The sequence below is a fragment of the Asterias rubens genome, chromosome 11, assembly GCF_902459465.1.
Source record: "Asterias rubens chromosome 11, eAstRub1.3, whole genome shotgun sequence".
Classification (NCBI taxonomy): domain Eukaryota; kingdom Metazoa; phylum Echinodermata; class Asteroidea; order Forcipulatida; family Asteriidae; genus Asterias; species Asterias rubens.
The window spans coordinates 5119646-5263458 of NC_047072.1; the positions used below are offsets into that span (position 1 = coordinate 5119646).

At 38.9% G+C, this 143813-nt stretch overlaps 10 protein-coding genes and 1 non-coding gene across 14 annotated transcripts; 6 read left to right on the forward strand and 5 right to left on the reverse strand.

Moving 5' to 3' along the window:
• The first annotated feature begins 5477 nt into the window (after positions 1–5477).
• LOC117296759 (spermine synthase-like) lies at positions 5478–15146 on the forward strand. Its single transcript, XM_033779802.1, has 10 exons — positions 5478–5645; positions 7207–7336; positions 7778–7921; positions 8996–9171; positions 9957–10111; positions 11023–11112; positions 12020–12131; positions 13046–13125; positions 13836–13951; positions 14922–15146. The coding sequence occupies exons 1-10, from the start codon at positions 5588–5590 to the stop codon at positions 14956–14958; spliced, it is 1098 nt and encodes a 365-aa protein (XP_033635693.1). The 5' UTR covers positions 5478–5587; the 3' UTR covers positions 14959–15146.
• A 5497-nt stretch (positions 15147–20643) lies between these two features.
• LOC117296576 (dual specificity protein phosphatase 14-like) lies at positions 20644–22762 on the reverse strand. Its single transcript, XM_033779591.1, has 2 exons — positions 22637–22762; positions 20644–22040 (listed from the first exon to the last, which is right to left on the reverse strand). Exon 2 carries the CDS (start codon positions 21976–21978, stop codon positions 21433–21435), a length of 546 nt encoding a protein of 181 aa, XP_033635482.1. The 5' UTR covers positions 21979–22040; positions 22637–22762; the 3' UTR covers positions 20644–21432.
• Positions 22763–22941: 179 nt separating this feature from the next.
• On the forward strand, positions 22942–32300 carry LOC117296956 (dehydrodolichyl diphosphate synthase complex subunit Nus1-like). Its single transcript, XM_033780061.1, has 5 exons — positions 22942–23402; positions 29100–29231; positions 29733–29882; positions 30870–30969; positions 31739–32300. The coding sequence occupies exons 1-5, from the start codon at positions 23120–23122 to the stop codon at positions 31827–31829; spliced, it is 756 nt and encodes a 251-aa protein (XP_033635952.1). The 5' UTR covers positions 22942–23119; the 3' UTR covers positions 31830–32300.
• Positions 32301–38372: 6072 nt separating this feature from the next.
• On the reverse strand, positions 38373–43840 carry LOC117296649. Its single transcript, XM_033779673.1, has 5 exons — positions 43427–43840; positions 42463–42532; positions 41405–41649; positions 40586–41019; positions 38373–39781 (listed from the first exon to the last, which is right to left on the reverse strand). The coding sequence occupies exons 2-5, from the start codon at positions 42477–42479 to the stop codon at positions 38381–38383; spliced, it is 2097 nt and encodes a 698-aa protein (XP_033635564.1). The 5' UTR covers positions 42480–42532; positions 43427–43840; the 3' UTR covers positions 38373–38380.
• Positions 43841–44774: 934 nt separating this feature from the next.
• On the forward strand, positions 44775–51016 carry LOC117296977 (NADH dehydrogenase [ubiquinone] 1 alpha subcomplex assembly factor 4-like). The gene is made up of 5 exons (XM_033780080.1): positions 44775–44896; positions 46110–46264; positions 47897–47997; positions 48352–48537; positions 48828–51016. Exons 2-5 carry the CDS (start codon positions 46129–46131, stop codon positions 48972–48974), a joined length of 570 nt encoding a protein of 189 aa, XP_033635971.1. The 5' UTR covers positions 44775–44896; positions 46110–46128; the 3' UTR covers positions 48975–51016.
• A 1942-nt stretch (positions 51017–52958) lies between these two features.
• LOC117296978 (serine/threonine-protein kinase LATS1-like) lies at positions 52959–73493 on the reverse strand. 2 transcript variants are annotated; one of them, XM_033780082.1, is made up of 7 exons: positions 73112–73493; positions 67167–67562; positions 63447–63606; positions 60036–62891; positions 58411–58632; positions 56799–56905; positions 52959–56197 (listed from the first exon to the last, which is right to left on the reverse strand). In XM_033780082.1, exons 2-7 carry the CDS (start codon positions 67482–67484, stop codon positions 55694–55696), a joined length of 4167 nt encoding a protein of 1388 aa, XP_033635973.1. In that variant the 5' UTR covers positions 67485–67562; positions 73112–73493; the 3' UTR covers positions 52959–55693. The 2 variants fall into 2 exon arrangements, with proteins under 2 accessions (XP_033635973.1, XP_033635972.1); XM_033780081.1 differs by having other exon boundaries at positions 56799–56908.
• A 3120-nt stretch (positions 73494–76613) lies between these two features.
• LOC117296625 (nucleoporin Nup43-like) lies at positions 76614–87241 on the reverse strand. The gene is made up of 8 exons (XM_033779647.1): positions 87075–87241; positions 86305–86478; positions 85208–85285; positions 82458–82620; positions 81760–81895; positions 80820–80971; positions 79287–79409; positions 76614–77740 (listed from the first exon to the last, which is right to left on the reverse strand). Exons 1-8 carry the CDS (start codon positions 87192–87194, stop codon positions 77520–77522), a joined length of 1167 nt encoding a protein of 388 aa, XP_033635538.1. The 5' UTR covers positions 87195–87241; the 3' UTR covers positions 76614–77519.
• A 5559-nt stretch (positions 87242–92800) lies between these two features.
• LOC117296821 (glycoprotein 3-alpha-L-fucosyltransferase A-like) lies at positions 92801–102216 on the reverse strand. Of its 2 annotated transcripts, XM_033779888.1 has the most exons (3): positions 102131–102216; positions 96583–96655; positions 92801–94737 (listed from the first exon to the last, which is right to left on the reverse strand). In XM_033779888.1, the coding sequence occupies exons 2-3, from the start codon at positions 96592–96594 to the stop codon at positions 93373–93375; spliced, it is 1377 nt and encodes a 458-aa protein (XP_033635779.1). In that variant the 5' UTR covers positions 96595–96655; positions 102131–102216; the 3' UTR covers positions 92801–93372. The 2 variants fall into 2 exon arrangements, with proteins under 2 accessions (XP_033635779.1, XP_033635780.1); XM_033779889.1 differs by lacking the exons at positions 96583–96655; positions 102131–102216 and adding an exon at positions 95891–95969.
• Positions 102217–103056: 840 nt separating this feature from the next.
• On the forward strand, positions 103057–116774 carry LOC117296650 (UBX domain-containing protein 11-like). 2 transcript variants are annotated; one of them, XM_033779674.1, is made up of 14 exons: positions 103057–103322; positions 103830–103978; positions 105127–105167; positions 105642–105779; positions 106378–106472; positions 107192–107246; positions 107793–107878; positions 108364–108493; positions 111595–111821; positions 112474–112551; positions 113258–113453; positions 114233–114336; positions 114876–115102; positions 116221–116774. In XM_033779674.1, exons 2-14 carry the CDS (start codon positions 103911–103913, stop codon positions 116351–116353), a joined length of 1578 nt encoding a protein of 525 aa, XP_033635565.1. In that variant the 5' UTR covers positions 103057–103322; positions 103830–103910; the 3' UTR covers positions 116354–116774. The 2 variants fall into 2 exon arrangements, with proteins under 2 accessions (XP_033635565.1, XP_033635566.1); XM_033779675.1 differs by having other exon boundaries at positions 103057–103317.
• Trnan-auu lies at positions 111922–111994 on the forward strand. The gene has a single exon. It is a non-coding gene; the product is annotated as a tRNA-Asn (tRNA).
• A 4349-nt stretch (positions 116775–121123) lies between the features above and the next one.
• On the forward strand, positions 121124–130059 carry LOC117296832 (procyclic form-specific polypeptide A-beta-like). The gene is made up of 2 exons (XM_033779905.1): positions 121124–121432; positions 129782–130059. Exons 1-2 carry the CDS (start codon positions 121370–121372, stop codon positions 130007–130009), a joined length of 291 nt encoding a protein of 96 aa, XP_033635796.1. The 5' UTR covers positions 121124–121369; the 3' UTR covers positions 130010–130059.
• The last annotated feature ends 13754 nt before the right edge of the window (positions 130060–143813 follow it).

Below are 143813 nucleotides of genomic sequence, written 5' to 3' on the forward strand. Positions count from 1 at the left end.
TGGGGCGCTAGTCTGATATAGCCAGGGGTATGAGGAATAGATTTATGAAAGAAAAATTAATAATATTTTCCAATTAAGATGGAACTCTTGGCTTTGTAAATGCCCATACCTCACGCATGTTCTGTGTATAGCATAATGTACAGCGTATAAAGTACCAAAATTCGTAAATTCTTCCCTTATTAAATTAATTGGGCTGACCTAATAATCAGACTTAACAATTTAGGGCGCCAATCTGATATAGCCAGGCGTATGAGGAATAGATTTATGAAATAAAAATTAATAATATTATCCAATTAAGATGGAACTCTTGGCTTTGTAATTACCCATACCTTACGCGCTTGTTATCTAAGTATATACTACGTATACAGAACACAAACTCGTAAATTCTTCCCTTAGTAAATTAATTGGGCTGAGCTAATTAGCAGACTTATCAAGCTGGGGCGCTAGTCTGATATAGCCAGGGGTATGAGGAATAGATTTATGAAAGAAAAATTAATAATATTTTCCAATTAAGATGGAACTCTTGGCTTTGTAATTGCCCATACCTTACGCTTGTTCTTTGTGTATAGCATATTATAATGTACAGCGTATAAAGTAGAAAAACTCGTAAATTATTCCCTTATTAAATTAAATGGGCTGAACTAATTAGAAGAACACATTGGGGCGCCGGGCTTATATAGCCAGGGATATGAGAAACAGATTTATGAAATAAAATTTAATAATATTTTCCAATTAAGATGGAACTCTTGGCTTTGTATATGCCCGTACCTATACGCTTGTTCTTTGCATAGCATATAAACAGCGTATAAAGTACAAAAACTAGCAAGTTCTTCCCTTATTAAATTAATTGGGCTGAGCTAATTAGCAGACTTAACAAGTTGGGGCGCTAATCTGATATAGCCAGGGGTATGAGGAATAGATTTATGAACTAAAAATTAATAAATTTTTCCAATTAAGATGGAACTCTTGGCTTTGTAATTGCCCATACCTATACACTTGTTCTTTGCATATCATATAAACAGCGTAAAAAGTAGAAAAACTCGTAAATTCTTCCCTTATTAAATTAATTGGGCTGAACTAATTAGAAGACTTAACACATTTGGGCGCCGGGCTTATATAGCCAGAGGTATGAGGAATAAATTTATGAAATAAAAATTAATAATATTTTCTAATTAAGATGGAACTCTTGGCTTTGTAATTGCCCATACCTTACGCTTGTTCTTTGTGTATAGCATAATGTACAGCGTATAAAGTAGAAAAACTCGTAAATTATTCCCTTATTACATTAAATGGGCTGAACTAATTAGAAGACTTAACACATTGGGGCGCCGGGCTTATATAGCCAGGGATATGAGAAACAGATTTATGAAATAAAATTTAATAATATTTTCCAATTAAGATGGAACTCTTGGCTTTGTAATTGCCCATATCTTACGCTTGTTCTTTGTGTACAGCATAATGTACAGCGAAAAAGTAGAAAAACTCGTAAATTCTTCCCTTATTAAATTAATTGGGCTGAACTAATTAGAAGACTTAACACATTGGGGCGCCGGGCTTATATAGCCAGAGGTAAGAGGAATAGATTTATGAAATAAAAATTAATAATTTTTGCTAATTAAGATGGAACTCTTGGCTTTGTATATGCCCGTACCTATACGCTTGTTCTTTGCATAGCATATAAACAGCGTATAAAGTACAAAAACTAGCAAGTTCTTCCCTTATTAAATTAATTGGGCTGAGCTAATTAGCAGACTTAACAAGTTGGGGCGCTAATCTGATATAGCCAGGGGTATGAGGAATAGATTTATGAACTAAAAATTAATAAATTTTTCCAATTAAGATGGAACTCTTGGCTTTGTAATTGCCCATACCTTACGCATACAGCGCATACAGTACAAAAATTCGTATATTCTTCATTGACTAAATTAATTGGGCTAAGCTAATTAGCAGACTTCAAACACTGGGGCGCTAATCTGATTTAGCCAGGGGTATGAGGAATAGATTTATGAAATAAAAATTAATAATATTGCCCAATTAAGATGGAACTCTTGGCTTTGAATCTACCCATACCTTTCGCGTGTACAATCCTTCCGCACTGTCTTCGACGGGTAATGACGGTCGTCGACAGTTATATCGAAATTTGGTGCTAGCACCAAATTTTTTTGCCATCACCAAATTTGGTGTTGGGCCCAAATTTGGTGCTCACTTCAGTCTGGTTACATGGGAGCTGCATTATTTCACGAAAATGACGGATTTGTGAGGAACATATGACGACCAAAACCCACCTCAATAAAATGTATGCTGCCATGGAATGTGAATCTGTTTAAATTAGTGGCTTCTTGCAGGTACATTGCAAGATTTGAGTTAAAATTAAATGATTTTTATGAAGCTTTGATTTTGAAAATGTTCCGCCCCAGCCCAGAGTTTAGTAATAATAGTATAGCAATTGACCCTTTCTTCTCTACATATCCATGCTGTCTACACCATCAGGGGTGCGTTCCACTCGCGCAAACGTTGCCAACAGTTGCGCACGTTCGCCAACAATTTCAAGTGGAACGAGTTGTTCGCCGCCACCGTTGGCGAACGTTGGCAACTTTAGGCGAACATACTTCGGAGGTGTTGGCGAGTGATTTTTAAAATGGCGGACCAGCATACGGTATTATTTCTTTGTCACAAACATAATTACATTGTATTTTCGGTGGATGATAATGCAGATTTGGAATAACAAAGTTAATTAGTTGATGTAATGATGTCAAAAAGAGGACTATTGCAGCAAAAACGAAGTTAAAAAAAAAACTACGTATGGTGCGCGCCATCTTCATTTCAGGGCGCCGCCATATTGACATCGCGTATACGCACCAATCGTTCAAACGATAAAAAAACGTTTGCGCGAACAGTTGCGAGTCGTTTGCGCGAGTGGAACGCAAACGACTCGCAACTGTTCGCGCAAACGTTTTTTTATCGTTTGAATGATTGGTGCGTATACGCGATGTAAATATGGCGGCGCCCTGAAATGAAGAAATAATACCGTATGCTTGTCCGCGATTTTAAAAATCACTCGCCAACACTTCCGAAGTATGTTCGCCTAAAGTTGCCAACGTTCGCCAACGGTGGCGGCGAACAACTCGTTCCACTTGAAATTGTTGGCGAACGTGCGCAACTGTTGGCAACGTTTGCGCGAGTGGAACGCATCCTGGTCTGTCTACCTCCCTAGATGGTAGACCTAGACTGAGTGAGGAAATAGTGAATAAAACTTGCCTACATTTTTACAATTACTCACATACAAGGAAAGCTAGAAGTTGGACAGAAGACTAGCTATGTTTTACAAACTCGTCAACAAAAACATTTTTTAACAATTTGATGGTCACCCCACGAAAAAGCCAACCACCCCGCCCAACCCACTTTGTTAAACCCAAACAGTAGAGAGGGTGGTTTGCAAAACAGTACCGTGTACTGTAGTGTTTTGTGTTTTGGTGGGTAGTTCATGAACGGCGTATTTTCTTCAAATTTTACACAAAACTGAAAGGCATGTTTTTTGCTTCTTTTTTTCCGGGACTCTGCTGACCAGGGCCGAGCATCAATCTTGATAAACGTCCCTACATCTCTCTGCAAAGGACCCTTTATTTTAGGGCCTATTTATGTCATCCTAATTAATAGGCCTACCTCAAATTGGAAGTCGGCAACGCTCGCCCAGGTCACAACATTTTGTTTTTAAACTGTATTCCTTGTCTAGGCTTAGTGTGAGGTCAAAATATTTAAAATATTTTCTTTTGGATTGAGCTTCTCTTGTAGAAATTAACTTTTATTTCTATTCCTTTTGATTCTCACAGCTATGAATTGTCAAGAGAAAACACCTTGATTTGCGACCTAGGTGGAGCAACCTACTTGGAAAAAGTCGAACTAGAGAAACATGAAATAGCACATACTTCAATGGCATTAGACGAACTTGTATGTGACATTTATAATGAGTCTTTCCAACATCAATACAGACTGATAGAGCACCAAAGAGTCCACACTGAAGAGAAGCCATTTGTTTGTAACATTTGTGGAGATTCCTTCAAGAGGAAAAGTAATTTACAGCAGCATCAGCGTGCTGTCCACACTGGAGAGAAACCATTCGTTTGTGACATTTTGTGGGAAAGCATTTCCTTGGAAACACAACCTCGCTGTTCACCAGCAAATCCATACATATTACCTGCGGCGAATGTTCCCGTCCGTCAGCAGACGATCGTTTGTGTGCTGTTAAAGAGAGCATTTCAGTGGTATTCATGTTTTTTTTAATCTTTGTTTTTGTTTGTTCATACAAACATTTTTAAAGGCACTAAACACATTTTAAATGGAGAGCTGCTGATAGTATAAAACATTGTGAGAAACAAAAAACCTCTGATACTTGTGATGTTGTTGAGAAGATGGAATTAAAAAGTAGTAAGAAACTTGTCGATTTTGATTGTACTGATGGTTCATTGAGGCGGGAATGGGGTAAATTAGTCTGCTGCCGTTTATGTTTTTAGAGTCAATATTCAATTTTTGATCCTGTGTTCGGGAGCTTGGCACAGAGCATGAATGGTGTCAATTCTTTTTAAAATTGCTATAAAAACAGTATTTCCAGGCGTGGAATTTCATCTGTGAGAGTGAGAGGTTAAGTTCATTTTCATTTTGCAAAGGTGTACATGTAATGGTACATGTATAGTCAACCTGTGTTTGTTTGTTTTGTTTCTGGTTTTTTTTTAACTTGTGTTTGTTTGTTTGTTTGTTTGTTTGTTTGTTTGTTTGTTTGTTTGTTTGTTTGTTTGTTTGTTTGTTTGTTTGTTTTTTGTTTGTTTGTTTGTTTGTTTGTTTGTTTGTTTGTTTGTTTGTTTGTTTGTTTGTTTGTTTGTTTGTTTGATTGTTTGTTTGCTTGTTTGCTTGTTTGCTTGCTTGCTTTTTGTTTGTTTGGTTGTTTGTTTGTTTGTTTGTTTGTTTGTTTGTTTGTTTGTTTGTTTGTGTGGGGTTTTTTTTTTGGGGGGGGGGGGTTGAGGGGGGGGGGGGTAGGGGGTAGCTGGGTGGCACTGTCTTCGTGTTTAAATCAGCCCATACATGGCTGTAAAAATGGAATAGACCCTTTCCATATGAAATGTAAAAATATGCGTATTACATTTACGCATGTACATTACTCTTGGTTTGCATACTTATTGGCAGGGGTATGGTTTCACATCTCTAGATGACACTTGTTTTACTTTTGTTGTATAAAACCTTGAAAACCGACTGCCCTGAACTAACTTACTTGTAATCAACTGACTGCCCTGGACTAACTTACTTGTAATCATTGTGTATGTCTAAAGATTTAAATACCCCCACCTCTGAGATTCTTTCCCCTTCCCCAATTATCGTCTCCCCACCCCCCACCCCCACCCGGGATTCTTCCCCCGCCCCGCCCCAGCCCAGGTTACGCAGCGCCCTCAAGTGGCGGTGTTCGCACACGTGCTGTGTACGTTGTGATCAATCAATCACCAGAGCCGAAGTGTTTGCTAGTTGCTCGCCTCGTTCTTTCACGATTGATCCATATTTTTACGTCTGAAATATTCTCTGATTGTTCTAAACGAGCATCATGGCATCGACAACGCTGCTCAACTTCAGCGTGACTCCACAAGTGTTTTTGAATCCAGGTACGCAAGTCGTCAATATCATTAATTAATTTGTTCTATTTAAAATTTTTGTTTTTAAATTCATGAATTGTCAAGTCAAGCTGTTCCGCCCAAAACTTTACATTCCCAACGCAACTGAACTTGAGTCCCAACTTGAGTGTAAAGAATAAATCTAGCTCCGAGTCTGTGGTTAAAGTATTAAGTTGGGACAGTGGTAATCTTACACTTTACAGGGTGGAAAATGATGATCAGACCGAGGTTTTATTTCCTACCGCCATGACTTGTGTGTGTGTGTTTAGCCCTCCTGGTAGGGCTGCTTATTATGGGTCAATTTGGTCCCAAGTCAACTCGGTCCCAAGTCAACTCGGTCCCAAGTCAACTCGGTTCCTATGGTTAATCGATGGGAAGCGGAAACAAACATGAAACGGGATGAGTGTGCACCGATCTTCGGCTGGGTATCTTCGATGCATTCAATAGCGTCCCATTTGTTTTTATATTCGACAATGTTTGTTTCACTTTTGAAAATTACCAAATCTGTGTTTGGCAATAAAAATACAACTGAAAAACAATGTTCAAATGTTTCTTTGCTTTTAACCAGAGTATTGTTTTATTTATGGCATTAAGAATTGACAAGTGCATGATTGAATCCTCTTGATTTCTTTAAATGTAACAGATTTTTATTTTGATTTTTGGGGTTGAACAAAGAATTGACTAGAGTGGGATTCGAACCAACGACCTCCGGATTAACGTGCCGGCGCTCTACCAACTGAGCTATCTAGCCCTATATTGGCAGTGTCCCTATTTTGTCAATATCTTTGTTTGGGGGTGCCAGTCAGAAGCCATTCAACCGTTAACTGCCGTGTAGCCAGGGATCACACCCAAATTACGATACAACCTGGGAAGCGGTAGCCAGGGGATCACCTTAAGGGGATGCGACTTTTTTTTTCAGATATCAATATAAACCACAAGGGAAACTGATTTTTTATTTTATCAACAAATTTTCTCCCAAAACACATGAATTAAATAATATAAAAACAGTACACTTTCTGAGAATAAATATTATCAAGTCAATTACACGTAATAATAATCAATATCTAAACAGCACCAGTCTGTTTGTATGATGTAGAGTTCTATTGGGCGATCCCATCCCAACTACAGTTTGGATGTCCCGACCCAAGCAAAACTGTAACTCAAATTACAACCGGTCCCAACGATTGTCAAGTTGGGACTGAACAATGCTATCGTGCATTTTAATTGTTGTCATGAAAAGATTTCTGTATCCTGCCACCACATTTTCAAAAACATTTACCTAAAAAGGAAAATCGCAATTGAGTATTAGAAACTTTTTTATTTCATAACAAAATATGAAAAAGTGACGGCAGGATACAGAAATTTTTTCCAGAATCCACACAATTTTAAAACCAAAATAAATTTTCTTCCCTCTACGACACATGAGTATTTTAAATAGCTACTATTATCGCAGCTACAATCCTTTTCTTATCAAAGGACAAACAAGGGCAAGCCTTTCATTGTTAAAACAATGCATTAAATTAAAACTAAAGCAAGTATTTGTTTACTTTAGTGAACTGGAAAACAACAGAGCAAGGACTGAACAATATATTCTGTGGAGCAGGTTTTGACAACTCACCGAATCCCGTTGACTTTGGTGCAAGTGCTGGGTGTCTCATACTGTACTCAGGTCATGATGGAAGGTATTGTTGTGAAATAACACATTGATTAAAGGCACTGGACACTAGTGGTAATTACTCAAAATAATTGTTAGCATAAAAACTTAATTGATAACTTGGTACTTAGTAGTTGTCCTCCTAAAACTTCCGCTGGTGAACTTGACAAGTAGGTCAGGAGAGCGTTGACTAATTCGGTAACGAGTAATGGGTAGAGGTTGTAAGTATAAAACATTGTGAGAAATGGCTCCCTCTGAAGTAACATAGTTTTTGAAAAAAGTAATTTTCCACTAAAATATTTGAATTTGATTTTGAGACCTCCAAATAAGATTTTGAGGTACCAAAATCAAGCATCTGATTTGAAAGCACACAACTTTGTGTGACAAGGGTGATTTTTCTTCCATTAGGCCTATTATCTCGCAAATGTATATTATTATTATTACTATTTTTTTAATATTTATTCCACAGGTCGGCAGTTGTGCAGTGTTACCCTAAGGGTCTTATTACAGTGAACTTACAAGAAAATAAAGAATCAGAATTCCTCACCGATGAGGTCACTGCTGACATTCGACAGAAAATTGAGGCGCTCTTAGACTGCAAGAAATCAAAAAAGTAAGAATTAAATTAATGGGCATTTATATCACTGGTCAGTTTTCACTTTGATTTACCCCTGTCACTTGGTCTTTAAGTTTTATTTCATTCTTTTTAAATCATCTCAGCTACAAGGGTGCAGCCTACATGTGCTGCCAAGTATGTAGTGCATCAATCACACGAACCATCTCAGTCCTCACAGGTACCCATCTCAGTCCTCACAGGTACCCATCTCAGTCCTCACAGGTACCCATCTCAGTCCTCGCAGGTACCCATGATTCACACCTGGATGAAGAGAAGCAGTTATAGTGAAGTGTTTTGCTCAAGCACACAAGTGGCTAGCCCTGGCGGCCTTACACTTTCGTATTATACTACAGTGACGTCCTGGATATCAGGGTCCATTTCTGGGGCGGAAAATTTTCAAAGCTTCATAACTCAAATCTTACCTGCAAGAAACAACTAATTTCAACATATTCACATTCCATGGCAGCATATATTTTTCTGCGGTACATGTAGGTTTTGATCGTCATATATTCTTCACAAATTGGTCATTTTCATGAAATAATGCAGCTCCCAACGTTAAGGAATTCCCATTTGTGTTCGTACTCTCACAGTCTGGCGTGTGTACGCAAGACGCACCGCGCGCAATTGTGTTGCGTTTGCTTGTTAACGCTGTGCAGTCAAGATACGGTGACCAAGAGTTCTTGCGTCTTGCACGCGAATGTAAACGCGTACACACGGCAGCAGACAACACTGAGAAAACGATCGAAATGGGAATTTTTGTACGTTGGAAGCTGCATTATTTCACAAAAATTATGGATTTGTGAAGAATATATGACGACCAAAACCCACCGCAGAATAATGTATGCCGCCGTAGAATGTGAATCTGTTGAAATTAGTGGCTTGTTGCAGGTAAGATTTAAGTTATGAGGCTTTGAAAATTTTCCACCCAGAAACGGGCCTTAATAGTTAGGACTCTGCATCTGTGTACAGAGAAAGAGTCCCCCACCCTGATGACTCAGCCAGCAGAACTTGAGTTTGTTATCCACTCTCTGTGGCTAGCTATCTGAAATGTAACTTTTCATTTACTTTAAGATTTCCCAAAATCAGTCGTGGTGGCCCTTATGATGTTTACGTGCCGACTGTGGATGGACGTTTGATCGAGTACGACTTTGATAAGTTGGTGTTTGAGGAAGATTCAAAGTACCAGAATGTGAAGATACTCCACTCAAAGAACTTTGGCAATGTCCTCATACTGGACGATGATCCCAGTAAGTTTTGGCTTTATCTTAAAGGCAGTGGACACTATTGGTAATTACTCAAAATAATTATTGGCATAATGGGGAGCTGTTGATTGTATAAAACATTGTGAGAAACGGCTCCCTCTGAGGTGACATAGTTTTTGAGAAAGAAGTAACTTTCCACGAATTTGATTTCAAGGCCTCAAAATTAGATTTTGAGGTCCCGAAATCAAGCATCTGAAAGCACACAACTTTTAGTGACAAGGGTGTTTTTTCTTTCATTATTATCTCGCAACTTCGACAACCAATTGAATCCAAATTTTCACAGGTTTGTTATTTCGAGATACACCAAGTGAGAAGACTGGTTTTTGAAATTACCAAAGGTGTCCAGTGTCTTTAAGTCAGAAGTTACTAAAGACATGTATGCTGATGGAAACATCAAATCGCTCGACCATAACATGCTTTGTGTTGACTCCCATAAATGGCCGACCGTGTTAGTCAACGAGGTAAAAGGAAAACCGTGCAATTTCGAGTGATACTTGTGTGGATCATTATATTCTACTTTTAAAATATCTTTCTAATCATATGCATTTTATAACAAATGGTTACAAACGTTTTTTTCACAGACCAACTCGACCGATCCAAGGCAACTTTTGGAAGGGCACCAAGGCCAAATGGCCAAGACAGAGGGCAAGGCAACAGAGGGCAAGGCCTCGGTGTCATGTCATGCCTGCTTTGTGTAACTCGGCATCACTTTTAGTAAGACGTTTGTGTGATATTCATTTTATTTATTTTTTTTTCATTTTCTCAAATAGATTTAGCGGAGAGTGATATAGCCTACACTGAGGCCATCACAGGGAATCAGCGGCAAGATTACAAGGGAAAAGACGTTCTGGTACTAGGGGCAGGAGATGGAGGTATTCTTCACTACCTCCGTCAGCAAGATGCAGGAATGATTACTATGGTGGAAATATCCTTTTTCTAAAGATCCAGGCACTAATTTCACATAAGAGATAAGATATGTATAATAATAATAATAATAATAAGTTATTATATAATAGCGCTTTATCACACCCCTAGGGCCATATCAAAGCTCTCAGTATTTTGTCCTGCAAGGTATGTGGAGCTACTTTTTAGAAGTATGAGACCTATTCCTGTATACATGTAGCACCTTGTAATGGTTTACAAGGAGCTGTGGTGCAATATGCTGCCCAGGAACACCGGGGCAAACCTCTTCTCCTTAAGATAAATGCGCTGGGTTCTTTTACCTGCTTTATTACAACACACAGAACCATTTGCTTTACGTTCCATCTGAAGGACACAGAAACAATGGTTTAGTGTCTTTCTTAAGGACACAAGTGTGACAACCTGGACTTAAACCCACACTCTGCTGATCAGAAACACCAGAGCTCGAGTTAATTGGTCTTATCCGCTTAAGAAAGTGTTGTGCTTTTACAAATCACTATGGTGATATTGACAACTTGTCTTAAGATGAATCTTAATGCTTTGTGGAATCATGTCACGGCCTGTTTATAAACAGGATGGCCTGTTTTTTAACAAGCATGCAACTTTTCATCTGATCAGTTGATTTCTGTTTTATTGCCACAGAAAATGAAAAACAACGTACAACGTTTGGTGTGCTATGCATGCAGTTTCCTCAACGTGGTTGGGACCAACTTGGTCCCGGAAGGATGAATGATTGCGAGACTTGCACAGTCTCAACGCAGTTTCATTTTTAATTAACCAAGCAATGTATCAGGCCTGAATTTCACATGTACAATGAACTGTAGGAGGGTTTCAACCTCCTGTCAATGTTTCATTCGAGGGTTGTTTGCGGAAGTTACAAATTGTGTCATATTCGTTCCTTAACTCTGGACTTACATTGACCAGGTGGTGATTGATGCTGCAATTAAACATCTCAGAGGAATCTGTTTTGATTCGATGGACCAGTTGGAAGGAGCAAATTACAAAGTTAGTGATCCGGCCTGTACTACATGAAGACAATAGACCGATCCATTAGGCTCCGACCACAGTACACGTGTGAGCAAGAACACGTGAGCCTCTCCAATGCCATTCTGCACAACTCTGCTGCGCTCTCCAAGCATACGCACTATGCATGTCAGACTTTATTAATTTTGTCAGACTTTTGGTTGCGCAATGGGTTGTGATTGGTCAATACACAATGGGGCGGAGCTTAATGGATCGGTCTATTGCCTTCATTGCCCCTGGTCATTGCCTTGGTGCTCTTGAAATTGTCCAATACAAATTTAGAATTTCCTAACAGAGGTGCCCTTTACCAAGTAGAGACGCCTTGGTGCCCTTATACCCCCTTAAAAAACAATGCATTCTGCATGGCATCTTTAAGGATGCGCACAAAGACTGCATGGCACCTTTAAGGATGCGCACAAAGACTGCATGGCATCTTTAAGGATGCGCACAAAGACTGCATGGCATCTTTAAGGATGCGCACAACAATTGGAAGAATGGACAAAATAAATATATTCACAAATTTAGGCATAACTTTTTATGGTATAAAGATGGTCATGATGAACTTCCCTTGACATATTTTTGCCTGAAATGCCAAAGTTTTAGAGACATGAGAAAAAACAATTAGTACAGCTCACGCCCAAAATGCCAAAGTGCATTCTTTGTAAATACTAAAACATATAATTTTGTAAAACTAATTTCTTGTATACATTTTTTTGGCAGGTTCCTTTATTTGTGATGTATGTGTTGGATCACATAAAGTATGGATACTGGTTTACTAATTCTGTCCGAAAGCTTCCACTCCATTTTCGTTTTCTTCAGTTGAGTGTGGTTGAAAAGTAAAACAAATTCTTTAAACACAACGGTTTTTGTATCAATGCTTTTGTTCCAGGTTCTTGTTGAAGACTGTGTTCCAATTCTCAAAAAGTATGTCCAAGAAGGCAAACAGTTTGATTATGTCATCAATGACCTCACAGCAGTTCCCATAACAACAGAGCCTCAAGGTAACTAAAGCGACTAAACTCTTGAAAACCAAATATAGGCCTTGTGCTTTTGCTTTTTGTTAAAGCCATTATACACATTCGGAACAGACACAAAATTAAAAATTCACAGATTTACAAATAACTTACAGGGTTAACAGAAGGTAATGGTGAAAGACTTCTCTTGAAATATTGTTCCATGAAATGCTTTACTTGCTGAGCAAACATTAAAACAATATCAATTCTCGATATCGAGTTTTACGGATTTATTTTAAACACATGTCATGACACGGCGAAACGTGCGGAAACAAGGGTGGGTTTTCCCCTTATTTTCTCCCAACTCCGATGACTGATTGAGCCTAAATTTTCACAGGTTTGTTATTTTATATATAAGTTTGGATACACAAAGTGTGGGCCTTGGACAATACTGTTTACCGAAAGTGTCCAATGGCTTTAAAAATGGAATGTATACCTTTGGTTTTTGGAGCCGTTCAAATATTTTAATCTTAAATGTAAATGTAGATTAGATTAATTCTGGCCGACTAGTGAAATCTACTACTCGACTTGTCAGTCCTCAAATAGTTGTGACTTTGACACTAGACCAATTATGTATTGCGGCATACTGTTTGATCTATATTTGGTTGTGCCATAATATTGTTGTGTTAGTGCAAAAATCTCCTAAAATGACACTCAACACACAAGTTTGAAATTGTCAAAACGTTAAATCTCGGTTAAAATAGCCCAGATGTACACACAATATGCACTGGGATACAATATTTTTTGCATAGAGCATTTTCGTGCAACATACAATGTTTTTACAAAATCTAGATCCGATGACAGGACGATTATGTACTAGGCCACATTTTCAGCATGCCTTTGCCATTTCTGTCGACTGTATCTTCAAATTTTGATGTGAAACTTTTGTTTCCTCCTGCTAGGGGACCAATGGGACTTCTTACGTCTTATTCTTGATCTGTCCATGAAGGTTCTTCGACCGTCAGGCCGGTATTTCACTCAGGTGAGGAACCCTCTATAGACTGTGCCAAGTTGGCAGTAGGTCCAAACCATATTGATTTTTTTCAAATACTTAGACTAACATAGCTAGAAAAATGATTTTTTATATTGTCAGGAAAGGAAAAAATTAGCAATGAACCGCTTGAAAGTAAAATAAAATTAATCAATCAACAAAGAAAATTTGAGGTCTTGCTTGACCTGATCTGACCTTTGACCTTTACGACTGACAGACAGAGAAGTGTTTACATTGTATTGCAGGCCAGTAATTACACAGGAGGCAATGGCCGAAGTTGCCCGATCTGGCCTTGGTGCCCCTTGATTTCTGCCAATGGAAATGCCCTCTGCAAAATGAAAAAGGCCTTGCACATAACAATTGAAACTTCTGATCTGTATTGAACAGAATGACTAATGATGTCACACAGAAATCCAGTGATGTGATTTCTCCGTTGGAAAATCCTTTTTTTTAAACCCCCCACCACCCCAAAAATATTACTCTTGAATGTTTTATATTAAGATAAAATTAATAAGCACATGATGATAAACCATAAAAAAATTCCCCAGATTGAAGAGTATTACTTTTAAAAACAAAAGATAAATGTATGTTAGCAGGCTTTCACTCTTTGCACTAAAAACTCAATTTTTGTTACATCCCTTACCTGAGAAAAGTGCTTTTTTTGTTTTTCTTTCTTAAATTTGTTTTGTTTTGTTTCACAGGGAAATGGAGCCAACATGACAAAGGCTTTGGCAATGTATGAACAACAGCTGGGTAAACTGAGCTGCAAGGTGGAGTTTAGTAAAGAAACAATCTGCGTGCCGTCCTACCTGGAAATGTATCCTTGTCAAGAATATATATTTGGTTTATAGTACGAGTGGCTGTAAGAGTTCTTAAAAAATGTATTGTGGGTGTGATTTGGGGTCATAGAGTTTGTATAAGAATTAAAGGGCACACAAGCCTAGATACGCGGCCAGGTGTGCGGCCATTTTCTAAGTTGACAAAGCAGCATTGCATAGCAGTATTATAACACACACCAACATGTACTTCGAATTCAACGTGCGTACAACAAACTTGCAAAATGGCGTGGGTGTCTCCCTGCGGTCCTGTTGCGTTTGTGCACGCAGCATTACTAGTGTGCCCTCTAGTTCTTAAATATAACTCTTTGTATGTTGTGGGTGCTTCTGTATTTCTGTAAGCATTTTTTCATAGCCCCCAAATATATTTTACTGGAAAAAGGGGAAACAAATATTAAGAAATAATTATTCATTAATAGCTCAGACAGTTTCGCTATTCGTATTGGTGGAGAGCGCGTCACGTGGATGTGTATGAACCTTTGTTATTAACCAGTAAAAAGTGTTAAAACATGGGCGTGACACGCGAGCTTGCACAGTTTCTTCATTCCTATTGGTAGAGAGCAACGGCTAAAACAGTTGCACAGCATACCCTTGTAAGGAGTTGTTTACCCGAGGGGCGGCAGAGGGCCTTACCATTTCATAGCTGGAGGGGTGTTGTGTTGAAAGAAATCATTTTTTATTGAAAAGTGTTGATGTTTTTGACCGAAAAGGTATTTATGAATGGGAATCAAAGTGTGTTGAATCGGTTTTCAACTAGTGGTTTAAACCCGCCGAGGCCTGGTTCTTGATAATTTACCTCGACTACGTCTCGGTAAAATTATCAAGAACCTGGCCTCGTTGGGATTAAACCACTAGTTGAAAACCTCTTCACCACACATTGATTGCCTTATTTAAAGGTACAAAGATTTATAAAGTATTTTCTTGATAATTTCCTTGACCCGTATTTCTCAGGTGGGTATTCTACGAGGTTTGGAAGACGGAGACATGAACAAAATGGTGATTGGTTTAAAACTATGCAGTTGATAACATCAGGTTGGATACTAATTATTTTTTTAATTGGGTAAAAAAGGAGCTTTTTAACACTGGGGTCGGTGGGTAATTATTAAACTAGGTTAAAGACACTGGTCACTATTTGTAATTGTCAAAGACCAGTCTTCTCACTTGGTGAATCTCAACATGTGCACAAAATAACAAACCTGTGAAAATTTGAACTCAGTTGGTCATCGAAGTTGTGAGATAATAATGAAAGAAAAAAACACCATTGTCACAGGAAGTTGTGTGCTTTCAGATGCTTGATTTCGGGACCTCTAATTCTGAGGTCTCGTAATCAAATTCAAATATTTGAGTGGAAAATTACTTCTTTCTCAAAAACTATGTTACTTCAGAGGGAGCAGTTGCTCAAAAAAATTTGATACTATCCACAGCTCTCCATTGCCCATTACCAAGTAAGTTTTTATGCTAACAATTATTTTTATTGATAATTGTTTTAATGTTTTCTCAAAAATGAAAAAGCATTTCATGGAATAATATTTCAAGAGAAGTCTTTTACCATTACCTTCTGTAAACCCTGTAAGTTATTTGTAAATCTGTGAACTTTTATTTTTTTTTCTGTTCCGAAAGTGAATAATGGCTTTAATCTGTCATAATTTAAGATCTGAAATAACTTTTCAATTATACTCTTTCAGTTTTCAGTGTATCTATTTTCAGTTATTTGAGCTGCGATAATTTCCATACTGAAATTCTCTTTTAATTTGCAAATAAATTGGAATAAATTCCTCTTTATTATTGACTGTTCAATATTCCCATCGCTGTTAGTTTATGCTGGGTTTTGTAGTGTGTAGAGTTAATTGAAGCCATACCAATAATTGGTCAGGCAAAGAGGTGCCTTATTTAATAAATGTATATAATTATTGCACTTAGAATATAGAGAAAATAATTTTGGTTTTGTTTTACCCTTGCACCGAGGTCTTTGAAAGCCCATGGCATTAGAGCCAACAAAACATCCTTTCCATAAGTAAACAAGAATTTTATTTTAAAGCACCTTCCTTCGTTTGAATATATTATTTTGCAACTCAGTCCAATTTTATAAAGGCTGTAAGCACAAAAACTTGTTTAGCACAAAAAACATTTGCTTAGCAAAAATAGGTTACCAGCCTGCAAACCATACAGTTCCGATTGCTGCAACTGCCACCTTGGTCATTTCTTGCTTAGCATAGAAATTTGCTAGGCAGAACTTTCTGTTTTAAAGGCAGTGGATACTATTGGTAATTGTCAAAAGACTAGCCTTCACAGTTGGTGTATCTCAACATATGCATAAAATAACAAGCCTGTGGAAATTTGAGCTCAATTGGTCTTCGAACTTGCGAGATAATAATGAAAGAAAAAAACACCCATGTCACACGAAGTTGTGTGCGTTTAGATGGTTGATTTCGAGACCTCAAGTTCTAAATCTGAGGTCTCGAAATCAAATTTGTGGAAAATTACTTCTTTCTCGAAAACTATGGCACTTCACCGGGAGCCGTTTCTCACAATGTTTTATACCATCAACCTCTCCCCATTACTCGTCACCAAGAAAGGTTTTATGCTAATAATTATTTTTAGTAATTACCAATTGTATCCACTGCCTTTAACAGCTCTACGAACTTAAGCCCAGTGCTCAATTTCATAGAGCTGCTTAGGCAGATTTTTCTGCTAACCAGTTTTGTGCTAAGCACAGTAGCAGGAAACCAGTCAGGGGAAAGATTTGACATAGTATTTTGACTGGTAAACTTATTCTGGTAAGCATAATATTTTGTTTGTGCTTTTAAAGGAGCTCTATGAAAGTGGGCCCTGATATCATGTATCATACACAGTACTGGACAATAAGGCCGAGTAAAAAAAAAAACATGTTTCACGTCCGGGTTTTTCAAAAAAAGGAGGAAGAGGGGCTTTTTATTTTTTATTTCAAGATGGCCGCCATTCTTTGTTAAAATGTCAAATATCCATTGTTTTTTCTACTGCTGAAATACACAAAACATAAATGAAGGCATTCAGACAAGACATTCAGATTGTTTTTGCTGAGATCATTTAAAATAACCCTATTTAAAAAAAACAAAAAGTGCATAAAAAAAGTGCATACAAAATAAAATAAAAAAGGAGGCGGCCTGTAAAAAGGAAGCGGGCGGGGACGCGAAACATTTTTTTTTTTTTACTTGGCCTAATACGATCTGATTGTCATGAGAGTGTCAGCCGCTATTTTTATATCAGTAAAGAATAAACAAAAACTGGGTAACCATAACAGAGTTAAAGTCTCCAATAATTTACAAAGGAAGTCAGATTTGATTTACAAAAAAAAACTGGGCACAGTTAACTGTTATTTTTATAGGTAAAGAATGAACCAAAAGGTTCAAAACCATAACAAACTTAGTCTCCAATAATTTAACAAAGGAAGTCAAATTTGATTTTAGATCAAAACTGGGCACGCAGTTCTCTTTAATGAAAAAAATAGTAAAGCTCTACTTTAGTAGGCACGCATTAAACTTTATAAAACATTTGTTTACACTTTTAATAGAAAACTTAACACGTACTAGGTGTTAAAATTGAGAGAAGTAACCTTACTGATGTATCCTACAAAACACTGGGCCCTCGGAACTTCTTTGAAAAAAAAAATCTTTTTCTAATCCCCTCTCTGAACCTGTTTATTTATTTAGATTTTTCTTGTGGAGGGGAGAAATGTTTCAGTCTTGATCCAAGTTGTCATTTTATGTTTTAACTGTTCCAAGTGAGGATCCCCCCCCCCCCGAAAAAGGTGGGTTGAAAGTAGCAGTCTCAACAGATTTTCTTACACCCCCTCCCCGTCCCCCCATTCCCCTTTTTCCAGGCTGTACTTTTAAATAAGCTTAATGGTTCTTTTCAGAACTCAGTAGTTTCTGCAGCAGTGGAAAAAATAGCAAGACAATTTCCAAAAGAACAAATCTTCACAGCAAAGTACATACATGGCTTACAGTATAAGTTATCACACAAGTGCAAAATGGAATACAGAAAAATATAGCACTACGGCGGTCCAAGCCATGCCAAAGACCGTAATTGGATATGAGACACAGATGCAGATGCACTAGCCCATATTTTCTTAGCCTTGCTCAAGGCAGTCAAATTTTTCACTCTGAAAAACTCACCCGTATACACTGAGTGTAATGTGTGTAACCACATCGCACGACACGACGCCCCCCCCCCCCCCCCCCCCCCCCCCCCCCCCCCCCGTACACTAGCCGCATGCAGTACGGCCTCCGCATGCGGATAGGTGGTACAAGTGCGGGTGACTTGTGCAAAGTAGTCGTACGACAGGTGTTGAGGGATGTAACGGTGTATACGGTTGGGTCATGCGGTGTGATTACACACACTACGCAGTGTATACGGGTGGGTTTACAACGGCGTCTTTTTGAAGTGAATAATGCGACTGCCTTGAGCAAGGCTAATATTTTCTTAGTCCACAAGTGTGCATCTGATACCAAGTTTATCTTACAAGCAAACTTGGCGTGCAGATTACTGCATTGTGTGGTGTTGGAACATCTGTACATTTGGCGTAATCTATTGAGTTAGACAAGGGCAATACCCAGGTTGTGATTATGGGTTGTGTGATATACATGTAGGTTTATATCACACCTCTTAAGTGGCGTTTGAAGCTTTGCATGATGTGAAGAATAAGAGTAACCCCTATATATATAAAAAGTAGACTTGCGGGGAGTGTTGTCTCTGATAAGAGCCGGTTTGATCTCGACGTTTCGGACAGTATACAGTTTCTCCTGAAGATGAGCCGAGTATGCTGTTCGAAACGTCAAGACCACACCGGCTCTTTTCAGAGCCAACTCTACCACAAAACAGATTTTACACATGGTACCCGCAAGTCTAGTAGTTATATTAATATTTATAGTTACTCTTATCACACCTCTTGTTGCTATGGGCCCACCAATCAGATTTGAGTATTAAAATAAGTTTGCCTGTAGATATATTGTGTACCCGCAAAATGAATATATTGAATGTGTAGTAACTCCATCAATAACATTCCTGCATGGTTCCAAAAAGTAGTTTGTGAATACATCTTAAATTTAGAATTTACAAAACAATTGTTTTATAATGAAAACAGTACACAAAAACAGCTTAAAAGTGGTCAACATCAAATGTTCAAAAGAACCAGGATTTAGCACCCCGAAAAAAATGAGTGCATAAATAAATTACTATGTTTTGAACAATCTATATTGAAGAAAAATATATATTTAAACAACATTTATCAATATCTCTGAAAAAATAATGAACAAAGACAGCAAGAAACTGAATAAATCTAGACAAAAAACTTTCCAAAATAACAAACAAATGTCAAAATGGGGGGGGGGGGTGCTAATGCTTGTTATTCCAGAGCTACATGTCAACAGTTTTTTACAGGACCCGAAGCCATTACTTCTTTTTCATGTCATGACATAAATAATAATAAATTGACAAATACCATATAAGACACAGTCGCATGTATCACATGTATGATCACACACCCTAAAATAGATCAAGAAACAACATTATAAGATTTCCCAAATCATCATTGTTTGCTCATTTTGATTGCTTTGATCAAAATTAAGCCTAGCTAGTTTATTTAGCCGCTTTTAGTGTATTAGGCCTAATTATTTTGTAAGTACAACAAGCCTTGCTTCATATCAAGTAAAGGTATCATACAGTACTGGTGAGGATAAAAAACATCGTTAAAATTTTAGTAATGATTAAGAAGTTCTTACCCGACTAACTTTATCTGGATTCACCTTCTTAGCAAACGATGTTCGGTGGGTCTGTACGTGTTTTCTTTTATGACAAATAAAGTTGTTATTCACACAATAAACACACAAAAAAAGTAAAAATGTTGTCATTGTTTACTAGTAAATTTGATATAATTTTCAGTTTGGTAGTTTGTGTTATACATGTACGCATTTTTGTATGTACTCTAGTATGCTTATTGAAAACTAAAGACTAATATGAATATGAATACTGACTCATCGAAAAACCTGCAGCACACTGAAAATGTGCTTATCCATGCCTTCCATTTTGGGAGGCAAAATATATGTGCCAAATATCTCGGCACATTTTTACTCATTTTGAATCTGGTCAAGATAAACAAAAAAAGCTGATGGTCCAGTAGAAAATGTATGCATGTGGATTGCCCACAAAAATCAAAGGGAGTCAAGTTGTACACAAATGAGTTGACTCCCATAATGGCAGAAATAGTAGATGCGCAATTTTGCGAGGGTGCAATCCGCATTGAGCAAGGAGTAAAAAATGTTCACCTAAAATGTGTCACTCTTTCACTTATTAAAGACAATGGACACTATTGGTAAATGTCAAAGACCAGTCTTCTCACTTGGTGTATCTCAACATATGCATAAAATAACAAACCTGTGAAAATTTGAGCTCAATCGGTCGTCGAAGTTGCGAGATAAAAAATGAAAGAAAAAAACACCCTTGTCACACAAAGTTGTGTGCTTTCAGATGCTTGATTCGGACACCTCAAATTCTAAACTTGAGGTCTCAAAATCAAATTCGTGGAAAATTACTACTTTATCGAAAACTACATTACTTCAGAGGGAGCTGTTTCTCACAATGTTTTATACTATCAACCTCTCCCCATTACTCATTACCAAGTGAGGTTTTTTGCTGATAATTATTTTAAGTAATTACTAATAGTGTCCACTGCCTTTAAGTAACACATTTTTTTGGATATTTTTATGTACAAAAAGCATTTATACACAGCACACACTATTGTTTTAAATCCAGCCTAATCTGTTAAAACTTATAAAAGCACTGTCTTCTTTGCACGCTTGAGTACATTGTTATGGGTACATTACATCTTTGCTAGGTTGGTGTAATCAAAGTAAAAAGGGGCGTGGCATTTCAGGGCTTGATGACAAAGTAAAAGGAGACGTGGCATTTCATTGCTTGATTACAAAGAAATAAGGGGCGTGGCATGAGTACAAAGTAAAAAGGGGTCTTGGCATTTATTAAGCTGTAAAAAGGGGCGTGGCGTTTCGGGGCTGGATTACAAAGTAATAAGGGGCGTGGCATTTCAGGGCATGATTACAAAGTAAAAAGGGGAGTAGCATTTGAGGGAATGATTACAAAGTCTGGAATCCTGCCCTTTTGTGTTGAGCAGGAAATTGTTAGACAATATTTTCTGCTAAAAGGGACTGTGTGGCATCATGGTTTACTAAAAGCAGGCATGTGGCCGTACATGGTCTCTCACACACTTACAGAGAGCATGCATGCTCAGTAACATTTGGGGAGAATAAATAATTTCATGTAAAGCCACAAGGCATGCTTTGATCATGACGACACAGTCCCTTAAAGCGGCTCTATGAAATTGGGCCCTGGTCTTGGTCCGAGTTCAAAATGATGATTGTCTTGCCCCTTCCAAGATAATGACACTCAAGGCCTGTAAACGACTCAATGATCACCACAATGTGTTCTTATACTCTGCTTCATATACATCAGGTATCAGACCAATTCTTGAGTTCACCATCCTCACACTACTGTGACCAAACAAACACTTCTCATAAGAAATCAACTGAGTCCAGAACCCCAGATTAGGGCGGATAAGCGGCCGTCTTGCCTTGACATGAGCGTGCGCTTGACGTAGTGTCACACGGTCATACTTCATCAGGTAGACTATACACAGAGTGGACGATCGACTGCGACCAGCCCAACAGTGTACAAGAACCCGTCCGCCCTTCTTCTTCACATCATGTATGATATCGGCGACTTTATCAAAGTAGTTGTAGAGCCCGGCAGATGGGACGTCATCAACTGGGATGCGAGTGGTTGTGATGTCTTTAGGATATTTGGGCATGGGGCACTGGTAGTTCAGTGTTACATTAATCACGTGGGTGATCCCTCGAACTTGTAGGTGAGTGGGACTGCTGGCTCCGTAGGCGCTACTGATGAGCAGGAAATCTGTTAGTTCTGAAATAGTGTGGTAGGCAGACTTGGAAACCGCCATGCTTGTGTCCTGGTGAATTGACTTCTTTTTTCTAAATTCTCAACATTGCTCGATTGCATATTCTGAAAAGGGAAACAAACAAAGGAAGAAAGAAGTCTTTAGCTGATCTGTGACAAAACAACTATTAAGTAGGAAAATATGCTAGCTGTTTTTAACTCAACTACAAACAAATTTGTATTAATCCACAACCCATCTTAATTCCTAAAACAACTATAATAAGACTAGAGACAATCTCACCAAGACAGTTTGTATCCCATCCCTCCCCCCCCCCCCACACCCCAAAACAAAACAAACTTGTATTTAGATTGTAGGCCTAAAGCCCTAACTAAATAAAGAGTTAAACTCATGCATGGGATTGACTGACCTTTGCAAGCTACAAAGTACAAGTCATGTGCGTAAAATTATCTAGGAATTAATTTTGTTTGTACAAATATATTTAACAAACATTACAATTTAAGGTGTTTATCAAAAATACATGATGTCAAATAAATATTTTACATTGTAAAGTCAAAGATTCTTTGCAGGGGCATGTAGTTGTGTAGTGTGAATTTTTTATTTTTATATTTTATCATTATTTATGAGGGGGGGGGGTCAACAAACATGTTCCATATCACAAATATCATTTAATATTCTATGTTTTTACTGCACTTGAACTTACCATAAATATCCCGGTAAAAGGTCACTGTTGGCGCACTTGTTGACGCAAATGAAAAACAACATAAAATAGGAAGGAAGTTTTGATGAATGATGAGCAATACCGAAACTTGGAATTCGGTCTCTGGTTGAAAAGAATCTAGACCAGTAATGTGTTAGGACGCCCTCTCTGGTCCCTCTCGTGTTGACGGGAATTTATAAATTTGGTACCCAGTCTCCATGCAATGAGTAAAGAGTAGGTTAAATTGCAGCGTGCCAAACTACCTCTATGCGCTGCGTGTCACACACACACACCGCACAATGCACGACCGGTCTTTCATCAGCTGAGAGGACAGGGAACCTCGATCGATCTTCAGAATTCAACTTGGATTTCATCATGTTTAAATCATTAAAATCGTTATCAATTTCAATCAAAGTGAGACAATGGACAACTGTTTAAGATACGTTTTTAAGTTTCCTGCCAGGGTGTTTTGACCAGCGCCAAAATATGGCTTTTTACGACGGAGCCGTGCTGAAACTCGTCCACCTTCTGATTTCGTGCTATTCCTTCGTGTGGACGTGGTTTTCGTGGACATTCAAGACCGTGTTGTCGAAAGGTTCCAAAGAGTCTTTAAGTCAATGTAGAAAAGACGGCAGGGACCTGCAGAAGTTACCCTGCCACCTTGCCTTGCTTGTACAGGAGGAGGTGATTTCTTACCAAGATGTGTGCAGTATGTTGGTGTGGAGCATGTCGCTTGGAATTTCGTACTTGAGTGTGTTTGATTTGAAAGGTGAATGAACTTCGAAATGTACCAAGTCCAAGCCTAACATTATAACAAACAACTGCAACGTATCACATAGTTGCGATAACGTAACCCTCCTCCTGACGGCCGCCAGGCCGGAGGGTTACGAGATTGTTTCGAGCGGAAACGGTTGATCTGGTCCAACACGTACAATTTTGACAGCTATTCACCAGATTTGGCCCATTTTTACCACTTTCAAAGATCATGACACAAATTCTGAGGGTACGAACTTAATCCGCAATGTCTAATGCAGCCTGCCATAATACTCAAAACGAAAATGGGACAAAAACTTACCAGAACCGGAGCGAAATTCACAGGTTCAAACGTCGAACCTGCATGGGGCGGAGCTTCGGCTCTACGTACGTTGCCCTTGCTCTATGCATAGAAGTAAAAATGTCTACCTCCATCCATGCTCTGTATCATTAGTAATAAATTTACTTCCAGAATAAAGAATGAACCAATGAGGCAACTTACACTGCAGTACAGTAAGCAGTGGCATTACCTTTGAAACATTCAAATAGAAACGAAAGGAATTATTTTCTCTGGTTGGTTTTTGTTTCTGTCTAACAAACCAACCTTACCCATAGTTACTTCTAAAATCAATTGAGAACAAAAAATTCCAATTTGCCCAGGAACTATCAGGCCTGTGTGCTTCGTTTTTGAAAGGGCAAGGGCAACAAGTCATTTTCTCCTTGGTAAAGGGCACTGTTGTGTTTACGAGCGACTAACAGCGCTAGTCTAATTACAGTTAGGTCAAAGGTCGTGTGTGCATGTGCCGACGCCATTGTGATTTGTAGTTTAGATACGAATAAACCGAAGATTCAACATTGGCGACGAGGATAATCCGGAAAAAATCATGGAGAAAACAGTAATCCCCATATTTGACTGTTTTTCAGAGCCAGCAACCCTTGGACCACGATGGGAAAGGTGGCTGATGTCGTTTGAGCTCTATGCAGACGGCAAAGGCCATATTATTGGGTCCACCACAACACCGGAGGTGAAGCAACGAAGACGTGCACTAATGCTCCATCTAGCCGGACCGGACGTACAGGAAATTTTCTTGACGCTACCTGACACGGGCGCTGCTACTGATTTTGACGCTGCCAAAACCGCACTGAACAAATACTTCGTGCCACAGAAAAATGCAGCATTTGCACGGCAGACTTTTCACCAAGTTGTCCAGAAGGAAGGGGAAACGGTATTACAATTTGTAACCAGACTTCGGAGAGCGGCTAGAGACTGTGATTTTGGAGGTGAAAAAGACAACCAGATAAGAGATGCTGTGCTGAGTAAGTGCAAATCTGATTACGTTAGACGCAAGCTATTGGAAGCAGGGGATGAACTAACTTTAGCAAAGGCAATGAAAGTAGCTGATAAATGTGAAAAGGTAGAAAGTCAGATGGCTGCACTGTCTGTCAAGGGCAAAACCTATCAGTCTGACACTACTGTCAACATGGTGTCTGACAGAAAACCAAAGCCTCATGACAAATCAAGCAAGCCTAAGAAATGGACCCAACAATCCAAACATCAGAGACAGGAAAACCAATCGGTGAAATCCGCAACCACTACCATGACTACCAAAGGTGCTTGTTACAGGTGTGGTCGAACTGGGCATTTTGGTCGAGACCCTAAGTGCCCCGCAAGAGGCCAGACATGCCAAAAATGTTCTGGAAGAGACCATTTCGCCAAAGTCTGCAAGACCAAGTCCAAGCCAACAGTCAACCAAATCGATGAGCAACATCTTGATTCAGAACCATCGCATGACTATGCATTTCTCATTCATGAGAATACTTACTCGAATAAGATGAAAGTAACTGTTGGTGGAATTGACCTCCACATGTTGATTGATTCTGGGGCCACGAGCAACGTTATTGATGAACATACATGGGAATCACTGAAAAATGCAAAAATTAAGTGTGAATCCCGTGTCGCCCCACCAAACAGGAAATTGTGGGCATACGGTGCTGACCAAGCCCTATCATTGAAAGGTCTCTTCAGCTGTGAAGCGAGTATATCGGGAAAATCTGTACCAGCTGAATTCATCGTCATTAAAGGCAAAGGTGTTCCCTTACTTGGCAAAGTTACTGCAATGGAGTTGGGTGTACTCAAAATTGGAGTGGATGCAGCTAACAGTCCTCCACACACCACAGCGGTAGCCAGTATTGATGAGCGCACAAAGAGTGGCTCGACCCAGTTCCATAAGCAATTTCCAGATGTGTTCAAAGGCGTGGGTAAGCTCAAAACTGAACAAGTGAAGCTTCACATTGACCCCTCTGTAAAGCCAGTAGCACAACCACTAAGACGCACTCCATTCAATTTGCGCAGTCGAGTGGAGGAAAAGATTCGTGAATTGGAGGATCTCGATATCATTGAGCGTGTGGATGGTCCAACCCCTTGGGTCAATCCAGTAGTCACGGTGCCAAAACCGAATGGTGACATACGACTCTGCCTCGACATGAGACGTGCTAATGACGCAATAATACGCGGTCGTCATCCAATACCGACAGTAGATGAACTGTTACAGACAATGAATGGATCAAAGTTCTTCAGCAAGCTCGACCTCAAATGGGGCTATCACCAGTTGGAACTTGATAACGAGTCGCGAGGGATCACAACCTTTGTTACTCATTGCGGTCTCTACCAATACAAACGCCTTCTCTTTGGAGTTAGCTCTGCCAGTGAGCAATACCAATACATGATCGCAAAGACACTAGCGGGACTTGAAGGTGTGGAAAACATCTCAGACGACATCATCGTTCATGCGTCTGACAAGAAGACACACGATAACAGAGTATTCGCAGTGTTACGCAGATTGGAGGAGGTAGGTCTTACCTTGAACCAAGAGAAGTGCCAGTTTAACATGAGTCGGTTGGTATTCATGGGAATCCTACTATCAGAGAAAGGCATTGGTCCTACACAAGAGCGCGTAAGAGCTGTAGCAGAATTTCGCGAACCGGAAAACGTCTCAGAGATTCGAAGCTTTCTTGGCCTCGTTGGGTTTAGTAGCAGATTCATACCTAACTTTGCTACAGTGTCAGATCCACTTCGAAAGCTAACCAGGAAAGGAATTCCATTTCAATTTGGACCTTACCAGCGAACAGCCTTCAATTCGCTAAAGGAGAGCCTCGCAAACGCAACTACGCTCGCGTACTATGACAAGAACGCACCGACAAAAGTGATAGCTGACGCGAGTCCAGTAGGACTGGGTGCCGTTTTAATCCAGGAACAACACGACGGTTTAGTTCCAGTCTGCTATGCCAGTCGCAGTCTGACAGATTGCGAGAGGAGATATTCGCAAACAGAGAAGGAAGCCCTATCACTCGTCTGGGCTTGTGAAAGATTTCACGCATTCATCTATGGTCGCAGTTTTGAACTACTGACTGATCACAAACCATTGGAGGCGATATATGGACCCCGATCTAAACCATGTGCACGAGTTGAGCGATGGGTATTACGCCTACAGCCATACGAGTACAAAGTTGTATACATCCCCGGACGCGATAACATCGCCGACGCTTTGTCCCGGCTTTCGCAGGAAAAGATTCAACTCAAGCATGACCACGGGGCAGAGGACTATGTGCGTTTTGTAGCCATCTCTGCCACACCCAGTGCTATGACAACGAAACAAGTTGAAAGTGCATCCGCAGAGGATAAAGAGCTAGCAGAGCTAAGAGAAGCAATTCGAACCGGGTTCTTTGAAAACTGTAAGGCGTATGCACCGATCGCAGGAGAGCTATGTGTCATCGGACAGCTGATATTACGTGGAACGCGTATCGTCTTACCACAGAAACTCAGACAACAAGCCTTAGCTCTTGCGCACGAGGGTCACCTTGGTATTGTGGGAACGAAGCAAAACCTTCGCACAAAAGTATGGTGGCCAGGAATGGAAAAAGGTGCCGAAAAGTTCTGCAGATCGTGCCATGGATGTCAAATTGTAGCACGACCTGACCCCCCCGAGCCACTGAGACCAACCACGCTCCCTGACGGTCCTTGGCAGGACTTAGCAACGGATTTACTTGGACCATTTCCATCAGGACATTCCGTTCTAGTAGTTATTGATTACTACAGCCGATACTATGAGTACCAGATACTGAGTTCCACTACCGCAGACAAAGTCATTGATTCCCTAGAGGAAATCTTCAGCCGTCATGGACTTCCAGTGACACTGAAATCCGACAATGGTCCCCAGTTCCGTTCTCATGAGTTTCGAGAGTTCTGTGAGGAGAATGGTATAGACCATGTCAAGGTTACAGCTAAGTGGGCTCAAGCAAATGGCGAAGTGGAACGCCAAAACGACTCAATCATGAAACGAATCCGTATCGCACAGGCCGAAGGTCAAAACTGGCGAAAGGAACTACGGAAATACGTCACAAAATATCGCGCTACTGAACACCCCGCCACAAGGAAAACTCCAGCTGAGTTGTTGTTCAATCGGAAAATGCGCGGGAAACTACCAGTGTTTCAGGCCGATAATCATTCTGACTTGGAAGTCCGGGATCGCGACGCCGAAAACAAAGGAAAAGCCAAGCTTTACACGGACGCTCGTCGGAATGCAAAATACTCGGAGGTGGAAGTCGGTGATCAAGTCCTTGTGAGACAAGAGAAAACAAACAAGTTTTCTACCCCGTTCAACCCTGAACCCTTCACAATTGTGAACAAAACCGGCAATAGTGTCATAGTTGCCTCCCCGAAAGGTGCTCAATATTCGCGAAACACTAGCCATGTGAAGAAGTTTATGCAAACTGCACATGACGCGGATATGCCACTGTCTGACCCTGCCATTCAACCATCCAAAATGGATCACGGAAGTGCAGTCCCTGAACAGATTCTTGTTTCCCCGACTCAGAGTTTGGCAGATACCAATCCAGTCGCGACCCCCCCAACTGTCGTGGACAAACAATCTTCCCCACACAGTGCCAGACCCAAAAGACAGTGTGGCATGCATCCGAAATACAAAGACTTTGTTCTAAACTGAATGAACTGGACAGAACTTTGAACTCGAAGATGAGAGTTAAATTGAAAACATTGTTCTTTGTTTATTGAAGTTTGTTTAAAAAGTTAAAGTTTTCATTGTATTAAAAAAAAGCAGTTGGTCTATATTCATGCACGACCGGTTTTTCAATATTGCTAAGTCAAAAGTTAAAACTCAATAAAATGTGTTTTATATTGTACGCATAGGTTACCTATATAACAACTTCATTTTAACCAATCAAGTCTTTAAACAAGTTGTAGAAATTGCCTTGTCAGAAACATACATGTAGTAAGTCAGAAAATAGGCTACTGTTAAGCATTTTAGGCTATCTCCATTTGTTTCCCCATTGTTTACAAAAGTTGAGTTTTTGTCTAAAAAAGGACGGATGTTGTGTTTACGAGCGACTAACAGCGCTAGTCTAATTACAGTTAGGTCAAAGGTCGTGTGTGCATGTGCCGACGCCATTGTGATTTGTAGTTTAGATACGAATAAACCGAAGATTCAACAGGCACCCTATGAGGAAATATTGTAAATTTCTACTGTGCACTTCAAGGGCACCACGGCAATGTCCAAGGGGCATTGAGGCAATCGCCTTCATTGCCTCCTTGAAGTATTAGGCCTGAACTATTATGATTTGTTTTCCTACAACAATCACAAAGCACTTTATCTTTATTAAAAACTGAAAATGAGAATTTTTTCTTCTGTCCAAACAGGAACGTTAAAGAAGAATGCAGTACTTCTAAAAGGACATATTGATAAGCTACAAGAAGACCTTATGGGTCGGGATCAATACAAGTTTACTTATCAGCTTCACCAGAGTCACAGTAAAAAGCACAGCAGTAATGGTAAGGTTTTATAATAGAGACTTAAAACTGTGTAAACGAAACGTTATTTTTGCCCTAGGAAAAATCAGAAACATTGTTTTTAAGTAGCCTGAAAAATCTATTCACCTAGACAATTAATTATTGGGTCAGGCCTTGTAGTTTATAAAATGTTTCCATTTTTTTTTCAAAGGACCAAACATGCAATCTTTATGGTGTCATCTAAGAAAGGTTTTAATAAATGAACCTTTGAGAAATTCATTACTGCATATTCTTCAAGCAATTTTATGAATATGAGTGTACCAATACATTGTCCAAGATCCAATATGAAAGTAGACTCCCTAAAACAGTATAGATGAGTCAACTTGATCGAGTGTGTATCACCTTGTAACATGAGCAACTTAACTAGGCTTGAACTTGTTTGCATTTTTTCCAAGATAAAAACAACTCTTATCTGTATCTGAAGAGCTTTTTTTTAAAACAAGTCTTTGTTTTTTTCTGTTGACTTTGATTTTTCTATTGCAGAAGGTGCACAGGTACACATTGCACTTTTATCACCTTCAGACGGTAGGCTTGACCTAGTCCAGACAGCAAGTGATTACTGTCATGCTGTATCTAATCGCATGCTGAAACCAACAGACATAAGCACAGACTTAGTTAACTCTATGTTACAAGGTAAGGTTTTAGAGAGTTGATCTAGATACACATAGTCTTTTTCTTTAAAGCCATTGGACACTTTCGGTACAGAAAAAAAAAAGTTCACAGATTTACAAATAATTTACAGGGTTTACAGAAGGTAATGGTGAAAGACTTATCTTGAAATATTATTCCATGAAATGCTTTACTTTTTGAGAAAACATTAAAACAATATCAATTCTCAATAGCGAGAATTACGGATTTATTTTAAACACATGTCATGACACGGCAAAACGTGGGGAAACAAGGGTGGGTTTTCCCATTATTTTCAACCGACTCCGATGACCAATTGAGCCTAAATTTTCACAGGTTTGTTATTTTATATAAGTTGTGGTACACGAAGTGTGAGCCATGGACAATATTATGTACCGCAAGTGTCCAATGGCTTTAAATTCTGTGGGAGAACAAGGCATTAAGGCTGTGTCTGAATGGTGGTAATGGCTGTCTAAGGGCCTCCTATGCTTTAATTTTTAGTTATTTGTTAAAGGCCTCCTATATGCTTCAATGCTTAGTTGTTTTATAAGTATAACTATTGTATTGTATTTGTATTTATGGACCAGTAATCCATCCTTTCATACTGAACATCCTTTGTCCTCACCACTTCACTCCTATTGGTTCATAGCCACCACTTGTTTCTGAAATAAAAACTTTGATTGGCTATAATTTTCCTGCTTTTTTCTGGATCCTTCCCTTAATCCCTTTTCCCTCTTTTTTTCTATAAAAGGATGTAGTTGTTTGTACTTGTTTATGCCTCTGAAGAAGGTCCGGTTTGGATCGAAAGCTAAGGCCATCTACCCTATTCATTATATAACTACTGTATTAGATATCACGAGCAGTGCACTTGGAGCTCAACTGTCTAGAGAGCAGATTTTTGGAGCAAGCGCCATTAGTGCCTGCATTATTAATATTATTATTTACTACCGTTTGTTCAATTATTTGGCTCTTTATTCTGTTGATTTACTTCAGCTATAAAAGGTTTTCCAGATCCCGACCTCTTGATCAAGTTTGGGCCAACAGAAAGCCTCTGCGGATATCTTCCATGGCAAATACGTCTCACAGAGATTTTGTAAGTTAAAAAAATACCTGGGCCAAAACCGTTCTCTTTCATGATAAATGCATTGCCCCTGGTAGCTGCCAATTCTCCCTGACTGTGCAGAAAATGTCCTGCATATATAAGCATTCTTTCCATCTTCTGATCTTGACAATCTCCCTGATTGAAGAAACTTTTTCCCTACTATCTTGAATGTCATTTGATAAATCCCCCTGATTGCTGTACAAAATCTTCCTGATTGCAAGATGTCAATATTGCTGCAGAACATGGTGCTTGCACAGCCCCCCCCCCCCCCCACCAATAGCCCCCAAGTATGTGATTTTCTAGGATAACTCTTCACTCTAACAAAATCAACACCATATGTTTAACTCGAAACCCAAACTGTTGGACTCTGATTACAATGGTACACCTGAGCGCATGTTATCATTTTACTAGTACAGTCAAAATGGATCAAGCAAAATAAACAGTTGGTAAGGCCTCGAAACAATCCACAGCACCCTAAGCAATTGGCAAGGTGCTCTGTGCTTTTGCTGTGGATTCCTTTTGCAAAGTTTCCACACAAATTAATATTTTCCAACGAAGTTCAAGGCCTGGTTTGTGTTTGAATGTTTGGTGTAAAGATCAGATGTCAGGATGTAATACACTTCTGGAAGTACAAAACTTTCAAAACAGAACTTTTTGTTGGTTTGTGTTGAGCATTTTTCTCTGGAGTGTCAGCGGAGTGTTTTTAAAACAATCCTCAAAATTTACTAAAATAACATGTTTTCCTTTTATTTCTTTACAGAAACGTGCAGACGCATTGGAGAATAGATTATGAAGAGTTCCTAAATGTCCTGCACAGTTACGCTAAAACAGAACAGAGATTAGGGAAGTAAAATGAAATAACCCACTCAACGAAATCATAACATTCGTTTTTACGTTGCGGTGCATTTTTGGTCGTTTTTGGATTTGAATTAACCCTTGCAGAAAAATCACAAGTAAAGAGCCACACTCCTTCTCGAACTCTTTGAATCAATTCAAGGTACTTAAATAACACACAGCTTTTTATTCTATCTGAAAGTAAGTTTCGTATTGCTGCAACTGGCTTTGATTTCGAAAGAATCATCTTAAAGGCGCTGGACACGTTTGGTAATTGTCAAAAAAAAGTATTCTCACTTGGTGTATCCCAACATATGCATGAAATAACAAATCTGTGAACATTTGGACTCAATTGGTCATCGAAGTTGTAACAGAATTATGAAAGAATAACACCCTTGTAACCACTACTAATGCTGTACATTATCTTGATTCAAAGTGAGTTGAAAGGAACACGTTGCCTTGGATCGGACGAGTTGGTCTTTGAAAAGCGTTTTTAACTGTTTGTTATAAAATGCACTTGGTTAGAAAGATATTTAAAAAGTAGACTATAATGATCCACACAAGTATCACTCGATGTACGACTCCCATAAATGGCCGACCGTGTTAGTTCGCAAAGTAAAAGGAAAATGTTGAGGCAAATGTGTGTGGATCATTGTATTCTACTTTTAAAACATCTTTCTAACCATATTATGCGTTTTATAACAGGTTACAAATGCTTTTCAAAGACCAACTCGACCGATCCAAGGCAACGTGTTTCTTTAAAGGGTCTATGTACTTTTTCCTAACACAAAACACAATGTCCACAGATTTACATTAAACTCACACAGTTTGAAGATTATGATAGTAAAAATCTTCCCTTGAAATTTTACTTACTGAGGTGCTGTAGTTTTTGAGAAACGAGGAAAACAAATAATTTTTGTCTCAGTTTTAGCATGTAAAAAGGTATTAACCAGTAATGCTATGCTTATGGTATAATATCATAACTGGTTAATTGGATTTTACATGCTAAAATATTGTGACTTGTTTTACTCATTTCTCAAAAACTACAGAACCTTAGTTAGTAATATTTGAAGGGAAGCTTTCCACTATCATTCTCTTCAAACCCTGTAAGTTTCATATAAATCTGTGGACATTTTAAAAAGTACCTGAATCCTTTAAAGCATTGTAGTACAAGGGGCAATTTGCCCATTTTTACTGATACACTTTGTCTGTGCTCGTAGAGTAGGCCGAAGCATAAGGAGAGCAACTTTTTCAAGAATACCAATGCTGTACATTATCTTGATTCATAGAGAGTGCCAGAGAGAGCAGCCTCAACATCATTACCAATCCTAATTCAAAGGGGGTACCATGGCAAGCAGCTGTCAGTGTCATCATTACGGACGCTGTACATTATCTTGATTCAAAGAGTGTATAAAGTTTCTTATTCAAAGAGAATACCATGGACAGCTTGTCATTATTACTAAGCCTGGGGCGACTATTGATTGCTTTAGTCAGGTTGCAACTACTGTTTTTCAACTATACTGTACTTGGTTAGTCAGGACGCTATGACTACTACAAAAAATAGTTGTGACTTCTACAAGACAGTCGCAACTACCTGTGTCGCTCACAACTATTCACAACTACATTACTTGTGACACACAATCCTTCAATCCTTTCAGCGAGAATTTTACTATTATGCACCTGTGACAAATATGGCGCAATGCGTCTTGGTAATTAAAAATTAGCCGCGACTAGTCGAGCAGTAAATTTACATTAATAGATTTAAAGAGATTTTTTTACTATAAAAATCGGCCCTAAAGTGCAGATAAACACTAACTTTTTTTCCAAACAATTACTGAGAATCCAAATATTACTGAGAATGTAAACTATCATGGATGGTCGGTCTTTGCCTCAGTATTTTTTACATTAACGTTTTGTTATTTTTCTCGATTTTACGTACAGTAATCAATGTATTATTAAAGTAAGTTCTGGACAATTTTTGATAGAGAATAAATTAAACGAAAATAAATTAAAAATTGAATGAATGTGATGATTCTCAAACAAAAACTGTTGTCAACTTTTTATGTTATTTATTACATTATTTATTTAACAGGGGGCCTAGTTTTGTTTAATGTTTGCTTTGAAATTAAAAGTAGGGTCAAGGTTCACCCATAGACCCTGAAGAGAAAAATCCTCATTACATTGACAAAAAAAACAATCTATGACCCAGCCTTTATAGTGTAACTTTTTGTTTAGTATTGAACATGGTGCTGAATTACATTCAACACTCGGTACTAAGATAAATCGGGTAGCAAATTGTTTTTAAAAAACAGTAGGCCTACACATTGAATGAAAATAGACACTATCACTATCAGTGACCCCATAAAGTGCCAATACACTCGACAAGGGAGTAGTCAATTGTGTATTGGCACTTTTAGGTTACCTTATAGTTTTTGAGCGAAATCAGAAAAAGTTTGTTTATCACGCCACCATTTTTTTATTCGATATGATATCGTCAGCGACGCCACGAAGTAGCACGCACCTTTCCACAGTCCAAAAATGTGTTCTGAAGATAACGCGTGTTTAAGTTTGAAATGCATTTATCTTGCAAATAACAAGCGGGCACGGTATAACAAAATGTACGTCGTCATAGAACTATATCTGAATAATGTAAATGTATTGTTTTCTTCTTGATGGATTAATTAATAATTAAGCTATTAAACTATGAAGGTGCGTACTACTTCGTGAAAACAAAATCTACACGAAATACGTGTTGTACGCGCCGCACAACTGCAGTGCTACTTCGTGAAAACAAAATCTACACGAAATACGTGTTGTGCGCGCCGCACAACTGCAGTACTACTTCGTGAAAACAAAATCCACACGAAATACGTGTTGTGCGCGCCGCACAACTGCAGTGCTACTTCGTGAAAACAAAATCCACACAAAATACGTGTGTGCGCGCACACACAACTGCAGTGCTACTTCGTGAAAACAAAATCCACACAAAGTACGTATGTGCGCGCATGCACACACACGCAATCTAACCCAAAACTATAAAGTACGGTTGCGCAAAACTACCACAAAATAATTAACTATTAGGGCCTATATTCCCCCAGTATGGCACCACATGTGTTATTAATCTTTGAGAACTCTTTCCTAAACAAAAGTGTTTTTATAAACGTTGTTAAATGGGTTTAGGAGAATTTGCTTTTCCCCATACCACCCCCCCCCAAAAAAAAAAACCCCACATAAAAACATGAAGTTTTATAAAATTAAAAATCCGTTGGACAAAATGATGAACGCTGAGATGTTTTTATTAACAATTTGATCGATATAAATACAAATTTGTAATTCATTCGTAAATTTAAACATATTAACAATTTGATCGATATAAATACAAATTCGTAATTCATTCGTAAATTTAAACAATTGATATTTAATATTTAAAAATTTCATTAAATAATTCATTGAATATGGTAAAATAAACATGATGACACTGAGGAACGATTGTCAAGTTTCGTGTATCGACCTTACTTTTGCAGCGTCACAGCCCGAGTTTTTGCCAAACGTGATTGAAAAACTATAGAAAGCCATAATTGCAAAACGAAAAAAGATAGCCACAGTTTTTAACAATGTTACACAAATATTCAAAAATAGTGTTGAATTTGTTGGACACAAAGCAACCAATCATGAGAGGTACTTTACTGAATTGAAAGTTTGCAGGAAATGTTGAATTTTGTTGAAACATCTGTTAACACGATTGAGTGTTTTGCTAACATTTGGCCTTCCATGCCAACCAGCGCGGTTGTTTATCAACAAAAGAAAGGTCTATAGACCTTCATCATACCGCAGCCATCGTTGCCAAGTTCCCTGTATACACAACAACATTCATAGTTCAAATTATTTCATAGAAATTAACCAGAGTATTATACTTCCCGTGTCAGTTTGGGTACAGTAATTTGAAAGGAAGACACAAGATGGCAGCACCATGATAAGTGTGTATAGAAACATTGTTTGGTATTTTGTAAATCATTCTCAGTTCATAAAAGAAATGTTGAACAAATTACTTTCCTTTCAGACTCACTGAAAAATGCACATACAAATTCATAACTTGGCAAAATTTCATGGCTCTGCTTACCGCGGAATTCTGCTCTTACGGAGCCCTTTTAGCACATTTCTATGATATGTAAGCGCAGAAATCCGCGGTAAGCAGAGCCATGAAATTGGGCCCAGATGATTCACTAAATTGCACTTCGAAAACTAGTCATGTCACATCATAAGAGTTGCACACAACCTTGTCGACATAATATACATGTACCCTGCAAACGAAATGTCCAATTACAGAATTGTATTCTTATTACTTTTCAAGGCTTAGCATAGCTATTCAATTATGCACACTAAGGTAAGTATCTGTGTCTTACAAATAGTACATTTAGTTAACCCTCACCAAACAAGTAAGACATTCCTCACGCTATTTAGGAAATTAAAGCCTAAGGAGTCACCTAAAACAGCAACAGTTTCTGTAATATTTTGTCATTTAGAAAGTTTACACAGACCATTCATGTAGTCTCTGGAGTTCTGCAATAATTAATAAGTCTGTCTTGATTTTAACTGTAAATGTGAAAACAGTTACATCGACTTGATCAATTAAGTCAATTCATTCTTACTATTATTAGTATTAACTAACAAACCAAAACTTTTCAGCTTTAAATAATTAAATTATTCAACAAATATCTGTTTACTCTTCAAATTACAACATCCAAAAGAAGTAAACAGCCTCGTTCTCATGTAATCATCATTACTAAATACTTCAGTACTAAAGAAGCTCAATAAGTCTACTATCAAAGTTATCAGTAGAAATCCTGAAAACCTAGATTGGTCATGTTCAAAAGAAGACAGCCTCGTTCTCATGTAATCATCATTACTAAATACTTCAGTACTAAAGAAGCTCAATAAGTCTACCATCAAAGTTATCAGTAGAAACCCTGACAATCTAGATTGGTCATGTTCAAAAGAAGACAGCCTCGTTCTCATGTAATCATCATTACTAAATACTTCAGTACTAAAGAAGCTCAATAAGTCTACTATCAAAGTTGTCAGTAGAAACCCTGACAATCTAGATTGGTCATGTTCAAAAGAAGACAGCCTCGTTCTCATGTAATCATCATTACTAAATACTTCAGTACTAAAGAAGCTCAATAAGTCTACTATCAAAGTTATCAGTAGAAACCCTGAAAACCTAGATTGGTCATGTTCAAAAGAAGACAGCCTCGTTCTTATGTAATCATCATTACTAAATACTTCAGTACTAAAGAAGCTCAATAAGTATACCATCAAAGTTATCAGTAGAAACCCTGAAAACCTAGATTGGTCATGTTCAAAAGAAGACAGCCTCGTTCTCATGTAATCATCATTACTAAATACTTCAGTACTAAAGAAGCTCAATAAGTCTACTATCAAAGTTATCAGTAGAAACCCTGACAATCTAGATTGGTCATGTTCAAAAGAAGACAGCCTCGTTCTCATGTAATCATCATTACTAAATACTTCAGTACTAAAGAAGCTCAATGAGCCTACTATCAAAGTTATCAGTAGAAACCCTGAAAACCTAGATTGGTCATGTTCAAAAGAAGACAGCCTCGTTCTCATGTAATCATCATTACTAAATACTTCAGTACTAAAGAAGCTCAATAAGTCTACTATCAAAGTTATCAGTAGAAACCCTGACAATCTAGATTGGTCATGTTCAAAAGAAGACAGCCTCGTTCTCATGTAATCATCATTACTAAATACTTCAGTACTAAAGAAGCTTAATAAGTCTACCATCAAAGTTATCAGTAGAAACCCTGACAATCTAGATTGGTTGAGCAAGGGTTATACACTCCCAGTTAAAGACAACCTTACACAACATGAAGTCGAATGCTTACCAGCCTAAATTATTCTGAGAATTTGGTTTATGTTATGTTTTACTTTGTGGCAATTTGTCCTATTTCATCTAGACAACCACTTCAACAAGGCATGCTGAAAGTTCCTATTGAAAATTACATAATTAATTTGCACAATTTCAGTGACTGAGCTGCCTGTAAAAGGCCTGATAGTCGGGGTGGGAAATTACAGGAGTCTGTCCGGTGCACAGGCTAATCAAGTCATCATACTTTGCCTTAGGAATACTATGAGCACCTAAAGGGTAACATTGTAGTGGTTCTGCAAGCTGGGCTTGATCAGTAGAGTGTCGACGCCTGCCATCGATTCTGAGTGTTTCAAAGTCATCGTCATCATGTGAATACTTGAACTGTATCGTGTTAGAATATTTTTTGTTCACTCTGATCTGCATGAACTTCTTCCAGTCAACCTTAGTGCCAGCTTCTGAAGACCGCACACACAATAACCCCCGACTTTGGCTATATGTCTTCCAGTCCAATATATCTGATGACTCTACTGAAGTTACACGATATGGTCTTGGATTCTTACGGGCCATCTTGATGAGTGTTACTAGTTGTGAGGGCACAAACATTTCACCAATCTGCCTCATTTGCCTCTCAATGGTACTGTGCATTGCATCACCTTCTGACTGACCGTGGTTTGTTTAAAAGAAATTCAATGTTACTTGCTGAACAGATATTGAACGTTCAACAAAATACAAAATCATTGCCGGGATAATTGAGTTTTTGTTTTGCCCAATGCAGCCGTCAGAATACAACTCCACTGTCTCACAACCTTGTTCATCAACTGTAGAAAGGTACCGATGAAGAAAGGATGCTATTTCACAAGACCCACGTCCTGTGCGACCTTCATGTGATACAAAGCAAAAACCGTCTTTACTTGCTAACTCAAATATTGTGAAGTTGAAGCATGAAAGTCGACGCTTATAGAAAAGCTCCGAACGATCAGACTTTGGCAGGTATATCACCTGTTGAAGGTCAAAGACAGCAGCATGGTATTTGTTATCAATGGTGGCTTTTTCTTTGGCAATATTTTTCAATTCACGAGATTTTTCTTTCTCCAGCACATGTCTGTCGTATTGCTGTTGCAGTTCCTTCTTATGTTCAGCACTTGCATGGTGAAACGTTTCACATAAGCCACACATATCTTTTTTGGCATGGTGAAATTTCAGGTTGAATGACTTGAAAACCTTCTTATAGAAGGTCATGGATGCTCCATTTGGGTGATCTTTCTTAAACATCTGATACATTATTGAAAAGTTAAGGTCAGGTGAAAGATACTGGCATTTTGAATTGGCCCTACAGTAATGTGACTCCATTCGCGGAAATTTATTGATATGAGCTTTTACCTGCTCTCTCTTCGTTTGGTCCTTTTCAACCATTTGTCGTCCACCACGTTTCTCTCCTTCTAGTACATCAAACTGGTCAATCTTACTCAAAGCAGTGCGGACTTGACAAACAGAAACACCAATTGTACTTGTAAACATCTGACGACATACCTTCCATTTCTGGCCCTCCTTGGTTATCTGTGGCAGATAGTAGGAATAATTGCGCTTTAAATCTGAAACCTGGTTCACAACTACGTGTCTTATTATCCACTCACGTTGTTTCTGCAAATCTGCCATGTTGTAATAGGCTTCCCTGATTTGGTGACGTTGTTCCGTAGAAATCTTAGGGCAATCTCGACCTTGGAACTTGCAAAAGCAGCAGTTACTCTCTCCTAATTGTCCATGTTTTGACGGTACACATTTGTTTGATTTTTCCATTATGTAGGCGTTTCCTCTGTTTCTGTTGTGCTTAACTGCCAAATTTTTGCTTTTGGGTGTTTTAACAACATTTGGAGAGAGTGGTCTTGACTCACCATCAACTCTAAAATCATCTGGCTGCACATCATAGTGTTCACTGTGTGCATCATACCATGAAGCTTGTGAACTAGGCAAGCTGGCCGACGAAGGAAGAGAAGCTAAATGCTCATGTCCAGCCAAGGGGGCACATCCACCCACAGACAAAGTTGAAGGAGGGGGTCGTGTAGCAGGCACACTGCTATTTGAAGACAGAGATGTAAGACCGTCATGTCCAGCTGTAAAGGGGGTACATCCACCCACAGACAAAGTTGAAGGAGGGAGTTGTGTAGAAGGCACACTGCTATTTGAAGACAGAGATGTAAGACCGTCATGTCCAGCTAAGGGGGCACATCCACCCACAGACAAAGTTGAAGGAGGGGGTTGTGTAGAAGGCACACTGCTAGTTGAAGACAGAGATGTAAGACCGTCATGTCCAGCTAAGGGGGCACATCCACCCACAGACAAAGTTGAAAGAGGGAGTTGTGTAGCAGGCACACTGCTATTTGAAGACAGAGATGTAAGACCACCGTCATGTCCAGCTAAGGGGGCACATCCACCCACAGACAAAGTTGAAGGAGGGAGTTGTGTAGAAGGCACACTGCTATTTGAAGACAGAGATGTAAGACCGTCATGTCCAGCCAAGGGGGCACATCCACCCACAGACAAAGTTGAAGGAGGGGGTCGTGTAGCAGGCACACTGCTAGTTGAAGACAGAGATGTAAGACCGTCATGTCCAGCTGTAAAGGGGGTACATCCACCCACAGACAAAGTTGAAGGAGGGAGTTGTGTAGAAGGCACACTGCTATTTGAAGACAGAGATGTAAGATCGTCATGTCCAGCCAAGGGGGCACATCCACCCACAGACAAAGTTGAAGGAGGGAGTCGTGTAGCAGGCACACTGCTATTTGAAGACAGAGATGTAAGACCGTCATGTCCAGCTAAGGGGGCACATCCACCCACAGACAAAGTTGAAGGAGGGGGTCGTGTAGAAGGCACACTGCTATTTGAAGACAGAGATGTAAGACCGTCATGTCCAGCTAAGGGGGCACATCCACCCACAGACAAAGTTGAAGGAGTACGACTGGAACTAGGGTAGCTGGATGATGAAGGAAGAGTGGCTACAGACTCATCATGTCCAGCTAACAGCAACTCTGTGAAAGATGTAGATGAACTATCAAAAAGCTCTGAATTTAAAGTTTGATACTGCAAACCATGCCCATAAACTCCACTTGGTGATGCACACAAGGGTGTTTCTGTTTGTAATATGGAAGCTGATGTGTGTGTTAAGCCATGATACAGATTATGTGTACTACAATCCTTATTTACTAGAAAATGGTCATAGCAAAGGAAACACAAACATTTGTTACAAGCTGCCCAGACCTCTCCGCTGCAGAAAAAATCGTCACATCTTGCAGGCATCTGTGATGAGCCATACGTATCTAATGTAAGATAAAATAGAAAAACATAAAATGATAATGGACAGTTATCATATTATTATATGTCTGACATTAGTACGTAAAATCAGTAATGAAAATGTATTTTGTTTAGTTTTACGATTGATTGATTTATCTATGATTGGAAATTATATTTGATTAGGCGTGCGTCTGATGCAAGTTTGTTTACAGGTCCACCTGAAATGTTTGTTACATGTACTTAAAACTTTCACCAACATTGAGGGTGTAGTTTGATAATAAATGAGTTTTAAACATGCAAGTGTATTCATGACATTACTGCCATGCAAATTAAGAGAGAGACAAAAATAATTTTATGAAATTTCAGTATTCTCAGTTTATTAATAAAATGAAAGTACAGTAGGGTGCTTACCTTGAGCTTTGGTTTGGTTGTTTGCTTTTAGCTGAGCAAGAGGAATATCGGAATCCGAATCATCATCACTATCGGTGTTGCCTTCAACATCTAGCACCCGTCCTTCCCATGTCTGCTGTCCCCATTTCATTGATATTTTGCACCCCTTTTCAAGCTTTCTGCTCACTAGGATGATGTCCTGTATCTTGACCACATTTTTAGTTCCATCCTTCCATTCCACCAAAAGATCAGTTTGGGGATCCAATCTGTAAAAAAGATAAATCTGTATTACAACATAGACAAACATGAATGCACAGGTGTACCTGTCCTTTGAAAATAAGATGTAAACTTGTCTAGCAACTGTTTTTGTATATAATTTGGGGTAGGATGTTGTGTTGCATTAACACCCCTCCCCCCTGAAATCAGTTTATGCAAAACATGATTGGACAAAACATTTTAATGTGCTTTATCTGTGTCAATTCACATAGTTCCTAAACCTTGACCATTATAGTCACAAGTGATAATCTCTAGATCATTACTTTTGTTGAGTTATTCGTTTTTAAATGTCTATTCAATTTAAAGCCTTCAAAATATATGACGTTACCGGTGAACTTGTTCCTCACAGGTATTTTCTACATCTTCAACCCAGATGTATGTTAACTTCAAATATCACCATGACTTATTTTTGACTGCAAGGTGGCACCCTTTTATATGAAGACTGGGGTCAAACCATACAAATAGTGTGGTAAAGAAGCAATGAGACGTTTTATAAAGCAGTATGTCCTAATTCCAAGGTTGAGATTGATCATAGATCTTTTAAACTGTAAATGTATGTAAAGTATTTGCTTCAAAAGTGTGATTTGTTTGTGGAATATTGTTGTACTCCTATAATGCCATTAGTGCCCCATTGCAGTCAAAAGTAAGGCATCTAGTTCCTAAATTCGGATTGTCCATGTCACAAAATACTGGCATGCATGTTTAATTAGAATTTGTTTTTAAATGTAGATTGGTAGATTATGTACGAATGTCATTATTTCAAAGTAATATGCTGTACATTTTAGAGAATACAATCAACTTACTGCTGTTTTCTTGACATCTTATATAATATTGGAATTCCCCGATGCACGATTCAATACATCACTCCAAATTCTGCAAATTAAAGCACAAGGAAGAAGTGAAGGGAGTGATTCCGTCACACATTATATTAAAGCATGCAAACAGGATTCCAATGACAACGTATATGCAGATTACATGAACTAGATAGGATAAACAAATTAGTAAACATGAAACTGATATTTGATAAACATTTCTCAATGTAAAACACATCAACATTAATGGAGACGGCTCATTGATGACAATACTGTGCACAGTCATCATGATGAGTCAATATGAACGACTTAGGCCAGGCGTAATCAAATTACTCTTTATAATCACAGTCAGAGAGGAGAAGGCCTTGCAGTTATGTCAGTGATTTATACCACTATAAAGAGTACTAGAATTTCAAGTATTACTAGTACGCCTACTACTAGTACTAGTACTAGTACAGTACGTACTACAGCCTAGCCCTACCCTTGCATGAATGAGACTGATCGTGATAGTATCACCACTATTATCAGTCACATTCACAGTGTGACTATTATTATTATAGTATTAATAATTATAATATTACAATTGGAATTATGTATCACTATCATCAGTGATACAGTGATAAATATTATTATAAATCCAGTCATGCATTCTCATGGCCCAACGGTCATAATATCAGGCCTATAGCTCTCTCTGGATGTCTGTACTCTGTATTGTAGTACTACTGTGTAGGACTAGGAGTAGTACGTGATAATTAGGCCCGATAATTAGTACGGTGTACATGTAAGTTTACATACAACCATGTCCATGACAACCAAAACTTAGTCTACCGTCTGACTGTCTGCCGGCTTTGTCCGGTTTTATTTGAATTATACAGGATTCTTGAGACATGAGATTGCTTTATAAATGATCAGCGCTAGTTTATTAAATAAATCGAATTAAAATTATTATACTTACACCCATTGTTTAAGCTGTATGTTAAGTTGTCGATGACAACCAAACCGGCATCCCGGAAAGACTGGAGTGGCGCCATTTTGAATGCAACGTCGTTTCTATTGTGATCGCGTTCGTGCGTTAACTTGTACTTGTGTAAAGTAAAACTCTGAGAACGAGATTGCGGTGCTACTTCGTGAAACCGCAAAACCTCAAAAATCGCTCAATACCGTTTTCACGAAGTAGCACCGACTTCTGTGCTACTTCGTGAAAACGAAAAATCGCCAACTTGGCGAAAATTCAACACACTCATTAGCGTAATTACCAAGACAACGGACTTGGAACCTCAACATTTTGGGAAAAGGAAGATTTTGACTAACTTTGCACGTAAATCCAAAAAAAAAAAAAAAATTTTTTTTTTTGTATATTGCATTATGGTATGGCACAGTGCTACTTCGTGGCGTCGCTGACGATATAATAGGCCCCTAGTATCTATTTTTACCTCAATGAGATATCCCTTTTTGTAAAACTGGGTGAAAAAGTTGTGGCAGGATACCGAAAGTTATTTGAGAAATCGCCAGCCAACACATGGCCGAACGGTCACTTCAAGGTGAAGGCTACACCTAACTGATTTGGGCTGTAATAATAAACCCATATCAACTGTCACAAGGGGCCAGTTCATTGCCACCTACTCTTGGGGCTGAAACAGGGTTACCCCTTCACAGGATTTAGATAATGGTTATCATCCACTAGGAGCCAGGCTTGTGGAGCAGAATGCACTACCTCAACAACTTTTTACAGACCAACTAGGGTATTAGGCCTAGTAATAGGCCTTGCTCAAAAGGCCTTGCTCAAAAGGGCACAAAAGTAATGTCATAACCAGGAATGAGATTTGACCACACAATCTGCTGCTGAAGGACACAACCGTGCTTGGGTTGGGTCCGAGCTAGAGAGCTAGATCTCGGCCATCACACGCCACACGAAATAGCTTTACCTATGTTTACAAATTAATGAAAGATTGACTTACCAAATCCTGGGAGACCCCAAAAAGGCTTGTACTGGTGGCCGAGAAAACTATCTGTCTGAGCATGCTGTTTCACTTGGTTGGTTGGAATTCGAGCAAACGTCTTGTTCTGCACTGGCAACAGATTTTTTTCACAGTCCAAATAATAACACACTTAGCACTTATTCAATGAAGTTATTGTTTCTTCTTCACACTATCATTGTCACTTGTCACTGCAGTGGATCGAATCCTTCCCTGCTCTAGGCCACGGTGGCCGAATCACGCCTCGTGGTGACATTCTTTTGAAAAAACACACTAAAAAGTTACAGTAAGAAGACTTTCGCCAATAGAGGGCGCTATGCAGTCTACAAATTTAGGCTGGTGCCAGAATTCAGGAATAATTTTAAACAATAACACGCTTACCGACGGGGCTCCATACATTATATTATACAATACTTTTGATTGGTTTCTTGCCGTCGTCTCCTTAAAAAGTAAGTGCATTTTTTCTACTTCTAATGTATGCAAGGAATTTTGAAATACAATGAAACATGTTTAGGGAAGTTTTTGAATTTCATAACCCTCTTCTGTCATGTCTGTTCACAAATGGCTCAAAATGATTGATTAATGATTACATTGATTGATGATTGACTGATTGATTGATTGAGTTGATCGAGTTAATAATAAAAAATATAAAACAATATTAATAAATATAAATCAATTAATATTGAGCCAGTGGCGGTCAATTGGTGTTTGTTTCCCTTAATTTCCTTACAGTTTTTACACACAATTACAAGAAATACAAGGTCAACTGCAGTGTACTGTTACTGTTTACAGTGTTTAGTGTGGTGTTAAAATAAATAAGTGTTCCATAATTTATTTGTTTTTAAATTATTAAACTTAATAGGCCTAATTACAATTTTAATTGCTAAGTAAAGTGTGATGCCTCCTCAGGAATCCATGCATTACAAATCAGTGTGGCAATTTTTTAGTTGCGATAACGTAACCCACCTCCAGTCGGGAGGAGGGTTACGTTATTTTTTATCGCATGGTCGTGGAGGTAGAAATAATTCTAATGCTACCTCTATGTTTATCGCAACTAGCAATTTTTAAGCTTTATGGAACTGAGACAAGGAAGTTCATGATGATGGAAATTGGCAATAAAAAAAGACACAAAACTGCAACCAGAAAACTAACTGAACAATTTTTTAAATAATGTTTTAATTTAACATTCATAAATACCCCAGACAGTTGCGCTACCCCTATTGGTGGAGAGCATGTCATGGTTGATAATATTATTATCACGCGAAACGCAATTAGCTATTTGTAACAGTGCGTAATCTATTTCTAAGCGCGCATATCCACAACCCACGCGCATCAAACAGATTCTTCACAAAGTTTTTGAAAAAAATATTTAAAACCTCAAATTTTCAATTGTCAAAGTGTCTATTGTTGTATTTTTTTTTACGTTTTTTAACAAAAGGGCATTTATGAATGGGAATCAAAGAGTAATGACTTGTCTTAAAAATGTCCGTTTAAAACATTGCAGGGTCGTTGCCGTGCGATAAAGGCCGTCGCCGAAACTCGTTGCTACCCTTTTATTCCCTTCTTAAAATGATGTTGGACACCACCCCTTCCCATTTCTTTTTTCTTGTAACTGTAAGATATTTTCTGTGTGTCCTTTAATCATTATTTATTCATTTACAGATCCATATAATCAATCATCATGGGCAATGCACTCAAGTCTGGGGTCCAGAGATTCAATGCCGAGAATCGCGCCCACAAACTCCTTGATAAATCAAGTATGAGGTCAGCCCCGAGACATCCAACAACAGCCAAAGCTATTCAAGAACTTCAAACCAGTAAGGAAGAAAACAAATTTAACTTTTAGTTTAGTCAGCAATAGATCTACAAAGCCTACTCTTTTTAGGCGCATTAAGGAATCTGTGATTCATAATGCACCTTATAAATGCTGTTTATTATTATTATTAATCCTCAAACTATGAGTTTTGTTCCGCTATCGTCTCCACGTGGAGATGATAGAAGAATGAACCAGTTCAAGGAGTATGCAAAGCCAAGCACACATACTTGCTTCTTACCCTTAAAGATGCCATGTCAGATTTTTGGTCCCAAACATTAAAAAATAGATTTTTTTGATTGAATGGTATTTTAAAGAGTATCACCCGCTCTTTTGAGTGATTGTTATTTCAAAGAAAAAAAGTTTAACTTTTACTTGTAATGGTCAGGAACCACGACAAAAATTTAAAACGTTTCTTATAAAATACATAAGAATTGGTCACATGATATATTGTCGGGATCCCGACAAAAACTAATTTTGTGCACTTTATTTCACTGCTACTAATAATTGGCGGACTTTTTTGAGCAATGGCTCAAATGAAAGCTTGTAACTTTCTCGACCCCCATCAAAATACCTATTGAATTCTAAATCAAAATTTTTGGGTCAAATCGGCCAAAAATCTGACATAGCATCTTTAAGTCTTTCAGTGCCAAGGACGTACATGTATGATCTATTATGAAAGTGTCATTATCGTGTAAAATATGATCTTTTACAATAGGCTTTATCTTCAAGTACGCGCTAATCCTCCAATCAGTTTTGCAGAATGGAGTGGTGATAAAAACCTATATTGCACGGCTAATATCACTACCTGCGTCTTGTGTGTTCTATGGTCACGCGCCAAGTTTGCTTGAAGATAAATCGTTATCACACGCGCCCTCGTGGCAATACGGAAAATATAGTGCGTCTGCGTCCCATATCCAACGTCCCATATCCAACTCGGCCGATATGGGACGCAGAAGGCTATATTTTTCCGTATTCCACTCGCGCTTGTGTGATAACTTATAATATCATGTATGCAAAAGGTGTGATCAACCTTACCCATAATTAACATGTTATGACAAGAGGGTATTTTCACGCTAGAATTGCTATTGACTTTGGGATGTACCAAGGCAATTCATAACAGCAAAGTACATTGTTTGGTGAGAAATACAGTTGCTGGCAGTGTAAGCACTTCATGTAATCCACCATATACATAAACTGACACACCTGTAGAAGTTTGAGATCGATCGGCCATCTGGGTCACAAAAAAAAAAGTGAAAAACCGATTGACACTGATGAAAGAAAAAAAAAATGAATAAAACTCTCACTGAGCGATAAACTCCAAACGCAAAGTTACATTCTTTATTTCTCATCAAATATGGCATTCAGGTAGAAATATTTCAAGGGATGTTTTCTACTATCATCATCATCAGATCTAGTAAGTTTGATGTAAATCTGTGATTTCACGATTTTTGTTTCTTACCAATTCTGTAACGTTCCTTTAACAAAAAATGACAACTTTTCGAAAACCTAAAAACGCTTGGCATTATAGGTTCAAAACAAAAACAACAAGTGACCACTGAAAGAAGAGTAAAGTGAGTGCTGGTAACACTAAATCATAGTTATTTTATTTTTTGTGTGTGTTTCTTTTCTGCAGAAAACCCTGAGGTCCTTCATGAACAGCAAAGAAAGGATGACAGGCTTTTAGGATTACTACAGAATATCAGAGTTGACTCCACAGATCCTGCCCAAGAAAAAGTAAAGAAAACAAACATGCACCTATACCCTTATTCCCGTCCAAGTCACTTTTGTTACAATGTGTAACTAATGATTTGGGATTGAACAAAACAAAGTTATTATAGCAGGATTTGAACCATCAGCGTGATAAAGGACTATAAGTATAGTGGAACAAAAAAAGACATTATGGTTTTGTCTGCACGCGTACAAGTCATGCGGCCGTGTGACCTATGACCTTATAACATATTATATGGAGGGCCTGTGTTACAAAAACTCTATGGAGTACCTAGCTAACAAATACACTACAAACATAAGTGACCCTGCCCTGCCTTACATACTAACTTGACATTTTGTATTATCTGTCTCACTACACAGCCTCAAGACACAGATCAGCCTAATCCCTCAGCTTTGAGGGGTACGAGTAGACGTTCATTACCACTCAATAGAGGGCTTATCAAACCACAAACAACGCTCTTTGAAGTACCTGATGAAATTCCAGACGGACGACTTACAGTACCCATGGCGATCGAGATGCTCGCAAAACACAAACGTAACCCTAAGGTATGGTGTTGAGATTAAACAAAAATCTAGTAAAAATGCATTTCAATATATACATCAATTACAAAGGAGAGGACAAATAGTAGGCAAATGTGGAGAGCTTCCTTTACTCAAAATATAATTGCTGAGAAGGAGTAGATTTCCTGAGTTTTGTAAAAGCATCTTTGTCATGGTTTAGGTGAAAGAAACAAAAGAGAGGGTTGGGTGTCAGGCAGATGTAGTTGCCATTTATTCATATTTCTTAAATTACGCAACTCTAACTTTAGCATTTTTAACTTATTTTATTGATACAGGAATGGCCAGTTGATCGGTTAGCGACAGATTACAAGTTAGATCTTAAAGATGCAGAGAATATCTTGGAGTATTTCAACTCCTTCAAAGTAATAGCTATACAAGAAGGTCCATCCGCACACAAACCTAGCATCACAGGAGGAAGGTGATAGTTATGCTGATGAGGTCAAAGGTCATTTGTCTGCGTTTATTTTATTGGCCCTTAAGAGACCTGGGGCCTTTCTCAAACTCCGGCCTTGGAAACGCAGCGAGTATGAACTGGACTTTAGGCCTGTACAATTTTTGGAGCAGTGTGTATTTTGCATGCAGGGGGTAGAGCCCAAGTTGACTCGATGACAAGTCGTTAGGCGCTGCCTATTTGTCTGCCGTTCATGCAACAGTCACAGTGTGATTACACACACATACTGGGATCGAGGGTGTGTACCGTTCCTGTAACTGCACCACACTCCAACTGCACCGCGCTTAACAATTACCGTCTTGACTTCCAAGACTAGAGCCCAAGCCAAGGTTTGAAATAGGCCCCAAAGCAGCCTCCGGCGGCTTTTACCAAAATGGGGCCGCAAGATTTAGCACACTTTCAATCAATCCAAAGGTCACGTCGTGAACTGATGTAAACATAGTATCTTTGTATGCAGTTCTACAACAAAACAACAATTCTATTTAAAAGTTTTTCAGAGGCTTTTTTTTAAAATAAAATTTACTGAAAAAAATAGCAATCAATTTTGCCATATCTGAGCTTATGGTATGATTACACAGAAATGGGTTGTCTCCAAGGGGTTCTTAAATCTTGGTTTAGGGATGAAATATTTGGCGTAGTGACCAGGAGTAATATTATTGGAAGTGCAATGATTATTGTTGGGAATTACGCTATGCAAGAGAGTGGACTCTTTTAAACACATTATTTGTCAAACGGTAAATCACACACAACGACTCGTTAATAGTTCTTGAATAAAATTTATTGATAGAACTTTTTACTCTGTCTCAGGCTTATAATTTGAACAAAATATGAGGTAAAAATGTATGTAACATAAGCAACGTAAAAGCCAAAATTAAGAATAATATATTCCTCAGCAGTCAACATTTCGTTTCCGAGTGGAAAACTTTTGACCATGACAAGTGTCAGAGTTTTTATTTACCAGATAATTCAAAATTAAATTCTCAAAAAAAGGATGCAGAAATCTGTGAAGTAGATCTTGCGGTTTTGCAGGAAACTGAGCACAACTTGAAAAAAAAGTTGATTAGGAAGCATTAGTTGTTGATTCTGTACAATTATAATAAGGCATCTGAAGGCTTCATACTTACTTACTGACACTGATTTTGGAAAAAAGATCTTTTCTATTGAAAGTAACAACTGTGTTCATTATTTGTAAAATTTGAAGTGCATGATTTTAAACCATTGATGTGACATAAGTACTGATGCCACTTAAAACAATTGAAAACCATGTGTTGAACTTGCATTTTATTTTACTCTGGAACAAAAGGAAATAAAAAATCTCTAATTGCTATGGAAACCAAATGATTTTAAAAGTTTGTGAATTAAATCATTGTCTTACAATTTTATTAAGTATTAATTTGTAACCGAAACCAATAATATTGTCCCCTCCATTCCATATGTCATTATTATTTCTATTTAGTACAGCTTTAACAATCCAGCTAAGATGGTTTTTTATCAGCAAAGCTTAAGGGGAGCGCACTATTTATACTTCAAGTGTCCAGCACTTGAGAGCAACTTACATGTAGCATGCCCCTTTAATAAGGTTTGACAAAGAGAAACATACACAGGGCGGCAACAGATTTTAAAATTCCATCGTTTTCTAAACTGCACAAGCTCAGAATTATTGGAATGATGGAAAATTATCTCCTTTTTTTCTTGCAACACATTGCGTTTAAAAGTCTTTGCAAGGCTTTGTGTGTACAGGGTACAAGGTGGTAGCTACATCCTCTGTTATGTGAAAACAACAACCAATAAAGTGATGCTTGAACACGTTTCCAAAGTTTTCAAGTTTCAACCTTCTCGCATTTAAGAATTTAATTTCAAGTCAGGTTATTATTTTGGTAATGTGCAAACAGATGAATTGTTGAAAATCATTCAGCTTCACAAATCTGTGGGTTTCTTTTCTTTCTTTTTTTAATACTGGCTGATGCATTTAGTTCTTCTGTTTTTCAAACAGTTTCGGATCTTTACTTCCGACAACAGCAAACAGACATTCATCACTGGTTTTCAGGGCTTAATTTCATAGAGCTGCTTAAGCAGAAAATATTGCCTAAGAATGTTCTGCTTTTAGCAGAAATGAGCAGGATACTAGTCACAAAATGTACATGTGACATAGCAGTTTGGTTGATTACCTTATTCTGGTAAGCACATTTTGTTGTGCTTAAGCAGCTCTATGAAATTGGGCCAAGCATCTTGTGACTCGAAAGCTAAAAAAAGAGGCAATCTAGCGAGATGTACATTTGATGGAAGTTTGGATTCAACAGGGCACAATTTCATAAAGCTGTTATACGCTTAGTAAGGTTCTTTGCTAAGCAAGAAATGAGTGGGGTAGTGGACACCAAAGTGCAAACTGTACAGTATTTCGCAGACTGGTAATTTGGCTGGTAACCTATACCTGCTAAGCAGGATTTTTATGTGCTAAGCATGTACAAAAAAATTTGCTTAATACAGGCTTTATGACTTAGTACTGGTCCTATGACTCTTTAGAAGTTATTAAAAACTTAGGGCTAATCACAAGTTAGGGCAAGTATTAACTCGTCCTAACTCGAGATAAACTAGCCTGAACTTTTTTGTGAAATCCACCCCAGGTCCCAAATGGGTGAGGTTCTTGTACTTATCTAACTGAAGTGTGGGGGAGCACTCCGATTTAGTAAGCAGCAAGATGCAGCACTTAAGCGCGGTTCATACTTCCTGTGAATGCGATACGAGTTTTAACTTCACAAATTCGAAAAAAATAAATCGAAAGAGTTAAGCTGTGTTCTACTCAGACTGCGAAATACTCGCAGCGAAAACCAAGATGTGGCGTCAAAATGCGCTTCGCATATGATTCGTAGGAAGTATGAACCGGGCTTTACGCAGAACTTTTGAATTTGTGTTGGTGCTAAATAAGGTTTCGTAATCTCCCAGTAACACCATTGTAGTCGCAACAACGCATAGATTGCGCTAGATTGCCTCAGTTTTTGCTTCTACCTCTATGAGCCTTGAAGACTCAAACCTAAGACGGCCCTCATTCGATACAATTTTATAAGAATTTAAAAAAGACAGCTATGCATTCAGGTTTTAATCAATGGTACACTTCATTATGTTAAAGGTCAAATAATACAGTTTGTTTTTTCATCCTGTACACAAATAGAACAAACACACAAAGCATTATCATACAATTTATAGTATTCACAAAATGGTCTTTTTACCGTTTATATTTTCACCAGTTCATGTACACATTCCCTTTTACAGCCATGTATACAAACATTTGCCAATAGTAGGGTAATTCTCTTCAAACATACATACTTCACTTTTTAACAGCAGAACAAAAATATATCATGGGACTGCAAGTTATCCATTTTTTTTTAATACAAAGTTTACATATTTAACCCTTCGGGCAAGATATGAATACAAATTTGGTAAATCACAACTGCAAAAAAAACATCTCCCCGAAACATCTTCTTTTTTTTTTTTAACTCTGATGCTGCGGGCTACCTTCTGGCCACTTTATGAAAGGGCCAGTCTAATATCTAAGATTTTGAATTTGTTTTTACACATGATTCTGATCTTGGGCTTAATGAAGACAAGGTACCAGACACCTCAATAGAGATGTCCGTTTATCACATAAATAGTCTCTCGAGAAAGTAAAAGCTCTGTTCATGCCTTATGGAAAATCATTTCATAAACAAATTGGTGGCAAAATATTTGCAACAGTTAGTGGGAGTCTTGTGCCTCGAGTTTATGGAATCAAATTTGATGGTGCATATTTGACTTCCAATCTCACACTAGACCTGCTGTTTAGAGTTAAGTGCGTGTAGATACATCCAGGGCAAAAAAAAAAACCAAAACAAAGCCATCAAAATGTGAAGAAAACGTTCCACTAAATTTGTTTTGCTTGTCTATTTCTTTTCGCAAATACTTTGCTGTACTTCTGTTCAACACACAGGGACGTTAAGCAAGATTATTGTATTGATGATGACAGGTGAATCGGGTCGATTAGTGTAGTTCTGAGCATGCTCACATGTCCCAGAAAACCATGGATCAACTCAGTATATCTGTGCCACAAAGTCTTCCTGAAAAAACTCCCTTAGGCCTTGCAAGAAAGATGTTACCCAAGATCAAAATTAGTGCGTACAAAACGTGTTTTAAGCAGATTAAGAAATTGTGCTAACAAAACCGAATAGCCAAATCCTGGTTAACTGTACTAGCGACAAACATTTAAAAATTTAACATGGATTGTTACATGTATGTACACAACATATATAACATTATCTTTTGCATGCTGGCTACAATATAACTTGTTTTAACTTTGAATACTCTATTTACAATTTGTGTGGTTTTTCTTTTTACACTTTCTATTTAAAAGGTTAAAATGTTGCATTTAACATTTTCTACCTTTGAGTTTACATCCTCATGTGTTTCAAACGTGAATGATTGAAACCTCCCAATGATTTGGGTGTAAATCATTTGAACTGTCAAGCTTTAACTATTTGCAGATCCAAACATTTAGGCATGGCACATAAAAACAACGGCAAATCCATGTCCCCATTCCCCAAAATACAGGCAACTTTTGGTACACTGCATTGGAGATTACAAGGAGAGCATTTATAGAGAACAAACACTCGACATTTCAATGATGTCAAACTTCTTTTCTTTAAGCTTTCAGATGGTTTTCCAGCCAAGGCATGATATTTGGCCATTTGAACGAGAGTGGGCAAATTTAATTGAATACGAGGGCCTACCTACACTTTCCCACCACTGGTATAGATTTTTTCAGCCTATTAATTAACAATTTTTTCTGATATTTCCTGTATGCTTCGTTTTTGAAAGGGCAAGGGCCTCAAGTCACTCAGGGCTTTGAGGAAATTGCAAACTTATACTGGAGCATTTCAAGAGCACCAAGGCAATGATCGGGGGCATGGAGACAGTCATATTCGTTGCCTCTGTGAAGTATCAGGCATGCGTGTAAGTATAAAGAATGTTATTCCTGTCAGAGTCCAGGGGTTACAAATACCATCATTTTTATGTACCTCCTAAAATATTTTTGATCCTAGGTATATAGGCCTTATTATCAACAAAAACTCTCATCTTGACTACCATGGTCAAGCAATCTTTACTATAAATGCTTTGCCTTGTCAAGGAGTACTGCGTTTCTTCATCAGTACTGCAAAGAGAGAGAGAATCCTTCAATAGTAAGTTAGAGGCTGTGTCCGAAACAGCGACTTTGGCTACAGCTAGGGCTAGATCAGAGCGTCTGCCAGTGTTGAAGAATAGGCAGACGTGTAATCTAGCCGTAGCTGTAGCCGAAGTCGCTGTTTCGAACACAGCCTAAGTACAAGCAGTACTGAGCTTCTTCAAATTTTATTGAATAAAATTTTAAGATGACAACATACATTGGAATACTAGACCTGTTCAGATTAACTAAAAACCATTCTCACATGAGATTGTTTGGGCAAAACTAACCATTTCTTTCACCAAAATCTTCTCACATTGTCACTTTTTCTTTGTCGTTCTACTATGACTTTTCACTGAAAAGTGACTCTTTCAATGACGCCTCAACGCTAATTAAATTTACATGGACAAAATAGAGTTGTCACCAGTCCTTTTTCTTCCTGAATGTTAAACATACTGGTGGTATTATGACAATCGACTGCAGTTCTTTTCAAGAACTTTAGGATGTCTATTCCCATCGATATTTATACATAATACATTTTTCTTTTATTTTCTGTAAAATATACAAACAGTACGTATTGGTTCAACTGCTGCTTAGGTCCTTGGGCCAGATTTCTAAAACTGTCTTCATTTCATGAAAGACAAATCCCTAATTTTTTAACTAAATCGTCATGAGAGGAAAATAATGTCCACACACTATTTCCTGAAGATGTTTGCTGTGCATTCTAATCAACTGTCCTAAAAAACAAGCACATTTGAAACAAATGTAGGGTCAAATACTATCTAGAATAAATCAGTTCGAAGGATACTTCCATTCAGTAAATTTTAAGGATTGAAACTTGCCCTACACACAATTTCTACCCCTTTTTTAAAAAGGCATTCAAGGTCGGCAAAACTCAAAGCAATCCACATTTTCTATAAGAGCGTTTCAAAGGGCACCAAGGTATAACCAGGGGGCACGGGGGGCAATTGCCTCCACAGCCTCCCCTGAAGTATCAGGCCTAGTCAGATTTCTGCAAGATGTTACTATTGAAACCACGGACAACAAACTAAATTGAAATCCACCTCTGACTTCATCAACATTCTTGAGGTTACATACCAGGAATGCCCAAGATACAGAGATGCATCAGGCAGGCCTTGCATTCACCTCGTATGACTGCGAAGATGTCAGTTACTGGCGAGTCTCAATACAGATTTGGTTGCTCTCCTGTAGGGGTGCATTTTAGCGGTTGAAACCAATAACCGTTTCAGTCAATGGCCACTGATTAACCAATGGCCAAATTAATTACAGAGAGAAAATAATGCTTAACAATTTTCTGAAAAGCAGATTGAGCAGCCAGTCACAAGTTGAAAGTGACATTGTAATTTGGCCGGTAACTCTATTCTGGTAAGCATAATTTTGGTATGCTTAGCTAATTGTTGTGCTTTAAGCAGCTCTATGAAATTGGGCTAAGGTTATAAGGACTCCTTCAAAATGATCTATGAACTTACTGGCGCCTCTCACACATACACAGGTTCCTGGGATTCTTGACTATCATGTTGGTCGTCAAGATCTAAGAACTTCGCCCCATTCCCACCCATCAACTCCTCTACGGGTACCGGGTACGGGTGCCCCCTGTCGTCAAAGAACCTCCTGAAGGTGAACTCAAAGAAGGCGTGTTCGGGATGTTTCCCATTCTCCAGGCCACTGCTCGTCTTGTTCTTGCCGTTGTACGGGTATCCGTCCCAACTGTCTCCGCTTGAGTTGGAGTCCTTGAGCCGGTCGGGGTCCACGGGGTCAAAGTTGGACGTGTCGGTCGGGTAGCGGATGGTGGGCTGGTAGGGGGCCGGTGTCTTGCGGAGGTTGGTGCTGAAGTCGATCTGCTGAAAGAAGAGGTGGTGCTTGATTTCGTCGGCCCCGTACCTGGTCTCCTGGTCTTGGCAGAGGCATAGGATGAGGTCGGACGCTTCTCTGGATAGCTTGGCTTGGGAGGGGATGTGTAAGGTGTTGGGCCAATTGATAACCTGAAACATAATTCAATCACTTGGTTAAAAAAACATCTGGCAAAACAAATTATTGGATGCTTTTAACATTGGATCAAAGCACCTACCCCTTTCCATTTGGGCCTTCAGTATCCCTAAAACTATCTCAACTCCTTTTTGGGTATGTGCACCGACAACGAAATTTGCAAACTAGTTGCTAATTAATCATAATTGCCCGTTTACTACTTGGTGATGAGTGAGAAGTGATGAGAGGTCGACCCAAATAAATTTTGGTTTCAGACATTGTGTCAGACTGGCAAACTTAACATAACATTTACATTACAAGTTTGACGTCTGAAATCGAGGAGCTCAGGAGTCGTTCCGAACGACTGTGACAGTTGATCTTTCAATTTCTAGCGCGTCTAGTCGCTCCTAACTATTTCAGATGTCAAATTTAATTATTTATTCAGGATTTGGTTCGAGGTGACTCTGGAGCGCCCATCTGAAACGGGTGTAAGAATCCTGACAATGAATCAACATTTTTTAAGTATTTAAAATTTTCCATTTTTCTATTAATCTGTTGTAGGATTGATGGTTGATTTTAAGAATCTCATTAACTGCAATTTTTTTTTTTTTAACTTACCTTCCATTGTGTCTCTGCAGGAGAGTCAGCATGAAACGGCGGTTGACCCACCAACATCTCATACAAGATGACACCCACACTCCACCAGTCACACTTCTGTGTATAGCCTACTGTTAGAAAAAAAAGAAACGAAACTTCTATCAACACCAAATATTCTATCAAATGAAAAATATATAGAGCAATACTCTACAAATCACATTTCTACATGTACTGTTTGAACAAAACAAAAGGTAGATATTCTGTATTAAACTTATATCAACACAAAATATTCCATCAAGTGAAAAATATGTAGAGCAGTACTCTACAAATCACATTTCTGTATAGCCTACATTAACTGTTTGCACAAAACAAAGGGGATATTCTGTTTTAAAGTCACCTGGAAATTGAATTTTTTTTTCTTTCAAACATAAGAGTATATGCTTACGAACAATAAAACAATTTTTTTAGTAATTGTTTGTCACGATTTATATGTTTAAAAAATATATAAAGTTGTTTGGGGGGGCTGACTCCGCCTACCCCTTTTGTGAAGTCAATCAAGGCAGACTTTGCCTGCAATGCCTATAGTAAACACACGTGCAAAGTACATGTACGTCCAAGTCGTGAGTTGGTACATTTCAAAAAGTGTTTTTCTGCATTCAGCAGCAATATACCTGGTCGGCATTGCCGGAAAAAAACAATTTTTTTTTTTATGGTCGGGGGTCTACTCTTAAATTTGTAAATAACATAAGAACTGATTTTTTAAAACCTTAGTTAACTGTTTATTCACATTCCACTCATCAAAACACATATATTAGTGACAAAAGATTTGTTTTGAAAAAATACCACTTCCAGGTGACTTTAAACTTCTATCAAATAAAATATTCCATCAAATAAAAAATATAGCAAATAACACTCTACAAATCAATTTTTTATAGCATACTGTTTACAAACAACATCCAACCAAACACTGATGATAAAAACAGTGACATTTTGTATTAAAGGCAGGGTATACTTTTAGTAATTGACAACCAGGGAGACATTTAGCATTACATTCAACATGATAGGGACAAAGATAGGGACATCGCAACATAAAAAGATTGGTTTGTTTTCAGAGAACTTTCTGTAGAATAATATGGAGTTGGCAGCTCTGTTACCAACAGTAACAACACTAAATATTGCATTACTTAAAATATTATCAATATTATTACATGTATTCTATTTTCTTTGATAATGACAAATGAAAAGTACAATGAACCACAGGGCAGAACATTATTAAAAGTGTCGCTAGTTTTTCAAAGAAATATCGCATAAAAAGAGTACGCGAAAATTAAAGACAAATTCAGTATAGACAAAAACAAGAAACTAAATTAACAATATAAACAAATTGTCAATAATTGACTCAATATACAAAGATACTACGCTTCATTTACATATATGTAATTCAATATACCTGGTGCAAAGTCAAATTTCAAATTGAAACTAAATAACATTCAGTCACTGAGGCTGCTCATAAGGATTAAGGGTGCATCTCAGTAAAGAAACAATGAGTTTGGTGTTCTTATTCACTCGGCACTCAGCCATTATTGCGCTGACATACCTAAACGATTAAACTAAGAAACAATAAGGTACTGACCGACTCTGCGAAGGACCTCAGGCGCGATGTAGTTTGGCGTGCCGACCAGCGAGTGTGCCTTGCAGCGTTCCTGTTGCCTCTTCCTGCGTCTCTCCAGTGTTTTCATCCTCTGGCCCACCTTGAACTCTCCGTTCTTGTTAGTACTCTCCTTGGGTGAGTCGCAGTGGCAGGGGTCGCCCCATTCCTCACTCGGCTCCATGCTGTCTTGTCTACTGTGACCCTCTGTTCAGAATCAAGGGAAATATTTGTGGAAAGGTCAAATTTTGTATGCATCGCCTTGGATCGGTCGAGTTGGTCTTTGAAAAAGGGTTTGTAACAGTTTGTTATCAAATGCATATGGTTAGAAAGATGTTGTAAAAGTAGAACACAATGATCCACACAAACATGCCTCAAAATTGCACGGTTTTCTTTGTACATCGTCGGATAACACGGTCCGCCATTTGACTCCCATAATAAATGGCCCACTGGTTCGTTCGCAAAGTAACAGGAAAACCATGCAATTTCGAGGCAAATTTGTGTGGATCATCGTATTCTACTTTTTAAACATCTTTCTAACCATATTCATTTAATAACAAACGGTTGCAAATGCTTTTTCAAGGCATTGTGTTCCTTTAAATCCTGAACAGTGTTGTAGCAGTACAGACAGTGATGCTTTATTTGTATTTATTGGTTTAGGGCTAAGATGAAGACAAGTTCATTAAAGGGTTGTATCTAGTATTGTAGCCAAGGTGGGCCATGCCGGGCGGGCGTCCATAACTGATAAATTTTGCCCACCACTCTGGTGAGCAAAATACATGTACACTATGTTGCCCAGCACAGATTTACCCTACAATAGTGCTTCAGCAATGATGGCCCCGTTTCTAAACATGAATTATTTTTCTGAACCGCTCGCCCTTGGTGGACTGAATTTGATTTAGAGACCACCACTAGAATTGGTCTGGCTACAAAACTGAACCTAACCCTGGCAGAAGCTTACAACGATGGGAGATTAGTGAGCATCCACCTCACCAGTCCTCCCTCCGCCCCCCTATTTGTTTTAATGTTGTTGTTTTTTCCTTCATTTAGAACCAATTCATAAAAACATGAAGATAAAATCATGTAGAATGCCAACGGATTACAGAGTGGGGTTTTTAAAATCAAAGATTAATGAACATTTTTAATAGGCATGCAACTATAACTTAACCAAAAAAGTGGAAATTACAAAATTTCAAAGATTTTGTGGAGTACGTTTTAATTTTGAACAGTAAAACTGAGATTAAAAAAGGAGGAAATCAGCATGCCTGGCTCACAAGCTTCCGCGCTCTCTCAAGCTTTCATGAACGAGCTCACAGTTCAGGAATTATTTTTTAACAGCCTATTTGTTTATAGGTTTATTTTATTTTAGGCAAGTTCGCCCATTACAAGGCTAAAAGCCACTCTGGGTGGGGCTACAAGAAGAAAATGATTAAACACGAGAAAAACTCAGGAGAGCTGGAGGCAGGAATTGATATTCCTCTTACAACAGTCCACATTTAAGAATGGGGGAACCATCCACCAGGCAAGGAGTTCCATTATATACATCCTTGAACCATCCATGATGCAAATTGTATTCAACAAGATCCCAACTAGAAAAAAAAAAAACTTACGTTTCTGGTAGTATTTGGAGTCATGCGTCCACCTGAATCCAGTGCACAGACCAAAGTCAGTCAGCTTGATGTGACCATCCCGATCAATGAGCACATTATCAGGCTTGATGTCTCGATGGATGAAGCCCATCTTGTGTACACTCTCCACGGCCAGCACAAGCTCAGCAATGTAGAACTTGGCCAGGTCCTCTTGGAAGATCTCCAAGCGGATCAGAAGACTCATCAGATCCCCGCCGGGAATGTAGTCCATGACAAAGTAGAGGTTCTCCTGATCCTGGAAAGAGTAGTAGAGCTTGACGACCCACTCGTTGTCGGCTTCTGCTAGGATGTCCCTCTCCGCTTTGACATGAGCGACTTGATTCCGCTGCAGGACGTCTGCTTTACGCAGCGTCTTGATCGCATACAGCTGCCTTGTGTCAATCTTCCTCGCCAAGGCTACCTCTCCAAACGCTCCAATGCCAAGGGTTTTGATTTTCTTGAAGAGGCTTTTCTCCATTTTGGCACGCCGGAGCCTGATGTAGTTGGATTCCTTTTGGTTCAGCATGAGCCTCATTTGATCCTGTGCTTCTTCTGAGAGGCCGACCCGAGCCATTTCATTTTCAAGCTGCATACGACGGTTGAGACGTTGTCTATATGACTTCATTATATTCTCAACATGTTGTTCCATATAAAACTTGTAGGCTTGCGGCGAGTATGATTTGACACGCGATTCAAACTTGTCAATGTTTTTACCCTTGTTTTTCCTCTCCGGGACAGGCGACTCAATTTTTTGCTTTTCTTGGAGTTCATCGGAGACACCGGTGTTTCTGATTTCGCTTCCTGTGTCTGACGTGGTAGAGGTCGTGGATATTTCTGAGAGAGGAGGAGACAGGGGTCTTGGAGGGGGAGGTGATTCCGATCGGTTTGAGCTCTGAGTGCTTTGTGTGCTGAGGGTGCTAATGGTGTCAGGTGAGGGACCTCTAGGGGGCGGGAGCTGGTCAGGTCCATGAGCTGTTTGCAATACAGGCTTTGGTACAACTGTACTCCTAACGGAATGCATGACAGCAGGACCATTATAGGCACCTATGGCTAAGGCAGAGGTGGTGTTCACAGCAACAGGTTGTGGGGGAGATATTTTCCGTAGCGGAGTCTCAGATTGCGTGGGGGTGGCACCATACTGGGACTGACTGGCCCCAGACTGTGGCAATCGATACGGAGGCGGTAGCTTACCCCCTTCCTCGCCGACTCTTGATATGACGATCGTAAAGGCGGGCTTAGGTTGAGGGGGCTCTGCTGGTGGCGGGGTCGGCTGCTGCGGTTTATTCACAGCAGAACCTTGAGATGTGATTGGTCGGAAATTACTGATATCAGTACTGTATGTCTGTTTTTGGATTGACGGTGTTGGATTGGGTGTAATGCGGTGCTGGGTGCTAGCTTCGTAGCTAGGGGGTTGCTTCAGCGGTGGCTTGTTGATATTGGGCTCCTTCACGTAGATGTGGTTCTGGCCGACCAGGTTGTCGTGAGCAAGCGAGGGAGCTGGACCAACTGAGGTACTACTGTTCATTGGGCTACTGTTCATTGAGCCACTTGCTTGACTCTGTATGCCAAGCTGTTGGCGGTGGAGCGTGCTCATCTCATAGCTTGGAGGGGGTTGCGTTTTACTGATCATGGCATTTATAATGTCCTGATCAAGGAGTTGAGATTGGGTGGCGGTGCCCGCTTGCCCCTCTGGTGGTAAAATTACAATATGAGCTGAGCTTCGATAGTGGTCATTTGTCGGCACAGGCTGTGGTAAATGTTTCGCCGTTAGATGATCAATAACAGGTGATCTCTTGTCATAGTGATGTTGACCAACATACGATTGGCTACCTGACGGTTGCTGTGGTATCGGACTCTGTTGTGAGTACACGTGTAAACCTTGTTGGTGTTTGTCCATAGGCGAAGCTTGAGTTAGGTAGGTCTTTGCAGGCTGGTACTGAGATGAACTCGGATACCCTGCGTTATGATCGGCTAATGTGAATTGTTTACCAACGGTGTATGTCGTTGTCGTCGAGGAAGTGATGCCGTAGTAACACTGAGCGCTCTCGGTGATGGTCTGCCGGCTGTACCGATACTCGTCAGGGTTCAACGAGCTCGGCGAGGCGCTGGAGATACCCGAATCGCTGCCTGTCGAGTATCTGTTAGTGTTCACGCTACCCTTTTGGTGCATTTGTCCGTTCGTGCCTTGTGTGTGATACGTCTGGGTTTGGTCGGTGTGTGGACCTAACCGACCGATAACGACATTGCTCTGTGTATTGCCGACCGGTGTCCTTATATCGCTTTGAGTCCTGTCACTTGAAACACTCTGTCTATTTCCCATCCCTATCACCATGGGTCGGCCTAGATTATGGGCTACATAGTCTCTTGTTTGCCCCTGGGCATTGGGATTCTGGCCACCTACTAAATTCCCGGGCAAATGCCTGGTTGGTCCAACAGGGACTAAGCGATGTGTCATTTGCTGCGGCCGTCCAGACGTGTAAACAGGTTGACTTGTTTGAGTCAGCCGGTACTCCCCACTTATCGTAGGGATCGACCCTTGCCCCATGTGACCACCAACGTGATTGGACAACCCTTGTGTAGGTATGGGTGGGGGAGTCTGTCTCTCACCAATCACAACGTTCGTTGTATACTGTCTGGCACCATACTGCTGAGGTAGGCTCTTTGCATTTTCAAAGGAGTTGTTCCGAGAGACCGGGTTTGAAGTGTTTCTGGTGTAGTCCGCAACAGGTTTGAGAGCTGGGTGGTTGTAGTAGGATGTGGTGTCTGGCCGATAGATGTCTGTGCTCGGAGAACTGCCACCAGATCTATCCTCAAAGCTTGGCTTCCGATTGATTGTGGCTGATGGTGTGAGGTTGAGAAAAGAATGAGGTTAATAACAATAACAAAGATGTTGTGTCCAAATGCAACACTTTGGCATATTTGTCTTCTGGCGTTATGATTCAGGTTTGAACAAAGACAAATTGACTGGAGCGAGACTCGAACCAAAGAGCTCCAGATTAAACTGAACTATCCAGCACTATGTTGCAGTGGACCTATTAGTCAATGCCAGTCGGAAGCCATAAACCGTTAGCTGCCATATAGCCATTTAAAGCACCCAAGTTTAGAAAAACAACAGGGGGACAGGGGATCACCTGAAGGGGATGCCACTTTTGTATCTATTAATTATCCCTTGTGGTTTGTTACTCGATATCAAAATAAGACTCAACAAATAGATGGATTGCAATAAGCGTCATGGGCCGCCATATTTGATGAATTGTGCACACCAGAAGAGCTACCATTGGCTTAGATTCACCCGCAGCGCATACACACATGCACTTTTCCCTTGATAATACATCAAAGATGGCAGTCGATGACGCGTGTTTCAACCAATCTATATACAATACAACTGCTCACCTGTAGACACCCTTGAGCTTCCATTGGCCAGGAACTTAGCAGTAGACACTTGGCTGTCACTACCCGCATCATTGAAACCTGACAGTCTGTTGATGATGGTGTCCACCGCTGCCTCGATGCTACGATTCTGGCAAAGTTTCAGAGCTCTCACAGCAATCTCCTGAACAAAATAATAATAAAAAAAACATAAACTTATAATCTGTTTTTTTTTTTTTTTTTAATTAGCGGTATCCACTGCTTAAAGGGAGGGTACACATTTGATACTTACTCAAAAAATTAATTACCATCAAAAACATACTTTGTAAGTTAGATCACTAGAGAACTGTTGAAAACATTGTTAGAAACAACCCATTTAAAGATATTTTTAGAGTAACAGCTAAACAAAAATAGTTAATTGGTCCGATGTTTCAACCTTTACAGAGTCTTTCTCAAAGATTGAATGACTTGTAACACAACAGATGTAAGCAGTCAAGTTGATACTTTAATACGTGAGAGAGAGAGAGAGAGGCAGAAAGCACAAAAAGCAAGGGGCAGTGTTAGATAAATTAAGAGTTAATTTTGTACACACAAAATCTACTATAAAGCCCCCTTTCAAAAAGAGCATGGTTGTACAATTTTAAAAACAGTACCTTGTGTGAAAGGACAACATTTTTTTCTACTGTCCAAGTGCTCTTGCAAAATCTTGTCAAACATTGCTACATGTTCATTTTAAAACCATGCTCAAGTTTTAAAAGCAAGGGACCCCAGTTAAATTCCTGTCGTGTGAATAGCACTTTAGTTGTAATGTTGTACTGTATGTAGGACAGGAGCGTAGACTGTAAACTGACACTTGGGAGGTCATGCATGCCCTGCGACCTGTCTAGCACTTGAACTATGCAAACTTTCCAATATGATTCATGAACAAGATGAATATGTCTAGACCACAGACTGGCAACAGAGCTCTGCGCTTACAATGTGTAGTCACAGTGTATTCTCAGGGTTTGCCCTACACGGTGCATTACATGTATTTCAGTGACTAGCCAGCACTACCAGTCAGCTTGTAATTTAAAGACGCTGGACACGATTGGTAACTGTCAAAGACCAGTCTTCTCACTTGGTGTATCTCAACATTATGCATAAAATAACAAACCTGTGAAAATTTCAGCTCAAATGGTCGTTGAAGTTGCGAGATAACAATGAAAGAAAATACACCCTTGTCACACGAAGTTGTGTGCTTTCAGATGCTTGATTTCAAGACCTAAAAATCTAATTTTGAGGTCTCGAAATCAAATTCGTGGAAAATTATTTCTTTCTCGAAAACTACGTTACTTTCTCATGTTTTATACTATCCACCTCTCCCCATTACTTGTTAACAAGTCAGGTTTTATGCTAATAATTATTTTGAGTCATTACCAACAGTGTCGACCACTGCTTTTGAGTGGTCCCTTCTGCTTTTTTCACTACTGTTACTGTTTTGGTGTATTCAATACCGGATGAAAAAAATGCCTTTCAACACTACATTATTTGTAAACCAGAGCTGCCAACATTTGCACTGCATTCGACAGGGAGATTTTGCACACCAATCTGCAGCCAATTTCACAAAACTTTATGCAACTGTGTAAGTACAGTTGGCGCAAGTTGCTCAATAAACGTAGCCCAAGTGGACTTCCCGTTGAGTAAGGCTTCGTGAAATCGGCTGCAGGGATACAATTAGAATGACTTTCAATGGAAATAACAAGTTGACATAAACCAGGGAGATTTCCAAATTTCTCCATCAAAACATGGAAAGATTGGTTTATTTTCAGGGAACTTTCTGCAGAATCAGGTGCAGAGTTAGCAGCTCTCCTAAACTAGCCAGTTAAGGCCCGGTCACACAGGCCTCGATAATGACAACGTAGAACGTTAAAAATGAACGCAATCGATTGATTGAACAAGCGTGGGTGTTCTGCGTGGAGCAAATAACCAATAGAATGCGTTCTCTTTGCGTCGTTATCGGTATCGTTATCGCTGAAGTGTGACTTGGCCTTCACACCAATTGGAAAGAATCTTGACTGGTCCTTAAATGTTAAAATATTGGAAAGTTTGGTTTGTTGGTCTTTGAAAAGCGTTTGTAACCATTTGTTATAAAATGCATGATTAGAAAAATATTTTAAAAGAAAAAAATAATGATCCACACAAATTTTCCTCGAAAAGTGCATGGTTTTCCTTTTACTTTGCGAACTAACACGGTCGGCCATTTGTCAAAAATTTGACTCCCATAAATGGCCGACCGTGTCAGTCGACAAGGTAAAAAGTAAACCACGCAATTTCGAGTCATAGTTAGTAGGTGGATCATTATATTCTACTTTTAAAATATCTTTCTAATCATATGCATTTTATAACAAACGGTTACAAACGCTTTTCAAAGACCAACACGACCGATCCAAGGCAACGTGTTCCTTTTAAACATACAGCAACTAAGGTGAGAAAATAGACCACACAATCTACAGTACAAAAATTATTACAAATGAATTCTTCCAAACAACACATTATGCGCTGGTTACCGTCATCCACTCAAACAATGCTCCAACTTTCACTTAAAAAAAAAAAAATGATAAAAGTCTCAATGTACAACAACTTTGACTAGTGCCAGAAACCGTTCATGCATGAACCTTCCCATCCCAACAGTCAAAAGAGTTGAATGAGTCGGCCTTCTATTCACCATTCAACCTCCCACATAATCCACATTCCACAATTAACATGTCAATGGGGTAGAATTTGTCATTTTCTATAGAGCGCCTCTTTGCGCTTTGTTGGGAGCTGACCACTGCATGGCCTCGTAGACAGTCATCCTCACCTCTTTACTCTATTGTCCGCAAAAACTTTCATGTTGGCTTTTGGGATTGAACTCTTGTGTTGATTTTATGGGTACATGTCGTTATGAACGCTTTTAATGAACTGAAATGTACTTTTTCATCTGAAAGTTCCTAGAATATTTTGAAAGGGAATTGAGAGGTCAAACTACTTTATGAGTTTTGCAAAGTATCTTGTGCCCCTGTATTAATTATCCTCACAGTAAGCATTAATATCAAGTGCAAGTTTTGACATACTCCTATTGCATTTCATTTCATTTTGTACGAGTTATTCTTGTTGTGAAGCCAAGGACTCTCAGAAAAGTGAACTATCCATTTCATAAGCCAAGACCTCCCCCCTACCCCCTCCCCCCCCCCCCCCCCCCCACCCGCAAAAGGAAAAGTTTTACTCTAAGGAGTTTCAATTTTAGATGTGAGAGAACAACTGTGAAGAGAGCTACATCCAATGAAAATACACACTAGAAAATGTTTAAAGTTTGCTATAGGCCTAACGCATAATGTTGGGATACACCAAGTGAGGATACTGGTCTTTGACAACTTCAACAAGTATTACATTTGGTCGCTGGGACGTTGCAAGAAAAAAAAAATGGAAGAAAGACACCATGTTGCAAACATGGAATTGAGTGCTTTCAGATGCCTGGCAAAAGGGCTTCAAGCCTGAAGCATTTATCAGGTTTAATTTTTTTGAGCTGGGAAAATTACCGCTTTCTCTGAAAATACATTTGTACCTTAATGGACTCTGCTTTTCGCTGTTTTTAAGTAACAAAACTTTCTTACAGTGCTCTTAACCAAGTAAGTTGTTAATGGTTCTAAAACTTGTAGAGTATTTACCAAAAGTAAACTCTGCATTTCTAAGAGGTATCCAGGCCTATAAAGTACATGAACTTACCTCTTCATAACCCATGTTGACAAGATGTTGCAGCATCTGCCTGTTAGCCGCCGTCGCCGTCGACGTTGCAATCCCAGACACCGGCCCCGACTCTCCAACCCCGTTAGACAACCCCAAACTGTTCCTGATCTCTTGCAATTTCTTACGGTGCTCCCCGAATTTCTGCCGCCCAACATCGCCCCTCCGCGGGACGTCCCCAAGATTTCCATTGCTTGATGGCTCCTGATTCATGTGAAGATGTTGAAGAGACTCTTTAATTTCCAGAAGCATCTGCCGATTGTTTGTGACACAATTCCGAGGGCGGGTCCCCTTCTGCATCTCTTAAATTGTTCAGAGGGGCCCAACGGCCCAAATTCTTTAGTATTTTTTCTATCCACTTATTTTATGGTATTTCTTCTGCAATAAAATAAGAAGCAAAACATTGGTTATAGTGTAAAAGATTTCTCAATAAATACAAGTTACAAAATACTGAGCAAACATAGCTAACGTGTGTCTCACAAGTGTCTTCCTCTTCTTTTCCCACCCATTTGTTAACCGACATTAAACGAGTGTGACAACAAACCAAAGTAAGCTTATCGGTCGTGGCTGAAGTTCAGATGGCTAGTCATCAGTGTGTGGGTTCGAATCCCAGTTGTGACACGTGTTTTCTTGGACAAATGCAGCCAGTATAGAAGTTGATTAAAATGGTTAGCAACCTGTCTGTTTGTCAACGTGGTGCTGCAAACTCCAAAAGAAGTTATAGATATTGTTCCAGGTGTGATTAAATTAAGGCCCAGTGGACAGTGGTGTACATGTCAGCACTTTGATAAATAGCTACAACATGGCGAGTCAGTTAGCCCCGTATTTAACAAATTTAGTATCCATGCAGAAAGGAGCTGAAATTCTGGTGTTCCCTTCTTTCTAAGAAAGAGGGCAAGCTTATAAATGCTTGAAAATATTTCTTGAAAATAATCTTGCTATTGAATAATATTAACTTTCACCAGCAGTTAAAATTAGAGGCACACATTTTTCTTGTTGGCTCGGGGATTAAAAAGTGAAGGGGTTTTCACTCAAACAAAACACTGCAGTTTCAAACCCTGTCTTCTGTGCGTTAATGTGATATGAGAATCCAGCATTTTCTTTGCGGCTTTTATTCTTGGCAACTTATATTATAACGACTTCTGATAAAAATTACGGTCCATGTTTGAAAAACACTAGACTGAGGGCTATAGGACTAGTTTTGCTGTTGTTGGGCTACCAGCCGATGTTAAAATTAATGGACTCTGGCCAGTGGTTCAGTGGGTATTTTAAGCCCTTGAACAAGATGGCAGCATGTCATAATGCTGCCATGCATGTGTGCGTAACTTATTATAAAGAATGAGTAAAGTAAGTCTTACAATAGATTATGGGAACAGCTATATTCAAATCCCTATCCACTGGGAAAAACACAATGCAAACACTAAAACTGTCTTATCACTCTAATTCAAAATGTGTCCCATTGGGTATTGTGCCTTGATCATCCGGGAGGGTGGTTGGGGCAGGGTTGGTGTGGGTGGTTGGGGCAGGGTTGGTGTGGGTGGTTGGGGCAGGGTTGGTGAGGGGGGAAAGAATTCCTAAGAACGAAGCACCTTTCTTTTAAAAGGGTCTGGATAATTTTTGTATGACACAAAACAGAAACGTCCACAGATTAACATTGGGAACTTACACAGTTTAAAGATTTTTAAAATGGTAATAATGACAAATTCACTTTTTTTTTCTTAGCTCAAAAACTTCTACAGGTAAATCGTATTGCAAAAACTTGCATTTAAGGTATCAAACACCTTTAAAATTGATCTTTAATTAATCTTTGTCAACTTGACTTGTAAAGTCTTTGGACTATGGTCTATAGGCTAAGTTGTTTTTGAATTGTACAATAAACAAAGTTGATTTGTATTTAATATGAATGCCTTCCAAAATTCCTCCCAACACTCATTTTTCTTTTAGTTTTAAAAATGAATGGCGATTTTGAAATGTTTCATAGAATAGAAATTTTACTATCCCTCTTTGAACCATGACAGAGACAGTGTGGATCTAGAGAGAGTGAGGCCCAAATCCTTCCGTATTCCCCAAATTGATTAGACTTGGACATGTTGGATTCTAACAGGGAACAAGCCATTTTCATTTGACGAAGCCTCCAAAGGGCACTTCCATTGGAAAGTGTGGACAAATTTTGAAGCAGCACCAATGCCAAGACCAGGGGCAACAAAGGCCACGGCCGCCACATAATTCCAGGCCTTCAGTAGATTTAAAAAGAAATTGAGACTGCAAGGATTTTAGAAGGGAAAACTGCAAAATGTCGCGTTTGATCCAAGAATAAAGTATCGAACATGCACACACACATCAAGTCCAAGAGAAAATATAATCCGCTGTGTAAAAACCCAGAAAGCTTTTGAAACTGTCTATTATTTTTAAGTTAAAGGCAGTGGACGCTATTGGTACTTGTCAAAGACTAGTCTTCACAGATGGTGTACATGTATCTCAACATATGCATAAAATAACAAACCTGTGAAAATTTGAGCTCAATTGGTCGTCGAAGTTGCGAGATAATAATGAAAGAAAAAAACACCCTTGTCAAACGATGTTGTGTGCCTTTAGATTGTTGATTTCGAGACCTCAAATTCTAAAATTTAGGTCTTAAAATCATATTCGTGGAAAATTACTTCTTTCTCGAAAACTACATCACTTCAGAGGGAGCCGTTTCTCACAATGTTTTATACCATCAACCTCTCCCCATTACTCGTCACCAAGAAAGGTTTAGTACTTATAATTATTTTAAGTAATTACCAATAGTGTCCACTGCCTTTAAATCATCCAATCCTTAGTCCTTACCAAGGCGAGTGAGATTTTAGTAAAAATAAATTTTGGTATTTGACAGATTGATCATCATACAATGTGTCATACAACAATGTACAATACGTTTACAGTCTACACTACTTGTGGCTTTCCTAGGAAGTTCTCACGCTGCATTACGAAGCCGCCTACATTTTGTGCAAATGTGTGGGCAAACAAAACAAATCCAAATAAATTACAATCAACTCTGGAACAGATTGTCAAAGCATGGCCAAACTAAATGGCACAAAAGCTGTGAAAGCCCCACATGGCTGGATACGGCTATGCATGAGTGAAACTCACACGGAATTCAGTCGTTTGGTTACAAAGCATGTTGGAATTCACACGGTATGACAAGCCGGCATGGAAATGTAAGAAATGACTGGCAAAAATGGTACAAAAAGTTCTACTAACTACGTACAATGTACACTTGAACTCATTCCACATTACCCTCTCATTATCTCACGCAGACATTTGTCGTAAATGATTAAATGACAAGATGTTTGTTGTTTTGAATTAAAGTTTTTAATTTTTGTGCTAGCCTGGAATTTCATCTTGAGAGGGCAACTTGTACATTTTCCTTTTGCAAAAGAGGCCAAACTCAAGGCCAAGACCAGGGCAAAAGATTGGGGAGGCCAGGCCGCCTTTTGTTTTTGGAGAGGGCAAAGCAACTAGGCCATTTTCATTGAAAGAGCACTTCCATTAGAAACCTATAAAACATCATGGGAAACTTTTGATGGGCACGAAGGCCAAGACCAGGGCAACTGACTGTACTGGGGAAGCCAGGCCTAGAAACAAAAAGGGGTTATTTTGCGAGGACAAAGCAAGCCCATTTTCATTTTGCAATGGCCATTTTTAGAAATCTAAAAGAAGTTTATGGAAAACTTATGATGGGCACCAAGGTCACCACCAGGGCTAAGAAGGCCATCACCGTTATAAATGGCCTCCATGTTATTCCAAGGGCCGGTTTGACAAAGATCTAAGATTGATCGTAACTGCCAATCAATCGTAGAACTTTGCTAAGTAAAGTGTGATGTCACAATACAAATCACTAATGGTGATATTAAAAAATTCGTATTGCGATAAATTTTGTTGCTTTGTAAAATCAGTCCCGGGCCTAGATGTCACAAAAAATAAGCAGTGTCCATACTGTATTTGATCGTAATTTTTCATCACAGTTTTTGTTTTCCTGAACTGAAGTTAAAATACCCAAATTGTAACAAAAACAACAACTTTTTACACTCATTGAAGGCATTGGTCAATGAGCTTCTTTACACAACAAAATTGGTTGCAATTTTAAAAACATAGCATTTAAAACAAAATGAGTATCACATAGTACCTAACAGACCTGATACTTCAGAGGCGATGGTGGCAAATTGCCTGCCACTTGCCACAGTAGGCCTACCCTTGGAACATGTTCCTGTAGAAATTTGAAACTTTCCTAAACAAATCTATACTACATGTCGTACTCAAGTGGGATTCAAATCCACAACCTCTACATACTGGAGCAGTGTTTTTTGACAACCACTCTCACTCAGTGATTAACCAATCTGATGATTTACTGTGTCAGGGTCTTTAACAGGTCTGTACAATATACATGAACTTGAAGGGTACGGCCTCTGTTCTGTTGCCCTGGTCTTAGCCTTTTGTAAAGTTTGCAGGCCTGATACTTCACACAGGGAATGAAGGCGATTGCCTCAATGCCCCCTAATCATTGCCTTGGTGCCCTTAAAATGCTACAGTGGAAATTAATGTACAACGTCCTCATAGGGTGCCCTTTACCAAGGACAAAATGCCTTGGTGCCCTTGCCCTTTCAAAAACGAAGCATACAGGCCTGAGTTTGTTCAATGAAAAATGAAAATGACCTTGCCCTCTTCAAAAGATAATTCCAGACTTGGGCTATGTCAAATTCATATATAGTAATAAGGCATTTTGTCTTGAAGATAGAGCCTTTTAGACTTCTAAACCAATAAGGTCAAGTCCGAATTACGGCTATGCGGGTATGGCTGCAACTCTTGCTAGCAAGCGTGTTGCGAAGGTTTTCCAAGGTTGTAGCCAGGATTTGGTGAAAGGTAGGAAGCCCACCTAGTTGAGCTGTAAATGGCTCTCTTTTAAAATCGGTCTCATCACAGTCGCCATGAGACTGATGTTAAAAGAGAGCCATTAACAGCTTAACAAGGTGGGCTAAAAAAGGTAGGGTGCACTTTCAAATTTTCACAGGTTTGTTATTTTGTGCATTTTATATGTTGAGATACACCATGTGAGAAGACTGATCTTTGACAATTACCAAAGGTGTCCAGTGTCTTTAATTGCGCCTGTTCTTACACATATCATATGTACATTATGAAGTTTGGAAAAGTTTCTGTATGGCTCCACCACTTTTTCAATCGCTGTACTCCTTTTTTTTGAAACTCTGACATTCCCGGGCGGCTAGCTGACCGTGAATGTCAAAATTTCGAAAAAAGGAGTACAGCGCGCCAGTTACTGGGTGTACTAGCGCCCCAGTTACTGGGTCTAGTGGCGACATATGGAAAGTTATCCTGACGGCAAGTTTTATTCCTCCATGATGTGATGCAGTGATCATATAATAGTGGTTGAATAACTGACAGCAAAAAAAGTGACGACATAGTAATTTAGAGTAGAGTGCTACCGATACCAATCAACAACATTTTAAGCGTGTGTTTATGTTTAACTTACAGTACACTGTCTATTGCAACAATTTGTTTTGAATTTTGAAATAGGCATATGCATGCATGCATTTAATTTTAAATATTGCACTGTTTTGCAGTAGGTAGGAGTAGGTTCTGTTTGACAATTCCTGTATGTTCCCTATACAATTATCATTCATAGTATTTCACCATCCATCCGTCCGGATACACACTACAGGAAGAGGCCGTTTGATTCGTACTTCCTACCCATTCTACCTCCATGTTCCCATCATGGACAAACAACATCATAATGTTACGACGTGCGTACGATATTGATATTGTTAATACACAACACGTCTAGACTATGGACTCGTTCATTTACGAAGTTGACCTTGCAACTAAATTACCAACTAAACTCAGACATTTAAACCTTGTTAAATTCAACTTACTGTATATCACGTAGTTCGTATTAGTATTCACAACTTCTCCTTCCACTTCACCCCGCCTCTTTTGCCGAACAAACAGAAAAATCTATTCCAAATCATGATTTCAACTTGTAAATCTCGCTCCATCTTCGTATCAACACGTTACTCATCGGTCCGGAAGCCATTTTGTTGGTTGACCAAAAAAAATCGACGGCTCAGGGAATGGAATGTGTAAATTTTCCTCACTGCAGAAGAGCTCACATGGTTTCAAGTCATTTTCACGGGTAGATTAAATCTCCTTGTTCTTCTAAACACGTTTGTTGATCATGTGCTAGCTACCTAATTGGAGATATCCCTGTTACATTTTCGGCAACTACTGTAGTAAATTGAGATATTACACTGTGCATCCGAATGGTGACAATATCATTATGCAGTTTTTCGCTCAGATTCATGGGAAATTCTTGAAGGTAAGGAGAATTTACTTTTGATCAGCATCAACACTTGCTCGTCATAGAAAAACATCACCAATAATTTCCTTCCAAAATAAATGTAATTTGAATAAAGTTCCTGTCTTATTTCAGGGTTTTAAACTGTTTGCAGACGTTCCATTCAATTGTATACAAAGTAAAGCAAGTGGTGAGGTCGCCAATGTGAATTGCAATAGAGATCAGAGAAAAACAATAAACAATAATATTGTCATTGTAAATAAATCAGTGTATTTCTTTAAATAATTTTAGCAAATTTGCAGAAAAATAAAACGTTTCCACAAACGAGTTCTAAATTAATATTAACAAATTTAAGACCATAAATTTAGTGAATTTGTATAACCATAGAGTTTTTCTGATATAACAAAAGGTATTATCCATATTTTTTCTGATATTCAGCCCATAGAAATTTAAAATTGTATACATGAATCAAAGCGCATTATTTATATTACTCGTGTTATTATATTTTGTACTGCCACTTCCATTGAGAGCTGCCACTCAAATACACCACACTCAGCAGCAAGTGGTTTTTTCACAAGTCCAATTTTAAATTCTCCCTAACTGTCCAACGGGAAGCGGGTCAATGAATTTCTAGTCAGGAATGTCCTGCGTTGAAACATACAGGTGCTCGATTGATTGACATCGTGTAGACACCCGCAAACCCTCTAAATGCATTGTTCACATAGTTTCTTCGTCACGTGTTCAAATAGTTGGCTACTGTGCATTATTTTTAAGAAAGTCCCAATGAGGGCGCCCTACTGCATTTTTAACGGTCGGACCGTCGGCACTTTTCTTGCTAGTGGCCCCTTTCGAAACCACGTCTTGGGCTCGAGGGACCCGCCATGGGATCCGTTCGTCGGATTGAATCCCAGTCCGTAAAGCGCGTGTCTTCTGAATGCACGAGGTAGCGCAAGCCAAAGCCCAAGACGTGTTTTTGAAAAGGACTGATGTAAGCCGACATACCATATTTACCCCAATGGTTTGTTTACATTATTACAAAGTACATGTACTTTTTTTTAAGGTTAAATTGAGTAGGATGTGAAACTTTGCATGGTGGAAATAAGATATAGAAGAGTTTGCGGTAACACCATGTAATAACTATCTCCAAATGAGTTGGGGTGGTTCTGAAAAGAACCGTTGGTTTAAACCACCCCAACTCATTTAGAGATAGTTATTACATGGTGTTACCGCAAACTCTTCTATAAGGTTAAAATTGCCGATGGTGCGTGCCAGACAATCTTTCCTTTGACTTTAAAAATGTGAAACTAACTTTGTTTTGTCTTGCTTTCTGCATTTCTTCAAACTTCAATAGAACAATCCCTATTTTTTTATTCAAAACAGCATACTTCCATGGTTAACAATGGAACTTTGGTTTTGAAGAGTCAAACAAAGCACACAGATTTTTGAAAAAAATATTTGTTTGAAAGCCCAATCATGCCACTGAAGTATTATTACAGGGGTAATACTTTATCAGTATGACAGCTTCTTTGCACGGTGCGTGTATTTATTGTTTACTGTAACAATTCCATCCGACATACACAGTGCCATTAGTACTGTTTGTGTTCGAAGAAAACATTTCACTTTAACAGTGTTTTGAAATTGTCTTTTTCCAAAACAAATATTAGTTAAAATATTAAGACCCCATCTCCATGTGATAAAAACACGCAAGAACAATCACCAGTTCAATACCAGTACAAAACTAAAATAAGACTGCAGTTTTCATACAAAAGCAATAAGTTTATTTCGCTGCCAGCAACCTTTTTTAAATCGCATAAACTATTTGCTAGCAAAATCAATGTAAGTTGTGATAACTTCTTCCCAAGATGGTGGAATACACATAACAATACTGGTTTTCATCGCATGAATAGACACATATCCACCTGACTGGTCACATGACATGAATGCTGTTCCTTAAAGGCAGTGGACACTATTGGTAATTACTCAAAATAATTATTAGCATTAAAAACCTTACTTGGTGACGAGTAATTGGGGAGAGGTTGATGGTATAAAACATTGTTAGAAACGGCTCCCTCTGAAGTGACATAGTTTTTGAGAAAGAAGTAATTTTCTACGAGTTTGATTTCAAGACCTTAAGTTTAGAATTTGAGGTCTCTAAACGCACTAAACTTCGTGAGACAAGGGTGTTTTTTCTTCCATTATTATCTCGCAAGTTCGATGACCGATTGAGCTCAAATTTTCACAGGTTATTTTATGTGTACGTTGAGATTCACCAACTGTGAAGGCTAGTCTTTGACAATTATCGATAGTGTCCACTGCCTTTAAAGACACTGGAAACGTTTGGTAACAAAATACTCAAAATATACATAAATATTTACTTGGTAACGAGCAACCAAGAGCTGTTGATGGTATAAAACATTGTGAGAAACGACTCCCTCTGAAGTAACGTAGTTTTTGAGAAAGGGGCAACTTTTTCACAAAAATACTTGAATGTGAGAAAGACTTCTGGCCTGAAGCCTTTGTCAAGCATATGAAAGCAAACAAATTGTGCAACAAGGGTGTTCTTTGGTTCAAGTTTTTCTTGCAACTTTGATAACAAGTTGAGCCAAAATTTCCACATAGTTGTTATTTTATGCATAGTTGTCAGATACACCAAGTGAGAACACTGATCTTTCAAAATTACCAAACGTGTAAAGTGCCTTTAATGCAAAATTCCAAGTCATGTCCCAGCATGCATTGCCTCTGGAAACATCTAGGCCTCAACCTGTGACAAAACCAAAAGTTCTAAAGAAAAGTTTCAATGTCCAAAAGCCAGTGGCATAACTATATCATTGTCTCTCAGCAAAAAAATATCTCCGGGTTTAAATTTTTCAAACATTGTATCTCGCCTTAAAGGCACTAGACACTATTGGCAATTACTCAAAATAATTGTTACTATTTAGCATAAAAACTTACTTGGTAACGAGCAACGGAGAGCTGTTGATGGTATAAAACATTGTATGAAACGACTCCCTATAAATTAACATAGTTTTTAAGAAAGGTAATTTCTCACTCAAATAATAAAAGACTTCAGCTTAAATTCTGCTGAAGCCTTTTATTATGCATCTGAAAGCACACAAAGTTGTGCAACAGAGGTGTTTTTTCCTTCATTATTCTGAGAAAGATTTCAGGCGTGAGCCTTTCTGAGCTGTCAAAAAAACACACCCTTCAATGCAAAAAAGGGATGTAGCTTTCTGGCATTATTCTCTGGCAACTTTGACAACCAACTGAGCCTAAATATACACCGTTATTTTATGCACATGTTCAGGATACACCGAGTGAGGATACTGGTCTTTGACAGTTACCAGAAGTTTCCCCTGCCTTTAGAACTTAAAGGGAAAACATCCTTTAAGAGGAATCGGATACAACCAGTGTTCTAGCTAGACCAATTTTAGTGGTGGGCTCTAAATCCAATTTAATCCACCAAGGGGCGTGTTTCAACAAAATTATTAATAGATGGAAATTTGCATCGGGAATAAAGAATATTAATTTTTTTTTTTTTTTAAATCTATATACATACACCGATTAGTGTTAGCGCTGTATACTTGGAAATCTCAAGATTGAAATCGTTGATTATTCAGCCATTAAAGTGACACACGCTACTGCCGTGTCCGAACTAGCGGCTACAGCTATATACCTTTATCATGGTGCCGCCATCTTGGTATTCTCCCAAGGCTTTGTGAAAACAAATCACAGGCAGTGATTCAAACACACGACCGTTGTAAATCTAGAGCAGTGTCTTACCAACTAGACTAGACATAACTAACTTATGTTTAGAAATGGGGCCATCCTTGCAGAAGTGCCATCTGGGAGAAATCTGTGCTGGGCAGAACAGTATACTTTGCTCAGACTGCTGGGCGAATTTTTTTAGGCAGGCCAGCCGGGCACTGCCCACCGTGGCTATAACACAGGATACAACCCTTTAATGTACATGTACATTGTACTCCTCTTCATCTAAGCCCTAGACCATTCACTACAAATACTGCTTCACCGTCTGTACCGCAAACGAGTTTGTCGCCCTCAACATCGATACTATTGACGGGCATGATGTTGGAAGGTAAGACGTGGCTGATGTCGACTTGATCGTTGTTCAGCCATGGACTGGTGGGAGAGCTGACCGATGGCTTGGATGGGAGTCCACCAAGACCCAAGCTTGGGTAGATGGCATCACCTGGTGGAAATAAAACAAAACAATTTGCAATCAATGGTGGAATTGTTGATAATAACGAGATGTAGGCCTGATACTTCACGATTGCCTCCATGCCCCCTTGTCATTGTCCTGGTGCCCTTAAAATGCCCCAGTAGAAATTTACAACTCCGTCATAAGGTGCCCTTTACCAAAAAGAAAATGCATTGGTGCCCTTGCCCTTTCAAAAACGAAGCATACAGTTTTTCACAGCTATCAATGTTCCCCATTAAAAATGGTTCGTCGGTCGATTGCCACTCAAAACACCCGAGTCCAAGTGGGTGGGTCACCTTGTTTGTTGCTGCTTCTCATAGCTACGTGTAAAGTACTGCCATCACATAAGGCTTAGGGCTTCAAATCCCACATAAATTAAATGGATGGAAATACTTTTATTGAGCACATCAGACAAAACAGTTTTGCAGGATGCTTACTACCATAACCTCACCATTACCATAAATACAACCTCGTTCCCAGGGGTGATCGATCTCACTGCGCCATTTTTTCCCAGCATGCCTTGCTCGATCATAACCCCTGGCAAATTTAAATGTGCTATATGCTAGCACATTTAAATGAACCATAAATGAGCGTACATATTCATTATCCAATCTTTTCTACGCGCGCACGCATGTCTTTCGTCTTAAAGAATGTTTTTTTTTTTTTTGTTTTTTTTTAAACGGGTTTGTGTCATTAAAAACGCGGACGTGATCAACATAAAAAAAACTACACGCGCGCACGCACTTGACATCTAATGCATAACCAATTTCCTGAGCCAATCAGCGTGTTTCCCAGTACATGCCCCCCAGGGCTTAGTGACAAGAGGTATCGATACGGCGCGCTGCCCATGGTAGCGAGGCTGGTGGCGACTAGACTGACTAGACTATTCCAGAAACCATAGAGCACAGGGAGATGATTTACTATTATCGAACAAAGCACTGGAGCATGGTCTACTATGGTCAATTCAAGAGCCATGTCACAGTTTCTGGTCAAGTCTAGTCACTCACCCGAACTTGCTCTAGGCTTCCGGATAAAAATGACTCAATGTTTTTTGGAAGTCATTACCAAAGTATGACTCTACCTTAAAAGACACTGGACACTATTGGTAATTGTCAAAGACCAGTCTTCTCACTTGGCTATCTCAACATATGCATAAAATAACAAACCTGTAAAAATTTGAGCTCAATTGGTCCTCGAAGTTACGAGATAATAATGAAAGAAAAAAACATCCTTGTCACTCAAAGTTGTGTGCTTTCAGATGCTTGATTTCGGGACCTCAAAATCTAATTTTGAGGTCTCGAAATCAAATTCGTGGAAAATTATTTTTTCCCCAAAAACTACGTTACTTCAGAGGGAGCCATTTCTCACAATGTTTTATACTATCAACAGCCCTCTATTGCTCTATACGAAGTAAGTTTTTATGCTAATAATTATTTTGAGTAATTACCAATAGTGTCCACTGCCTTTAATACATACAAACGTATTTACAAAATTTATATTAACTCGAGGGATAACAACTGTTTTTAGCCGTATTTACCTGTTCCAGTTGCATGTTGTGAGCCCAGTGGAGAACCAGACCCATTCCAGTGAAAGACAGAACCATCCTCTGAACATGTAAACAGGTGGTCGGAGTAGGTTGGGTGAAACTTCACCTCCCAAACTGAAAGGAAAAATAATAATAGTATAAACGTACATTTATAGAAGGCACATATCGCATTTGTTACTTCTCGTCTTGACAACGGCAATGCTCTTCTCTACAGTCTTCCTAACAACCAGATTTCCCGACTTCAACGGCTCCGAAATACTGCTGCCCGCATTGTGACACTGTCTAGAAAGTCCTGTTCTATCACCCCCATTATGAAACAACTACACTGGCTCCCTATCTCTCAAAGAATCATCTTCAAGCTGATGCTCATTGTCCACAAAGCTGTTAATGGCAAGGCTCCCCACTATATTTCTGAACTCCTTCAAGTTTACACTCCATCAAGGAATCTTCGATCAAGTTCCATGTTTCTCCTCATTGAACCCAAGTCTCGACACTCATGGGGTGACAGGTCTTTTTCTTCTGCCGCGCCACGCATCTGGAACTCTCTACCACTTAATCTTTGATCTTGTCTTTGTACCGCAAAATTCAAGTCTCTTCTCAAAACTTATCTTATGTAACAGGTTTTCAATGACTAATTTTGTTGTGGCTGTTTTTTCTTTGTGTTGTGTTTTGTTTTTGGTGTTTTGTTTTTGGTTTTACTGCGCCTTGAACACCCAGCAGGGTGGATATGTGCGCATTACAAGTCTTATTATTATTATTATTATTATATCAATTATAAATGCTCAAGGCGCCAAACAAAAAGTCATGACAATGGAAAAATACAACTTAAGGAACTAAATTAAAGCTATTCCCATCAGATGTGTTTTTAGCTGTCTCTGAAATGCTGGTGCATAACCTAATGGATGGTGGTAAAGTGTTCCAGAGACGAGGGGCTGCTGCAACAAAGGCCCTATCCCCCCCATGATCTACTAGTTCTTAAAGGGACACGGTACCGATACTTTTGACTCTTTTTAAAGACAGTGGACACTATTGGTAATTGTCAAAGACTAGCCTTCACAGTTAATGTATCTCAACATATGCATAAAATAACAAACCTGTGAAAATTTGAGCTCAATGGGTTGCTGAAGTTTCGAGATAATAATGAAAGAAAAAAACACCCTTGTCACACAAAGTTGTGTGCTTTCTGATGCTTGATTTCGAGACCTCAAATTTTAAACTTGAGGTCTCGAAATCAAATTCCTGGAAAATTACTTCTTTCTCCAAAACTACGTAACTTCAGAGGGAGCTGTTTCTCACAATGTTTTATACTATCAACCTCTCCTCATTACTCGTAATCAAGAAAGGTTTTATGTTGATAATTATTTTGAGTAATTACCAATAGTGTCCACTGTCTTTAATATTGTAAAGCAATCAGTGATTGGTTTGATGTTGGGCATCCCTTTATCCCTTTAACCAAACCCTTTGTTCCCAGCGATATGAACAGAATTTCACTTTTCCAAAGCAGAAAGTGAAGCAGCGACTTACTTGGTCCTTTGTGACCGTCGAAGAGCGTGACCGGGAATTTTTCTTGCCTCAAATCCCAGAAGTTGAGAACACTGTCTTGGCTTCCGGCAGCGACAAGATGCGCTTGGGTTGGATGCCGGTCGATGCAATGAAGGGCAGTCTTCTCACCAGTTCTTAAAATTAGACAAAACCAAAGGAAAGGACGTCCTAAAATATATAAAATTATTCACTAAACCATCACTTGGGGGCCAACCCCAGTTTGAGAATTTGATACACTGGAAACCCTAAATAGCCTGTGGCATTGGATCACTGTCTGGGGGAAAATTCTCACAATATGTTTACATTACAATTACCTTAATGGCCAATTGGAGTTACACCAGTGAGTGGAATCTATAGATATTTTGGCTAGTGGGAAATATACAAAATGTCATGATGTATGCATGGACTTGGAAAATAACCATTTTGTTACAATACCAGGAATAGCACAATTAGCGCAAATAACAGGATGAAAATGAAAACAAGAAGAAATGTTCAGTGAAATATTTCCCCCTGAAACGACATCATATAAGTGAAAACTGTAACTGAACACGTAACAAACACAACAGCTGATTTCAAGAGGGAGTTGTTTCTCACAATGTTTTATACTATCAACAGCTCTCTGTTGCTCGTTACCAAGTAAATTTGTATGCTAATATATTATTTGAGTAATTCCTAAACCTGTCCAGCCGCCAATTTCACCAAACTCTTCCTAACTTAGGATTAATCTTATAAATTAGGATGAGTTAAGTTCTGTTTTCATAGACACTAGGACGCATTGAACCAATCCTAAGTTGATTGATGATGATGAAGTTAGGACGAGTTACTTGTCCTTAGGACGAGTTACTTGTCCTAACTCAAGATAGGATTAATCCTAGCGTTTGTTGAAATCAGCTGCTGTGCCTTTGAAGTTGTTCATACTTACAGAAGGAAGACCCTTGTTGGTTGTGAGCCAGGCTGCCTTAGGTCCCATATCTTCATCTGGCCGGTCGAGTTCACAGAAATGACTTGATGAGATTTCAAGTAGGTTAGAGCATTAATGGTACTACTGTCTGCCTCATCTGTTGATCAAACAAACTTTACATATAAGTTGGGAAGGTATTGCATTCTGCTCAACCAGCCAGGCTCCCAGGGCGAAACCCAAAAACCTACTGTACAGAGTTTTGGGAAGGCCGTAACAAAAAAACATTTCTGGTCTGTTTCTTTCATAGTTGTCTCGCACCTTCGACGACCAATTGAGCTCAAATTTTCACAGGTTTGTTATTTTATGCATATGTTGAGATACACCAAGTGAGGAGACTGGTCTTTGACAATTACCAACAGTGTCCTGTGTCTTTAAAGAGAAGATTTATCTGCTTTGTCTTTATAGGTTAACACACTTTATTACTGGATAGAATTAAAAGGTGTTTACCGCACTCAAAGTCAACATTTTAACACCACTTGTTTTTTTTTTTTAGAATAATATTACAAAGTGGTTTTACTGTTTAATGGAAAAACACAATCATGAGTTGACAGGCCCAGCACCAAAATCACAGGCCTCGTGCCTGTGGTCCAGTGTAAAACTCGATCCTTGTGAAATGCATCAATTATTTGTATATCATTTGAAGTAGTCAGAATATGTACCTATAGTTCTGATGGGATGTTTGTGATCCAATCTGAGTACATTTAATCTTCCATCCTCCCCGGCGGTGGTTATATCTGTGCCGCTAACTGCCATGCATGTACACGGACACGACCTCGTCTGAAGTCTGTGCAGGTCTTGCCATTGTTGTATACTGTGTAGTTTCTGGTAAGAAAGAGAAACAGAGATTACAGGGTTGTAATAACAGAAGTTAGGCAATAGGTTGGCTTCTTATATAGCGCTAATATCTGTCACTCAGTGAAAAGTGGCTTCTTATATAGCGCTAATATCTGTCACTCAGTGAAAAGTGGCTTCTTATATAGCGCTCATATCTGTCACTCAGTGAAAACTGGCTTCTAATATAGCGCTCATATCTGTCACTCAGTGAAAAGTGGCTTCTAAATAGCGCTCATATCTGTCACTCAGTGAAAAGTGGCTTCTTATATAGCGCTCATATTTGCCACTCAGTGAAAAGTGGCTTCTTATATAGCGCTCATATCTGTCACTCAGTGAAAAGTGGCTTCTAATATAGCGCTCATATCTGTCACTCAGTGAAAAGTGGCTTCTAATATAGCGCTCATATCTGTCACTCAGTGAAAAGTGGCTTCTAAATAGCGCTCATATCTGTCACTCAGTGAAAAGTGGCTTCTTATATAGCGCTCATATTTGTCACTCAGTGAAAAGTGGCTTCTTATAAAGCGCTCATATCTGTCACTCAGTGAAAAGTGGCTTCTAATATAGCGCTCATATCTGTCACTCAGTGAAAAGTGGCTTCTAATATAGCGCTCATATCTGTCACTCAGTGAAAAATGGCTTCTTATATAGCGCTCATATCTGTCACTCAGTGAAAAGTGGCTTCTTATATAGCGCTTATATCTGTCACTCAGTGAAAAGTGGCTTCTAATATAGTGCTCATATCTGTCACTCGGTGAAAAGTGGCTTCTTATATAGCGCTCATATCTGTCACTCAGTGAAAAGTGGCTTCTAATATAGTGCTCATATCTGTCACTCAGTGAAAAGTGGCTTCTTATATAGCGCTCATATCTGTCACTCAGTGAAAAGTGGCTTCTAATATAGCGCTCATATCTGTCACTCAGTGAAAAGTGGCTTCTTATATAGCGCTCATATCTGTCACTCAGTGAAATGTGGCTTCTTATATAGCGCTCATATCTGTCACTCAGTGAAAAGTGGCTTCTAATATAGTGCTCATATCTGTCACTCAGTGAAAAGTGGCTTCTTATATAGCGCTCATATCTGTCACTCAGTGAAATGTGGCTTCTTATATAGCGCTCATATCTGTCACTCAGTGAAAAGTGGCTTCTAATATAGCGCTCATATCTGTCACTCAGTGAAAAGTGGCTTCTTATATAGCGCTCATATCTGTCACTCAGTGAAAAGTGGCTTTTAATATAGCGCTCATATCTGTCACTCAGTGAAAAGTGGCTTCTTATATAGCGCTCATATGTCACTCAGTGAGAAGTGGCTTCTTATAAAGCGCTCATATCTGTTCACTCAGTGAAAAGTGGCTTCTAATATAGCGCTCATATCTGTCACTCAGTGAAATGTGGCTTCTTATATAGCGCTCATATCTGTCACTCAGTGAAAAGTGGCTTCTTATATAGCGCTCATATGTCACTCAGTGAAAAGTGGCTTCATATATAGCGCTCATATCTGTCACTCAGTGAAAAGTGGCTTCTTATATAGCGCTCATATCTGTCACTCAGTGAAAAGTGGCTTCTAATATAGCGCTCATATCTGTCACTCAGTGAAAAGTGGCTTCTTATATAGCGCTCATATCTGTCACTCAGTGAAAAGTGGCTTCTTATATAGCGCTCATATCTGTCACTCAGTGAAAAGTGGCTTCTAATATAGTGCTCATATCTGTCACTCAGTGAAAAGTGGCTTCTTATATAGCGCTCATATCTGTCACTCAGTGAAAAGTGGCTTCTTATATAGCGCTCATATCTGTCACTCAGTGAAAAGTGGCTTCTTATATAGGGCTCATATCTGTCACTCAGTGAAAAGTGGCTTCTAATTTAGCGCTCATATCTGTCACTCAGTGAAAAGTGGCTTCTTATATAGCGCTCATATCTGTCACTCAATGATGCTCAAGGAGCTTTAACATTCAGTATTTATCTGCAAGGTACTGTGGGGCTATGTTTGAAGTATGCTACCTACTCCTTTTTAAACAGCACAAGCATTGAACTAACCCCACGTCTACAACAGCAATTGCTGTGATGCCCTGTGCTTTTGCTGTGGTGCCCTTTGCAAGGATTTAATACAAATTTACATTTTCTTCATAGAAGTGCCCCTGGAGGAAAATTGCTGTGCCCCTTCAAGCACAAAGTTGAAGGCGTGATAGCACCATGTAATGGTTCACAAGATGCTGTGTCGCAATATGCAGCCAATCAAACAAGGAACACCGGGGAAAACCTCTTCTCTTTTTGGTTAGTGCAATGGGTTCTTTTACGCGCGTAACTACACAACACACGAAAAAACGGCTTTGACTTCCATCCGAAAGACGAAGCATTATAGTAAAGTGACTTGCTTAAGGACACAAGTGTCTAGACTGGAACTCCAACCAACACTAGGCTGATCAGAAACACCAGAGCTAGAATCCGTTGCATTTCTGTGCCGGGCGGCACAATGTATTTTGCTCAGAGTGCTGGGCACAGCGTGTGAATCCTGAGCAGGCCTCAAGCACCGCCCGCCATGGCTACGCACTGCACATTAGCCTTCTGTTCAGACATACCTGAGCTCCGTGCATTAACTTGTAAGCCTGGACTGTCCCGGCTGACGATGAAGCTAGAAGTGTCTCTGAGTTCACAAACTGCAAACAAAATATCAACAAAATAATTTTTGCATTATTTCAAATGTTTTTCTGTTAGGGTATTTTGTGTATGTGTGAGAGAGTCCTTAGTCATGCCCACAGCAGACAGGTGTTGGTAGGCACTGGACACTATTGGTCATTACTCAAAATAATTGTTAGCATAAAACCTTACTTGGTAACAAGCAAAAAATGGGAGAGCTGTTGATAGTATAACACATTGTGAGAAACAGCTCCCTCTGAAGTAACATAGTTTTTGAGAAAGATGTAGTTTCTCACTCAAATGTTAAGACTTCAGCTAAAGTCTTTTAGTATGCATCTGAAAGCACACAAAGTAATGCAACAAGGGTGTTTTTCATTATTTTCTTGCCAATTCAATGACCAATTGAGCCCAAATTTTCACTGGTTTGTTATTTTATGCATATTATGTTGGGATACACCAAGTGAGAATACTGGTCTTTGACAATTACCAAAGGTGTCCAGTGTCTTTAAACAGGAAGGAGAAAGCACTACTCAGGTTTCAGGTTTCTCAATGTTATTTGTTCCATAGTAGGATTACACCAGAACATGTCTACAAAAATGTTATTATATGAGGACAGCGAAACAAAGAAACACAAAGGCGAAATAAGATTCAGGACTTGAATCTATTTGAATTCTTTGTGAAGAACCTCTTGAGAACAGTGCTCTTTATTATATGACAGTTGATTGTACATCCAAGATATTATTTCATATGACGAAAATAACCAATCATTTGTTTGTAATTATGCTCGGGCCTGTATGCTTTGATTTTTGAAAGGGCAAGGGCACCAAGGCATTGTCTCCTTGGTAAAGGGCACCCTATGAGGAAATTGTAAATTTCTACTGGAGTATTTCAAGGGCACCAAGGCAGTGCCCAGGGACATTGAGGCAATCACCTTCGCTGCCTCCGTGAAGTTTCCGGCCTGTATGCTACTTAAGTTTGAACTCGGGGACAAATAAAAAAAAGTCTAAAAGTTCTCTTCCCTGAGAAATGTAAGACTTACCTTTAAATCAGTGACGTCTCCTTTATGGTTTTCTTGACAAACAAGTTGAGGTTCCTTGTCCACCCAATCCAAATCCACATGGCCCTTGGCGAAGGATGAGATCCCATCGCCATTTAAGACATTTTTTCCTTTCTCGGTGCTTTTCGGCAAATGCCACAGGCATATCTTATTTTCCTACAGTAGAAAAATCGGTTTTATGGTTTTGAAAAAGGGATATGACAGGCAACAAGTGCATAGCACCATAAATATTTATAATCAATCAAAAAGCTTCTGTTTCACACCACGACTTTTCAAAATAAACTATTTCGATTTTCATTTGTATTTTATTAAATAAAAAAAAGGCCTAATATTAGTAATAATTGGAAAAACTTCCGTCCATATGTATGGCGCCACCACTTTTTTATTACATATGAAATAATATAGTATCTAGTTTACCTCAATTAGCTATCCCTTTTTTTGTAAAAATGAGTGAAAAAGAGGTGGCGCCATTCGGAAAATTATCCTAAATGGAATTAATTATATCCTAAAATTTCATTTTAAAAATTTAAGAAAAATAAAATGAAGATGTGAGTAAATTTGTCCGTCCATTTGCGAATTTCTTTTAAAGATCTGAAACAGTGCAGTGTTAAAGTTGCGCAAAAGAAGTGTTGATTGACCGGTACATACATTTTTTTAATAAACAAAAAGAGAAAAGATATTCTCACGAATTAGATTAAGTTACAAAATGGGTAGGCCATTCAGCCTATAAAATACAAAGAACGATTACTCACATCATTATCCCAGCTTCCTGTAACAAAAACATTCGACGGATGTAGCCCCTGCAAATCACCTGGTTGCCAGCGTACTTTGTTCACTTTTTGTGACACGAATTTTACTAAAATATTTGCCATCTTTCGAGTAAGGAATTATGAAACTGGCGAATTACGGCGCGGAGCTAGCTGGTACGTATGGCATCTCTTGGTGGCGCTGTTCCTCTTCAACAGTGTAGCCCTTTTCGAAACCACGGCTTCGGCTCCAGGTTCAGGCTAGCTTCGGATCTTGACTGAACCCGAATGCAAAGCCGAAACCGTGGTTCCGAAAAGGGCCTCGGATGCACACACATAAACACAGACATAAGTTCCTTAGTGTCGTCTGTGGGTGCACAAAACTCCCATAGTAAATTGTAACAAAAATTATATTTAAAATAATTATTTAAACAAAAATTTAAAGTCACTCAGCCTCTTAAAAAACACACAGATCTATTATTTTCAGAGCACTAAATTTCTGATTTATTTGGTCAGCCGTTTTGAACAAACAAAACAAAAAAACAAAACGGGGCCGAAATATTATTTTTCCCAAGCCGACTTGCTGCCAATTTCAATGAGGCATTCTTCCCAGTCTAGTCCTAAGCCAAGTCATTACCAACGTTAGCTTAAATTTATAAAAATACATTGTTGATTACACCCTAACTGCATGACCCAAATAAACGTCACTTATTATTCAAAGATGTTGCCTATTTAGTGTGGGCAGTCAAATATTCCATGGTAAAAGTTTTTATGCTTGAAGGCAGTGGACACTATTGGTAATTACTCAAAATAATTATTAGCATAAAACCTTACTTGGTAACGAACAATAAAACATTGTGAGAATCAGCTCAAGTAACGTAGGTTTTTGAGAAACAAGTAATTTTCCACGGATTTGATTTCGAGACCTCAGATTTCGAATGGGTCTCGAAATCAAGCATCTGAAAGCACACAACTTCGTGTGACAAGGGTGTTTTTTCTTTCATTGTTATCTTGCAACTTTGACGACCAATTGAGCTCAAATTTTCACAGGCGTGTTATTTTCTGCATATGTTGAGATACACCAAGTGAGAAGGCTATTCTTTGACAGTTACCAATAGTGCCCAGGTCTTTAAAAATTGTTGACCCACAGCTAGGTGCACCACGCTAAGTAAATTCCCTTTAACTTGGAGGAACCATTATTTTTCTTATCAAACCATTTGTGTCGCCTATTATTCATCATCGGTTTAACTCTAAGATGGCGGCTATAGTGTGCAACAGAGATCTGCCGTGAACCTAAGTCATTCCCCGTCCATGATCACGTTTCACCTTTCCATTTCACATCAAATCCTAGCCTACGAATAATAATAAAACCACATGACAGTGCACGTATACACTGCATGCAGACGACCGCCGAAATGCTTAGCTTTCCATATGTAACAGGTTTGAGTGCGGCTAGCGCACTCTGTGTTGAAACATAATAAATTTTACAAGGGACACGCTGTTTTTGTGGTGTTGTAAAATATGAAGAAAGTTTTATTCAAATCCCGACTACTATAAAGGGAGAGGCGAATTTAAAACGCTGTATTTATACAGTGCAAATAAGATAATAATAAAATCTCAAATACAAAAGAGGAGAAAAACAAACCCAGCGGGTCTCGACAATTAAAATGCAACGAAAATAACAATGAAACTTTATACAATGGAAATATAAAACAAAAATAAATGAATGGCCTATCTGTTGGTGTTGGACTTGGACGGACGCTGACGATAACTTGAATTGAAGATACTTGAATTGAAGATGGTGTGACAATGAAAAAGTTCTTCCAGCAAAGTTGAAGATATTGGGGCTGCGAAGATTACGATGACAAACTTGACGACTTCAGAACCAGTTCCTTGTCCTTGATCATGGGACAGGATTACTGTTCTGGTACAAGTGGGTATGACGAAAATGCAGTGAAGATAAATAGGCTACAGCTGATGACACGCTGTCCTGCTGGCTCTCTTGATTTGGATTCGGCCTAGAGCAGGACAGGGGATGAATATATACAATTATTGTGGTGATAAAGCTGGGCTGGCGCAATCCAACGTAGATGTCCGACAGAGGCAAAGTGTAATTATTGAAGGAACTTGGAGGGTTAATTCTAACACTATCCGTCCTCTGTCGGTGTCCAGTGGCCAAGTTTAAAATTAATACTATGCCATTCAAAAATAAAAACTACACTAAAATTAAATACCTAATAATAAACCTTATAATCCTTTAACAGAAATCACTAATCTTGAAAGTAAATTAAGTGTGAAACAATAACAGCTGTGTGAGACTGTTACACTAGCCAGTGCAGTATGGGTGCTAAAAGGTCACACTATTCCCCAGACCAGTGCATGCCTGAGGCAAAATGATGGACAGGGTATTTAAACCAATTAAGGGAAACTACACCCCTTGCATAGTTTGTGGTATTTAAGACATTTCATGGAACAATGACTCCTTGGTGCCATGAAATCAGGATGTTTACAATAAACAATGAAAAACCAGAATTGGTTTTGACTGCAATGAATTATATACAATGATCAACTTTAAAGAAGTCTAAATAAAAGTAAATGCAAAACATTAAAAACCAAACAAGAAGTTAAAAAGCAAAGATACATGTATGAAACCATAGAGCAAAACTATGATAAAAGTAATCACTGGCTGAAAAGTATAGTTTCAGTAAATAAAAGAAAGAAAGATGCATAAAACTAAATCAAAGAAACTTCAAATACAAAACTAGTCTTTGTCTCTTGCCAAACTCATATCAAAAAGTACTATTAGAAATAAGTTGTTCTAATAATCCACAGGTGGAATCAAACAAATCAACCACTCAATAAAACAGACGCTAATAAAAGTATCTGGTCTTGGGCAAAGTAGACAATGAAATTGAACCATGAAACAAATAAGTACTGAATAATGCAGAAACTAAACCAACATTAAATAAATCAAGTTAAAAGCTTAATAATACTGAGACAAAATGTAATATGACAATTCACATTTTGTAAGCATCAAAAGTCAAAAGAGCATGGAAAACAACAAGTCAACAATTATCAATTCAAAATAAGAGCATGTAAAAATGAACTTCTTTTCTAGAACTTCAGTCATCAAAATCTAAAACACTATCCTTACACAATTGAAAGTATGCAGTGATTGTTCAAATTAAATGTTACGCGACACGCCGATCTTTACTTTAACTTTTAAACCTAGCTAGGCTCACAAGAAAGATAAAAGTAAAATCAAACTCACCTAGAGCAGGACAGGGGATGAATATACAATTATTGTGGTGATAAAGCTGGGCTGGCGCAATCCAACGTAGATGTCCGACAGAGGCAAAGTGTAATTATTGAAGGAACTTGGAGGGTTAATTCTAACACTATCCGTCCTCTGTCGGTGTCCAGTGGCCAAGCGCAAACCACTTCCTTGGGTTTGGGCACTGACCCCTGAGACATCCCTTCCTCAATAGCCGTGTATGGTTGCAAAGCCTGCTACCAATCACCCACTCATCACACACCACCAGGCAACCACCCACCCCTAGACTCGCCCTAGTCCGAGCAGGACATAGGGACAGTAGGGGTAACAAAAAAAGGGGGGCTGCAATTTCATCCCATTACACATATCTGTGTTTTGATTGGTCCAAGGTGATGTTTGTCAACTGCACCCGCATCACCTCAGACCAATCAAAACACAGATATGGAAATTTTACATCACTACTTGTTTATCGAAATAAAGACAGTAGACACTATTGGTAATTGCCAAAGACCAGTCTTCTCACTTGGTGTCTAAACACAAATGCATAAAATAACAAACCTGGGAAAATTTGAGCTCATTTGGGCGTCGAAGTTGCGAGATATGAATGAAATTTAAAAAACACCCTTGTCACACGAAGTTGTGTGCTTTTAGATGATTGATTTCGAGATCTCAAATTCTAAACTTGAGGTCTCGAAATCAAATTCGTGGAAAATTACTTCTTTCTCGAAAACTACGTCACTTCAGAGAGAGCCGTTTCTCGCAATGTTTTATACTATCAACCTCTCCCCATTATTCGTTACCAAGTGTGGTTTTATGCTGATAATTATTTTGAGTAATATTACTATCTTCAAGCTGATGCTCATTGTCCACAAAGCTCTAAATGGCAAAGCTCCCCACTATATTTCTGAACTGCTTCAAGTTTACACTCCATCAAGGAATCTTCGATAAAGTTCCATGCTTCTCCTCATTGAACCCAAGTCTCGACACTCATGGGGTGACAGGTCTTTTTCTTCAGCCGCGCCACGCATCTGGAACTCTCTACCACTTAATCTTCGATCTTGTGTTTGTACCGCAAAATTCAAGTCTCTTCTCAAAACTTATCTTATGTCACAGGTTTTCAATGACTAATTTTGTTGTGTTGTGTTTTGTTTTTGTTTTGTTTTTGGTTTTACTGCGCCTTGAACACCCAGCAAGGTGGATATGTGCGCATAACAAGTCTTATTATTATTATTATTTCATTTTATCACAGCATGCAAAAGAAAGATCTCATTTTCCTTTGTGCCGGTAACTCCTCGAGCCGGGCTACGTCCCGTAGCCTTAGATCTCAAGGGTCTTTCTCAGGATCCTCGCTGTTCCCAAAAGCGCTGCCTTCTGTAACAGATCTACCCTCACATTTGTCCCTATTTCATCTAGATGTTTCCCCAGTGCTTTGGGAATGGTGCCAAGTGCTCCAACCACCACGGGGACTACTTTTACCTTTACCTGCCAAATCTTACGAAGTTCCCTGGCCAGGTCCTGGTACTTCTCGATCTTTTCCATCTCCTTTGAAGCTACCCTTATATCACCTGGCACAGCTATGTCAATGAGATGACACATCTTTTTCGTCTTATCTAATAGCACAACATCCGGACGCCTATGTTGTATAACATGATCGGTCTGAATGTTAAAGTCCCATAGGATCTTGACCTGGTCGTTCTCTACAACTTTCTCCGGAACATGGTCGTACCATTTCGCAAGCACTTTGACACCATACTTCTTACACAGATCCCAGTGAATCACCTTGGCCAGCTTGTCATGTCTTCCTTTGTACTCCGTCTGGGCCATCTTACTGCATTCGCTAACAATATGAAATACAGTCTCCTCTGCTTTATTGCACATTCTACACATAGGAGAGACGTTTGCTTTCTCTATCCTTGCCTTCATTACATTTGTCCTTAGAGACTGGTCTTGCGCCGCAGTAATCAAGCCCTCTGTTGTATCCAATGAAATCACTAGTTCTGTAAAAACCACAAAACATGCTCGGCTTTGAGCTGGCGAAACCTCGATTGAGCTATCACCATCACCCTTTCCAAACTAACATTCAGGCACATTCAAATTCATTTACTAATATTTTTGAAAATGAAAACAAAAATTTGATACGTTCTTACTTTGAACAATACAAAACAAAATCTTGCTTTCATTTATTTCTTTTCAACAATACACTTGTTTTGTTTTTGAAACAAAAATGCTAAAAATAATCCAGTTTAGTTTCAGAATAACCAGGTCTTTTCACAAAATGTTTTCCATTTTATGTTGAGAAAGGTCTTAGGCCTAGATAATAGTGTTATATTACAGGAGTTTCTGCTCTATAGGCTATGTTATCACATTATTTTGAATAACAATTTTTTTTTTCTTTTTTTTTTTCGGTTTTTTTGAGGGGGGGGGGTGTTCATTTCACTGATGTGTTTTAAGCCATGTATAGGGGCCTACTCCATACGCATAATAAAAACCCAAACAAGCGTGTCACTCGGTGGGATTCAAACCAACGACCTTTGCCGTGCTTAGAGTCTTATCGAGCTAAAGGCGGTTTTACTTGTATTATTTAAGCTACTTTGTTGCCTTCAACTTCCGGTTTGGACCGGAAGACAAGATACAAGTGACTTTTCCGATAGTGTTTTACCCCGCGATGCCACACCCTGTCATGCAGATGCAGATAACACACGAGTGACATGGCGTACTGCAGCGTGCAGTCCATTGGGAAAACGAGAATACCTCAACTACATTGTTAATTTCATACTTATTTTTAAAGCTAACAACCTTTCCAGACGTTATAGTGATATATTTGAGAAAAAACAACCCCCCCCAAAAAAAAAAAAAAAAAAAACTTTAAAAAATAGTGTTTTTAATTTATTATTATTATTTTTTGTTTTACATGTATACGTGAACCTAACTTAAAAAGTTTCAGCTGTTTTTGCTGCGAACTGAACGATTAATTAACGAAAATATGTTTTCGGTCATCAATACCTGTTGTTTGTGTCGACGAAGACAACCTTACCATGGATTCCATTTTCCCAAGCCGAACGCGGACACTTTAGTCTTATCTGGTTTCCTACAAGCCTGGGCAAATGCACTATTTCTGACTGGCACTCTTTTTAATTCACCTCGTCTCACTTTCTCTATGACTGGTATCAAGTTACAGAAAAAACTTGGTTTATAGGACTCGTGCATTTTCTTTGGGACTTCTATACTACCCTGATACTGCCATTCTAAATATTTAGCATAAAGTTTAGGATTCAAATCCAACAGTTTCAAGTGATCCGCTAATTCCTGCATATTTTTATAGTCACCAATGTAAATGAAGGAGTTCGGAGGGGCTAAATCTTCATATACTTTTCGCGGAGGACCATAGACGATTGGAACTACCCCCTGCATTAATGGTTTATTCCAAAATTTCTCGGTGATGTAATCGCCACATTCGGCATTTTCCAATGACAAGTAGAATTTGTATTGGCGCATCAAATCCACCGTACATTTTGTTGACCAGCTTGGTTTGCATTTCAGTGTACCACACGCTCCGTATGTGTCCACCGGAATATATTTTTGAAGCTCTTTCACGAAGGCGGTCCTTGGCCAGAAAGTGCCTGCACAGTTGCTAGCCATCCACGCGACCAATCTCTTCTTCCCTTTAACCCATTCTTCAGGTGATTTCGTCTGGTTAGCCATGGGCACTCCTCGTCTGTATGACCCATACGGTGTGACGATCTCAGAGCCCCGATGGTACGTCCAAGTTGCCTGGACGGGGAGCCGTGCCGTGCCGACAGCCTCGCCGGCATTTGAACGCGGCGACTCCCATGAGAAATAGACCCATGTTTGGTTGGGGTTCATGCTTACCGGTGGCTGGGGCCTCGGGATGAGCGACTTGACGAAGTGAAAGACAACTGCGTCCATACCGGTAAATTTGTTGGAGTCATCGGCAATAGTTAACTCCATTTTGCATTTGTTGTCGCACTCCATCACGTAGCTACTCTTGACTGGATCACCCGATAACTGTTGAACTATATTCTGGAGAACAGGCGCTTTTCTAGCATTCCCTTTCTTGTCGTAAATCTGCACCTTGTAATGACACTGGCCCTCTCGTGACGCTTTGGACGGTAAAGTTTCGACTTTATTCGTTCTAAACTTGTCTGCACTAAACACCCTGCTGCCGTGAAGAACAACTGGCATGCCTTTGTCAGTGTGGTTAAGGTTGGTATGCCCTATAACGTTAGTGCTAATGTTGTTCGCCATGATTCGAGTTTTTGATACATCCCGTTTGTCGTGAAAGTAGATCCCGCGTCTTAATTTTGGGAAGATGCTCCATATGTAATACCCTTGTACTGAAATGGCGACAACAACGATGAACAAGAATGCTTCTTTCTACAAAATGGATTGAAAGGGTATTTAGAGAAATTACAGGCGAGTCAACATTTTAGTGTATAAATTGAGGGTAAGAGCAGTGGTAGGCCTACACAAAATGAAGAGAAACAAAACTCATGTGTGAATTGCAACAATTAGGCCAACTTCTTCCGTAGTGAAAATCCCACTTGTATAAAATATTGTCACAGACCAGTATTCTCACATGATGTATCCCAACATAATGCATAAGACAACAAACCTGTGAAAATTTGGGCTGAATTTGTCATCGAATTTGCAAGAGAATTGTGGAAGAAAATACACCATCGTTGCATTACTTTGTGTGCTTTCAGGCGCATAATAAAAAGGCCTCCCTCTCAGCTTCAGCCATTCTTTAATTATGTTAGTGAGAAATTACTTCTTCCTCAAGAACTGCGTGACTCCAGACGGAGCCGTTTCACACAATGTTTTATACTGTTCGCTACCAAGTAAGTTTTTATGCCAACAATTATTTTGAGGAAATTACCAATAGTGTCCAATTAAACAACCATGACCCCTATAGCATTAGATAGGTTTTGTTGGCGTATCGGTTAGCGCACTTGACTATATTTTCAGTGGCTGTATCACTCTTCGCACATTGACGTGTGTTTTTTGTTTTTTGTATTTTTTACACATTGACGGTTCTAGCATAAAGATGTAAAAGTTTGCTCAATACAATAGCAGCGGGACTATTCGTAAGTAAAAAAAAAAGAGTAAAACTTGGTCAAATCTGTACCTATGTCCTCTTAATTTTGAGAGAGGAAGAAAAAAATCACCAACAGACAGATATTTTATACGTCCTTACACTCAATCGAGGTTGGATTCCTCTTGGTGATGTGTGAGTTTGTTTATTTTGCCATTTTGAGTATGAAATAAGACCAAAATGGTGACGTCGACTAGAAACAACACGATCGCAAACGTGCAGCTAAACGTTACTGATGTGAACGTGAACCACGTATGGCTTATTTCATGCTCACGTATTAACGTCTGCACGTACGTACCTGACGTGAAAAATGGTAACTTCACAGATGCTAACACCAGTTTTCTGACGTTCAAGCCTCGTGATTGCTCGCCTATAACCGTGCGCCAACGAAACCTCTTCAATGGCGTGAATTTCCATTCTTAATTATACACTTACCCATCCGGCCATTGTTTGTTTTTTGTAAAGCAGCCTAGCTCAAAAGTCCCAATAACTTCAAACACGAAATAATCTATTTAAAATAAAACACACAACGAAAAAAAATGATATTAGCATCAGCAGAAACATTCACTTACGAACAGAATAAAGGAATATCATACAAATTGTTGAATTATATGATTATTTTGATCGCCTTTTCAATGAAGAAAGATAAAGATTTGAGTAAAGAATTGTAGGCCAAAATAGCAAAAAAACAAAACAAAACAATTTATCGTCCCCTCCATCATCAATCCCTTTTTTGAGGCCGCATCCTTTTTCTTTTTTACATTTTCTTTCTTCAAAAAGACAAACTTTCTGTGTCACAGGTTGACTAATGGAAGCTGTTGGAAATAGTCAGTTTGTTTATTTTGCCATTTTGAGTATGAAATAAGACCAAAATGGTGACGTCGACTAGAAACAACACGATCGCAAACGTGCAGCTAAACGTTACTGATGTGAACGTGAACCACGTATGGCTTATTTCATGCTCACGTATTAACGTCTGCACGTACGTACCTGACGTGAAAAATGGTAACTTCACAGATGCTAACACCAGTTTTCTGACGTTCAAGCCTCGTGATTGCTCGCCTATAACCGTGCGCCAACGAAACCTCTTCAATGGCGTGAATTTCCATTCTTAATTATACACTTACCCATCCGGCCATTGTTTGTTTTTTGTAAAGCAGCCTAGCTCAAAAGTCCCAATAACTTCAAACACGAAATAATCTATTTAAAATAAAACACACAACGAAAAAAAATGATATTAGCATCAGCAGAAACATTCACTTACGAACAGAATAAAGGAATATCATACAAATTGTTGAATTATATGATTATTTTGATCGCCTTTTCAATGAAGAAAGATAAAGATTTGAGTAAAGAATTGTAGGCCAAAATAGCAAAAAAACAAAACAAAACAATTTATCGTCCCCTCCATCATCAATCCCTTTTTTGAGGCCGCATCCTTTTTCTTTTTTACATTTTCTTTCTTCAAAAAGACAAACTTTCTGTGTCACAGGTTGACTAATGGAAGCTGTTGGAAATAGTCAGTTTGTATATTTTGTGGTACACTAAAGTAAAGGGCCATGATTTGCTGTTGTAAATAGTGCTATAAGGCAAGCTGCTTCTGTGTATTGCTGGGGCAAGCGCTACCCCCCCCCCCCCCCCCCGGTACTGTGCAGCGCTACCGCTACTTTGTTGTAAATAGTTGTAAAGTTTGGACAGGCAAATGTCACAACCAACCCATTGGGGTTGTTGTTGCAACGAGGAAGACTAAAAACACTGCAGAAATAAATTTGCACTCAAGCCAATCAAGATTAGATTTACAAAATGTTACAATTTATTTACAACACAACTCTTCTGCAATCTGAATTCTTTTCAGTGGCCACACCTCAAAATACAATAAATTCAACTTCCAAAATTCACTAATTCCAAACCTCAAATTAAAGCCATTGGACGCCCACACTTCGTGTATCACAACTTCTATATCAAATAACAAACCTGTGAAAATTTAGGCTCAATCGGTCATCGGAGTCTGGAGAAAAAAACGGGAAAACCCACCCGTGTATCCGCGCGTTTCGCCGTGTCATGACATGTGTTTAACGAGAATTGATATTGTTTTACTGTTTTCTCAAAAAGTAAAGCATTCATGGAATAATATTTCAAGGGAAGTCTTTCACCACTACCTTCTGTAAACCCTGTAAGTTATTTGTAAATCTGTGAACTTTTTGTTTTTTTTCTGTACCGAAAGGGTCCGATGGCTTTAAGTCAACCCGACTCTTAAACTTGTGAGTTACAGTTACTGGCTTCAAGTAACCTTAACTCACCAATAGTTTATTCAAGCTTCTACGCCTTGTATCACCTCGATCTCAAATTCCAACTTCTCAATAATTTCAACAATATATCTCCGGTACTTTGCAAATTCTCAATAATTCAACAATATATCTCCAATACTTTGCAACTTCTCAATAATTCAACCATTATATCACAGTACTTGGCAACTTCTCTATCCAACAATTATTCAACAAATTGTCTACTCTAAGGGTTCACATCACTCCTTAGGCTCGTTAATTCTCCTGAGTCTTCAATATCACAGTTCATCAATGGTCGTAAGAAGTGTACTGTTGTTCATCTTGGCATTCGGTGTTTCCAGCTCTAGATTATCCAGTTCAACATTGTTCATAAAGTTAAAAACCTGCCATCGGTTGAGTCCCAACTCCACTCTAGTGATGAAAATGTTTCGCCTCTCCTTAGCTCGGTAATGTTGGCGTGACAGTCCCATGGGTGATTTATCATGTCATCATGGGCGTACAATCATTCACTCTCGGACTTTAAAAGTCGGTTGGATAAGGGCCATCTATAATAATTGAAAATGAACCAAAACGGTACAAGAACAAAGTTGCAGTTAAGGGATAGTATCGGTACGCTTTCCAATCAAAACAAAGGAAAATTTTAAAAATTGCAATTCTCTGCTTTTGGATCAAGAATTCCTTTAAACAAAAATGCTTTTACAAAGAGCTTTATATCTAATTAAACACACTACTACAATCCATTGGGTTTCTTCCATAAACATAATTAAAAGTAACTTACGATTTGTTGAGCTCAATCCTCCTCTGTGCCTCACCATATAATGCTGTAGCAACGCAAGCAGAACTCTCAATGCATAGCCCCAACTTCCCACACATCACCCAAATCACTTCAGAACTGGTTCTGCAGTACAATTAACGTTCTCCCCTTCATATACACAACTACATGTACAACTATCTATACACTCAAGTATACCAGTGAAGTTCTCCAGACATTCCTGAGAGTCAACGCCCCAAGGAAACACAGGACCGACCCCAACAAGTGGCACTTGTCCACCTGTCCAAACTTTACAACTATTTATAACAAAGTAGCGGTAGCGCTGCACAGATAGCTAGTAGCGCTTGCCCCAGCAATTACACAGAAGCAGCTTGCCTTAGCACTATTTACAACAGCAAATCATGGCCCCTGTACCTTAGTGTACCACAAAATATACAAAATGACTATTTCCAACAGCTTCCATTAGTCAACCTGTGGCAGTCTCTCATAACCAATCTTGTTTTTAAACCTGTAATTATAATACATAAACAAACTGGTGACTTTAACTGAATTAATTGTGCCCAGTTAGAATTAAAAGGCTTGGCGGCCACCTTTGAAAGATGAAGAAAAACAAAGCAAAAGGGCCACATCCTCCTCTTTTGTCAAAAACCCAGACGATCAACAGGAATTTATTAACTTGGCCTATATGTAGCGGTATCCCTTTTCCTCAAACCAAAAACGGAATGTTTAACATTATGTGGGCCTACAAACTCTGATGCGATGCGAGTATCCGTTTTTATCGGAGTATAATATCCATATCCAGATCCCTTCTGTCAGAACAAAGGGTAACCGATCCGCCTCCCGAATTCAAACTACAATAAATAATACGTGAAAGACAATTTCTTGCATTTGTACTATACTTTATTATACAACAAATCAACTCCCGCACCAATCAATCTATACACACTTGCGTATTCACTAACTACAACCCCAAATCTCCCTCGAGCTCGAGTAAAACCCCACGATTATCTTAAGCCCCACTTAGGCTCTACAATTAAAGAGAAGAAAAAAAAACACCTTGTTTCCACAGCAGTATTCTCAATACAAACTTAAGTTCGTTAAATAACTTCCCAACTGAGGATGAATATCCCCCACCACCGTTCTTCAAAATATCTCGTTTGTCACTTCCCAAAACTAAAATGTCTCCTCGTTGACTTCCTTTTGTCGTCTGTCCCCACACCTTGGGACGCCCACTTTACTCGCAATAAATTACTTGGCCGAGGGGAATTATTACTATTGTTCACAGTTCACTCTTTGCTGTATACTCGAAACTTGCCCATCCAGCGAATCCTCTCTCACGATGGTAGCCGTACATTCCCCCTCGCCGTACAAATCTGACTCACGTCGTCACAATTCCACTCCATGCAGGGGTGGGATGTTCATATAACACAACTGAAAGTTACACTTGGGTGCGCCTTCTTGCGCCCGCCCTTCACACTCCCATAAAGGCCATGGTTGTTGATCGGGTCGTCCAACCTGTCTCCCTTGTTGCCAAAGTTAAATATTGGGTGGATAAATCAAACCCTCCGCACTCAGCTGGCATAAATTTAATCTGGCTGCAAAATATCATCTGGCTCGCAGAAAATGTTCACTTAATATTATGGGTTTTAAGGAACAGCTTGTACCTATATCTGTACAAATAGCAGCAGAACAGCAGAGCAACAGAACAAAATGGCATGTACTCTTCACCACTGGAGACTCATATCCTTTCTCATATACTTCACACACACTTCTATCTACAATTTATGAGCCGACACCCCGATCCTTTGTTTGATACACTTACCCCCAAGATTATGCAAATAAGCTGAAAGGTTAAACTTGAGGTTCACTGCTCCTCATGTTGGGGTATCCCCTCTGGGTCAAAAGTGTGCATACTGAATAATTAATATTGACCCCAAACAACCATGGCCAATTGGGTCCTGGCACCAAGCCCTTCATGAATATTTACACAAAGTTAAAAAGAACTTGAATAAATTTAGGCAATATCTCTGAAGGAAAGGAATGAATATTCATAAACCTCCAAGCATTTGCATTTTTCTGTGACACCTTCCGGAAGCAATAGGGCTGATACCAATAGTTTAAGTAAAACAAAATAATTTAACAAATTTCGGAACAAAACCAAGACATCAATATTAAGTAAAATTGCACCTCGCGTTACCTGCATTGTTCAAACCCCGCTTTTTAAACATAAACATCCATGAGACGGGCAAAAAAATAAGCAACGGGAGGTTAAAAGGCACCGGGGTCGATTACACAAAGAGTTAGGACTACTTAGGACTAGCCCTAGGAGATATGCAAATTGCATGGATGGTCCCAAGTTAGGACGAGTAACATGTCCTAACTCGGGATAAAACCAGTCTTAACTTTTTGTGAAATCCACTCCTGAGGTCGATTTCACAAAAGTAATCCTAACTTAGGACTAGTCCTAAGCAATGCTAAGAGATAGGACTGGTCCTAAGTTAGGACAAGTAACTCATCCTAACTTAGGACTGGCCCTTTCTCTTATTTAGCATTGCCTAGGAATAGTCCTAAGTTAGGACTACCTTTGTGAAATCCACCCCTGGACACCTTTGGTGTAATGTAAAATACTAGTATTCCCCGGTCCTACTACTTGCCGTCAACTCGCCGACTTGCCGTCAACTCGCCGTCAACTCATTTTCGTGCCGTCAACTCATTAAATTTACATGAAAAATCTATAAAAAAGGGGGTACGGAAGTGTAAGTCTGGGCTAAACTACATATTTCTCATGGTTTTCGGTACAAATTCATTCACAAAAACGACTTTGTGTTGATAAAAAAAAAGTACCAATCATTGACATCTTGGGCCAAGACTAAATCATTGTGAAAAAGCAAGATGGCGGCCGACAGTTTTTTGGCTTCGAGAATTTTTTTTCACGAGAAAAAAAATCAATTTTTATTCCGAAATATGACCTAAAACTTACGCGATTGCTCTTTGAGCTGATACTTTACAGTTCTATGCTTCTTTTGTGGATTTTAAATGTATATTGGAGGAGTTGACGGCGAGTTGACGGCGCAAGTGAGTTGACGGCGAGTTGACGGCAAGTAGTAGGACCCGTATTCCCCATGCACTTGGTGTATATCCCAACATAATGCATTGGACTCAAATTGGTCATCGAAGTTGCGAGATTAGCGAGAGAATAATGAAACAAAAAACACCCTGGCACAAAATTAATTTGTGTGCTTTCAGATGCCTTTTAATATGAAACGTCCTCACACCATGGAGGTAGAAACAGAGGCCAGGGGTGTTTTAACATTTGATTGAGAAAATTACTTCTTTCTTAAAAAAACCTTCATTTTAATCAAAGGGCGCCGTTTTCCAAAATATGTTATTATTACCAACAGTTCGCCATTGCTCGTGGATAACTTTACGATGGCGCCACCACTTTTTCACTCATTTATACAAAAAAGGATATCTAAATGAGGTAAATTAGATACTATATTATTTCATATCAATAGAAAAAGTGGTGGCGCCATACGGAAACTTTTTCCCCTGACACACTATTAATTTATTAGTTTACAGCAAGAATAATTCAACACTTCTCGTGTGTCATGATCTTACCTGTTTCTTTGGTCAGCTTGCGACTCGTGTAGTGAAGTTGGGATCATTCCGTTTGTATCCGTGGTAATTGTGAAGTAGTAGGCCTACTTATAAACGAATCAAAGTAGGGCTGCAAAACGCAGACTGTTGTCCGGATACTGGATCAATCGTACTACACAAGACGTGTGTTTCTTAATGAAGTTCTTATTAATTGCTTGTCATTGCAACCGCTGATGATAACTTCTCTTTAGCTCCATCATCGGTTGAAAACCACGCGCGTGGTTTTCTTTGCGTGCCTTCTTTTGAATGATTCACTACTGCCAACAAACAGCACAGCGACTGACAATTATATTGAAATAAAAACCAAATTGAAAGTAAGAGTCCAAGACTAAAGTGGTGCTCCCATCCTCTCCTGAATGTGCATAATACGACACTTGACTCTATGTTGCGACACAATAGTACCTGTTACGTAATGCTGCCATGGGTGGGTCATTATGGGGAAGCGGACATAGCACGGAGGAGCTTGCAAAGAGTATAGGCATCCGTGACTGAAATTCCTTCCTCCATAACGGATATAGAGTCTAAGTGCACTGGGCCGTGACTGCGACAGCACCAGACATCGTCAGCGTTTTGTTAAAATATTTGATCATCTTGGTAAAAACGTTTGTTGTATGGATAAGCTTTCTGCCCCCCCCCTTTTTTTTTTTAACGGACCGCCCGACAAAGTCAATAATGAGCTCGGCTATTTTCGAAGTCTATCATCTGAGATCGTTAAATGTATTTGTGTCATTACTATACAATATCTTCTTCTTTTTTCAAAGAAAAACTAAAGGAGGAGGCAGCCCCTGAAAATGAAGCTGGCGGGGACGCTAAACATTTTTTTTTACACTGTGGCCTTTTTTTGCCTCGGACTTTTTTTGCCTCTGTCACCCCTTCATACCCCCATCTGTGTCACAACTGCTTCGAGCATTGACACCTTTTGAAGTTTTGAAGCATGGAGCGTAGAATCCTCAGTGCTTAAATCATGGAGGAAGAAAACAAATGAAGGAATTTAGGTCCCCTACTTTTTGATGAGTTCGCCCCACCCCTCAAACCTCAAAATAAACGGCGCCCTCTTGTTTATCATTACAAAAAAAACATGGGGCGAATGGCGGCGGCGGCGACTATGACAACGTAAACATGATGTTTATTCGTGAAATTTACAACTGGTAAGGTAAGAAAATAGACGGAAAATGTTGGTTTTAGGTGATGACTATTTCTGGTTTGTAAACGGATTAAGTGAATAAGTTATGACGTTTCAAATTTCTTACAACGGTATCGTAAAAACGCATGCCCAGTTTCCGGACGATGTATTGTTATTCGCTTGATTGTGAATCAATAATAATAAAATATTGTATAATAACTGAAGTATGTGTGTACACAGAGTGCCAAAAACACGGCGACAACAAGTTTAAAATAGTATACTTCAAAAACAGCAAATATATTAAAACCAAAGACCTATTATAAGCATTGTATACACGAGTTACAAACCTACTTTGTAGTATATTTAAACAAAACAGAAATGTAGTTTGAATTTGATGGCAAACTTTACAACAGTCTGAGTTTTTAACCAGAAAGAAACTGAACTTACACGGAGAGACGGACTCCTTACCACAGTGACCAGTTCTCATGGTGAGGTTATGTTTTCAGATTATAACCAGTTGACTTTATTTTCAAACAGATTGTGTGGTGGATAAACTCGATGTGGTACCAGTTCCTTAATCTCATAAATACAGGATTATCTCTTCAACTCAAGTAAGAGATGTCTAATCCCTTGACCAATCTTCGCAAGGCGAGGAAGACACCCCTGCCTGGAGTTCACCAGTCAGGGTATGAAGATCTTGGTTATATTTTTTTCCCATTGACATTGTATTATGAACAGCCTCGGTGGGCAGTTGTAGCCACAGTGGGTGGTGCTTGGCGGTTCATGACTAGTGTCAAAGCTGCGACTAATAGATCGCTAGCATGCTGCCTCCATCTTGGTCATGTTTCTTGTATCGGATAACATTAATGAATGCTAATGTCGTTGATAAGCCTCGGTGGGCGGTTGTTGTCACGGTGGGTGGTGCTTGGCGGTTCATGACTAGTGTCAAAGCTGCGACTAATAGATCGCTATCATGCTGCCTACATCTTGGTCATGTTTCTTGTATCAGATAACATTAATGAATGCTAATAATCGTTTTGAAAATAGGAACCAAACTATTTTCTTCTTCCGGCCTCGGTTTGGTTACATTGATATCAAATGGAAAAATTCAAGATGGCTGCACCATGACTAATGTCTATAGCTGAGGTCGTGCCCAGCATGTGCCTGCACTTTTCCATTGTCTTACATCAAAGATTGGGGTCATTAATGTCATTTGCAATCCATCTGATAGACATGCTGGAGCACGACTAGTCAAACAGTTAATTTCTGCCTTCGACATTGTTCCATCATGCCTTAAACATGTTAAAGACACTGGACACCTATGGTAATTGTCAAAGACCAATCTTCTCACTTGGTGTATCTCATCTGTGCACAAAATATCAAACTTGTGAAATTTGAACTCAATTGGCAGTCGAAGTTGCGAGCTAATAATGGAAGAAAAATACCCTTGTCACATAAAGTTGTGTGCTTTCAGATGGTTTGAGATTTCGAGACCTCAAAATCTAATTCTGTAATCTCAAAATAAAATTTGTGGAAAATTACTTCTCTCTCGAAAGCTAAGCTACCCCAGAGGGACCTGTTTCTCACAATTTTGTGTACTATCATTAGCTTTCCATTATGGTTAACAAGTAAGTTTTTATGCTCACAATTATTTTGAGTAATTACCAATAGTGTCCAGTGCCTTTAACAGTCCCTGACTTATGAGACACTACTTTACCATACTGTTTAGCGGATTTTGATTTTTCTTGTTTCCTATATGTTTAATTTTTTTCTTTTGCTTGTTGGGTTTTTGCAACCATCAAATTTTGTTTACAAAAACAATTTTCTTTTCCAGACAAAGAGTAACACCTTTCAGAAACCCAACAGATCTCTTTGGTAAGTGATTCCCCAAGTATCTCAACTCAACCCATATCTTTGTCTCCAAGAAAGATCTAAAACTTATTACTGAGAACCTTAAAGGGTTTGGGTACTATTTGTACGACACAGAACACAAATGCCCACAGATTTACAATTAAATTTTCAGGTATAAAGATAATGATAATAACAGTTTTTTTAATCAAATCGTACATGTTGAGGTGATGTACATGTACAACAAGGTTTTTTCTTGCATCATTTTCTTGCAACTTCAATGACTAATTGAGTCCAAATTTTCACAGGCTTTTTGTTTTATGCATATGTTGGACAAGGGGGGTGCTGTTTAGTTTGCATTATGTGGGGATACACCTAACCCTATGTGAGAATACTGGTCTTTGACAATGTTACCAAACGTGTTCAGTGCCTTTAAGGTTCAGTATTTTTGTATGTCCTCAGTTTATTTGTTTATGGTCTGCTGTCCATTTTGCTTTTCAGATGAAGATGAGTCTCTACTTGATGAGGTTTTGGGTCGTTCTTCCTCCAGGCAGTCAAGCGTGTCTACCTCTAGGAGTGACACAGTGGGCAACAGGACAAACAGACATCTTCCTAAACTCACCAAAGATGCCAAGTCAAGTGAGCTTCAAATTCATTCATTCAGTCGTTTGTTCATACTGGTTTATTCAATACCAATTTCTCCGTGAATGTTAAAGGGACATGTTGCTTGGATCGGGCGAGTTGGTCTATGAAAAGCGTTTGAAATCGTTTGTTATAAAATGCACATGGTTTGTTTTCAAAAGTAGAATACAATGATCCACACAAATATGCTTCGAATTTGCAAAATTTTCCTTTTACGTAGTGAACTTCCATGGCATGCCATTTGGTGCAGTCAAATTGTTGACGCCACAAAAAGGCTGACTGTGTTCGTTCGCAGAGTAAAACGAAAAATGGCACAGTTTCGAAGCATATTTTAGTGGATCATTGTATTCTACTTTTATAAGATCTTTCTAATCATTATACATTTTATAACAATCTGTTTCAAATGCTTTTAATGGACCAATTCGCCCAATCCAAGGCAACGTGCCCCTTTAAAGGTCAAATGGGGGGAATTGACTGTATAATGCTTCTCACGATTTAAGATTTTGGGCATAAGAAATCATATTTGTTTTCACATTACCATATTACTTTGAAGTGAAATATTTCTCAAATACTTTAAACTGTTTCTTTTGTGCAGCTCCCTCGGACTATGATTTAATGACCAGCATGATGAGTAGAATTGCTCAATTGGAGCTTAAGGTTCAGTTCTATGCTAAAGAAGTCATCGAGAAGGTAAGAAGACATTCAGTTAATTTACCTAGTGCAGCAACTGATTTCACGAAATGCTAGGATTAATCCTATCTGGAGTTAGGACGAGTAATGCGTACTTACTTGGGATGGGTTCAATGCGTCCTATTGTCTATGGATACGAAAATGAACCCATCCTAAGTCCTAAGATTAATCCCAAGTTAGGAAGAGTTTGGTGAAGTCCACCGCTGGTCTGGTACTTCAAAGAGGCGACGAAGGCGATTACCTCCGCATGCCCCCTGGTCATTGCCTTGGTGCGTTTGAAATGCTCCAGTAGAAATTTACAATGGCCTCGTAGGGTGCCCTTCACCAAGGAGAAAATGCCTTGGTGCCCTTGTCCTTTCAAAAACAAAGCACACAGGTCTGACAGTGTTCCATAGTTGTGCTCTACATTAAGAGTGGCACCCCCTCCCAACAAAGATATGAACAAAAAAGAGAGACCACCAACTGTAGGGCTAGATTACACAGTTGGTAGCTGTTAAATCTTGGACGAAGAATATTATTTGTGTTTTTAAAACCTAACACTGATGTGCATTCCAAGCACTGGACATGAGAAAATAATCCAGAGGCATTTTATGTCGTTAAGATAAGGATTCTCTTTTCTTTACCATTCTTTATTATTGTTCTTTATGCCAATGCAACTTATTTATCGTTTCAATTAATAACATCTATTTTATCTGTCGTCTGTTAAATTTCACTAAAAGGACAAGAAAATCAACATCCTGGATGAGAAGGCGAAGCTCTTGCAGAAATATCAAGGTGAGTGACTTCATCAAATTCACATGAGAGTTTATTTATTGTAATTTCCTGCAGATACGATGCATCTTATCTGACTTGTTAGACCCCAAAAGATCGTCAGGTGTTATCTTCCAGAGCGTCTTGTCTGCTAAAGATCGAGTTCTTTTTGATGATCACTGCGTGAAGTCTTACATTTATACTGTAAAGTAATACCTGCGAGGTCAGAGGTTGATATTGTGCATGAGTGCCACAGCAGCTCGGAGCTGTATACTCCCCAGGGAGCTGAGAAAGATTAAAGGAATGTTATTGGCCAAAATGACCAATTTGATACGGTTATTGATGATGCATTGATAGAGTTATTGTGAAGTGCGCTTTGTAAGAATTTGTTATTAATAAAATTTATTATTAGTAGTATTGTTATTAAGTCTGCTGCCACCTAATGGTCCCAAAGTGGATGATATTGAATGGTTGGACAGTAATTTATAAGGGTAAGCTAAAATGCCTTCAACCACAAAAAAACACATTTTACTAAGCAAACGTTCTAACAGACTTTTTGTTATCTGTCAGGAGGAGAAACAGGCGGAGAATCTGAAAGAGTAAGAAATCTGGAAAGAAAATGTCAATCACTTCAAGAAACCATCAAAGACATGGAGGTAACTTAATAGTGGCTTCTTAAATAGTGTGCAAAGCCGTCACTCAGTGACACTCGAGCACTTTTGCATATAGTATTTTCATATGAATTCCGAGACCTACCTCTACCCCATAGCACCATGTAATGGTTTATCAGGAACACCGGGCAAAACCCTTCTCTTTTCGATAAGTGCACTGGGTTCGTTAACGTGCGTAACACAACATTCGGGACTAACGGCTTTACGTCCCATCTGCAGGACGAATCATCATGGTTGAGTGACCTGCTGTACTGGTAGAGAGATTTATTCTGAATAAATAATCCTTAAAAAACAAACATTTGTGGGATTATCATTTACTAGGATTGCATGGGACGGGAGCCTTACCCCACTTGCTTTTAAACTTGTGTGAGCGATGTAATTTGCTTCTTTTTTGAGAGTAATAAAATTTCTTATGTCTCCTCATATTACAATGTCTAGTTACACCAATAAATGAAATGTACTTTTTTCAGGATTTTCTGTCTGATTACGGGATGGTGTGGGTTGGGACTGCTGATACTGAGGGAGAGATGAGCTCAGAATATGATGAAATATCCAGCCCTGGGGAGGAGGTGTCTAGAAGTACTGGTATGTGGAGACCGGGTGAGTGGATAAATAATAATAATAATGGGCCATATTTTTGACCGCGTGAGGGCGCTCTCAATCACTTCCGGGGGTATATTCATTCATACCCAAAACAATTTTTAAAGATTGGAACACATTATAACCACAGACATCTAATCCATCACAGACAATTAGACTTTTAAAGGAGCCGTTATAATCCACCTCTAAAGCAAATTGAAACTACGGCGCAACAAAAGTGACAGAACGCCTATTAATTTGTGCAGGGCGAATCGCGTGTACCCCCGGAAGTGATCAAAATACTATTTATAGCGCCCTCGCGCGGTCAAAAATAAGGGGCATTACCAGTTTTTTTATAACCTCTTTTCCCACCCAGAGGGCGTCTCAAAGCGTTTCCAACAATGTTACCCCTGGTCACTGGGCATTAAAGGAACACGTTGCCTTGGACGGGTTGGTCTAACAAAAGCGTTTGAAACCGTTTGTTATAAAATGCATATGGTTGGAAAGATGTTTTAAAAGTAGAATACAATGATCCACACAAATTTGCCTCAAAATTGCGTGGTTTTGCTTTTGCTTTGCGAACTAACACGGTCAGCCATTTATGGGAGTCAAAAATGTGACTCCCATAAATGGCCGACCGTGTTAGTCGACGAGGTAAAAGGAACGGTCCAAGGCAACGTGTTCCTTTAATTAATTCCTAACCATCTCAGCTCCGTGTTGAGGAGTATGCAGGGTTGTAATACAGTAGGCCAAACGGTGTGAACGAAATGATGCCTAGACAATTAAGTTTTGTTCTGAACCCTGTGGGTCCAAGAGAACTCTGCGGTTTTTAACAAAGTAACTGCTGGAGAAAAGAATTCCAAAAGTTCTCCACAAAAAATGCCAGTTTAATTTTAGTAATTAGCGACCAAAAATTGCACGGGATGAAAAAAAAAACCATTTTAGCACGTATGGCCTACAGGGGCCATTCTCAAACCTCGGCTTGGGCTCCGTCTTCGGCTTTGGCTCTGTCGCTGCGTATGAAATGGAAACGCAGCGGGTGTAGGGCTTATACATTTATGGAGCCGAGTGTTTTTTTGCACGCAGTGGTGGTTGGAACACCAGATAGAGCTGGGGCCAATTTCATACAGCTGCTTAAGCAAAAAATTTGCTTCAGCACGAAAACAGCTCGCTTATTTTACACCTGTTACTGGCCAAAATTTCATGCCATATACATTGCTTGTGACTAGTATTTAGCTGTTGTTTACTCAGCATAAGAATTGAGTGGATTCTTGGCCGGTAATCTGATTTTACTAAGCAAGGATTTTTTTGCCTAAGCAAACTTTTTAGCTTAAGCAGCTCTATGAAATTGGGCCCTGGAGCTGGAGCCCAAGCAGAGGTTTAGTGAAAGGCTCCAGGTAGATGTAAAAACTGTTTGTATTTTTGATCGCACAAGGATGCTTTAAATATTGAATTTCCTTGAAGCACAATTACTGTTTCATGTTATGTTCAATGCTGTAGGTTGTTTTCATGTGTCTGATGAGGCACTGACCTAGGGTGGTATTTTGGGTGCGTGTTTTTTACGTGGATACAATTCATTAGTTGTAATGTGATTAAGTGTCACTCTGGATTGCAACTAATTTCTGAGGGTGTGTTTCCATTTATAAAGATGCTATGTCAGATTTTTTGCCCCAAATATTAAAAAATTGTGTTTTTTTTTTGAGTGAATGGTATTTCAAAGAGTATCACCCGCTGTAACGAAAACAAAGTTTAACTTTTACTTTTAATGGTCAGGAACCATGAATTTTTTTTTTTACACGTTTCTTATAAAACACATAAGAATTTTTCATGTGATATATTGTCGGGATCCCGGCAAAAACTAATTTTGATCACTTTATTTCACTTCCTAATAATTAATACTAATAATTGGCGGACTTTTTCGAGCAATGGCTCAAATGAAAGCTTTTAACTTGCTCGACCCCCATCAAAATACCTATTGAATTTTAAATCAAATTTTTGGGTCAAATCGGCAAAAAGTCTGACATAGCATCTTTAAAGTAATGCTCTCAGGGAAGATAATTCCCCCCAAAAAGCAGTCCTGGCTCAAGATGTACTAAATGTGCAGTAACTGGTATAACCAAACATTTTGAGAAATACTTCCACTACCAGAAGAAACGCCGCCATGGAGTTTCGGACATTGTGGCTGCAGTCCTTGTTTGGTTGGGATTCAAACCCATGCCCTTTGCAACTCTAGAGCAGTGTCATACCAACTAAACCACTGAGACGACGCGATAGCTAAATGCAGTACGAATCCTATTATTTTAGCAGCAGGTGCTGCAACGATTTAATAGATTAAACAGGTATAATTATTTCCAGTTGATTTATTCTTTGTTAATAACAAATTGCGAAATGGCGCACTGGTCAAGGCTAAGCTTGGGCGATATCTCGATTTAATCGAAAATCGCGATACCATTTCTTAATCGATTACCGTATCGTCTTGATTTTTTGTGAATCGAATTATCGGCAAATCTTGGTTTTGATGAAGAATCATGATGTCTTCCCTAATTGAGACGTCTTGCAACCACAACGGGCTGTTTCAAAAAATATATAGTCCCAGAACCAACCGCAAGATTCCCCAATTGAAAAAATAACATCAAAGACTTCAGTGCCCAGGCGTCTCCCACAGACACTTCAGAAGTAACACAATGTATCAATTACCTCCCCTGTGTGGGAGCCTTGTGCGCCGCCTCGCCGCCAAACTGCAGACCGCAATGGGATCATATTACACAAACCACAACCCATCCACAACGGTTTTATGAATGAGAGGTCACCCCATGTGCATTATGGATGCTTATTGGTTAGCTAGAATGAAATGGGCAGGATATACACACATGTAAGAACAGTCATGCGCAGTAGACACTTTAAAAGAGACTTTATGTGTGTGTAACTCAGAGCTATAACACCATGGGTAGACAGTACACCTCACAGATCCATACCTCGATTTTGTTTAGATGTTACTTTTTTGCAATATATTGTGGGATAATAAAAGCAATTTCGCCCAAGCTTAGTCAAGGCAGTATGAAAACCATCTTTTAAAGTGTTTCTTTGGTAAATATTTGCCTTGGTAATATTTTTGGTCATAGGAGCATCGGTTGCATCAAGAGAGGGCCCTTTTCATGTTGACTTTGATCGCATCGCCGAGAACATCAAAGAGCTCAATGTAGTTGCAGGGGACGGAGAGAAACGCATCAGGCATACGACGAGCGGGGCCCGCTTCGTGGCCCCTGATCCGATACCGCTAACACTTTATGCTAACGGAATCTTCATGTTTAATGGACCTTTTAGGTCCTATGAGGAACCAACAACCCAGGTTTGTTGAAATTTATGAATATCAAATAATAAGCCACAAGGGAAACTGACTGGGTACCAACTGAGCTATCTAGCCCTATGTTGGTGGTCTCCCAACATAGGGCTAGATAGCTCAGTTGTTAGAGCGCCGGCACATTAAACCGGAGGTCGTTGGTTCAAATCCCGCTCTAGTCAATTTTTCTTTGTTCAATCCAAAATCATTTAGAAATTTATGAATGTTTAATGTTTCTATAGTGTTACCTTAAACTGTTGTACACATGATTTTGTTGTGTCGGGCAAAAGCATTGTATCTCTTAAAATAGCACATTACGTTTAAGTTTAAAAACGAAAAGTGAGACGACTAATTATTTTTGCAAGTTTATAAACATTTTATCTCACTTAAAATAACAATGTACGCATTCCAGACCTTTTCCAAACTTCAAAGTCTCCTGAATGCTGAACAATCTACTCCACGGTAGTAGAACATAAAGCAAGACAAGTTCTCACTGGCAAGCAGGTACACAAATGATGGTGTTACTGCGAACCATACAATGATAACTCACCTCAGTTAAATGGTTAAATGCATTGCTTAAGGACACAAGTATTAAGACCGGGACTCGAACCCACTTCCCTACAACACGCCGCATCATTGTTTTTTTATATTTCTATTTCAGCATTTAGTTCAGGACCTGATGGACGGATACTTCCCTGCTGAGCTTCAGGCTAGATTCCCGGATGGTGTTCCATTCCAGGTAAAATATTTACGATAAAAAGTTAGGTTGGGGGTCGTGACCTGTAGACTCGCACTCTCTTTTCCTTTTAAGCTCTGAGCAAGGAAAGCACTTTATTTTTGCTGGCCATGCTTCAAAGTGCTCTCTGTCAGTATTGCTTTCTGTTACATCTTTGCATGTAGAGAAATTTGTTCATTTTTAGGGCTTTTGAATTGGTTATAAATGTAAACCTGTGTCTTTGTGTGCTGATCTTTTGCCCTTTACATAAGTGACTGTGTTACTGTGCTGTGTATTGTACATTGTGTGTGTTTTGGATTAAAACCAGTACTTGGGATTACTTTATATTTTTGACGACATGGCTTTCCTGTTTCTCTTCATTAAGAAAGAAACAAACTGCTGATAAAATACTTAAATAGATAACTCCTTCCTTAAAAAAAACTTAAGACACATGTTCAATCAAGTATTTGTGTAAATGGGTTGATTGTTACCCTTCGATGATTCTTAGATATTGCATTTGTATTGTATTTCTCTACCACGTAGTCTGGATTTCTTCTTAGCTTAGGCTTCTGTTTCATTTTTTGTTGTTGTACATGTGTATGTTATTGTTTGTATTTAGCGCCATGAGCACTTAGATTTGTGCGCTTTATAAGTCATCATTATTATTTATACGTTATTTCAAAATTGGGCCTATTTTTTCAATTTGTTACTTTCAACCATTCACCCCCAGTTATTTGACAAACGGGATACCATCTACAATGACCCACGTAATAGAGAGCAGTTTCCTGGCACTGGTAACCAGCTCGGTGGGGAGAGTAAACCCTCACGACTGGTACCCAGCAGCTTAGACAAGGGTACCAGCATGGAGAAGTCCTACACGACTAGCCATGATGGAAAGCCGGTGTACGAAACAAGCCAACCACCGAGTGAGTGTTGTGGAAATAATCACAGTTTATGATGGAATGTCAGGGGAAAAATTTGTAAAACTTTGGTCTTCCAAGAATACACTAAAAGAGTACAATCGTGTAATAAAGAAGACGAGCAGAATATACTGTTCGAAATGTTGAGACCAAACCGACTCTTTTCACAGCCAACACTGCCTCAAAAGAACTAATTACATGATTGTATACCCACCAGTTTACTATTACTTTTGGTTTGTTCTTATTCTAACACCATGAAAAGCTTCAAACATCATTTATGGTCTTCTCAATTGCCAAAGTTAACATGATGTGCTAGATTCTGAACATGTGTTTTTTGATATTGTATAAAGATGTGAATAAACATCATAGATTAAGTCAACAGAATAGATTGACTCATCAGATTAAATTAAACCAACATAAAAGATTCAATCAACAAAATAGACTGAATCAACAGAATAGGGCAATATTTCATTGCTCTGCTTAGCGCCAAATACCGTGCTCACGATCACCATTCTTCGCTTTACTTGCAAGCAAGCGCCAAATGTCTGCCCTAGCTGTGTAAGCATAGAATGCCTAGTCTAGTAGTAACGTGGATTCTGCCCGCGCACAAGCCAAAATTTCCGTCTAACCCTTGAAGTACCTTTGCTGTAAGCACAGAATTCCTTGCTTCCGCAAGCACCGATTCTTTGCTTACGGTAAGCAGAGCCATGAAATTGGGCCTAAATTGAATCAATACTTTAAACGCTATAGATAGTTAGTCATCATCTATGCACCTTTTTCTTCAGAGCCGAGAATGTCAGTGGATCAGTTTCTGAGTAAACTTCCCCCGTCTGTCATGAAAGATGGAAAAGTCATCGATGTCAGAGCATCTTTAGCAGGAGACCTGAGGGTAAGCAAAAACCATTTTCAGAAACTGAAACTATATTTTAAGGAGTTCTGTTAACTCTGAAGAAGCTCAGCGGTGTATACAAAAACTGCAATCGAGATGAAAGTGTAAGGTATGTGTAAGTGTACAGTTATCTTAGTGCAATAAGGTTAATGAATGATTAATACTCTTTTAATAATAGTTTTCTGGGGGGTCTGCAACTTGTTACCGTTGTTGTTTTTGCATATTGTGCGCATATTGTTTATTTTGTTATTGTGTGGCCTATAAATGGTTTTAGTGTATATATTTTATTTGGTAATTTTTATGTTTTGAGACTCGCAAACCAAAGTGAATTTCACTGTATATGTGTCAGGCCTGATACTTCACAGAGGCAATGGAGGTGATTGTGTCCATGTCCCCTGGCCATTGCCTTGGTGCCCTTGAAATGCTTCATGAAAAAAAAAATGCCTTGGTGCACTTGCCCTTTCAAAAACGAAGCATATAGGCCTGATCTGTATGTGTGTGGCAATGAAACAGATATGACTTTTGACTATTTACTACAGCATGATAGCTCACAGCCAGGAGTTACAATCATCGATACCCCAGCCGTCCAAGACATCCTTGACCGGGTCAGTAGTCGTCCTCAGTCCTCGGCCTCGAGGCCTCCATCCGCCAGGAGTAGCATCACAACCCTCAGAATCAAATCAGAGACCGGGGAGCATACCTTCATCGTCAAGATGCGATTCACGGATACGATAGGCGACGTTAGGAGATATCTAGACGCAAACAGGTGAATATAAATTACAAAAATACAGGTTATTTCTTTGAATTGTTTAAGGTTAATGTCTACTAGACAGAGCGTTTTCAGTTGCGGCCCTATTGATACCTTGCACGAGCGTCACATGTGGTGACTGATACCACGCTCACCATGTTGGTGGTCAATAGGTTTATGTGTAAACGCCGCGTGGCCTTAAATGCGCACTTCTCTGAATATTAACACACGTTGACATTGACCACCAAAATGGCGCTTGTGAGATTATTCTGATGATGGCGTCAGGTGAATTGGGTCAATAGGATGTGGAATTCCATTCACACTCCATCAAAAGATTTAGTTCTGTTCTTTCTTTGGCTCAATGCTGAGGGCTTGGCCTGGTCGTGGTTTCCCTCTTGATTTCTGATGTCATTCCCATTGTTTTTTCTTGTCATTCTCTGAGCGCTTTGCAACCTTGGGAAAAGGCGGTGTATAAACGGTGTTATACTGGTGTTACTGGTTTCATTTTGAATATGTTGCTACTGCTTACTATTTTGTGCACTGTATCCTTTCATCATGTTATCCTGATTTCTTTTTAAATTTGTCTTCTGCTTTCTATGTCGTTCACTGTATTTAATCAATTTATACTGATTTGTTTTTCAATATTTGTCTTCTGCTTTCTATTTCCTGCACTGTATTTTTTTATCATTTTACAATGATTTCGTTGGGAATATTTGTCTACTGCTTTTTATTGTGTGCACTGTATTCTTTTATTATTTGATACTGATTACATTTTGAATATTTTACTACTGCTTTCTATTTATGGCACTATATCCAATTATAATGATTTCATTTTAAATATACTTCTTTAGTGGATCTTATGATAACTTTTTCAAGATTTTGTTATATTTTATGTGTTTTTCACTGTTAGGATTGTACGCTTAGATATCTGTATACTTTATCCTTTATTACTTTATGTTGATCACATTGTGGATCAAATTTTTGACTTTTCATGTTTTTACTTTTTGTGGTTAAATTTTAGAACTTTTCCTATTTTTATTGTGAAGCACCTAGGAGCATTTGATTTGGCGCTATATATGTTTTATATTTTTTTTATTACTATTATTTTCTGAGGTTTAAACATTCTTCTTCCATAGGAGTCATGATTCTGGGGAGTACAAAATAGTTACGACATTTCCGGCCAGGATTTATGACCAACAAGGATTGACGCTTGAAGAGTGTGGCTTGACCCCGAATGCAGCACTCCACCTTAGAGTGGATAAAAAGTAGCAATATCTGATTAAAGAACAATCGTTTATGAAGTACTTGCGTCGGCAGCACCTCATCACCTCCTTTGCCAGAGTCTCTCTGAGATGATGAACCAACCTCCTGGGCCATTAAGCGGGCCTTGTAAATAACATTGTTTTAATCTTGAGAGGGGAGAACGCTTTATAGTTTCTAATTTATTATGTAAATATTTTTTTGTATAAAGGAGATTATGCTCACTACCTAACTCACACCCCCAAGACAAAAATAATGTCTGATAAAAATGCTGGAAAAATTGTTGCTACTGTCTGCATGTCTATGCACTGACACTTTTACAAGTTAACTCAGAAACGGTTTATCACTTTGCCACCAGAAAATAAACCACAAGGGAAACTGACTTGGTAAATTTGTAATGATTTTGGGGTTGAACAAAGAAAAAGTGATTAGAGTGGGACTCAAACCAACTGCCTCCAGATTAACGTGCCGGCACTCTAACAACTGAACTATCTAGCCCTATGTGTCGGTGTCCCTATTTTGTCAATATCGTTGTTTGGGGTGCCAGCCAGAAGCCATACAACCATTAACTGTCGTGTAGCCAGGAAACACCCAAGTTTAAAGTACAACCTGGGAAGCTGCAGCCAGGGCATCACCTTAAAGGGATGAAACTTTGTATTTAGATTCAAAGAGAGTTAGTGTAACACATCGATAATTGTGTCATTGACAGCAATGGTCATTATATGTACTGGATCTATTGTTGCATAACAAAAAGTTGCTTGCTGGAATGGAGTCCAGTGCACTTTTAGCACCAGTGTGTTCCCACCTTGATAGTCTCTATTTTTATCTTAATATCAAAACTCTTTTTTTATAAGAAAGTGCCATCTACATGTCTTGTTGTTGTGCCATCTACATGTCTTGTTGTTGTGCCTTCAATATTTTAGTGTACAAACATAAACTGTCCGTCCATACCATGCCTTCAGAGGATTTGATAGTTGCTTTTTAAAAATTATTTAATATTAAAAATTACTTTTATAGTATTCAGCAATGTGTACTGTTTAAATTAATAAAACATGATGGGGTAGTGAAGGAAGCTCCATGAATGAATAATTAATGGGTTGTTGTTCTTTATTTTCCTGTCGATTTTGAATTGTGAATTGTCAATCCACTGCAGGCCCAGCATGATATCTCCAAAAGTCGCTATTTTGTAGTTAAAGGCAGTGGACACTATTGGTAATTGTCAAAGACTAGCATTCACAGGTGGTGTATCTCAACATATGCATACAATAACAAACCTGTGAAAATTTGAGCTCAATCGGTCATCAAAGTTGCGAGATAACAATGAAAGAAGAAAACGCCCTTGTCACACGAAGTTGTGTGCGTTTAGATGGTTGATTTCGATACCTCAAGTTCTAAACTTGAAGTCTCGAAATCAAATTCGTGGAGAATTATTTCTTTCTCCAAAACTACTTCACTTCAGAGGGAGCTGTTTCTCACAATGTTTTATACCACCAACCTCTCCCCATTACTTGTCACCAAGTGAGGTTTTGTGATAACAATTATTTTGAGTAATTACCAATAGTGTCCACTGCCTTTAAAAAATGACTTTAAAACAATAGGTGGCAGCAGACTTACCAAGTTATTTCCATTGTTCACGTAGTTCTGAGCATGCGCATATATTACAGGGAACAATTGACTTACTAGTGAAGTCTGCTTCCACTTTTGCTCAAAAAGTACATTGCTGCTAAACAAATGTGACTGGTTGGCATGGACGGCCGAATGTTGGTAAAACATTCAAACAGATCGAACAAAACACCTCGCATGTTTGTTTCATTTTGTTTCCAACAAATTCAACCCTATTTCTGAACAGTTGTATAACAATTGTTAGAAACTGGCTTTCTGTTTTGGTTTGCCTTTTATGGTCCCATACTTTTCCCATCCTTGGTTGGCAAAGACTCGGGCCTGTGACATTGCAATAGAAAGTCGTCGATTGTTTCAGCTCGTCTCTCCATCTTTTCCCGACCCCCTGGTGCCCTCTATCCGTTTGTACTTTTGTTCCCATATGGTGTCCATATGGCATCATTTTGTTGTGGTATTTGAATGTAAAACAATAAGGGGGACCAACTTATTAATAATTGTCCGTCAAGTGTAGGCTGTTGACCTTGGAAAGAAAATTCCTGGGCCCAATTTCATAGAGCTGCTAAGCACAAAAATTTGCTTAGCATGACATTTCTTCCTTGATAACAACAGGATTACCAACCAGATTTCCATCTGTTGCAAATTGCTTGATACTGGTATTCAGCTGTTGTTTGCTGATAAATCCTGAAAATCACGTGGAAATGTGGTTGGCCAGTTTTTATTAAGGCAAAACTTTCATGCTAAGCAAATTTATGTGCTTAGCAGCTCTTTGAAATTGGGCCTGAGAGCAGATGATGACGAAACAATAGTGTTACATGCCAGGAAAACCTTGCCACGTGCACCGCAGTTACATTTAAATACGTCAGTCTCGCAAGCGCATGCGCATGGTGATAATAAAAAAATAAGCAATGTACGGTCCGTAAGCAAACTAAATTGTATAGGGTATGTACACATTTGGTTATGACTCTGAAAACTAACGGCAATCAAAACTATTTTTGGTAAGAAGTGCAGCAGCTCTGGATAATGCATTTTGACTGGGAAACTTTTCACTTCGAAGTTGTGCGGTTTATGGAAAGAGATGCCACTCAGTTGTATTCCCATCTAAATTTTTAATACAAAAAGCGTTACCGCGTTAACGCTTCTCAGATTGTGTATATCTATGCAGTAAATTTCACAGTTGAAGTTTGGCAAACTACCCCTTCAAGGCACAATTTACAAAACTTCCGCCGTAAAGTGTACGGTGATTTAACAGGCACTCTAGCTGAAAGGACCGTAATACGTTTTTTTTGTTGACAGTGTACGTGTCTAGCTAGTAAGTATCAGGGGACCAGACCTCGTTAGGGTGCGTTCGTTTAGCTTCCCTGGGTCAACCCCGGTGTGTGGCGGTTTTTTCTTTCCAGGACGAACGTGGGTAATTATCTGCACACGTTCGTCCTGGAACAAAAAAAGGCCACACACCGGGGTCGACCCGGGGAAGCTAAACGAACGCACCCTTTAAAAGTCTCATCCCTGCATAACCCTGCTTCAGTAGATTCATCAGAACCAAAAGATAAAGAATATTGAATTAAAATTAATTGAAATAATGATATTACAAAACAACCCTCATGGCAATGAATTTTCTTTTGCAGGAAAACTAATTATGTTTAACATAAATGTGGCCTTAAGGAATGTACTATTTCTTGAGCATTTCGTGACATCCAGCCACAACCAGTGAATGTCAAAAATGAAAAACCTTAGATTTCTCTCATTGTTGGATGATCCGTCAAATTAAAGAAAACAAACGAAAGTCACGTTTCAAGTTCTTTACTCGTATCTTGTATGAATTGGAGACTGTTCTGAAAATCAAATAAAAATGTGTTTCTGGACAGCACACTACATGTACTTTTGGATCGAAAGCTAAGGCCATCTACCCTACTCATTATTTATATAATTATATATTCCCCTATAATGAAGAATAATGGTGTGGGTTATAGAACACCAAACCATAATGTATATGTGAAGAACATTTTTTGATGTATCTTGTGGGCATGCATTGCGGGCATGCATTGCGCCCGCGGCTAACAAACAGGAACTACTTAAAATTCCAGTCCCAAGTAGAATGTTTCAATCTACTTATCATATTTAATTAGGTTATAAAGTTCACGGAGTGATGTAAAAAAAATGTTGCCACAAGAGTGTTGTTTTGTCCACCCCGATTAATGGGGAGGTTGGGGGAACGGCACCCCCCCCCCCCCCATCTCCCGTAGTAGAATTGCCATCCTCATCAAAAATGTTCCTGATTTTGTTTTTAAGGATTTTCTTTTTTGAATCGGTTGAGAGAAATGAAATTCCCATTAGCAATTTTGATGTACAGAGGAAAACAAATGCTTTCCTGTCAGGTTACACCCGACGACCGTTTTGTAAACTGTCTCCATCTTCCATGTTGCTCGAAACATGATATTTCGATAGGCGGGTTTTTCCCACATCCAGTCTCGATAGATCGTTAGTAGTCATGTTCATATTATTTATATAAATGCGTGCTGTACACTGCTCTGTATCATAAAAACAGAAGTCGGTAGACCGCGCGGCGTGCGACATACCATATCGTGGCTAGACTTGTGAACGGGTCGTTAAGGGTCTGCGCAGAGAGATAGTCGAGAATAGTGTGGTGGCGTATAGTGATGCACGTTTCCGCGAGAGAGCTGTTGATAGTATAAAACAATTTGAGAAACGATTCCCTCGAAAGTGAAGTAGTAACTTCTCACTCAAATCACAGCTGAATTATCTTACTAAGCGTCGAAAGCACACATTTTGTGCGACATGGGTGTTTCTCTCATAATTTTCTTGCAATTTTGATGACCATTTATCGTGGGATAAAACAAGTGAGATGATACTGGTCTTTGACAAAAACCCGAACGTGTCCAGACTGCACGGCACGATAACAGTTACTATGCCTTTTTAATGACGGATTCGGCTGTGAACGGGCTTCAGGCTCCGTCCTCTCGTCTGCTGAAGCCCTGAGCGCATACGCACGCGCAATTTTCAAAACAACCGCGGTGCCAAGCATGCCTGAAGCCGAATCAAAAGCCGAAGCCGTCGTTTCGAAAAGGGCCACAGTCTCGCGGGGCCAGCAGTCTTGCGAGAATATTGCCAGTGTCGCGGGAATCGCGGAGAGAGTCGGAACGCTATCACCGCGACAGACATTTTAACGACTTGTCCACAAGTCTACATCGTATTCGTCGCTTCTGTAGAGCACTCACGAGACTAACTCTGCTCGCGTCAACACAAGTCATCAAATACCGTGGGAGGCAGACAACAAGCAGACAAGCGGAAAGCGGTTGAGAATACAAAAAATTACACGCTGCCTATTTTTGTTGATTTGATCCCGACCATCTTCGAAGCTAAAGACATCAACTATTATCGCTCATCATGAGTAGGTCACTGTATCTCGCCTTAGCCGTTGTGCTCCTTATTGTTGGAATAGCCATGGCGGTAAGTTTTATAGAAACATTCACGAATTTTGGTAATTACTAAAAATATATATGAACATAGCACCTTAACTGGTAACGTGCAACGGATGGAGAGCTGTTGACTAGAATACAACATTGTGTGAAACGGCTTCCTCTTAAGTAACGTAGTTTTTTAGAAACAGGTAATGTCTCGCTAAATAATGAAACACTTCTGGCCAGAAGCCTGTTATTCCTATATGAAAGCACACTATTTTGTACAACAAGGGTGTTTTTCTTTCATCATTTTCTTGCAACTTCAATTGAGCCCAAATTTTCACAGGCTTGTTACTTTAGGCACATGTTGGGATACACCAGAATACGTCTTTGACAATTAGCAATAGTGCCCAGTGCAATGGTCTTGTGGCGTCAGGACATCTCTCCATTGATCGCTAACAATAAGTTTTCATGCTAACAATTATTTTGATCAATATTACCCATATTTGCCAACTTAAAGGCAGTGGACACTAGTGGTAATAACTCAAAATAATGATTAAAATAAAACTTTACTTGGTAACGAGTAAAGGGGATCTTTTGATAGTATAAAACATTGTGAGAAACGGCTCCCTCTGAAGTAAAGCAGTTTTCGAGAAAGGAGTAATTTTACACGAATTTGATTTTAAAACCTCAGATTTAGAATTTAAAATTAAGCATCTGAAAGCACACAACTTCGTGTGACAAGGGTGTTTTTTTCTTTAGTTGTTATCTCGCAACTTCGACGACTGATTGAGCCCAAATTTTCACAGTTTCGTTATTTTATCCATGTTTTCAGGTACAGCAAGTGCGAAGACTTGTCTTTGACAATTACCAATAGTGTCCAGTGCCTTTAAGACGAGTGTTTATAATTGCATTATCGGTAGCCTATATATAGCCTATATATCTGTTATCTTTACATTATGGTAGAGCTAAACGGAAAACATGAGGAAATAATATCGCAAACGTTATGAAAATAGCTTTGACTTTTTTGGGGGGTTTATAGATTCCTTGTTTCGGTTTTTTAAGTGGGAGTGGAGGCGGGGCTGATGAGGTTTGTTTTAAAATTTAATAGTAATGGAGTTTCCCTCTTCAAATTATGTGCTGTAGGCCTAATGTTGTTGCTGCATAATTTATTGGGTTTTTTTTCTCCCAGCAGCAGGGCTAACTTTTTTATAGAGTTGCATGAACGTTCTAAACAGTAGCTAAGCATAGTACAATTATGCTAACCAGAAAAGAAGTAACCAAAACTACCATCATGCCAAATAGTTTGGGTGGTTCAATATGCTCTGATCGTCTTCTTGAGATCTAAAAACTCCCGGGTCAGAATTGACCCGGATTTGGGTCCCAGGGGGCCAGACCCTTGTCAATGTGTCCCGGAATCCGAGTCAAAATCCCCGCTTATAACCAAAATTCCTGGTCACAATGACACGGATTCCGGGTCACATTTCATTTTCACAAAAAGTTGCCAAGCACAACAAAATCACTCACATGTACTCGTATCGGAAGAAGTATCATGCTTACCAGAATACTTACCGGCCAAAGTACCATGTCACATGTAAAACGTGTAGCGGGTATCTTGCTTAAATGTTGCCTAGAAGAAAGGTGTTTGCATAATTATCTGCTTTAGCAGCTCAATAAAAATAATTGTCACTGCCAGCATAATTGACACTCAAAAGTCTGATATGTCCCTTTAAAGCCACCGTAAACTGTTGGGCGCGGAACTTCCTCAATGAAACTGCAATATGAAACGATGACGTGGATATTATTTCCATTCATGGGGTGTTTTCATCGGTTTCGTATTGTGATTGTTGTTATGAAATTGAATCTGCAAAATAGCTCAAACTGAACGATCATGGATTTACCGCGGGGAATGTGTTTACTAAATGCTGCAAGATTGAAGACTGCTCTTTATTTCTATCGACCTTTATCACGCTGTCACCATCTTGGTTTCCCTGTTTCGAATAACAGAAATGAATTCATTGCGCATAAACGTGCACCAGACTATTGTTTCGTCCAACCTCAGTTTGGTTACAATGAGTTGGGATGGAGTAAAAACAAGATGGCCACACCGTAAATAAGGTCTATTCTAGCAATTGAAACATGGGTATATGAACGTCCTTATAAGTGTAGATCTTTATTTCAATCAATACGACGAAATATAAGCTTGTGATTAAGTGGTGGTGGGAGGGTGTGGGGGGGGGGGTCTCATCAAAGCAACTTGAAGCTCGTATGTAGAGACTCCACCCCCCCCCCCCCATCCAAAACAGTGTCACCAAACCAAGGCTTGCAATTAATATTCTTTATGGGCCTCAAATAATTGAGTACAAATTAATAACGACCGAGGTAATGGTGAGCATGGTCCATCCACTGCTGCATAAAAAAAAATCCCGACAAATCATCAACCTTTAAAATAAAAAATAATTATGGACCGTCAAAATTGGACGAAATGTTAAGTGTGGTACTAGGATGTTGGAAACAAAGGGAGTACATATCGCCTCAGGAGAAAACATTAGTATTCCTCCTATAGACTGTCTGCATTTTGATAACATCTGCTGTGGTTTTTAGTTGATTGGAGGGAAATATGCCTACCTTTAATGATTGATGGATATGGTATGCCAGCAGAACGCAGCGTGGATGTGTGTGTGTTTTTACTATGTTACCTTCTTGTTTCTGTGTGCACAGTGAGTCATCATTAAAGACACTGGGCACCTTTCAAAAACCGGTCCTCTCACTTGGTGTATCTCAACATATGCATAAAATAACAAACCTGTGACAATTTGAACTCAATTGGTCGTCGAAGTTGCGAGAGAATAATGGAAGAATAAAGCCATTCTCACACGACATTGTGTGCTTTTAGATACTTTATTTCGAGACCTCAAATCTAAGTTCTGAGGTCTCGAATTCAAACTCCTGGAAAATTTCTTCTTTCTCGAAAACTAAGTTACTTCAGAGGGAGCCGTTTCTCACAATGTTTTATACTATCAACAGATCCATATTACCCGTTACCAAGTAAGGTTTTATGATAATAATTATTTTGAGTAACTGCCAATAGTGTCCATGCCTTTAAACAACATACAGCAGTTTGTTGCTCAATTCGCTTGATACTGTAACCTAGGGGACCGAGCACCAAGAGCACAGTCAGATGGGATATAAATTATGTTCAAGCTGCCGTACTCTGACTGAGCTTTCAACTGACCATGATCCTTGAAAGCATTAATTGTCTACTAAATAAAACAGCCACAATTATCCTGAACTATCCTGAAGGTCTTTCTTTCTACTAAAATGTTAATTTTAAGAGTAATCATACAAAACGTATACATGCACTTTAAAATGCAATAAAGGTGCGCGTATTAGTTTCGATTCGCTTGATGGGTTTAAACGATGCTTGAATATAGTAATAGTATCACAGAAAAAACAAAAGCTGGTTCTACAACTTCAAAGAAGTTTACCACCGTAATACAGTTTTTTAACCAAACCCCCTTTGTCTCAAGTTTCTTAAACTTGTTCCTGTTGTGTTACATACAATCATTCACAATGACGTCCGCTAAGTTACTGCTGTTGCCAAGGCAGTCCGTCGATTGAGCCGAATGAACTCTCCAGTGCATACAAGTTCGAGTACGTAGCCACCACGGCCTATAATCCAATTTATTCTTTTCTCAAAAAGGTCAACAAGGTCAACAATTTTATTGAGTGTGGGTTTGGTTCGGCGGTACGTGTTGTTGCACGTATTTTACACTAGAACACCGTATCGTACGTTAAAAAAATGCGCGCTATTCAAATAACCACGGTGATGGTCAAGTTCGATAGCGAGGGACAAAGTCGACATTCTGGGATGGGCGACACTGCCTGGTACCGAGGATGTATTGCATGGTAGGTAACCATAGACTTGTGGACAAGTCGTGTATGGTCTGTCGCGGTTAGATAGTCGAGTCGTAGTGATGGCGTTATGATGCAGGTTTCCGCAAGCGAATACTGCTCTCGCGAGATCACCGCTCTCGCGCGCGAACTGCTGATTGCTGACATTCTACTTCCCATTATTAGTAATAGGACCGTTGTCGTGAGAGCAGTAGTCTCGCGTAGCCAGCATGTCTCGCGAGAATACCATCAATGTCGCGGGAATCGCGAGAGATCGCGGAGCGAGTCGGAACGCAATCCCGCGACGACCTTTAACGACTTGTCCACACGTCTAATGTAACCATGGAATATTGACTAGTGGTTGACCAAAATTGCGCTTTGTATTTTGTTGTCCCATCTGACACTTGGGCCGTGCTCAGAAAAGGGAAAAGCTACCTACAGGCGTTAGCAGGACCAGTCATGCATTATGTATTTTGTCACTGGCCTGTTTTGATCATGGAGGAAGGAAAACACATTTGATCATGACGTCATAACCCCTTTAATAGGTGGGACATACAGGTACCATGAGTCATAGACTTGACTCAAGTCCCAATCCCCTGCCATCGCCAGAAAATGTATTTTGTGATGCACTGTATTCCCCAGCCTGCACGGTACCACAATATTTGACGGCGAGCGCGCACTGCATGCTGTCGGCTTGTTTGCTGTGGCGCAATATGCAATGGACCTCTCACGTGGACTTGAATCCAAGTCTACATCAGTCGCGACAATAGACTTGTACAAGGTCAATTGCAATAATATTATGAGAATTTACCGACTGAGTGGTTGTAGTTAATATGAATGTGGAACTAATGGCATTGGTTACTGACATATGTTTTAGTTTGAGTATCTAAAGTAGGTTACAACATGGAGGTTCCTTCCTCTATGGTTTAAATAATACTCAAGGTACTAGCACCCCCCCCCCCCCTCCACTCACCCCGATGATTAAAACAATATGTGGCCAGAGGGAACATATCCACCCAAGGTTAATGAAACGCAACTCCTCGTCACGGGGAAAACATAATTATTTGGAAATAAAACACGTCCTACCGACAGTTTCGCATTGTTTACATTAATTAAGAAAGATGCTAGGTCCGAATTATTCTTTGAATTTCGTTTTTTATGTTATTTTTCAAAAATATAGTTTTTATTTCATTTAGCTTTTGGCCCCTTTGGCCGCCCATAGATTTGAGCCAAGTTGATAGATTTTAGTGTTATTAACAATTTCATAGTTGTATACTTGTTCAACGTGGATAGCCGATTGAATCAACACCGCCCAATGGTGTTTATCAAACCTATTGTTGTATATTTCGAGGTGAATAGAATATAACAAAAGCGGCATCTTAATTTATCTCCCAGAGATGAGAAGCTGCTTGATAACTTTACAGCTTCCACCGATGCATTCAGCAAAGCTTACAGGCATGGACAAATTTAGTAAAGTTATCAAAGACCAGTGATCTCACTTGGTGTTTCCCATCATGTGCATGTTAAAATAAACAAACCTGCGAACATTTTGGACATCAAAGTTGCAAGAGAATAATGAAAGAAAAAAACACCCTTGTTCCACAAAATATGTGTGTGCTTTCAGACGCCTATAATGGCTTCAGGCCTAATGAAGTCTTTTAATTAATAGTTATTTGAATGAGAAATTACCTGTTTCTCAAAAACTACGTTACTTCAGAGGGATCCGTTTCTCACAATGTTGTATACAATTGCTCGTGTATACCAAGTAAGTTTGTATGCAAACAAGTATTTCGAGTAAAATACCCAAAGTGTCCATGTACCTTTGAGATGTGATTTTTACGACAGGCTCGTTTTCAAATCAAATATTATTGCGTACGTTATAAGCCTTCATGTCACAATGTGCATGATACATTATAGTCACGGATAATCACAAATAAAAACGCGCAGCATACTTGCCCTGATGACACAAGGGATCATCCGATTGTAGCATTTTGATTCATGTCATTTATTATTATATTTTATCAAATCCACTTGAAGACTGGAATTTGTAAAATGTCAAGGGAAGCTATAATATAATGGCTGCGGGACATTGTGGCATGCTTCTGTCGTCGATAGTGAAAATCCCATCATACCAAACTGTGTAACAACAAAAACAGTCTCGTTGGGTGCACTTTATTAGTGCTTTTAAAGGGGTGGTTATTTTCCCCAGTGTTTCAAACCGTTATTCGTGCTTCGAACCCGGACTCGACCTTTACTCGTGACTCGTCGAACTTGACTTCACACAAAGTGATCTGGAACCTTGGACTCGGACTGGACGGGAGGACTTGGAACTCTGAACTTAGACTCGGGGTCGATGGGGAGGACTTAAAACTTTGACTCGGACTCGGTGCCTAGGACTTGGAACTTGGACTTTGACTTGGCAGGGAAACTGTGTACTTGGAACTTGGACTTCCCTCGATGTGAGGACTTGGTACTTGGAACTTGGACCCCCCCCCTCACTCGATGCGTGAGGACTTGGAATTTGGACCTCCTCACTCGATGTGAGGACTTGGAACTTGAACCCCCCCCTCACTTGACGGGGATGAATTAGAACTTGATTCGGGCTCGACGAACTTGAAACTAGGACTCACGGGGAGGGCTTGGAACTTATTTAGGACTCCCATCTCAGTGAGGAGGACTGAGAACTTCGACTCTGACTCGGCGGCGGGTGGGGACTCCTTGGAGCTTGGACTGGGACTCGAATGGGAGGACTTGGACCTTGAACTAAGATTCCCCATCTCGATGGATAGACTATAGTTGGAACTTGGACTCTGACTCTACGGATGAGGACTCATTTTTTAAAGAGAACTAAGATTCGGACTCGGTGATTGAGTGCTCGAATATTTCCCAAGAACCCACCCGCTTTATATGACACCTGTCGAAGGATTAATCTTAGGACTTAGGACGAGTTCAGTTCCGTATCCGAAGACGTTAGGACGTATTGAACCCAAGTAAGGAAGGGTTACTCGCCCTTAATCGATTTATCCTGTATGCGTTTCGTGAATCGGCTGCAAAATTCAAATTCTCTCGAGGTTACAAAATTATTATAAAGAACCGCAAGCAATGTGTTTCGCAGCAGTGCTTTCAAACACGATTTGTCTCACTTAAACTTGACATCTTCCCAAGTCTGCCATCAATGTACCGAAGACGACATTTCAATGTCTGGTTATGAAACTAAACTCGTACTGATCCTTCCACTTGAACAAACCCCATAACAGTTGTTAGTATGTGACTGATATCAACACTGAATGAATTTGGGTTTTCCAGTCTATGTCTGCTAACTGCGTGCCTTGTACTGCTGTATAATTTTGATGTAAGTTCAATTGAATTCGCAGCTGTCGTAGTCCTGGAACGATCACAAGCACGATTAGCGTCGACCTGTCAACGGTGGCTGACAAAATACTGACATCACAGTACGAATTATCAAAAAAAATGACAAGCTCTCTTTTGGACGTGTACACGCTCACTCGGCAGCATTCTTCCCAGCGAAAGGTCTTCGTCGTGGATCGAGTAACTGCGTAGTTTCCCATTCCAGTCGCTTGGGATCGCGGCTCTCCAAGCCTCGAAGGCCTTGACAAAAGGCTACATTCAACACCCTTAGCAACAGCAATAGCCGTAGCGGTAGCCGCCAATTCGTACACATATATAGAGAAAGATGTGTTATGGAAGTTATGAATTCTAAAACTTAGTTATGTAAAGGTTTACAGGGTGCTACGGCGCATTCAGCAGCCACAGCCAGAAACACGGGGCGAACCCCTTAGTTTTATCTTTTCGATAAGTGCACTGGGTTCTTTTACATGCGTTACGCTACACGTGGACCACCGGGAACAACGGCTTAACGTCCCATTCGAAAGACTTCCGAAGAACTTCTATATACGTACCTAACTGTACCCAAACAAACAAACAAACAAACAAACAAACAAACAAACAAACAAACAAACAAACAAACAAACAGCAAACAAACAAACAATCAAACAAATAAAAAACAAAAAAGACAGATAGACAAACAAACAAACAAGCAAAAAACAAACGAACGAACAAACAGACAGACAGACAGACAGACAGACAGACAGACAGACAGACAGACAGACAGACAGACAGACAGACAGACAGACAGACAGACAGACAGACAGACAGACAGACAGACAGACAGACAGACAGACAGACAGGCACACACACACACACACACACCCACAAACAAACAAACAAACAAACAAACAAACAAACAAACAAACAAACAAACAAACAAACAAGTAAACAAACAAACAAGCAAACAAACAAACAAACAAACAAACGAACAAACACCCCAACAAACAACCTTCAAACTAGCAATTATTATGTATTTTGAGTGGTGTCCCTAAAATCGATTGCCTCGTAGAGGTTACTCCGATGATACAGTATATTGAACAATACACTATTTAATTTCTTAAGTGTAACATTATTAGTATCCATTCTTCCTCAACAGCAAACAACACCAATGTCGACACCGGAGCCTGAAACGACACCCGAAGCAATCACTGCCGCTGACGGATCGACTGCCGAGCCGGAACCAGAACCGAGCGCTGAACCCACGTCCATGTCGGATGCCACCGGAACGCCCACCCCTGTGCCCACTACACCAGGCGGAGCCGGAACACTCACCATCAGTGCCGTGATGTTGGTCTTGAACGCGGCACTAGCTCTCCTGGCTTGAGGCAGGAATCCTGGACAACCGCATTTGAACAGCGGATTGACTTTCTTTTACACAACATGATTAACATAATATAGGTGTTAAATTTGCATCGGGATAAAGAATGCTTTTTTGTTTTAACCATTTTTTTGTGCGTTAGCACTGTATAAAAATCAGTACTTTCCTAAGTTTTGTTAAAAAAAACAATGTTTTGAACGGCACAGGGGTGGATTTCACAAAGAGTTAGGAGATTCTTATCTCTATGTAAGAATGAGTTACTCGTCTTTAGTTTTTAATAGCTCATACAAAGAGCCCCGGGACGCGAATTTTTTTTCTTTTCCAAATGACATTGCAATGATTTGGTAAAAGAGCAGGCCAATTTCATGATGACGTAATCTGACGGAAAGAGCCAATCACAGCAGCAGGGGGAAAAAATATTGAAATGTCGTTTGGGTACACAAAATTCGTCCTTAGTTCGGACTTAGAAATCGACCCTGGACACGTTTGGTAATTGTCAAAGACCTGCATTCCCACTTGGTGTGTCTCAACATAATGCATAAAATAACAAATCTGTGAAAATTTTGACTCAAAATAATTAGTCATCACGGTTGCAAGAAAGTAATGAAAGAAAAAACACCCTTGTTGCACACGCTTGTCTGGTTTCAGATGCCTAATAAAAAGGATTCGGGCCTGTCTTGTATAATGTTTAAGTGAGAAGTAACCACTTTCTCGAAAACTAACGTTACTTCAGAGGGAGCCGTTTCTCACAATGTTTTATGTACTCTATCAACAGCTCTTCATTGCTCGTTACCAAGTGAGTTATTTTGGGTAATTACCAATAGTGTCCAGTGCCTTAAAGCAACTCTGTAAAACTCATTAAACAACGGATGTCGACTCAATTATGTTCAAATGATGACTCTGTATTTCGTCATCGTATATAGAATGGTAATGGTAACACTTATTTCCTAAATTTGCCAAAACGATTCGATACACGATTGTGTTCAATCTGAAATTTGTTTTAAATAATTACTTTAACTATTACTAAGCAAAGAACCGGTTGCCCAATGAGTATAAATTATTGTTTAACCAATAATCTGTTTGGGTTTCATGATGAATATGCATTTTGTGCATCATCGTCTGTGAATTAACATGACGCTTATGAATATCTTATGAAGATAGGAACGCTGATGAAGTCACAGATTGATATCCAAAAATTCATACAGTTTTCAAGGTTTCAGTAAGTTTTTTTTTTTTTTACAGTATCAACTCTGATGTACATGTTTCAATAACAATAGTACAGTTTATCCAGGTAGATACACTGTTGGGATACTGCAGTCTCCATGCAGATCTTAAAGCCATTATATACACTTTCGGTACAGACAAAAAAAACTCACAGATTTACAAATAATTTACAGGGTTTACAGAAGGTAATGGTCAAAGACTTATCTTGAAATATTATTCCATGAAATGCTTTACTTTTTGAGAAAACATTAAGACAATAACAATTCTCGATAGCGAGAATTACGGGTTTATTTTAAACACATGTCATGGCACGGCGAAACGTGGGGAAACAAGGATGGGTTTTTCCCGTTATTTTCTCCCGACCCCGATGACCGATTGAGCCTAAATTTTCACAGGTTTGTTATTTTATATATAAGTTGGGATACACGAAGTGTGGGCCTTTGGACAATACTGTTTACCGAAAGTGACCAATGGCTTTACCTGGCTTTGATGAATTTCACCCTGATTCAGTGAATGATCTCCATTAAAGCCATTACCTAATGTTAAAAACTTAGTTTTTCATACTGACCTATGGTTACTACTCTGAAACATGTGTTTTCGGTACAGGGTTCCAAACAGTCAAGCGGAGCCTACAACGACCGAACCAAAAGCCCAAAGCCAAAAGCTGCAGTGTCGGGAAAAAGGAGCCACTGTGAAGGCCTGGGCCCAATTTCATAGAGCTGCTTAAGCAACAAATATTGCTTAAGCAAAAAAATCTTTGCTTTGTAAAATCAGATTACCGGCTAAGATTCCACTCAATTGTTATGCTAAGTAATCAACAGCTAAATATTAGTCACAAGCAATGTACATGGCATGCAATTTTTGCCAGTAACATGTGTAAAATAAGCAAGCTATTTTCGTGCTTAAGCAAATTTTTTGCTTAAGCAGCTCTATGAAATTGGGCCCTGATGGAAAACTAGAGATAGCTATTATAGGCTGTTTCATCGTATTAATAGACCGTGCAAAGTATTGTGGGTTATATTACTCGATCAAACAGCTCTGAAAACCTTGACAGGGATTCACGCGTGGGTTGGACACGAAATCCCGCAATTTGACGTTGGATTACCTACTAAAGGACATGCGCATAGGATCCTACCTGTACATGTTACGGTATTCTAATAATTTCCACTCTTGTATTGTTGTACTGAAAAGAGATGAATGGTGACGAAGGTATGACCGAAAGAGGTACTGGTAGGCCTCTACTGGCGCAAACTTATAATACAGTACTGTAGTTAATGAATCATGATTATTTACAAAGTAGTTATTTGAGTGGTGGGTTTTGTGTATTTGGAATTTCACTATTTGCATTTATAAAATAAATATTTATGCACTGTATTTAAAACTGAGTATAGTCAGACACTGTATTATTATGTCTTACTGAAAAGGCAAATAAAAATGTAGTTTTAAACCCTCGATGTGATCCGTTGGAAAGCCTGCAATCGAAAAATATATCCGGGTCCGAATTTATCTGGTTCGTTCCGAGTCCAAGGAGACCCAGACCCAATGACATGGATCTGCTTACCGTAAGTAAAGAATCTGCGCTTACGGACAAGGAATTCTGCGCCTACTACGCCATCAAGCGTATATTACAGCAGGGAATGTTTGCATGTGTGTGTAATTCATACTCCACTTCGTACATAGCTCCTACTAAACTCGGCGCTTACAAAAGTAAAAGCTGAGAATGGTGATCGTAAGCGCAAAGTGAGCAATGAAACTGTGCCGCCCAGTGGTCCTTTCTTGGTCATTGTGACCTGGAATCTGTCTCGAAGTAACCCATACTGACGCAGAATCCCGCCTTCAGAAGTTTCAGAAGTTTTTCGAACCGGTCCCATGAGTCACATATAGGCCATAATAATTATTGTGGAAGGACACCTGCCCGTCCATGAGCGTACATCGCATTGTACTGTGGGAGAAACAATAGTCTGGTTACATTTTGGTGCAACAAATTAATAAGAGCGTTAATTAGATACAGGGAACATGTCATATATAATCATATTGACAGCAGTAATTTCGACGTAGTTCTATTATGGCAAGAATGGGATTGAAAAATCAGTTAAGATTATTGTGTCCATTAGAGCTAAAATCGTGACTTATTATAAGCCATGTGACTATGTCACACACGACAAGACTGATGAAAGAACCCATGGCATGTAAAGCCTATTGGCAAAAAAACCCATTCCATCACACAGAGTTTCACAATAATCCCAGCGGCCTTCGTGAATCAAACTAAAAGGTTTACAAGGCCTTGGCTGTTCCATGGTACAAACGATGCCGTCATAATTGAGATATAATAATATTTGAGAGAAAAATGAGTTTGCGAAATCCAAGGTCATGGGGATGGAAATAAAACTTAACGACCACCAGCTGGGAAATGGTCGGTGCAGACCATCCTTCACGCGACTAAATTAATAAAAAATGGAAAAACACAGAAGCGAAACGTGTTTGAAGTAGTATAGCGGAACTGATGGTGTTATGTTGTTGTAACAGAACCTCACGGGTTTAACTTAGACTGGCGCAAGCTGTGGGTTGAAGAACCGTATGTCTGTGGTTATTTGTATAGATTGGGGACCAACGGTTTAATTGAGACCCAGTTTTACTTAACTAGTGTTTTCAGCTCATATTTTGATAAGTCCTTGGAAAAAAACATGCTCAGTGAAAGACCAAAATGAACGCAAAAATGTACAAAATGTAATCAGGACTCTGAAAGTTTGAAATGAGGACACCCCAACCCAAGTTGAAATGAAGTCATTTCCACCATACTCAATGATTAAAGGCACTCTGGAAAATATTGATAACAACTTGAAATAATTATATCGTACGCACTTACACTCAGAAAAAGAATGGTAAAAAAAAGTTATGTTAAATGTGTTAAGTGAAAAAATACTTAACATAAGTAAAAATTAATAAAAAATTTAAACAAAATGTTTGTGTAAATAAAAAACTACTCAAATAGTTAGTAAAACTAATAGTTTACATAACTTAGCAACTTTAAACACATATTATGCAAATTTTACTGAACTGGTTGTAAAAGTTTACATGGTGTTTAGTAAACCACGATATTTTACTCAAGTATTGTGCAAAATACGCAGCGTGTGACTTGTCTGCTGGGGTCGCGCTCTGCAGTACCACAGTGTAACCACACACAACGTAACGAAATGGATCTCATGAAAAAAAAACCTTCTTGAGTGGAACTTCCCTCATTTAGTTGAGACGTTTGAAGGTAAGTACTATAACATATTTCTGTATTGATGTTATTATCTGTAGTGATAGACTATACACGACTCGTTAGCACGAGTTAGCACAGATAAAGGGACAGTTGAACGTCATATTTTGACTGACAACACTTTTGAACAGTGACTTGAATATCACAAATACATACGTAGGTCTGATCAATGGTCCCCGTATTGTGCACATAGTACACGTACAGCATGCATCGTTGAAGACCATTGTACACATGTACATCGCCACTGTGTTAAAGCACCACCACTGCATACAGCCACGGTGCATCAGGCCAATGATTGGGCTAACTTTAATCTCTCATTTGTTCAGAAGAACAATCAAATAACTTTTCAACATTTTGTCTTTACAAGATACTGACAAATGATACAACTGGCTTAAAACGCAAATTCTGGGAGAGGGGAATCGCACAAACACATCTACCCTTTGTTTATTTTAACCTGTTAAAGGAATTATTCAAGAAATCTCACCCCCCCCCCCCCCACACAAAAAAAAAAGGACGAAAGAAAAAGAACAAAAAGAAAAATCAGATAAAGATCAAGAAAAATCAAAGTTTTCAGGTAGCCTACTGTTATGTGGGATTGCATATATAGCACCAAAATTATCTCTCCTCCTGGGATCCTATCACCTTATTCCAGAACTGCAAGTCTCCATCATTGAACCTTTTGTTGATTTGTTTATTTTTTAAGCCCCTATGTATTTGTTTATTTATTTTATTTTATTTCAATTTGTATTTGTACTTTTTTAAATTTATGTGCATGTACATCATGTACAAATTGTATTGCACATACATTGCAGTACTGGAACGTTGTCTTTATTGATCTATAAGTGTTGTAATATGATAATTAAACCACTATTGATATAAAATAATGGTTTAATCTGACATTGTGTGTACCCCATCCTTAAGACAATCAGATTAAATCATTATTTTACAGCAAAATTGGTTTAATTGTAATATTACAATACTTTAAGTTCATTACAGACAATATACACGTGTCATACAATTTGTACTGCACCCCCATTGAAATTTAACCTATTGTGTTTAATATTATTCCCCTTTATGCAGGAAAACACAAGTTTGGACCAGTATTTGAAAGACATCAACAGGGACACCAGATCGCAACCATGCTGATATTAGGTGGGTCTGCACTGGCTCCACAGCAAGTGTTCGTAATTTTTGAGCAAATGCATTTGAACAGTCATCCCTTGTGAAAGCACTGGATGTGTGTTTCAAAACACATTTTGTCTTCGACTTGAGCTACCAGGAGGAGTGTTCTGGCGTTTGGGAGTTCATTGAATTGGTTGTGTTTGAACTCAAAGGCGGTGTGAAGAGCAGCACTATTCGAGAGTTCAGGGCTTACTGTTCATCTCATGATGCATCTGATTAATGTTGACCATTCCATAAGCATTGTAGTTAAAGAAGTTCTTGCACAAAATGTTTGCAAATACGTATCAAAATCATAAGAGATGTGATAGTTGTGATAGTTTGGATTTATGGAACAACCTTACAGTTTAAATAGGAACTCAAAGGTCAAATTCAAATTTGTATTCAACACCCTTCCAGTTTTGTCAAATTTGTCAAAATGTCAAATTCAACGCCGTTTTGATTGCTTAGCGACAATGAGGATAAACCAATAATTCCCCATACAAATTGTTCAAACCCAAAATTGAATTTTTACCTTGGAGTTCTTCTTTCAGCTGTGTTAGCCTGGAAGTATTTATTCTGACCTTGCCAATTAATGTAATTTGACCATTCCAGAAGCATTGTAGTTAACCCTCTAGTCCCTGCACCGCCCGAGTTTCTGAAAACCAATTTTTCAAGATTCTTGCAGTAAATAACTGGAATCGTAGTTCAATTTTTAAAAGATAGCTTAATATTTATGCACAATTTTTTACCCTTTCGGTAATGTTTGTATAAAAGTACAAGCTCCCATTGGGAACAATAATTGGCTCTCGAATATTTTTTTGGAAGGATAAAATGGACACAATAGCTTTTCAAGGCTTTAATCTGACTCAATGCTCAAACTAATTAAATGCGAAGGCGTTAGTTTTCGACAATATCAATATTAATGATGAATAAATACAGTTTCCTTTGTGTTTACTAATTGGTATGAGCTAAATTATTTCATCGTCATTAGCTTCGATGAAATAATTTAGCTCATACTAATTAGTAAGCACAAAGGAAACTGTATTTATTCATCATTAATGATTGATGATATTGTCGAAAACTAACGCCTTCGCATTTAATTAGTATGAGCATTGAGCCAGATAAAAGCCTTGAAAAGCTATTGTGTCCATTTTATCCTTACAAAAAAATATTCGAGAGCTGATTATTGTTCCCAATGGGAGCTTGTACTTTTATACAAACATTACCAAAAGGGTAAAAAATTGTGCATAAATATTAAGCTATCTGTTAAAAATTGAACTACGATTCCAGTTGTTTACTGCAAGAATCTTGAAAAATTGGTTTTCAGAAACTCGGGTGGTGCAGTGAAAGTTCTTGCACAAAATGTTTGCAAATACGTATCAAAATCATAAGAGATGTGATAGTTGTGATAGTTTGGATTTATGGAACAACCTTACAGTTTAAATAGGAACTCAAAGGTCAAATTCAAATTTGTATTCAATACCCTTCCAGTTTTGTCAAATTTGTCAAAATGTCAAATTCAACACCGTTTTGATTGCTTAGCGACAATTAGGATAAACCAATAATTCCCCATACAAATTGTTCAAACCCAAAATTGAATTTGACCTTGGAGTTCTTCTTTAAGCTGTGTTAGCCTGGAAGTATTTATTCTGACCTTGCCAATTAATGTAATTTGACCATTCCAGAAGCATTGTAGTTAAAGAAGTTCTTGCACAAATTGTTTGCAATAAAGTATCAAAATCATAAGAGATGTGATAGTTGTGATAGTTTTGATTTATGGAACAACCTTACAGTTTAAACTGTGTTAGCCTGGAAGTATTTATTCTGACCTTGCCAATTAGGTAGATTTTTTGTAATTTTTTAAATTCACTGAAATTGTTGACTGATTATGAAACATACAGAAAACCCCATTTTGCACATGTGATGTTTTGGATTGTTAATATTATTACCATTAAATTTTTATTAAAAAGTTGTTATCTTGAAATTCATGTTGTAGTCGCCAAGTCTCAGTATTTATGATGTGTCCATTTATTACAGCCCTAAACTCCATGAAATAACACTTTGCTAGTATTCAACACAAGCATTGTGTATATTATTACCAGTTTTAAAGGCACACAGTTTACATTAAAAATCGGTAAAATCTATACTTCAAAATTGAGTAATTATTTTACATGAGTGGATTTATACCCAGCAATTCAGTAAAAAAAAATACCCAATATTGATGTAAAGTTTTACACAACTATTTACATTGTAAAGCGGTAAAGTCTTACGTCACAATTAAGTAATATTTTACATGAGTGGGTTTACCCAACAATTCAGTAAAGAAAACTACCCAATATTTATGTAAACTTTTACACAGCTATTAAGCAAGATATTACCCAAAGTTTTACCTAATAGTTATGGTGTTCGCCCACTACATCTAAAACAGGTAATATTTTACACAAGTTGTGTAATCTTTCCTCTGTGTGTACTTAGTATTAACGAGCAATAGAGAGCTGTTGATAATATTACAAAACATTGTGGTAAACGGCTCCCTCTGGGAAAGAGGTTTATTGCTCACTCAAAATAGTAAAATATTTTACACCAGAAGTAATTATGCATTACACGAATTTGTGCAACAAGGGTGTTTCTTTCATTATTCTACTGCTACTGCGATGCAGGGTGAGTCTAATTATTCACAGATTTGTTATTTGTGTGCATGATACACCTATAGTGAGTAAAAACTGGTGTTTGACATTTATACCAAAATTGTCCAATGCCTTTAAAACAGCAAGAGGATTCTCACAACCCCGTCGGTCGATCACACGATCACTTGGTGCATTTTCCCCATTGTACGTGCCAAATACATGGATGATACTAATGGCACATGAAAGCACCTAGTTTCGGTTAGTTTTCCCTATATAGAAGGGTAAATCCAAATATTTGACCTTTGAACCGAATTCGTCAGTGAGCATTTGCAAAAATTACGGTGACCATTAGCCCAATGTCAAGACAAATAATTAGATACCACTTAATTGCATCGGAATGAATGTTTTTGCCAGGGGAGCGGTAATTAGTTAATTGTGCTACATTTTAAACTGATTTGGGGATATAGGAGGCCTACTACCTTGAAGTGCCAATGAAGTATGACTCGTAAGGTTTGCCGTAACACCAAGTGAATATTATACAAATATTGAGTGGCTCAGAGTGTATCGCAAGGTAAAATTTTGACTTCCATTTCACGAGGCGAAGCCGAGTGAAATGCTACAGTCCAATTTTTACAAATTAAAGCCACTCAATATTTGTTTTATATAACTGACATATAGATCCTTGTCATTTAATGTATTTTAAAAGTATAACAATTCACAAATTTAATAGCAATCGGATCACAACCCTTTGCACAGGTGCTCCTTTGTTTTAGCAGCGGCGCTCTACTGCTCAAACACATTGGGAACAAGGATGATCCTAACTGTTGAATGGGAAATGCAACTTTGATCGCCGGTGTGGATGGGAGCAATGTCACGTGAAGTAAGTTCCACCAATCAAATGACAATTGTTATGTCAGTTATAAGAAATACTAATAACTCCCAAACCGATAAAATTATTTTCGGTTAAAGTCCGATTCATACTTCCTGCGAATGCGAATGCGAAGCGAATCTTGACGTCACAAATTCGCAACGAACAATTCGCAGCAGTTGCCCTCTGCTCTACTCCCTTGCGAATAATCGCTGCGAAAGGAGGGTGTGACGTCAAATTCACGTCAAAGTCGCTTCTCATTCGCATTCGCAGGAAGTATGAACCGGGCTTTACTCTATAAGTAAAGTTGAACATGGTGTTACCAATAGGGCCTATACCAAATTTATAGATGATTTATTCGTGTGATTTGTTGGAAATTGGAAACATGATTTACCATGATAACCAACCTACTGCATTCCATGCTAAGCAGACAAAACACTATCTGATAAGCGGGCCATGAAAAACATGGCACACTATACACCATTACTCTATGTACACACTATACACCCAACACACGGGGGATTTATTGTTGCATTATTGGGCCATGGATTGGGGGGGGGGGTACGTGGAAGGAGGATGGCAAGTAAAAACATTCTGTTACTCATGGCATCCCCATTGCTTTACTAAATACATGCTTGACTGAAAAAGAGGATAATGGCAAGTAAAAACATTCTGTTACTCATGGCATCCCCATTGCTTTACTAAATACATGCTTGACTGAAAAAGAGGATAATGGCAAGTAAAAACATTCTGTTACTCATGGCATCCCCATTGCTTTACTAAATACATGCTTGACTGAAAAAGAGGATAAACACAAGACCTTAGTGTTCTCTTCAGACGCTCCATTCAAAAAGTCAAAGAAAGTCTTCACCCCCTGACCACAACAGTAAATAACTCTTTGGAAGCTTAGGTGAGGCCTGCCAGCTGGCACCATCAAGCCTACAAGGTTAAAACCCTGCGTTAAGTGACCTTGCCATGGTTTTATTGGTACAATTAGCGTTTTTTTGTTAATTACTCCTCTCATGAATAAAGTAGAAAGCCCTTTTTTCTTGACTTCCTCCATTATACGATTGAGAAACATATATCACATAATGGAGAATTTGAGTGGCATAGCTTATCAGGTTTATCTGCTACATCTATATCAAGTGGAACAGATCCAAGGTTCCGGGGGATTTGTCTGTCAACAGATATTAAATTATACCTTGCAAACAGGAACGATTTAAAACACTTACTTATGGGCATTGCACAGTCAGTCTGCTTATGTTTATTATCAAAGTACTTTGTTTAACTGCCGATGTTACAGCTCAATTGCTTTTATGTGCATGCATATGGTTGTACTAAAAACAGACAAAACTTCTCATAAAATGAAGTGGAGCCGACACTTATTAATACCTACCAGGAATTTTGTTTAACAATGTCATACAAACATGGTTTAACGTCAATGATTATGAATTGCACAAAAACGGCTGTGTTTTTGTGTGATTCACTGTAAGTGTAGCCATAGTCATTCTATGTCAGTAACGTGTTTGTAATTAGATAGACCTATCTTTAGTTACAACTGCATGGTGGTTGGACTGTATTCACAATCAACAGTACTCTTGGTAATTTGATGGTTTCCCCTGTCATCATTTTGGGGAAAGTTTGTTTAAAGGCAGTGGACACTATTGGTAGTTACTCAAAAAAATTTTTAGAGGTTGATGGTACAAAAAATTGTGAGAAACGGCTCCCTCTGAAGTGCCTTAGTTTTCGAGAAAGAGGTAATTTTCCACGAATTTGATTTCGAGACCTCAGATTTAGAACTTGAGGTCTCGAAATCAACCATCTATAAACGCACACATTTTCGTGTGACATAGGTGTTTTTTCTTTCATTATTATCTCGCAAGTTCAATGACCGATTGAGCTCAAATTTTCACAGGTTTGTTATTTATGCATATGTTGAGATACACCAACTGTGAAGGCTAGTCTTTGACAATTACCAATAGTGTCCACTGCCTTTAAGGAGTTGGGTACTTTTTGTAACACAAAACATATTGTCCACAGATCTAGATTTAACTTCCTCAGTTTGAAAATAATAGAGATAGTATGCTTCCCTGAAAATATTACTTGCTGAGGTGCTGTAGTTTTTGAGAAACTGGTGAAACAACGTTACGTCACCAATTTTTTTGTTTTTTTTGTACTAACAATTTCTCCAAAACTACAGCACCTCAGCAAGTAATATTTTACGGGAAGCTTTCTTCTATCATTATTGTGTAAAAATAATGTTGTGTAAAAAGTACTAGACACTATAAAGTGTCCAGTGCCCTAAGCCTACTCTTTGCGTTGCAGGCGATTTATGTTTTAACACAGGCCCTATCACAATCCAAATGACAGCACTGTTCAAATCAATACACATTTCTGGTGCATGGAACATCTAAGGCAATTTTTTAATTAGTGGTTAGAGTCCAATATTACTGCGTACTCTTTTCCTTCTTCAGAAGTCAAGTTCAATCGATTTCGTTGTAGAATTATGGACGAGACCCTTGTCTCCTTCTTTCCACTCTCCTATTGTTACATTGTTACCTAATTTTGAGGTCCTATTATATTTTTCAATCCAAGGATGGAAACACAATCAATTATTTCAGTCGATTTGTGAACGGCTTCGGGAGGAGACTATAAACCCCGGCCGGAAGGGTAATTCAATAAAATGTAAATAAATTAGTTGGTTTACTAAACAAAAACGAAGGTCCTTTCATGGTCAATTATTTGCCTCTACTGTTGAGTAATTCAAGCCATAAGAGATGTTAAATTTGCATGGGGATAAATAATATTAATTTTGGTTTTTACCCATACACCGATGTGTGTTAGCACTGTATACTCAGTACTTTCCCGAGTCCTGTGAAAAAAAAGGTATGTTACTTGGGTGGGATTCAAACCCAAGACCTTTGCAATTCTAGAGCAGTGTCTTACCAACTAGACTACCGAGGTTGCCCGGTAGACAGAGGCAATTCGAATCCTATGTTTTGGCAGCGGGTATACCGCAACGATATAAGAGATGTTAAGTTTGCATCGGGGATAAAGAATTATTAAAGATAAAGCCATGTTAGATTTGCCTCAGTATCTTATACATGTTCGAAACATTCCTGTTACCATTAGGGGCTTGCGTCACGCATATTTTTTTTTTAACCCTTTAGACCCTGCACCGCCCGAGTTTACTGAAAACTAATACTTCAAGATTCTTGCAATTAATTACTGGAATCGTAGTTCAAATTTTAAAAGATAGCCACAGCTTAATTTGTATGCACAATTTGAACCTTGATATTTGCATAAAAGTACAAGTTCGCATGAAAACAATAAATGTCTCTCGTTAAACGGCTACGGTAATTTTTATGGCGAATATTTGTTTGTAAGGATAAAATGGACACACTAGCTTTTCAAGGTTTTTATCTGACTCAATGATTACACTGATTAAATGCGAAGGCGTGAGTTTTCGACAATATTATCATGAATGATGAATAAATACAGTTTCCTTTGGGTTTACTAAGGAGCGTCTTGTTTGGGGTAAGAGCTAAATTATTTCACCATCATTAGCTTCATTAGCTTAATAATGACTATCGAGGATTCTTTTGATGTTCCTTTTTTTCTACAAACACAAGCTAGCAAGGTTTCCTCCTACCACTACAGTATATCGATAGGCGGCTGGGCGGTCCAGTGGCTAAATGGTTATATTCGACGTGTAATTGCATAATGGTTTTAAACACTAAAAGTATAAGTAACATAACATAAAATCAAATATTATTATATTTAATAACTTCAGTTGAACTTAGTGAATTTACTAAGATTACTTTAACTGCATTAATGTTTTAAGACACGTAGGAGTCCTGCTGAAAAAATAAATAAAACATTAACAACTGATGGAATATTTCCTTTTCAGGTGAGGGTAGAAAATAATAGGTCAATATAGTTGACTAAGCTGTTAGTTACCTATGATGGGGGATCATTTTAATCCTGTATACTATAGTTCTGTTTACGTTTAATTTAGGTATGATGAAACTCCATCTTCCTATTGTGTGTCCTCATTAAATATTTCATTCAACCTTCCGTCTTCCTTTGTGTGTCCCCAAAATTTTAATCCCTTCTCCTTCCGTCTTCCTTTGTGTGTCCTCATTAAATATTTCATTCAACCTTTCGTCTTCCTTTGTGTGTCCCAAAAATCTTAATCCCTTTCCTTTGTGTGTCCCCAAAATTTTAATCCCTTCTCCTTCCGTCTTCCATTGTGTGTCCTCAAAATTTGAACCTTGATATTTGCATAAAAGTACAAGTTCGCATGAAAACAATAATGTCTCTCGTTAAACGGCTACGGTAATTTTTATGACGAATATTTGTTTGTAAGGATAAAATGGACACAATAGCTTTTCAAGGCTTTTATCTGACTCAATGATTATACTGATTAAATGCGAAGGCGTGAGTTTTCGACAATAATTATTATAATCATGAATGATGAATAAATACAGTTTCCTTTGTTATTATTATTATTATTATTATTATTATTATTTTATTCGCCATAACAGTACAAAACAAAATACATTGACAACATTATACCCCAAGATGGGCAAGGGACAACAAAAGCAAATACATACTATGATCCGTAGATCTGTTGCCCCACATCTGGGGTACACAATAAAATTAATA

Bases quoted from the DNA above. Each gene is read 5' to 3' on its own strand.
- LOC117296832 (XM_033779905.1), top strand. From the start codon at position 121,370: ATGAGTAGGTCACTGTATCTCGCCTTAGCCGTTGTGCTCCTTATTGTT. The intron at 121,433-129,781 runs GTAAGTTTTATA...CTTCCTCAACAG, and splicing joins TTGTTGGAATAGCCATGGCG to CAAACAACACCAATGTCGAC.
- LOC117296650 (XM_033779674.1), top strand. From the start codon at position 103,911: ATGTCTAATCCCTTGACCAATCTTCGCAAGGCGAGGAAGACACCCCTG. The intron at 106,473-107,191 runs GTAAGAAGACAT...TTTCACTAAAAG, and splicing joins CTAAAGAAGTCATCGAGAAG to GACAAGAAAATCAACATCCT. The intron at 107,879-108,363 runs GTAACTTAATAG...TACTTTTTTCAG, and splicing joins AAACCATCAAAGACATGGAG to GATTTTCTGTCTGATTACGG.
- LOC117296625 (XM_033779647.1), bottom strand. From the start codon at position 87,194: ATGGCAAATATTTTAGTAAAATTCGTGTCACAAAAAGTGAACAAAGTA. The intron at 86,479-87,074 runs GTGAGTAATCGT...TTTCTACTGTAG, and splicing joins CAGGAAGCTGGGATAATGAT to GAAAATAAGATATGCCTGTG. The intron at 81,896-82,457 runs GTACATATTCTG...TTTGATCAACAG, and splicing joins ACATCCCATCAGAACTATAG to ATGAGGCAGACAGTAGTACC.
- LOC117296956 (XM_033780061.1), top strand. From the start codon at position 23,120: ATGGCTTTTTACGACGGAGCCGTGCTGAAACTCGTCCACCTTCTGATT. The intron at 29,232-29,732 runs GTAAGGTTTTAT...TTTCTATTGCAG, and splicing joins TAAAAAGCACAGCAGTAATG to AAGGTGCACAGGTACACATT. The intron at 29,883-30,869 runs GTAAGGTTTTAG...GATTTACTTCAG, and splicing joins AGTTAACTCTATGTTACAAG to CTATAAAAGGTTTTCCAGAT.
- LOC117296978 (XM_033780081.1), bottom strand. From the start codon at position 67,484: ATGCAGAAGGGGACCCGCCCTCGGAATTGTGTCACAAACAATCGGCAG. The intron at 62,892-63,446 runs GTGAGCAGTTGT...TCACACCATCAG, and splicing joins AAGCTCAAGGGTGTCTACAG to CCACAATCAATCGGAAGCCA. The intron at 58,633-60,035 runs GTAAGTTTTTTT...GATTCTGAACAG, and splicing joins CTCCAAATACTACCAGAAAC to AGGGTCACAGTAGACAAGAC.
- LOC117296576 (XM_033779591.1), bottom strand. From the start codon at position 21,978: ATGGCGGTTTCCAAGTCTGCCTACCACACTATTTCAGAACTAACAGAT.
- LOC117296649 (XM_033779673.1), bottom strand. The intron at 41,020-41,404 runs GTAAGCACCCTA...ATCTTACATTAG, and splicing joins CAACCAAACCAAAGCTCAAG to ATACGTATGGCTCATCACAG. The intron at 39,782-40,585 runs AATAGCAGTGTG...CTGTCTTCAAAT, and splicing joins GTCTTACATCTCTGTCTTCA to AGCAGTGTGCCTGCTACACG.
- LOC117296977 (XM_033780080.1), top strand. From the start codon at position 46,129: ATGGGCAATGCACTCAAGTCTGGGGTCCAGAGATTCAATGCCGAGAAT. The intron at 47,998-48,351 runs GTAAAGAAAACA...CTCACTACACAG, and splicing joins CAGATCCTGCCCAAGAAAAA to CCTCAAGACACAGATCAGCC. The intron at 48,538-48,827 runs GTATGGTGTTGA...TTATTGATACAG, and splicing joins AACACAAACGTAACCCTAAG to GAATGGCCAGTTGATCGGTT.
- LOC117296759 (XM_033779802.1), top strand. From the start codon at position 5,588: ATGGCATCGACAACGCTGCTCAACTTCAGCGTGACTCCACAAGTGTTT. The intron at 12,132-13,045 runs GTAACTAAAGCG...TCCTCCTGCTAG, and splicing joins CATAACAACAGAGCCTCAAG to GGGACCAATGGGACTTCTTA. The intron at 13,952-14,921 runs GTATCCTTGTCA...CGTATTTCTCAG, and splicing joins GTGCCGTCCTACCTGGAAAT to GTGGGTATTCTACGAGGTTT.